Source organism: Gasterosteus aculeatus, chromosome 9 (genome assembly GCF_964276395.1).
Source record: "Gasterosteus aculeatus chromosome 9, fGasAcu3.hap1.1, whole genome shotgun sequence".
NCBI lineage: Eukaryota > Metazoa > Chordata > Actinopteri > Perciformes > Gasterosteidae > Gasterosteus > Gasterosteus aculeatus.
This window is the reverse complement of record NC_135696.1, coordinates 637,729-763,377: the sequence shown is the minus strand read 5'-3', so window position 1 is coordinate 763,377 and position 125,649 is coordinate 637,729. Positions and strand designations below refer to the sequence as shown.

The 125,649-nt window shown below is 49.4% G+C and overlaps 5 protein-coding genes across 31 annotated transcripts; 3 read left to right on the top strand and 2 right to left on the bottom strand.

Moving 5' to 3' along the window:
- The first annotated feature begins 5,580 nt into the window (after positions 1-5,580).
- Positions 5,581-7,292, top strand: exoc1l (exocyst complex component 1 like). The gene is made up of 3 exons (XM_040187750.2): positions 5,581-5,875; positions 6,063-6,241; positions 6,719-7,292. Exons 1-3 carry the CDS (start codon positions 5,755-5,757, stop codon positions 6,986-6,988), a joined length of 570 nt encoding a protein of 189 aa, XP_040043684.1. The 5' UTR covers positions 5,581-5,754; the 3' UTR covers positions 6,989-7,292.
- A 795-nt stretch (positions 7,293-8,087) lies between these two features.
- Positions 8,088-15,358, top strand: smc2 (structural maintenance of chromosomes 2). Its single transcript, XM_040186380.2, has 25 exons — positions 8,088-8,608; positions 8,805-8,954; positions 9,047-9,169; positions 9,247-9,285; positions 9,381-9,491; positions 9,609-9,653; positions 9,755-9,988; positions 10,186-10,335; positions 10,415-10,648; positions 10,806-10,965; positions 11,046-11,163; positions 11,304-11,442; positions 11,568-11,687; positions 11,779-11,983; positions 12,116-12,251; positions 12,471-12,595; positions 12,720-12,913; positions 12,994-13,137; positions 13,299-13,373; positions 13,759-13,878; positions 13,954-14,154; positions 14,231-14,347; positions 14,439-14,596; positions 14,681-14,828; positions 14,932-15,358. The coding sequence occupies exons 1-25, from the start codon at positions 8,441-8,443 to the stop codon at positions 15,115-15,117; spliced, it is 3,600 nt and encodes a 1,199-aa protein (XP_040042314.1). The 5' UTR covers positions 8,088-8,440; the 3' UTR covers positions 15,118-15,358.
- Positions 15,359-15,724: 366 nt separating this feature from the next.
- On the bottom strand, positions 15,725-30,658 carry ecpas (Ecm29 proteasome adaptor and scaffold). 2 transcript variants are annotated; one of them, XM_040186373.2, is made up of 49 exons: positions 30,437-30,658; positions 29,600-29,730; positions 29,255-29,371; positions 28,793-28,911; positions 28,469-28,618; positions 28,183-28,360; positions 27,778-27,917; positions 27,423-27,501; positions 27,207-27,326; positions 27,013-27,098; positions 26,842-26,917; positions 26,688-26,737; positions 26,534-26,600; positions 26,294-26,416; positions 24,640-24,743; positions 24,358-24,481; positions 24,193-24,273; positions 23,901-24,102; positions 23,590-23,681; positions 23,273-23,407; positions 22,979-23,150; positions 22,722-22,894; positions 22,501-22,602; positions 22,284-22,407; positions 21,738-21,883; positions 21,438-21,492; positions 21,208-21,322; positions 21,020-21,088; positions 20,823-20,940; positions 20,548-20,715; positions 20,377-20,456; positions 20,037-20,142; positions 19,833-19,880; positions 19,632-19,750; positions 19,405-19,555; positions 19,265-19,330; positions 19,085-19,174; positions 18,905-18,971; positions 18,726-18,817; positions 18,575-18,641; positions 18,274-18,471; positions 17,949-18,160; positions 17,835-17,878; positions 17,542-17,734; positions 17,315-17,465; positions 16,832-16,937; positions 16,655-16,743; positions 16,497-16,568; positions 15,725-16,285 (listed from the first exon to the last, which is right to left on the bottom strand). In XM_040186373.2, the coding sequence occupies exons 1-49, from the start codon at positions 30,456-30,458 to the stop codon at positions 16,146-16,148; spliced, it is 5,529 nt and encodes a 1,842-aa protein (XP_040042307.2). In that variant the 5' UTR covers positions 30,459-30,658; the 3' UTR covers positions 15,725-16,145. The 2 variants fall into 2 exon arrangements, with proteins under 2 accessions (XP_040042307.2, XP_040042308.2); XM_040186374.2 differs by lacking the exon at positions 30,437-30,658 and adding an exon at positions 30,185-30,270.
- Positions 30,659-31,173: 515 nt separating this feature from the next.
- Positions 31,174-53,570, top strand: LOC120825047 (lysine-specific demethylase 4C). Of its 12 annotated transcripts, none has more exons than XR_013450742.1 (22): positions 31,174-31,488; positions 33,288-33,454; positions 33,574-33,749; positions 34,569-34,683; positions 34,887-35,080; positions 37,744-37,793; positions 38,522-38,625; positions 38,821-38,958; positions 39,067-39,260; positions 39,504-39,736; positions 39,862-41,774; positions 41,866-41,977; positions 42,831-43,057; positions 43,843-44,065; positions 46,478-46,554; positions 46,781-46,836; positions 46,949-47,057; positions 50,219-50,508; positions 50,812-50,982; positions 51,620-51,739; positions 52,479-52,571; positions 52,673-53,570. XR_013450742.1 is itself a non-coding variant. In XM_078080634.1 (22 exons), the coding sequence occupies exons 2-22, from the start codon at positions 33,311-33,313 to the stop codon at positions 52,838-52,840; spliced, it is 4,785 nt and encodes a 1,594-aa protein (XP_077936760.1). In that variant the 5' UTR covers positions 31,174-31,488; positions 33,288-33,310; the 3' UTR covers positions 52,841-53,570. The 12 variants fall into 12 exon arrangements, 10 of the variants coding, with proteins under 10 accessions (XP_077936760.1, XP_077936757.1, XP_077936759.1 ...); XR_013450741.1 differs by having other exon boundaries at positions 50,314-50,508; positions 51,508-51,739; positions 52,673-53,074; XM_078080634.1 differs by having other exon boundaries at positions 39,862-41,765; positions 50,314-50,508; positions 50,815-50,982; positions 52,479-52,556.
- A 1,021-nt stretch (positions 53,571-54,591) lies between these two features.
- On the bottom strand, positions 54,592-101,824 carry ptprdb (protein tyrosine phosphatase receptor type Db). 15 transcript variants are annotated; one of them, XM_078080613.1, is made up of 40 exons: positions 101,687-101,824; positions 91,856-92,001; positions 90,382-90,523; positions 86,430-86,618; positions 85,360-85,368; positions 84,020-84,037; positions 82,390-82,500; positions 80,322-80,591; positions 79,713-79,822; positions 79,213-79,410; positions 78,931-79,056; positions 78,661-78,808; positions 78,434-78,579; positions 78,171-78,315; positions 77,200-77,502; positions 76,038-76,231; positions 75,322-75,348; positions 74,644-74,761; positions 73,830-74,417; positions 73,391-73,485; positions 73,005-73,261; positions 72,099-72,192; positions 71,464-71,688; positions 71,215-71,375; positions 70,157-70,168; positions 69,925-70,037; positions 69,781-69,822; positions 69,218-69,315; positions 67,683-67,806; positions 65,374-65,549; positions 64,738-64,761; positions 63,376-63,495; positions 62,990-63,144; positions 61,681-61,966; positions 60,064-60,242; positions 59,836-59,962; positions 58,936-59,061; positions 58,617-58,771; positions 57,718-57,853; positions 54,592-57,600 (listed from the first exon to the last, which is right to left on the bottom strand). In XM_078080613.1, the coding sequence occupies exons 1-40, from the start codon at positions 101,769-101,771 to the stop codon at positions 57,532-57,534; spliced, it is 5,847 nt and encodes a 1,948-aa protein (XP_077936739.1). In that variant the 5' UTR covers positions 101,772-101,824; the 3' UTR covers positions 54,592-57,531. The 15 variants fall into 15 exon arrangements, with proteins under 15 accessions (XP_077936739.1, XP_077936742.1, XP_077936744.1 ...); XM_078080616.1 differs by lacking the exon at positions 64,738-64,761; XM_078080618.1 differs by lacking the exon at positions 69,781-69,822.
- Between the last annotated feature and the right edge of the window lie 23,825 nt (positions 101,825-125,649).

Genomic DNA, 125,649 nt, shown 5'->3' with positions numbered 1-125,649 from the left:
GATTACACCAGTGTTAAGTAACACAACCCACAGTTCTTCTATACTTCTATATAAACATATACCCATATTAAAATCACTAGGATGAAAAAGATGCCAAAAGGTCACTACTAATACTGATTATTCTAAAATCCTGATTTTAAAACTAAAACCAAGACAATAGTTTAATTCTTGTTCAAAACAGGTTTAATTGACCTGCATATTGCCATGGGACAGTTCTGCTGATGACTTTGTGGCTGTGTCATCCTCCTAGTGCAGCACTTTAAATGCTATAAGCTCAAACAAACAAAAGCAAAAAGAGATAACTGTAGGTGTGTGTGTGTGTGTGTGTGTGTGTGTGTGTGTGTGTGTGTGTGTGTAAAATCCAGTTCTGCAGGTTTTTCTGCATTTTTTGTGCAATCTTAACAGTGTGAGAAGTGTTAGCCGTGGGGCTAATACTAAAGGCATGCAGTGTTGTCAGGAGTTTGGGTATTTAAAGGGGAAAGTGATGTCATACATCACATGATGAGGCACAGTTCTGAAGCTCAGGTGTGGCCCATAACATAACCCAACCCCCCTCTTGCCAATGTTTTCATACCTTTCTTCACCCCACTGTTAATCCCCGGAGAGGTGAAATTGTAATTACTCTCGGCAGTGGTGCAGTCTACGTTAGGGGAAGCGGCCCCGTGGGGCTTTATATAAACGGGACGCATTCATATGAAGCTTTTCTGGTCTTAGCAACCGCTCAAAGCGCTTCACAGCACAAGTCAGCATTCACACAGTCAGTCAGTCACTGACAGCAGCCCAGAATACAAGGTGCCACCGTGACACATCCACGCCCACACTCAGCACTTAGTTTCAAAATGTTAAAAAAATGCTTGTGGTCCAACTTAAAGACTTAATAAATGACATTGTTGCCATAAGGTTTCATGTTGTCGAGATGGCTTTACAATTAATCCTCATTTTAAGTTTTCTTTGCTTCTGATTGCTAAATTAACATGACTGTACTTGTTGATTCAACTTAGTATTTGAATAAACAGTGACTTTTTCTCTGCTGAGACAGAACCTTTTTTGTTCGTCTCAGTGTCAAAGTTGTTTGCAATCTGGATATTGTTTTATTGTAAAAACAAAAATAAATGAGCTAAGGAAATTAGGAAAACAATGTCAAGGGTTGTTGGAACCACTACTTTGGACATGTGAACTGAATGCGTGTTAATACGATTTACATACACCTCTTAATTTGCATTGCTAACATATTAATCAAATGGGTGTCAAACGTTGTATGATTTTGAATTTAGTGGCCTCCTCTGGCAGGAATGACCTGAATACCCCTCCGCCCGCTCCTCCCTTTCCAAGCAAGTGAAATTATAGTTTGCAAAGTTTTCATTACTGTAAAGAGTCAGCGAGGGTTACAATGAGAAAACACAGTTCAATATACTTTAGGTAATGAAAAAGCATGAGAAACAACGGGCTCGATGAGCAGAGGCTTCTCCCTGAAGGATTTATTTCAGCTTTTGGTTGAAGAGCGATAGGAGATGCAAATAACAGCCTGTTTTCCTGTGTGACGCATTTTGTGTCATGAGAAGCCGCTCGTAGAATTAGATAACCTGATCCTCTTTCAGTCATGGGCAAACTGCCCGCCCGTTCTTTAAACTGACATCCTGAGGCACGTCACCTTTTGTTGCACGTTTTGTTTGGCAATTCAATAAGAAAATAAGAAAAACACACAAATCTATTGTGTAGAAATAAAGGAACAACTTTATTTCGAATACTAATAATAATTAATGAATCATTTTCATTTTGCCCAAACCCGACAGGAGCCCTTGGATTTGTTTAGAGAGCATCTTCCACATATGAGCCCTTCTCAGGATGAATAAGCACATTGTACACCTGAATACAAAGCGCATGCACATTTTTGTGATTAAATACAAAAGATTTTGTACATATATGTACAAATAACACATAATCCACAGAAATACAGTACTTTCACCTCCCTCGTCTATTTCCTTCCTCTCTGTGACCTCAAACTGCCCCCTAGCTTTTCCTCTTTTCCTCAGTCATCCGTTTCAGCTTTGTGTTTTTCTCGGATTAGTTTGTATCTGCTTCTCAAGGACCCCCCAGCCTCCCTTCTCATTTACCCGTCTATTATTGTCTCACCGCTCGGCAGCGCTCCCTCTGTTATTCAATCCTTGTTTTAATCTCCACAACCGGATGGTTTTTCTTCCACCTTTCCCTTCGTTCCATTTGTTCACGCTTAGTCTTGCTCCTCTGCATCTTCTTCATTCACTTCATCTCATCCCTCCAGTTCGTCACGCGGATCTGCTCCTCATCCTCTGAGCTTCCTCCTGAATCCTAAACGCACCTCCTCCTGTTCCACTTTAATCACGGGCCCTCTCTTTTCAATCTCCTCCCACGGAGCCACAGGTATTCACACTCAAAAAATGATTCAAGCCCTTCTTAGATGTGACAAGTTTAAATGCTGTTTGCTTTATTTGAATATATCTTTTTAATATGTCTATTAAACGGTGATATAATCAATAGCAGCAACTTAAAATGGTTTAATAGTTTCACTTATGCGATTTATTTAGGTTAAAGCGTGTATGTGTCAACTCAAATAAATTAATTAATCAAGGATTAACCACACTTATCAAAGAGTCGATGGAAGTTCGTGTGACACACGTAGGATATTAGAAACAAATATACGACCCAGTTCATAAAATTAATAAAAATACATATAGTGTACACCAGAATACAGACATGATTCTGAAACTGTGTAATCAATAAGGAAATGACAATATTGTAAAACCACTGTGATTCTGCAACTGTAATAGAATAATAATAATGTACAGTTATGATTGTATTTGATGTAATGTGATCAACTGGAATGCATGCATGTAATACTTGCACAACCACTGATATTGACTAAGGATCATTCGAAATCCCGAGTTACATTGAACTCACCAGAAGACTCCCAGAGGTGTGGACACTGACTTTCACACCTTTAAGCATTGTTATAAATACCTGTAGGAACCATTGTTCTGGAGTTCACTGGTGGAGGAACAGACGGGCACTATGGGGGTCAAAGGACTGACCTGGGGCCTGTTGGCTGCTGAGACCAGCGGCTCCTCAGCTGAGATGTTCTTTTTACCGCAACGCCATCTCCTTTATTAAATACATTTGATTTGACCTTTTGATCAGCGATCTCACCAGCTGACCGGAGTTGTCAGCTGGAGGGAGCGGGAAGCCCGCGGAGACGCTGTCGCAACCCCTGCCAGGACCCCCCCCTCAAGGGCCGGATCCCAGACGGCCCTCAAATCACCACCGGGAGGGAGGGAACGACCGGGAGGGAGGGGGGACCGGAGGCATCAGAGTCATGAGTCTCGGGGCCGGGACTGGAGGGGTCGGGGCCGGTACTGTGCAAGTCGGGGCTGAGAGTCTCGGGCCGGTACTGGCTGAGTCGGGGTCGGGGCTGAGAGTCTCGGGGCCGGTACTGGCTGAGTCGGGGTCGGGGCTGAGAGTCTCGGGGCCGGTACTGGCTGAGTCGGGGTCGGGGCTGAGAGTCTCGGGGCCGGTACTGGCTGAGTCGGGGTCGGGGCTGAGAGTCTCGGGGCCGGTACTGGCGGGGTCGGAGCTGCGAGTCGGGGAACGGGAGATCACTGCGGCGGCCCAGCATTTATTTAGAAGAGAAAAAGATGACATGAGAATTTCTCCGCAGATATCTGTCTCTAACTATTGCTTGCAAGCAGGAGGTCAAACACACCATCTCAGCGTTGGTCTAATGGCGTCTCCGAGCAGTAAAAAGGCAGAGTTTTTAATATATTGCTAACACGTTACCTCGTCATTAACAATGGCTCACCGTTCACATCAGCAAGTTATGTGGCAGGTTGCAAAAAGGAGACACCTTAACGTTAGCTAACCTAAGCATTGCTAGCCGTGCACATGGGGACTGCCGGCTTTTCAAATTTGGTCAAAAATAACACTAAATAAGAAATAGCCTCAACAGAACAACTAGCTAAGATATGAAGACATTAATGCACATATAATTGTTTTACATTTAGACGGATGGCGTTGGATATCGGCTTAGCTTTTCCATGTGTGAACCAACGGTTATCTTCTTAATCTGGTTGTGACAGACGGCCTTTGGTTCTTGTCAGATACTCGATTGTCTCAGTTTATCGCATCTTGAATGGATCTAAAAAATGTTACGTTTCTGAAGTTCATGCAAATCCTACGTGACTGAATCACGTTCACATTGGAAACATGAATTAATATCGTTCGAAATACATGTTGCACTAAAGTAAATGTAACAACCAGCCATAGCTGTGTCTTTTGAGTCAAATAGCATTTTTTTGAGTCAATGTCAATGTCAATGCTTCTATACTTTCTTATGAACATAGATTTAGACACATTCAATATGTTTCCACTAACTACAGATGTAAAATCCCTGCAGCCCGTGTTCTCGTGCATTCCACCGTATGCATTACAAAAAGCCACTTCCTGAGTTTTCACCTGCATTATTGTATAATTACAGACCCATTCAATTGAAGTTTGAACTTTATGATGAGTAGGATAAAACCTCATGCGTTATTCACGAGATTCGACACTTGTATGTTTCCTTCCCACCCTCGATGCTTCCTGCCCCTCTGCTCATCTTTCCATCTCAGAGGCCAGAGAGCCTGTCAGGGGATCAACTGCAGAAACCATCTCCCACAATAACAACAACAGCCACCACGATGGAGCACTTAGTTCTCCGCCAAAAAACGTGACAAATCCAATGGAGCCACGCTCTCCCCTGCCAACAAATCTAATCACAGCTTGGTCCGGTTCACCCGGGGCACTTTGTCTGCTTTTATTCATGGGAAACTCTTCCCATGCTGTTTTGAAAGAGGAAAAAAGAAGTAAAAACATGTCCTGTTTCTCAGTACATCAGGCAAATGGTCTCGTGGAGCCATGCTCGCTAAATAAGTGTACATAGCATTCTTTATGCGCTTTGTGAAACCCTCCATTTAAGTGCTTAGCCCGGTTGTACCTGTGCTCATGAGATTGGATTACTACAGGGTAATGGAAACCATGCAGAGTGCTGTGGGACATCCTTTTCCCACACAACAACGTTTAATCACAGACAAACAGTGGGCACCCTGCCACACACACACACACACACACACACACACACACACACACACACACACACATCGACTGTCTGTGGGCGAGAGTGGAGACGCACAGACCAAGGAAATAAAAAGGTTGTTAGGAAACCACTTAAAAGCAGGGGCAGTCCTTCTGTGCTTCGCATGAGACGCACACTGAGGTAAAAACAAATATCCAGTGAAATCCATATTTGCAGGAAACCTGAGTCAACGTCGGGGGGGTCAGCGTTGTATAATGGATCTTAATTGAAGCAATAAAAGGGAACCATGATGAAGACATTGGCCTTTAATCACTCCCTTTCTGCTCAATCTCCTCCGAGGCAAGTTGGTACTAAAGGCAGTACTTTAATGAAAGATCAACATAGGTCATCAAAAGTTGACAGCCTCAGAGTGGAGTGCGTGTTTTGTGTGTGTGAGTTTCATACATACGATCACACACTCCTCCCCGCTCATCGCTGACAGCTTTCAGTTTTTGCGATTCATCTTCTCCTCTCCCTGGATTTCTTCATCCCTCATCGTTATTTCTTCGCCTGGCTTCTGTCTCAATTTTCTTTTCCTTTTTTTTCAGGAAGCCCCACACTCCCTCCCGTCCATCACCGGATCTCGATTCTTCTTCGTTCACTCTCCAGCGATGTCGTCTCTTCTGAAGGAGGAGATGCAGAGAGTTTTATTCCGACCCGAAAAACTGAGACTGGCGGAGTTTATTGAGATCGAGGAGCCGACGGACGGGAGACATTTTCTCTGCGTCTCAGGTAAGCAGCATTACACAGGCACTGAATATTACCTTGGTTGTGAGAGTCTCAAGAGAAATGTGGTGAATGTGTATTAAATGCTATGAGGCCTGGAAAAAGCTTGTACTTGTCCTGCAGATGAAAAGTCTGTTGTTGCATTGGGGCCTGTTTAGCGTCAAAAAGGTTTTTTTTTCCCTCTTTCATGGAGTTTCGAAAAACAAAGTGGTGCAGTTATGCATAGTGCGATGTCAGGCTTCTCAGCCGTCCCTCAAGCCTGGATCCAAGGAGTCCCACACCATGCGCTCCAGCATCCAGGAGTGCTACCGGAGGACGGAGGTGTGGCCCCTCCACGACCTGATTCTTGTTGACGGACGGGACCCTGATGTGGTAATTAGCATTGCAATAGCATTGCAGTATTACATTGCTTTCTTTAGAAAGGATTGGAACTTAAAATGTATGAATGTATGTTTTTCATAAATAATCAGTTATGAAATCTTTACAAGCTTTGATCATGTTATAATTTTAAATTCACACGTTGTGTTTTCAGTGATAAATCATACTGGGAGGGGACCGCAAGAAGAAACGTCTCTCTTTAGAATCCTATATTCAGCGGTAGAACCTGATCTGTCTCTCATCCGTAGCAGCAGTGTGGTGGACAAACATCATTTTTTAACCAGATTATTCCTTGTATATTCATGCTTTCATTTCCCAAAAGCCCCTCTGCCGCCATATATCCGGCATCACCTCCAAGGTTTAGTGTCAGACTTGAATCTATCTGAACCGAGTGACAATTGTGTTGTTTCCCGGAGCTCGAATCCACTGCGTCGGCTCTGATATCATGATTTTCATTGTTATTCTCCCCAGGATGACCCCTGTTTCCTGCTGCACTTTGACACGGTGCGCACGGTGACGGCCGTCAGCTGCTCGGCCAAATACACGTTCGTGCGCGCGCTCTTCGTCCTCAGCGAGCAGCACTGCCAGAGGTCACTGAACCTGCGGAACTTTGACTGGGCCTACATCAAGCCCACCTCCTTCTACTCCAACCGAGGAGACTGCGTGGTCCTCACACAGATCTGCTTCTACGCATTCAACCTGGTGTGTCTCTCCATGTGTCCCGTGCCCCTGGACGCGTAATGGAGCGACACCACGACCGCGTGTACGTGCGTATGTTAGTAAACTGCACAAGCTTTACAGTATAGAGCTGTGGATTGAATGTGAGCTCGTGGCTTATGCTAACTATAGTAAGGCTTATTCACCGTGACATGTCTTTTCCGCGTTAATTCTCTACTGAATGCGTCCAAGTCACAAGCAGCTTGGTATTTGTTCATTTTGTACATCTACTTTTGTGATGTTTTACTTACTCACTCTATTCCTCTCTGTGTGCTGCTGTGAACATGTGGACTTCAAATGGAGAACCAATAAAAACAAGCACACATTCCTTGCCTTTCTCTGCCTTTAGCATTGTTTCACCATTAATACTGTACATTTAGAAATGAACTTTGCACAATATTTGTCAGGATTTGGGCTGTTGGTTGGTAGCTCATGACAACAGCTTAGGCCTACAACTGAATTGACATTAAGAGGTAATTACTGATTTCAATATATGTTAGAATCGATATATTGATCAGCCCAAGTAGGCCACAAAATAATTATCCCACCAGATTTATTTTTATTTCTTGCTTTGTTGAGGAGGTTTTGAAACAGTACACATGTCTTTACCTCATTAAGTAGTAAAAACTCAAGTAATTACAAACCATGATGTAATGTCTTTTTAATTACCCGAGTATATTTATATAATGAGTATAACTTTTGAAACTTGTATTCCTCTATTTTTAAACTAACCCATAGCCTTATATTGATAACCTATGGGTTATTAATTATATTTTATTTCTCTTGCACTATGTTGTCTTGTTGTCTGCTGTCATGCTGTCACGCACCAACCGCCAAGTCAAATTCCATGAATGTCTGACATATTATGGCAATAAATGTTTCCTGATTCCTGATTCCAGAGCAAATTGATGTTGCACAGGTGAACGCTCGGTAATTAATGCGAGGGTTTTCTGTCTTAATAAGTACGGCTTCTCACTTGACGTTTAGATACGTTAGTTATAGCTAAATTACACCCACCGTCGGTGACATTAAGCGGTTTTTCTGAGACCGTTGCTCGTTCATGTTACGCGCGGGACGAGCTGTCTTCCACCTGCGGTTCAGCTTTCCACCTGCAGGGGGCCTCGTGACATTGCGACAGCCGACACGAAGTTAGTAGACTTAAAAAATGCCTGACGAAAATAAACATGCATAAATATATAACGGCGTCTTTTAAATATCACCTTTACATTTCGAGTCCATCGTATTATAAATATTGATACGTTGATTTAACGCGCGCACACATCGTGGTCATATTAGAGTTAGATTTATTCGCCCCGTTCCCGGCACAGAGGGGACCGACTACCGGTCCCCTGCCTGCCGCCAAAATTCAAGCTAGAGGATAGAAGAGACAGTTCTCCCTGTTGTCGGCTGTAAACACTGGGCGAAAACTTACTGCTACGACTTTTTCGTGCCTGCGGAGTCCGCGGAGAGGGAAACATGCACATCAAGTCTATTATCATTGAAGGATTCAAATCCTACGCACACAGGACGGAGATCAACGGCTTTGACCCGCTGTTCAACGCCATCACCGGACTGAACGGCAGCGGCAAGTCCAATATTTTGGACTCGATATGTTTCCTTTTGGGGATATCGAATCTGAGCCATGTAAGTGTGCTGTTGGCTGTACGGTCTTTGAGCTGCACGGCTTTAAATACACACGTTGTTGACCTTAAATTAATCACGCTGCACAGTTGTGATGTGAAATATTTCTGTCGTCTAACACCAAAACAGTCACCGAGCTAAGCTAACTGTTAGCTAGAAGCATCTTAACACTTTTTATTTTGTTAATTTCACCTGAAAGGTGCGAGCCTCCAACCTCCAGGACTTGGTGTACAAGAATGGACAGGGTGGCATCACCAAGGCCACCGTGTCCATTACCTTTGACAACTCCAACAAAAGCCAGAGTCCTCTGGGTTTTGAAACCCACGACGAGATCACCGTCACCAGACAGGTCGGCCAACAAATAACGGTGGATCAACATCTCTGCTTTGGTGTTCAAAAGGTCACAGTGTGCGATGCTGAGCTTGTATAACTTTGTCTCAGGTGGTGATCGGCGGCAGGAACAAGTACCTCATCAATGGAGTGAATGCAAACAACACCAGGGTGCAGGACTTGTTCTGCTCTGTTGGCCTCAACGTCAACAACCCACATTTTCTCATCATGCAGGTGAGCCTTGTTTCTGCAGCACTGTGTTTGTATCCCTCTACAGCGTTTGACATCATGTGATCTTTCTGATATTTTAGGGGAGGATCACTAAGGTTTTAAACATGAAGCCACCAGAGGTAACGCATACACACGCTGTCCCCCATCACCACTATTTCATACAGTCTTCCTGCCCGTTTTTCACTTCCTCCAATGAACACCTCTTTTCGTCCAGATCCTTGCCATGATCGAGGAGGCAGCGGGAACCAGGATGTACGAGTGTAAAAAGATTACCGCTCAGAAAACCATTGAGAAGAAGGAGGCCAAGCTGAAGGAGATTCAGACAGTGAGTCCGGCATCCCAACTCGTTTTGATTCATTTATCTCGCTTCATTCTCTGGTGAGCCGCTGCCACAAATACAACTGCAACTAATGCTGAGATCGTTCTCTCTGTTTACGTCAAGATTTTGGATGAGGAAATCACTCCAACCATGAATAAACTCCAAGAGGTAGGTTCAATGCAAAGACCAAACTAGAATGAGAGAGTGTCTTGTGAACACATCATGTCTTTTTGAAGTATTTCTTTTTCTAAACCGCACTCCCTCTGCAGGAACGATCCTCATACTTGGAGTACCAGAAGCTGATGCGCGAGATCCAGCACCTTTCCCGGCTGTACGTGGCCTGGCTGTTTGTGTGCGCGGAGGAAACCAAACTGAAGTCGGCGGATAACCTGAAGGTGATGCAGGACAACATCACCAAGATGCAAGCGAGCATGGCCGAGAACGAGAGCAAAGTCCAGCAGCTGTCGGCCCAGATTCAAGAGCTGCAGAAGAAAAAAGAACAGGTACCATTGAATACTTTGTTCTCTTCTTGCAAATTTGTTTGGTAATTTGAATTTTCTCCCCGGGATGACTGTGATTTTGGAGCAAGGCGTCCAAAAATGAGCCTTCGTTAATCTGTAATGATCAGTATGTTTTAAAATTAAAACAAGGATCTTGAGCTGAGTAATGCTTTGACTTTTTTGTCGTCTCCTCTGTATAGGAGGTGAACGGTGTATTAAAGTCCCTGGAGGAGACGCTAGCTGACGTGCAACGCGTCGACGCCAAAGCGCAGAGTGCGTTTGACCTGAAAAAACAGAACGTCAAAGATGAAACCAAGAAGAGGAACGCGCTCGTGAAGACCATGGAGGAGGTGAGTGAACAATTCATTTAGCTAAAACGGGCTTTTAGGACTTACAAAACTTCAACGGTTGCTTTCCTTTCATCCTCAGGACAAGAAAATGCTCGTGGTAAAAGAAAAGGAGGTGTCCAAGTTGGCGGAGCAGCTTCAGGCCCTACAGGCGGAGGGGCAGGAGGACAGCGCGGCGCTGGACGCAGCGGAGCAGCATTTCCGGGCGGTGTCTGCTGGCCTCTCCACCAACGAGGACGGAGAGGAGGCCACGCTGGCCGGGCAGATGATGACCTGCAAGAACGACATGAGCAAGGCGGACACCGAGGCCAAGCAGGTGATGGAAGCACTTGATCGTGTCCGAGCTCGCAGCACAAACCTTTGTGCTCGAAAGCGCTGAACACGCCACACGAACGCAGGCCGGCTGTTTGCCGCCCGGAATCTCCTTCCTCCCGCCGCTTCAAAGCTTGTTCCTCCATCTTGTCCCCGTCCAGGCCCAGATGACCCTGAAGCATGCTGAGGCCGAGCTGAAGACCAAACAGGCCGAGGTGAAAAAGATGGACGGTGGCTACAAGAAAGACGAGGACAGCCTGCAGGCCGTCAGGAGCAGCAGGGAGAAATTGCAAGCGGAGCTCGCTAAACTCAACTACGAAGGTACTGCGTGAGAACAGACCAGTTTGGCCTGCGGGACGCACAGTTTGTATAAACACACCAGGTTGGCTTGTGCGTTTCAGACGGGAAGGAGGAGACTCTGCTGGAGAGAAGAAGGCAGCTGTCCAGAGAGGCCGCTCAGCTCAAGGAGACCTACGAGCGGCTTGTGTCTCGCTTCCCCAACTTGCGCTTCGACTACAAGTATGGATCGTCTGAGCGAATGAGCTCAATCTAGATCTTCTGTTAGTCCTCCGGCTCATAACGTGACCAAAGTCGGCCTGAGCTTTGCACACCTGATTTGCAGCATAGTGTTTAATCTTCTTCTTTTGCCATCTCAAAAGGGACCCGGAGCGCGGATGGGACCGGAGCAAAGTGAAGGGGCTGCTCGCTAACCTGATCACCGTCCGCGACGTCTCTTACGCCACCGGCCTGGAGGTGGTTGCGGGGGGTCGCCTCTATAACATCGTAGTTGACACAGAGGTAGGCGTGTCAGTGGACCACTTGCAGTCATATGATGAACGTTTGGTCATTCCATTCACGTACCAGTGGGAGAGGGCAACCGGGGTCGACCATGTCATTTGTTACTCTTTTCTTCTCTCCACCAGGTGACCGGTAAGAAACTGCTGGAGAAGGGAGAGCTGCAGCGGAGGTACACCATCATTCCCCTGAACAAGATCTCTGCCAAGACCCTCAACGACCGAGTGGTCAACGCCGCCAAGAGCCTGGTGGGACATCTAAACGCAGACCCCCCCCCTCCCCACCCCGTTTAGAAAGGTCGTGACTCGTCTCCGCCTGTCCCCCTTTGGTTTCCGGCAGGTGGGAGAGAACAACGTCCACGCAGCGCTGTCCCTGGTGGGCTACGAAGCCGACCTGCGTAAGGCCATGGAGTACGTGTTCGGCTCCACGCTGGTGTGCGACACCCTGGACAACGCCAAGAGGGTGGCTTTCGACAAGCAGGTGATGACCAAGACCGTCACTCTCGGAGGGGACGTCTTCGACCCACAGGGGACTCTGAGCGGAGGTGAGAGCGAGGCTTTGAAAAACGCTTCCACTGTTCCACTGAAATGTTTAGTCGCTGCTTAGAGCGCCGTTGGTATTTTGCTTCTGCGCATCGCTGTAATACGACACCTTTCATTCCCTTCTTCTCGTCCAGGCGCTCGCTCCCAGTCGGCATCCGTCCTGTCCAGCCTACAGGAATTAAAGGAGGTTCGTGACAGCTTGAATGAAAAAGAGAACCAGCTTCGGGAAACTGAAGGACAACTGGTCAGCCTTAAGGGAACCGCGGAGAAGTACGCAGACACAAACACACAAATGACTGACACTGACATGAAATGATTAACGATCGATTTGTATCATTTTGTCCCGTTTTGAGCTCATTTATTACCAATTTCCCCTTTTTACATAGTTTGTCCACAAGTTTTTCCCAAATGTAGAATCTTTGAATTCTTTAAAACATTTTTTTTTACTTGCAAATCTTCTTCTTCATTCCCCACACTTCCTCCCCCCAGGTACCGTCAGCTGAAGCAGCAGTACGAGCTGAAGGTAGAGGAGGAACAGATTCTGCAGACCAAGCTGCAGCAGAGCTCCTTCCACCAGCAGCAGGAGGAGCTGGAGAGGCTGCGCAAGGCCATCGGTCAGAATGCTGCACAGACACCAAAATACAAGCAGGCAACCTTGACATACCGTACACACATGGACCCCATACGTTTTATTCTCCGGGGCTAACCCAACTGCTGGCGCTGTGCTTGCTGAACCAGACGAGAGCAAGGAGACTCTGCGCGTCACCAAGGAGGTGCAGAAACGGGCGGAGGAAAAGTACAAGGTGCTGGAGAACAAGATGAAGAACGCCGAGGCGGAGAGGGAGAAGGAGCTGAAAGCCGCCCAGCAGAAGCTCAACGCGGCCAAGGCCAAAGCCGACGCCTTCACCAAGAAGCTGAAGCAGAAGCAGCAGGTGGGCACAGTCTCTCCGTGGGGGGGGGGGCCTCCGGTGCGCTGATCACACGTGTCTTACCGCGCTGCTCGTGCGTGCAGGAGTCCGACGCCGTGGCCCTGGAGCTGGAGGAGCTGCGGAGGGAGCAGACTGGCTACGAGCAGCAGATCCAGGCTGTGGATGAAGCCATGGGAGCCATCAAGGAGCAGATCGACAGCATGGCCTGCACCGTATCCCAGAACAAGGTATTTAGGGGTGTGTGTGTGTGTGTGTGTGTGTGTGTGTGTGTGTGTGTGTGTGTGTGTGTGTGTGTGTGTGTGTGTGTGTGTGTGTGTGTGTGTGTGTGTGTGTGTGTGTGTGTGTGTGTGTGTGTGTGTGTGTGTCCTCATTCTTTTTCGCGGTGCAGGAAGCAGTGCTCAAAGCCCAGGAGGAGCTGGCCAAACAGAAGGAAGTGATCATGGCTCAGGACAAAGAGCTCAAGGTGATTGCAATTATTTCCTTTATGATTAAATAAGTAGGTTAAGTTTGCTAGTCCACGGAGGCCATCCTTACCGTAAGAACTGCATCATAGGAGCAACCGATGATTCCAGGTAGCATGAACACGCAGGAAGGCCAGTGTTTGGTTTGTCCATTGCAGGCTGTAAGAAACATGGTGGTCCGATCATAAGATAACGTGATGGTTCTTGGTTTCATGTCTATTACGTTGCATTTCTGCTAATATAATATCCTAAAATGCTCCATACTGCTCCTTTTTAATGCGGCTAATTTAGGAGCTTATAGTCACTCTAGTACTCTAGTAATATAGCTTGGAATTCTATATGTAACCTGTTTTGATTATTATTTTTCCATCAAATGGAATGTTCCAGTGTAAGAGCACAGAGGCCAATAAAATAAGGGAGCAGAACAACGAGGTCCAGCTGAAGATCAAGGAGCTGGAACACAACATTAGCAAACACCGCAAAGACAGCCAGGAAGCCGCTGACAAGGTACGCACACATTAGTATACCGTTGTTATACTATGAAGGTACAACAGAACTCTCATCATGACGTCCGTCCTCCAGGTGTCTCGGATGCTGGAGGAGCACGACTGGATCCAGTCGGAGCGGCAGTTCTTTGGCCAGCCCAACACCTCGTACGACTTTAAGACGAACAACCCCCGCGAGGCTGGTCAGCGGCTGAAGAAGCTGGAGGAGACCACGGCCAAGCTGGAGAGGAACGTCAACAAGAGGGCCATGAACATGCTGAACGATGCCGAGGAGAGGGTGAGGACAGCGCTGTCGCAGGAGGAAAAGGAAATTTGAATGACGACGTTTATCGCAACCATCTTTCCTCGTGCAGTACAACGACCTGATGAAAAAGAAGAGGATCGTGGAGAATGACAAAGCCAAGATCCTGAAGACCATCGAGGAGCTGGACGAGAAGAAGAACGAGGCTCTCAACGTGGCGTGGCAGAAGGTCCGCCCTCTTCCGGCACACCGGTCCTTCCATCTGTCACTTTGACGGATTTGGACCAGACGCTAAATTCCTTTTCCTTCTCCCTTTGCAGGTTAACAAGGACTTTGGCTCCATTTTCTCCTCTCTGCTGCCAGGGGCCACTGCTAAGCTGGCGCCGGCCGGCGGAGTTCTCTTGGAAGGTCTCGAGTTCAAGGTGGCCCTGGGCGACACCTGGAAGGAGAACCTCACCGAGCTCAGCGGAGGGCAAAGGTCAGCGAACAGCTTCGGTGGTTTGTTCTTAGCAGCGCGTGTGGGGTCGGGCCTCCTTCATCCAGCGTTCCTCTGTGCGTTCAGGTCCCTGGTGGCCTTGTCCCTCATCCTGGCCATGCTGCTGTTCAAACCGGCGCCCATCTACATCTTGGACGAGGTGGACGCCGCCCTGGACCTCTCGCACACGCAGAACATCGGACAGATGCTGCGCGGCCATTTCAGACACTCCCAGGTACGCGCAGGTTCCCCCAATGAGGCTCATCCTCATTCTCTGAACCGGGTGCACTCGACTCACCCTTTTTTTCCCCCCCTCCCCTGAATTGTCTCTTCCCCAGTTTGTGGTGGTGTCCCTGAAGGACGGCATGTTCGCCAACGCCAACGTCCTGTTCAAGACCAAGTTCGTGGAAGGCATGTCCACAGTGTCGCGGACGGCGCTCAGCCAGAGCGACAGCAACCTTTCCCAGAAAAGCCGGGACAAAGCTCGCCTGAAGGACAAGAGGGTCAAACAGCTGATCAGCTGATCGACGAGTCAGACGGCCATCTTTCTAAATACGCGCCGGTAGTGTCTCCTTAGAAACCATAGCAACAATCGCTCACGTGAACATGTCCTGTGTGTGCTTTCCTAAAGGATTCTGTGTGTATTTTAAACGTCTGTACTGTCGGTTATTCTGTCTCCTTTCATGCGCTTCTGCCACACATCACTTTTTTATAGTCCGCTAACGTATCCATGTATTTTACTAAATAAAGCAGGTTGAAATATAAGGTGTTTTTTTTTCCATTGTTTAACAATGAGGTGGTCAGACAATTCATCTTATTCACGTTACAAAAATCCTGATCCCACTTGTCTAACTCGCTATTAGGTTGAATCAAGAGTAGTTATGTACATTTCATTAACAAGTGAGAACCAATTACTGTCAAGATGATTCAATTTACCGATCCTGTTCACATCTCAAGACCCAGTTGATATCAGATGCCATTCAACGTACCACTTTTATTAAATTGAAAGACTTGCTGTCATCCACGTCAGTTTGTACCTTCAATGTATGAGCATCATTCCAAATAACTTGTCGCTTCCATTTTAAGCCGTTAGAGCAAAATTATGTATTTGGACAAAAAGAAAGCCACATGTCAAAATTGTCACTGAAGTTTTATTTCATTAGGGACAAATTCAAACAACTATATCATCACAACATTTTATTCTTAAGCCCGTATCAAATTGGCTGCAGTGTTGCTCATTCTCCATTGGTTAAGGACGTACCTCCTGCCTGAGCAGAGGTACAAGCTGCTATCGCTGTGATACTTATGAGTAGGCTAACCTACGACAGTAGCAAAAGTGCCCAGCTCAGGACCCTGGAAATACAGTGTCTGCAAACCCACCGGTTTCTATTGCATGTTTTTACCACTAAATGTGTCAGCTTGAATGGAGCAACTCCCAGCTAATATGGAAAAGTAACGCAAGGACTTGAATATCTATTTAAGAGGATTTCTGCACCAACAACACCAGAAAGAAGAGAGTGAGTGAGTGAGTGTGTGTGTGTGTGTGTTGCGGTCAGGGTTGGCTCTGGATGTGTCTGCGCAGCTCCTGGGCCTTGTCCCTCAGGTCAGGCCTGCTGTCGGCCTGCAGCGTTGACAGCGAGCGCTGCAGCTGCTCCCGACTCTTCACGGACACACAGTCCCACTTCTCACTCTCTGTGGACAAACACAGAACCATGTACACAATGATTTATATGAGAAACTCACACGTGAGGAATCAGATTGTAGAACGAGACTAATGAATAATATAGTCCAAAAGAAACAAACATTGATTCTTAAAACAATCGGTGGCTCGATTTCAAATGGGAAGAAGTAAAAGAAGAAGACAAATGGTTTTATTGAGGGAAAGAAAGTTCCGTCTTCTCACCCCCGGTTCTCTTCACGATCATATCCACAACCGACAAGGCCTCCGTCCTCACAGAGGAGTAGCTTTTGTTTTCTGGGTGGAGGGAACAACACAAAGACGGTGAGGACAGTCGTACTATACTGGAGACGCAGTCCACGGCGACGCGGCGAGGCCCTGACCTAGAGGGTGCGTGAGGGCGCCGCAGGTCTCCGCGAGGATCGGAGACAACGCGTCCAAGTCCCCGCCGCCCTTCTCCAGCAGCAACAACCTGCAGAGACAAAAACACCACAAGCTCCTCGGTCAGAAGGGATTTACCGCGAGCGCGGCGTGATCCGTCGGTTGGGATCGGCCCTCACCCCTTGAAGTACGCCTTCATGGACTGGAGGACCGCGAGCTGGACTCTCCAGGTGCTCAGCTTGAGTTTCTCACACATGAGACTGCACACGGCCACCTGGAAACGAGCTACAGAGGGACACTCGGGTCAGAACGCCGCGTGACCTTTGAAGCACGCTCACTGGTCTGCAGTTAGTAGATTGGCTACTTCACTTGATCTCAGTTCTATTTAGCAACCGAGAAAAAAATAATAATATCTTGAGTTTAAGGCGCACAGCAGGTAGTAAAAGTGGAATAAAATAGACGTGGGGGGACACCTGATCTGTGTGAAGACAAACATGTTTTATTATCCCTCTATTAGCTCAGGACAAGTGGAGCACCGTCACCGGGGTCAAGGTACAAAAGACACAGGGGTGGTCCAACGTGAGGGACCTCACTGGGCTCCATGCTCAAAAAGTGGAGTAAATAAAAGCAATTTGCAGAATATCGTGGCGTCGGTCACTCACCCTGAGTCTGAGGGTTTCTGGGCCAAGCCTTCCCCAGAGTCTCAAAGGCACAGAGCAGGGTCTCCGTCTGCAGCTCCTTCTCCTTCACGTCTTTATCGTCGTCCTCGTCCTCCCGCAACCTCTTCGACACGCCGCCGCTCTCGGGGCAGTTCTGTAGGGTGATCGTAAGGGACGTTTCAACAAGAGGGGAAAGAAGAAAGTGGTGGGATGGCAGAAGTGATGCGAACCTTCTTGATCAGGGGGAAAAGGATGTCGGCCATGTCGCTGAAGCGGTCCTCCTGGCTGCTGTGGAGGACGTCTCCGGCGCAGCGTAGGGCGGCCATCTTGTACACCAGACTCTCCTTGCGGCATTCCTTCAACACCAGTTCCAGCACCTCTGAGATGGTGGGCTGGCCGGCGCACGGCTTCTTCAGCTCGTTGCTGAACGCCACAGAAATCATGGAAGCAATTATGTGTACATAACAAATAAGAGATTGTTTGTCCGTCAGATAAAACTGGGGGGGAAAGTATGTTGTCTTACCTGCATTTGGAGACTACTGATCCAATGGCTTTCAATAGCTCCTCCTAAACATACAAAAATATATGAGACACAAAAGCAAGACGAGAGCAAAAAGGAGATTGTTGTTGCCGTTACCTTGCCGGCCCACGTGCGTCCAGACAGCCCCTGCATTAAAGCCGTTAGCACCATCCCGAGGTGCGGCGCCACCAGCGAACCCGTCTGTTCTTTGGCAACGGTCGCCATGGCAGCTGCACCCTGAGCCTTCATCTTCCAGGACTGAGACTGCAGAGCCTTCTGGGTGATGACGATGAGCTCCGTCATGTAGAGTCGGATACCTCCAAAGCTCCCTAGAGTCCAAGAACCGTTCAGAGGGAGAAAGCTTAGCAACACGGTTATTCCACAACCCTCCATCAGAGCAGTTGGCTATTTAGATCAATTAAGTACAGGACTGGTTTCTCACCCGGGACGTTGTCCTGCCACACCTCGGCCCACAGCGCCGCGTCGTGGCCCTCTCCCTTCTCCTCGTCGGGACCGGGCGCCTGATGCATCCCCAGGAAGGCCAGCGGCAGAGCGACCCCTGCGTTGCCCTTCAGCACATCGGGGCTGTAGTGGCTGATGGCGTGCACCGTCAACACGCATGACGACTTGTACACCAGTTCTGGGAGGGAGAAGAAGATGAGCCGGGTCCCAAAAGGTGCCGGTGAGTTTAATGCGCACAACCATTATATTGGGAGGGGAAGTGAAGGTGTCAAACATCTTACCTTCCTTCTCCAAGTACCAGCCGTTTAGCTTCAGCAGTAGCTTCTCTACGCTGCTGTCTTTGGCGGTCTGAGGGGAGTAGACGGCGTGAGGAGGGGCACATCCCACTCAACACTGAGAACCACCAATGCTGTAATCAGAAGCGCTGCTTACCCTAACGAGGTGTCCCAAAGCGAAGGCAAAGGCCTTCTGCACCACGGAGCTTCGGTCATGGATGCCGTTCAGCAGGGCGCTCATCAGCTTACCTGGAAACACAGAAAGTCGCCACCATTGAGGTCCCTCACGCCAACTCTTAAAAGCACACAGTCCAGGGAGGGATGGGCTTCTCTTACCCGAGTACGGGGTGAGGTCCTGGGGGCACTGCACCGTGAGTGAGACGATAACACTGGCACAGCCTCCCTGTGCAGGAAACGGAGAGCGAGCATAAAAAGGGGGACGCCGGTTTCTGTGCACACGTACGCGAGACAAAGTTGCCAAGAATCCGAGGCAGAGGTGTACGTATGTGTGTCTACCTTGGTGCCCAGGCCCACGCCGCTCTTGAGCAGCTCACAGAGCCTGGGGACGAGCTCCCCCAGCACGGAAACATCCAGGTGCTGCAGACACTGAGCAGAGGAACACACACGACGGACGCTCACTCAACAGCTCGGTTTTTGTCATGTTTTTCCAATGAATCCTGGCGTTCGCTTTCCTACCATGTTCACGGTCTCCATCATCGGAGAGGACTTAGCGGCACTCAGCCTGGCGGCGTCCATGGCACTCTAGAGAAGCACAAAGAACATGATTAAATAAGAAAAAGACTTTGGGGGAAGTCGTGGAAGGCGCCTGCGCTCACCTTTTCCTGCTCTGTGGCTCTGAGGCTGAGGTAGTTGAGGACCTGAGGCTCCAGGGTGCTAAGGGCCTCCAGCAGGGCCGGGATCAGCCGGGAGGCGTGAGGCTTCAGTCTGGCGCCCGCCGTCTTACTGACCTTCACCAGGGTCTGGATACTGATAGGGGGGATTTGAAGGATTCGTGCTTATGTGGCGACAGAAACCAGGAAAGATGCAAACTGCTCGACGTTACCTGAGCGCGCGGACCTCCGACACGTTGCTAACGATGCCTTTTTCCAGCAGGGTGGGCAGCAGCACCGCCACCGTCCTCTGGGCTGCAGAGCCCGTGGACTCGCACATGCGAGTGCACACCTGGAGCAAGACGAGAGGGTCGCACGTCAACGCGCGCGCGCGGTAACATCGCATAGAAAAGTATCGTGAGTAACTATTTGACCTTGCTGAGCGTCTTCAGCGTGAGGTCCGCTGCTTTCCTCACAGACTCCTGAAATGCACGGAGAGAGATGAGTACACAGCGTCACGCTTCCTGCAGTTATTCTGCTGTGCGTGCGTGACGTCCGCCTCTGCGTGGCGACCGCATACGAGTCATCACAGCGCGGTGTCCATCCAGTGAACGGAAGCCACGTGGAGCGGCGCTCACCTTGATGTCGTCGAGGACTCTGAACAGCGTCTCCCACATTTCGGCCAAGTGGTCGACGAGGTCGTCGGCTTGGCGGCCGCGGATCAGGTCGTTCAGGGCGAGGCAGCTGGAAGGAAAATGGATGTTTTTTCCTGGCGTTTACGTTAAAGGTGAAGGCTTCTTTACCTCAGCACCAAAAAATCTAAAACAAATTAAATATATAATATAATATATAAGCATGAACACGGAGCATACAGGCAAACAGCAGTAACCGTTTTATCCAAATACATGAAAAAGAAATATGAAAGTAGAAAAGCAGACATTAAGTCTTACTTTGGAGTTTAGTGTGTAGTTCCCCTACCTGGACTCACGGACTCTCCAGGTGTTACTGGTCAAGTTGGAAATGACATCCTGTAGGATCTCCTTCAGATATTTATCCACCTGAAACACAGCAAACCAACGCGCTCACGTCACCTCAGGACGGCAGTCCGTCACGTCCATTTCTATGCGTGAAGGCGCTGTAAGCTCCTACCAGGGTCTTGTCAGTGACCAAGGCGTCCCAGATGCTGGTCATGGCCTGACGGATGCCCAGGTTGGGGTCAAACTGGTAGCGGTACAGGCGGGGCACAATCTGGGGCAGGAACGGGGCCAGCTGCTCCCCGGCCTTGGATGCGATCATGTTGAACCCGAAAGCCGCTCCCTGAGAGGAGGAGGAGGAGGAGGAGGAGAGGTCAGACGACCCTTGGGTTAGTTCCGAGAAAGGAGCCACAGAAAAAAAAAGCAGCCGATGGTGCGTGAGCGGCGTACCTTGCGGGAGTTCCACATGGCGTGGTGGTTGGCCAGGTTCATGAACTTGTAGACCAGGTCCGGTTGGTTAAGGTCGCTGGCGAGCGAGCAGAGCTCCTTGTAGGTGGTCAGGCCGTGACTGCGGGGGGGAGAGGGGGAGTCAATGTTTGGCACCGCAGAAAGTCCAAAAACTCCCACAGCGGGGACATCCGACTCACCCGTCAGGGGTTTTCCCCAGACCTTCTCCCTGGAACACCTCGGTATCCTCTGACACTGCGTGCTTCACCCTGCTTGCAAAGATGAATGACCATTAAACAACGTCCACACAATGCCCCCGCCCCCCGCAGAGAGGGGGCTACAGCCTTCTGTTGTTTCACTCCGTCCTCAAACCCCCCCCCCCACTCGCCTTTTGCCCGTCATGAGGGTTTCCACCAGGGTGGACACCAGCTCCTGCTGGTCAGCCTCTCCTCCCATCTCGTACACAAGGCCCAGGCCTTTGGAAGCCACGTCCTGACTCAGCTCTACGTGAAAGATGGAGAAAGGTGGGCCAACGGTTCGTTTGGTCACGTCCTATCGCATCCTAAAAGCAGCATCTGGTGTTGAGCAACAACGGACGGATCAAATGTCTCCTCTTACCATCAGGGTCCGACAGAACAGAGATGAACGCCACCTGAATCTCCTTCAAATGGGACTGTGAAAGAAAAAAGGCTAAATGTTTGTGATCATTGAGAAATACAGATACAACCTCGTCTTCAAGAAAAGCACTCAATGATAAAGATGATATTTTGCCAATTAAAAACACTGGAAAGTAGGGTTTATTACGGTTAGAATTATTACAGACTTCACTGCGAGTGGCTCAATGCGTGGGTTTTCCTTCTCCCTGAACAGGACCCCGTTTCTCCCCCCCTGAAGCCCCCTGTTGGGGAAAACACCCACCGTGATTTCCTTGTGTTGGCTGAGCTTCTTGACCAGAGAAAGCAGCCACACGCAGGCCGCCTGTCGGACGTGGGGGTTCTGGCTGGGAATGTACCTGCTCAGGATGGACTTGAGGACCCAAGGGACCACATCGTTTTTTTTCACATCTAACGGGGGGAGAGAGAGAGAGAGAGGAAATGTTTCGGGGGTAAATGATTGCTCAGGTAAATCTAATGTGTGACATATCTGATTAGTAACACTGGAGAACTGCTGGACAGAAAACATCAAATCTGTGCAAACATAGCTTGAGAAATGACCGAATTGCTTTGAATTGAAAGTACTTTTTTTTCTTACATAGCCCATCACCACTCATCTGGCTCTGGGGCTTCAACAATGTACCGAGCAGACGACACTCAGTGGACCGCTTTGGGTAATAAAGAATCCATTTCCAGCCCCCAATCATTAACGGTTGAAAAAATTGGACGAAACCACGAGAAGAGCGACAGAGGTGTCCTACTGGTGGGACGATGCGTGCTATAGGGAGTGAAGTTCAGCTAGAGTGCTTACTTTGTGGGGGGCTGTACTGGTCCTCAGTGCAGGTCCACGGGTCTCGGGCCGCTCCGGAGCTGGTGCCTATCGCGACACTGGTGATGGCCTCCCCGACTGTGAACTGCAGCTCCACCTGCTTGGCCTTAACAAATAAAATAAAAAAAGCAATCCTTCCACTTATGAGCGTCTGCCGGGACTCAACGGTTTGATCAGTCAGTTGGGGGATCTCTCATACCTCCACGGAGTCCATGAGGCCCTGCAGCAGCTTCTTCTGGTGAGGGAAGTCTCCATCTCCCACCGGGAGGTAACCCAACGTCTGGATGGAGCGCTCCTTCATCTGGACGGACGAGACAAACGTCACAAATCTCTCGGCTTAAGATCTGCTGCGTCATTTACATACACGCATGTGCACACAACAAGACAGCGTCCACTTCCTGTTGCGTAGTCCGCGGTTACCTTCGTGCTCTCCTTGCCGGAGGGGATGCGAGCCAGCAGGTTGTCCGTGGCCGACAGTTTGGTGAAGCCTGGTCCGTCGTCGGGGATCAGCAGGGGGCCGTTACGGCCAACTTCCCCCAGAGCTGTACACGCTGCGACCGCCAGCAGCGCACTGCTGCTGTCCAGGAAGGAACCTGCATGGGGGGCCGGAGGTCGCGTCAGTAAGTTAAAGCCGTCTAACCGCAGAAACTTGTTATGTAAAAGGAAAAACGGCATACCAATTGACTTGGTGGCCATGGCAACAAGTTCGTCATCTTCTTGGGAGGTGACGCTCATTTGCGGTCCGATGCTGTGCTCGGAGTCCCCGAGGGCGGCAGCTTTTTTCTTGCTCATGTACCGTCCCACCATGTAGCCGAGAGCCAATAGGGCACCGTGCTGAGTCTCAGGACTCTGTGGATCAATGAAACAAATGAACATTATATGCAGGTTAAAACCAGATGCAGCTTTTCCTTTATTTTATTTTTGTTTTAATTTTATTTTCAAGTGCTCCGAGGAGACGAAAGTGTGCGTACGTGATTGTCCTTGGTGATTTTGAGCAGATTGTGCACGGCCGCCTGCAGCTCGTTGCCGGTCATGGAGGAGACGACCACGGCATACAACTGGGCTGCCAGCTCCCTCATGTCCTCCTTATTAGTGTTCATCAGACTCTGGAGAGGGAACATCTGTCAGCAGAGCTCAAGTGGAGACTCAGGAGTTATGCATCACAGGACAGCCAGGTGGAGAGTGGCTTTTTAATGGCGCCAATATATGTGTCACTAATGAATCGTGGTAAATCCCAACGCAGACTGGCCCGCACCCTAAAGCACACGTACACCCACAGAAAACTCACTTTGATCCAGTCAATTTTATCAACGAATCTGGGAGCCAGTAACTCTGGGCAGACAGACACCGCCTCCAGTAGGCAGTACATAACTGGGATTCCTGTGGAGATCAATAAGGACACGTGCAATAAATAACAGGGTTTCCAAACAAAACCTTCATGACAATTCCTAAAAATATATAGAAGATAACATGACTTATGAAAGGTTAAATAAACAAAAGCAAACTCTGTACCACTGCATTGATGTCTCATTAATATAAACCACTGGTAATATCTTAAATGTTCTATGAAGCTCATAGTATCAACGGCACACGACTCACCCCCGACAGCAGACAGCAGCTGCTGCAGCAGATCCATGTAGACGTGGACGGGATTCGGCTCGGAACCCTTGGACTCGAAGGTCAGCAGCGTGCGGACGTAGAGCCCGATGGCCGGCGCGTCGTCCTGCATGTCTGCCAGGCGTGCCGACATGGGCGTGACGCCGGCGCTGTGGGCCAAGCACATCCTCAGGTACAGCACGATCTGGGAAGACGGGGAACAGTTAGGGCTCTGCAGAAAATGAAAAAAGAAGTAGAAGCAAACTCATCCAATGTCACGGCAAGTAATATTTACCTCCCCAAATGCAGATGGGTTGAAAGGAATAGTAAAGGTTCCAGAAGTGTACTTAGCTGGAGTCTTGATCCTTTGAGCCGCCTGATTAAAAAAAAAAAGTAATCATTTTTATTCCTGGCTAAGAATGTGTGTCCTGGATGTTTGTGTTGAAGCGCAGAGCCGCACCTTCTCCTGCACAAAGGCCACCATGTCAGGGAAGGAGGGCATCGGCTTTGGTCCCTCCTTCTCAGAGTTCTTGCTTGGAAAAACTCTCAGAACCTTCCGGGCCTCAGCGGACACCTCCTCCCTCCTGAGAAGCACACAAAGTAACAATTAACACCCTCACGTTCCCACTAACCCTCCTCCATCTTACTCGTACATAACAAGCACCCACTCAGCACCCCCGGCAGGTTTGCGTTTCAATTCATTTGCCGTTGGGCAGAAGCCGTCCTGTGTTTGGGGACTTACGGGTCTCCAGCAGCCAGCAGCAGCAGGTATCTCGATGGCACGTGATTCGCAGCAAACACGGTGCTGGCGAATTTCAAGGCCACCTGTCGGACCTGCACCTCCGGCTGCCACAGAAACATGAATTCACAAATTACTCAACATTAGTCTTCTTTAATAACTGAAAATATTGTGTTTAGCCGTGCAGACCAAGGTTATTATCGTTAACGAAAACTAACTGAAAAAGGAAAACGTTGTTTATTTTATTATTTCGTTAACTGAAATAAAAATAAAAACGAGCCTTTATAAAAAAACGAAACTCAAAAACTAACTCAAACGGTATTGTGTCTTTACAGAACTAACTAAATTAAAATAGAATTATAGAGAAAATGTCTTTAGTTTTCGTCTTTGTCAATGCTGTAGAGCAGCGGTTCCCAAACTCAAGAAGGCCGCGGCCCAATTTGAAATCTGAAAATCTTTCGCGGCCCACCCAAACCTTTAATCACAACTCTGATCAAAACATAATGATTAAATGACCTTAAGAATTTAACCAAAATCAAACATCTGCGAGCAAAAGTCCGTATTTGCTCGCTTGCGAAACGTGAACTTCGCTGCTCGCGAGGAGAATCTCTGCTCGCGCTGGAAGGAGTTTTCTACGCGCTCGCTGTGGTTCTTTCTGACAGTGAGGTGGAGACAGTGCTTTCAGGGTCCGATCGATGCCGCGAGGTGCGTCCTCTCCCGCCGCTCAACGGATTAACCAATGGATCCATATATAAGGCTCCGGATTATAAAAGGCACTGTCGTTTTTTGAGGAAATTCAAGCCTCGCCCCGTTTGTTGAACAACGACAGGCGGACAAGAGCAGCCGTTTTCGAGCGAGAGCCTTATTGTTTTATTAATCTGTCTGTTTAAATTGTTTGTGCTTCATCAACTAACGTTTCACATAACTAATGTGCCGCATCATGAACATTTTTATATTAATTTCAAACTTTTAAAAATAAAAAAAAACGTATTATTAAACTATTTATTGTCAATGACCTCTCGCGGCCCACACTTTGGGAATCGCTGCTCTACAGCTTTTATTGGGTTTTAGATTTTTTTTTTTTTCAGATTGAGCTCTCTGAGACTCCCGGCTCCCAAGCAATGTCCTGTGTGGCTCATTAATGGGTGTAGTACATGCTGTTCACTTGTGTCTTTAGTCTATTGGCTGTTGCGTCTTGTGTAGATACATATTTGTACGAATATCTACATTTTATGTTCGGTTGTTGATATTGTTGTGTCCAGTGGAATTTTTCTGGTTAATGACACAAACACATGACCGACACATGTTCCATAGTTGTCATTTGTGGATGGCTGTTCATCTGTCCTAAATACATTTTTTTAAATGGTATGTTGTGTTGAGTTTGTATTACTTATTATAGCTTGTATCTACAATTAATTTTGAGCATTTTGTTTTGCAAGCAAAAAATGAAGCTTCCCTGACTGCGCCCCCCCCGGTCTGTTACATTCTGCGGTAAAGACTAAAACTAATACTGAAACTAATAAAAAAACTAAACTAAACTAAACTAGCACTAACTAATTAAAACTAAACTGAAATTGAAAACAAAAAGTCAAAACTAAATAAAAAAAAAAAAACTATTGAAAAATTCAAACCTATAATAACCTTGGTGCAGACTCACCTTTGTTATATATGCAGCCACCAGGGCCTCCATCAGGTTGAGCAGCGCCCCCTGCAGGTTGGCATAAGCTCCAACCATCATAGACAAAGCTTCCTGAATGGCAAGGCGGACGTCAGACTCCTCCTAAAGAAGACAGATATTTTGGAATCAGACACCCTCTCGGTATCTTCTTAAAATGGAGGCTGGAAAAAAAAGTTAACTATATTTTACTGTCAAATATTTCAGAGATCTTCCACTTACTTTGCACATGGACTCAAAAAACTGCTGCACGAGGGCAATATCCTTAGTGAACAGCTGCGGCATGCGGCTAGAGGAGAGGATATGACATATTGAATAGGTTTCAATACTAAAAACAATGTTTAAAAGGGACAAAAATGTAGTTATTTTATTTTACCTCGACAGCTTCCCAACAGCAGAGTAGGCAACACATAGTAATTTAGGATCCTGCAAGAACAAACGTTTAGTAGGTATACATATACACATATATATTTATTAAATGAATTGGTAAACAGACAGGGCAGTAGAAACGTGCGTTGTCACAGTTTTACCTCCTTGTATTCGTTGATGAGCTTGGTTAGACCATTCAGCAGCATAAGTCCCAACGGTTTATTAGTGTCAGGACATCTGAAAAACATCAGCATTATTTTTCAAATGCAGGGAACATTGGGTGTTAAAATATATGAAACATGGATGAATCTAGAAAAAAAACTACACTTTACATCATGCAGATGTGATGGACAAACTGCAAGGTGAGGGACAGAAGTTTGTTGTTGGTGTTTGCTCCGAACAAACCATCGTACACAACCTACAGAGGGAGAAAGAGGAGAGGAATGACACCAGCAACTTGACAAACGGACTTGGCCCAAAGAGAGTGAGAATACACGAACGCAGCGTAAAGAAGCAGATGGCCTACCTGGATGTTAGCAGGGAAACACTCTGCAGCTAAGCGGGAGCGCAGGAGATGAGGCAGGATCTTCAGCTTGACTCTCGTGCTCACAGGCTCGTGTTTCAGCTCTTGCTTCACGTTGCCGCCCTGGTGCACATACAGAAAGAATTGTATGAAATGATTCAGATTTAACTAGATTAAAACCGCACTCAAGTTAAATCATTCACCTTCAAGTTTACAAACCTTTGATTTAAGAGGAACGTCCCCCAGGTACACCTTGTACATCTTGTTGATGATGAGAGGATTGTTCCAATCGATGATGCTGGAAGATAATTGAAAGACGCAACCAACATTGAGAATAAAGGTTTCTACTTTCAGCATTTCTTTCATAAGGCTTTAGATACCAACCTGTCAATCTCTTAAACGTGCTGTGAACATTTTGATGTTGTCAAATAATCAATCAATGGTTTTTTATCTTTTGAATTTGACAAGAAGTATACGGATTCATTTGATATCTCATTGCACCGCTCCCTAAATTAAAAGTAAGATTACTGAGTGATGACTTGCTAAACCAGAGGATTCAAGCTCCTTTACCAACCTCTGTTTGCTCTTCAGCTCCAGATCGGCCGCCGTGGCCACACCGTGTCGGGTGTCGCTCGATGCCACCACCAGGTGCACCACCGTCTCCACCTCCGGGATTTGCTTCGCCTCCATGAACTTTACAATGCCCAGTTTACACTGTTGAAACCAAACACAGGATGAGGGAATTAGAATTGTTATACAGGCCTCAAAATACAGGGGCTCCGGCATAAAAAGGTTTAGAATGTCTATTATCCAATAGTTCTGAGCTGTTTTTAGAAACCAAGTTAAATGTTAGGCATCTCCTTTTGAGTTGGAGGCTCCAAGATTCCGGATAGATTTTATCTTTGTCACAGAAACGTATTACCTGCCACGAAAAAAAAAAACTATAGCCACTACTCGTCCTCCAGCCGGGTGACCGTACCTGCTCTAACTGCTCAGCGCTCCACTGCGCCTCTCCGATCACCCTCTTGGCAGCGTAGACACTCATCCCTGGGGGGGGCTGGGGGAGGCCCTGGCCACCGGCGGCCACCGTCCCATCTGAATGACTTCCCTGGGCGGAGGAGGGAGCCGGGCGAGTCGGGGATTCATTCAGCACAAAGCTAGAGGAGGCAGAGGGGCAACAGGTCAACGCTCGTGTTCACTTCGACTAGGACCCCTCCCTCTACAGATGGACATGTTTTTACCCAGAGCACAAGGCGTGAACTCACCCGTAAGGCATCAGCAGAACATCCAACATGAACTCCAGCAGCAGGTGCACAGTCTTTGGCCTCTCGGATAAGTTAAATGGAGACGTGAGCTTGGAGTTGTCTGCAGGATACTTCATATGGTAAAGAGTGGGAATCAGCAGGTGCATCAGGCTGAGAGGAGAAAGTGAGGTCAAAAGATATCCGTAATAAATGTTATTCATGTGTGAATCGAGATAAAACTTGAGTGGATCTAAAAAAAACAAATGCTTGCTTTAACACAGGTATGTGATAAAAGTGAATATACTTGTGCATCCCTACGCGGTGTGAGAGCATGTGACCTCTCACCTGTCCTGTTGGGGCTGTGGCTTGCCCTCCATGGCCGTGAGAAGGGTGGGGGCCAGCTCGCACTGTTTTCCCACCTCCAGACGAGGGTAGCCCATTTTGATGTAGATGATGGTGAAATTCTACAGGTTGCATGGATTAAACAATCACCAGTCGGGTTTAAAACCACACATCACTACTTAGACACAATGCAAATCCAATTGGTTTCCGATCCATTGTTAAATATTAAGACATAGGGGGAAAAAAAATCCAGATCAGAGGAAACTTAATTTAGCATTTGTTAAAACTGTGTGTGAAAACCCAGACTTGCAGATACGTTATTTGTTACTATAACTAGTCATCAGTCAACTTACACATAACCAAATCCACTTGCAACTGCTTTTTTGCACTACGACATCAATCGAAAATACACATACCTACACAATTTGAAAAAGCCCAACTCTGTACGTTAAAACTTCTTCTCACCGTCACAAAGGAGGCAGCTGCGGGATCCTGGTACTGTACGAGCAGGGTTTCTACTGGCAGCTGAATCTTCGGTCTGCTTTTTATCCGCTTGTTCAGGTGGACCAACAACTCCATCACCTAGCAGAGAACCAAAAGCATATTCGCTTGTCTGATCAAAACCTCACTGGCAAAATGGAAGGATCAAAAGGTCATTACAAGCATGTTTGCAAACAATGGATGGATGACATCCATGGATGGATGTTTAATAGCTTTGACTTAAGTTTGGGTGGTGAGAAAAGACAGTATCTGGGGTGTAGCTTGAGTCGAATACTCTGTAGGCACAGATATGAACGACACCCTGCTTACTTTCTTCCGCACGCCCTCCTGGACGCTGGAGAGTTTGAGGAGCACAGGAGGAAGGAACTTGGAGATGATGTCCTGCAGCTGCTCATCGGTCTCTGCATGGCCCAACCGAAGGAACACACGCTCCAGCTGATCTGTCAAACCACACGAACCACAAATGAACACACGGAACACCCTGATCACCGGCTGCGTCTCATTTCCTCGCCAGTATTCGTCATCAATTTAACGTGCGACCCGTTGACCAATTTGACAGCAATTTCCGATTCAAATATGAAAGTGGAACTCACTGGGGGGTCTATGGAAACACGTTAAAGCTTGTAAATGTGACAATAAAAAACACGGGAGTTAAAAACCGGTCATGCCAGCTGAGGAGTAGCTCAACCATCACACAGAGCTTCTCCCTATTAGCATGCTGCTAGCTACGTTAACTGACACACCATCAACGCATTTCATATCATTTTTGACGCCATTCGACTGTCGCCTCACAATCACTGACAACCTTCGCATTTAGCGCCACCCGCTCAAAAGGTTCACGCTGTGAAACTACCACTTCAAAGTTCGCTTAACGAAGACTTATTAATAGCATACGTGATGGTTTAGTTTTGACCATGACTGGGCAAACGGCCTCCAGACGTTAGCATTCCAGCTAGCGGTGTAGCGGAGTAGCTAGCTGCCGTCCCTGCACCAGTTGTAAAATAATATAAGCGTTATTCTTACTGGGGGGAAAAAACACCGCAACCGTTAGAACAAAGGAGGACTTTTAATTTATTTGATTTTTGGCATCCGCGGATACGGCATTTTAACAGATAGTAATCACCAATACCGCAGAAAGAAACTTACTGAGTTCATCCTGGGCAGCCATGTTTGCAGACTGACGTCAGCGCCCCCCACAGTTCGCAGGGCGTTACTGCGCCCAGCAGCGCCACTCCTTTATCGCTCGCTGTTAACTTTGATGTGCACACAAAGCAGTGCCACTTTACACATGTTTACAAGCGCTGTACTGTACGTCCTTGACAATACTACACCATGCTCCACATCGATGTTACGTCACAGCGCACTATGGTGCCGTTTTATATCGCTTTCTGGCACAGCTAATAAACGCACAGAACAACGAGATGTGACTTAGCTACTTGAATTGTTAAAGCCATTTCCCAATAGGTCAAACACACCTGGGCGTCTTTGTGGTGATCTTTATTTACAACTTTAGTTCATCTGTTAAAAAAATAACTGCGAGCCGGGGCAAGCCTTTACATAAACAAGTATTCTAAATCATTGCAGTAACAAAATCATAATCCTAGTCCTACAATTGGGCAAATTGGAAATAAAGCTAAGAAGACTAGTATATAACATTTTTATTAGTACTAGTAGTAGTATCTTATTAATGAACTAATTAGTTGGCAGACAATGTGCCATATAACAATTGGTACGACACAGTACCATGGTGGTAACATTTAAGCAAAATCAAATAATATGCTGTATATACACATGTTTATATCTTATCATTAATCAATTACTTCAGAAACATAGCACACAACTTATAAAAGCGCCAAAGAAAACCCCTAAAACATCTGAGGTGCAGATTAAAACAGACTGAAGCAGGAGGCGCAGGTGCACTTTCCACGGGCATTGGCCGCGTCCCAGTTCCTGCGCTCGCCTCCTCTGCTGACGCTCAGCTCGCGCAGCGGGGGGACGTGTGCACACGACGCGCTGCCGTCCAACGCGTTCGTGCTGATCCGCACGCAAACGCAGGCGAGCTGTCGTGCGGGCGGTGTGGAACGCGCCCTCTCTTCGCTGGAAGCAGCAGCAGCAGCTAGAGTTGCTGTCATGTGAACCAGCTGGACGAACAAGGAAGGCGATAAATAACAAACACAACTCCGTCTTTTTGGATCGAGGTAAAATACTCTATGCGTTGTGGAGACGACACGTGATATGCCGGCGTAGGATGCGGCTTGGTGGCTATTTTTGAGGCCGTTGGCGAGAAAGCGAGATTTTAATCCGTGGCTACTGTGCAGAATTAGCCAAGCTATCGCCAGCTAGCCGCTAGCCTCAACCAACTAACGTTGAACAAGTTGGCACGCGCTCGTGCCAACGGGAATATCGCACCGTGTGCCCGATGTGCTTCTGTCTGCTGCTAAGCACGTATGATCTCGACAAATGATGCATACACGATATAAATATAAGACGTATTCGTGTGTAGCACAGATACAGACACCGCACGGGCCTCTCTGCAGCCGCCTGGCAGGGGCATTTAAACGCCATCCACTGGAGCGTTTAAGAAGTTAGCTAGCTACGTTAGCTTAAGAACTAGCTGTGTTTCCCTTCTACAACTATTAAGTCACTATTCCAGGGGGCTTTCGGGTCAGGTTCTTGGAATTAATGATCAAATCCAAGTGAAACGGAACCCAGTGAACCTAACTGTGCCAACTAAATATAAATAAGCGAAGAAGCTTGGCTGGTTGTTTGCATCATAACAAAACGGAGGCTAGTTAGCTGAGCTCTGTAGACAACAAAGCTCCATGCAGCATTTACGGCTCTGCTCAGATTCACTCGTCTCGTTTTAAAAGGTTTTGTTGTCTTCATACATTAACGGGCTGAATCACCAGATTAAGGATACCCCTTGGTCTGTAGTTATTTGTGTACTATTTAAACAAAGACTTAACAAATAGTGGCTAAACATTGTTACGCTGGCCGATTTGTCTAAAACTTGCGATAGTCTGTTACATAACCGGGTCGCACGCCGTTATAATGTCGCTTTGCAGAGAAGCAGCGATATGAAGATGTTTGTAAAATCCCTGATAGCGTCACTCGGGACATCGCGGTCCTTTGTCTGAACGCATAGTGAAGTTGCGGGTGGATGGGACACAATCTGAAAAGGGCTGTTGGCATCAGGAAGGATCAAAGGACCAAATCGACATTTATTGAATCTCTACCTCCACCTAGTGGTCAGATCTCCGCCATTACACCAACCTGCTGCCTGCCGGCCCAGTTACACGCCTGCAAATTACATCTAGGGCTGCACATTTTGTAACCGTATATTTGATAAGCTATTTGACATGGGAACTTTAAACAACGACAATTTCTTCTGAAGGAATTTTATTACTGGTTTGAAATTGTGATAATATGATTCAACGCATCAATTCATACGCAACTGTAGCAAGTGCCAATAAGTAAAGTGTGCAGAACTAATGTTTTCAACCAGCTCGCTTCTTGTCTTACACTATATATGGAAAAAATGCACCCAACAAACTAAATTAAAAAATGGATGAAATGGTAACCCCCAAAACCTGTTGGCTGATAATATGAAGACATTATAAATACATTAACAATTTACAGAATCAAATAATTGTTTCAGATATATCACTATCTGGATTATTAAAGTAATTATGTCTATATTCTGAATAGACTATATTGTACTTAAGAATATATATTTAGCAGATTCTGTAGTTTGCCCATTCTGCTGACTTGACCCTGGCACCTCGTTCAGGCTAGAAGATTCACCCCACATAGCTGACAAAGTCAATACCTCTAACCTTAAGGAATATCTATCTGCATTACTATTTAAAAGCCGATAATAGAAAATATACTGATGTTGGAGCATATTTTACTTGATGTGATCTGGACCTCGAGTCTGAAATAGATAGTTTGATTGATGTGTGTGCACGTGTGATGGATTTTTCTTCTTTTTTCCCAGGTTATATCTGGTGAGGGAGCAGGATGGCGGGGGCAGAGGTTTACACCCCTGCGAACCCCACCTGCAAGATTATGACCTTCAGGCCCACCATGGAGGAATTCAAGGACTTCAACCAGTACCTGGTCTACATGGAGTCTCAGGGTGCACACCGCGCAGGCCTGGCTAAGGTAATTCTTAATTGTAGTTGCGGTTAGAACACAGTGGGTCAACTACTGCTGATTCCAAATGTAATGCTGATCAGAGGAATCTTAATTGTACCGAGTGACCTCTTGTTTTTGCCCCTCAGGTGATTCCTCCTAAAGGCTGGAAGCCCCGGCGTACCTACGACGACATAGACGATCTAATGATTGATGCTCCCATCCAGCAGATGATGGCTGGCCAATCAGGGCTCTTCACACAGTACAACATCCAGAAGAAGCCGCTCAGCGTGCAGGAGTTCAGGCGATTAGCCAACAGTGACATGTGAGTATTGTGACCGTTCACACAGAGTTTACATCCTGGTGCTGCTGGAGGTGACTGGCGCATGGAGTAGAGGTCCCATGCCCAAGTGTCCCTGAGCAAGACGTCTAACCCCTAATTGCTCCCTGGGCAAAAATATAAAAAGCCACGGGTTAAAAATGCAAAGTATGTCGCTTTGGATAAAAGCGACAGCTACTTTACCTGTAATGTAATGAGTAAGAATATAACCGGTTTCTCTTTGTACGCAGGACATGCAACTGGTGTATTACCAAAAGGATACATATATTATTTTAGAAGGTCACTTGGCAAACTGGCTGATAGTGAGATACTTATTACCAACAGTATCAATGTTGATATACACTCTCAAAACAAAAACAAAAAAGCCTTGTTTGCTAACCTTACATATTTAAAATGATAAATTATAGAAAAACTATGAAATGGCAAAAGTAACTTAAAAGTACTTGTGAATCAATGAGTAAATTTGCAGAGCAGTTTTCTTTACTTGCTTTTCACTGGAGTTGTGTGAAACATTATTTTAAAGGGCAGGAGGGTGAATGTTGTGCTCATATGTATTATGAGGTAATCATCAATGCAACATCACATGGAACTACATTAATATTATAAACGCAGATGCTAATCATAAGTACGATCAGGACTACTGAAATGCTTGCTGCAGATGTCCTGACAGTAAACACTGCTTTACGTAAAACGTCCTGTTTTAATTCTGTTGTCTCAGCCAGGACTCCGAGAGGTTCTGAATCTCAGCGGGAATCTTCCCACTAAAGTAAAGACAAAGTAAACACATTTTTCTGTCCTCCACAGGTACTGCACACCTCGCTACCTGAATTATGAAGACCTCGAGAGAAAATATTGGAAGAACCTCACTTTTGTATCGCCTATATATGGTGCTGATGTCAGTGGCAGCCTCTACGACGAGGTAGACGAGTCCTCTGTCTGTTTCCCCACGTGTGTGTTCATTTCTGTCCCCACTTACTCAATCTCAATGTTCAGAGTGTCTCATTTGAGATGCTCACCGCTTTGGTTGTCTGGACAGCCGTCCAACCGGCAGGACGCGGAGTTCAATTATTGATGGGATTGTCGACCGGAGTGCAAATCCTGACGGTTGATTCTAATCTGTAGGACGTGGAGGAGTGGAACATTGGCCACCTGAACTCCATCTTGGATGTCATTGAGGAGGACTGTGGCGTGTCCATCCAGGGGGTTAACACCCCGTATCTGTACTTTGGCATGTGGAAGACCACCTTCTCCTGGCACACGGAGGATATGGACCTGTACAGCATCAACTACCTGCACTTTGGAGAGCCCAAGTCCTGGTTAGTGTGGCACGGGGGGGGCGAATGCATAGAGAAGCAACGATTGTGCAACATGATGTAATGTAACTTTATTACTTTCTAAGCCAGCGTTACTTTTACAAAGTGCTTTACGATAAAAAAAGAACCGAACACATTTATAACACCTGAGTGAAATTAACACAAAGCCAAAAAACCACTAGAATGTCATTAAAACGTGTAGAAAGAAATCACAATAACTGCAGAGGCTGCATCCTCTTTATGTGGGAATCTCGACCTCACAATGCAACAACAAACAACGCGTTCACGGCTCTGAGGGTGTGGGGAGGGACAACGGGCCACGTGGGGTCTGACGGACAGCTTCTCAGGACCTGCTACGTAATCGATCATCGTTCACTGCACTTATTGCTCCTTTGCATCCCCTGTGAACGAAATGTTTTAACCTGACTAACCTTTTTCAAGTTTCGTCTCATGGTATTTTCGTGGCTGGTGCATATTTACATAAAACCGTCACATTGAAGCTGTCACACCAATGTTAAGCAAATGGTTAAGTCCGAGTGTAGTATGTAGTTTCATATCCTAGTCATCACAACTCGCATCAAAATGTGCGACACGGCTGCAAAATCCATCACTCTCCATTCAGATGTGTTTCAGTGGATTGAAACGGTGAATTACAAAGGTTGTCACAGCCGTCATTTTATCAAGCCGACCATCCTGTTGTTCCCTTTCTGCTTGTTTGCACACAGATGAGGTGGTTACCTGCAGTAAGTGAATGTACTTTAGGGAGTCCAAATACCAGCGAGAATAGAAGAGGTACAACATAAGCGGCAGTAGGGAGAAAGGGAGGCTGTGTGTGTTTTGTTATTCTCCACGGGCGTGAGCATATGGGCTGATTTCCTGGAAGCTATCATTCCTGTCTGCTCTGGAGGAAGACAAGATTTAATATCCTAAGCAGTCGCCCACATGCTATGCGTTGTTTCTGTTCATTTACCTCCGACACGCTGATTAGCTCTGTAAACTAAGAGGAAGTGGCGTCTTCTCCACGGTCCCACACTCGCCGTCTCTGCATGTCACCTGCATGCAAATAACAACTTGATGCCACACAGGTGACCATGTGATTGAGCGAGGCAGCGGCTTGATGCTGCCTCGTAGTTCAGGAACGTAATAACTGTGGGGAATCTTTCCAACACCTCGTTGAAAGTATACCACGTAGAATTAAGCAGCCATCAGACGATGGTACGCTGTGGTTATGAAGGGATGGACGCGGTCACCGACAACACGCTGCAGCACTGAAACCCAAAGTGTGGCAAGAAACCCCCCCCCCCTCCCCCCACACTATTACACCACCACCAGCGTGAGCGGTTGATACAAAGCAGGATGGATCCATGCTTTCATTGTTGTCTACGCCACGTTCCGACCATCTGATGGAGACTCGTCAGACCCCTTCTTCTATTCTGTTGTCCTCTTTTGGGCTCTGTGAATTGTAGTCTCAGTTTCCTGTTCTCGGCTGACAGAGTGGTGCTGCAGTGCATCTTTGTCAGGGTTCCAGCTACCACGCCAGTCACTAAATTCCCCGTTCTGACTCTCTGTTTGAACTTAAGCACGTGATCCTGATCACTTCTAAATGCATTGAGTTGTGTCCATGTGATTGGCTGAGCATGTTAATGAGCGATTGAACAGGTTTACTGAGTGTAAATGTACTGCACAGTTGTAATTGCGAGGGTTTGCATTTATCATGTAGAATGGGAGCTTTGCTTTAGTTACCTTCAAGTGACTGAAGAGATGAAGAATGCAGGTAGATGAAAAATGGAGTTTGCTTTTTATTTCATGTCTGCTCCGCTTTCTCTCTCTCTCACTCGCCCTGGAGGGAGTTCTGCTTATTAGAGCAGTGAGTCCCGCAACCCCACAGGGATCAGTGTCACAGCCAGACAGTGACACACACACCTGCATACCTTTATCATCCAGCGCATGCACACACTCTTTCATCCTGCTGCTATTTTGACATCTCGTCCCTGGGGGGGGGGGGTGGCTTAAAGATGCACCTCTCTCACCTCCACTCAATCCCCGACCCCTCTTGTATTCTGCATGTCATCTCCACCTGAGGATGCCTCTCCCGCTCATCCTGTCTGTCACTGCGCTTTTAAGCTGACGGGTGATACGATGATGGAAAGAAAAGCCACAGACCCGTCGTCGGGTGCTGGTAGTCAAACAGAATCAAACCTTTGGCGGAATTCTGTCAGCCTCCCCGGGTTTCTCTCCCGGGAACTTTGGGAACAGTTTTCTACTAGAACAGCGTCTGCAGAGTGGTGCGAGAAAATGCAGGATAAGGATGAAATGCAACTCTTACCCCGTGTCAGAGGGGGAACGAGGCTTTTAAAAAACAGTATTGAAGAAACGAAAGAGCGGGTAGTTAGACTTCTAAATGTTTAAGAATACACTTCGATCTACTTCAATATACATGACCCTTTGATCCACCAATCGAGGATGCACTGCTGGAAAGGCTCCACGGCCTCCTTTACAGATGTTCATTTATCCGCCACTTGATGGCAGTCTTGAAACTGCAGCGGCTCCTCTCGACACGTTGGCGTTGGAGTGTCCGTGGGTGCCGCGGTGTGTTTGTCACGCCGCCACTACGATGCGTGGTAGACAGAAATAATTCAGTCTGCTCCACATCCCGTCTCCTACAGGTACGCCATCCCCCCCGAGCACGGGAAGAGACTGGAGCGCCTGGCCACCGGTAAAAGCGTCATTTGTATTCTCTTTGTGTGAATGGAGACGCAAGAGGTGATTAAATAATGTATACAGAAGCAGGTGTGCATTAAACAACAGAGCCCAGCACATAAATTAAACTTTGCAGTGAGGGGGGAAAGTTACAGCAGAGATGCTGAATGTTAATGAGCTCCAACTGCAAACATGCACCAAAAAAAGTGCTGCGAGTAGAGATGTAAATTGATGTATTAACGAGCCACTTTAGTAAAATCCACATTGTAAAGTATGAGGAGGCTAAATGCACTCTGACATCGTTGTTGAAATGGAAAATGAGGCTATTGGGTGTGAGATTGCGATGCCGATTACTTCGGTAACCGTAGTAGTAAATCATCTGCAACCAAGCCTGGATAAAACCGATAGTTGACGCTTCATTGTTTCAGTCATTTATTGGGTCATTCCATTTCGGTTGTCTTGTCAGACGCAACAAGCAATTTGATATTGATTTAGTGGTAACTTTTGATTGATATTGTCATATTCCTGGTGATTTAATAATCAAATTTGTTGATTTACTTTATAGTAAATGTTCTGTTATTATACAGAACTTAAACTATACTTCTGGTAAAACAAGACCGAACTGCAGGCCGTAAGGTCAAAAGTGTTCTAGGCTGAACATTCAGCTTTAACGTGGCTTTTTTAGTCTGCCTTTTCATTCATGCATTTTCTTTTCCTCTTTCTGTTCATGTGCACATCTTTCAGGTTTCTTTCCTAACAGCTTCAAGGGCTGTGAGGCTTTTCTTCGTCACAAGATGACTCTAATCTCCCCGTCCATACTTAAGAAGTACGGCATTCCCTTTGATAAGGTAGGCTCACAGCTCCTTCGTTCCTCTTTGGGCCCTGTTATTTAACACATCTTCTTCCTAGTAAAATGAGCAGGGTTTGTATCCACTGAAACCTGCAATGGTTTATTTATTCTCTTATGTGAACATTTCTGTCCTTTTTATACTTTCTCAAAAAGCAACATTCAACATTTCTCCCTTATCGTCACTTTATGCCAGATTACTCAAGAACCTGGAGAGTTCATGATCACCTTCCCTTACGGGTACCACGCCGGCTTCAATCATGGCTTCAACTGTGCAGAGTCCACCAACTTTGCCACGGTGCGCTGGATCGACTACGGCAAAGTAGCCACACAGGTAGCACGCAGCTCACCACTGCAGCAAAGAAGTGTTAAAGTCACTGGAAGAACAATGTTATAGAAATGAGCCACGCTAGACAGTCTGCCCTCCTGCTCCCTTCTCTAGTGCACGTGTAGCAAGGACATGGTGAAGATCTCCATGGAACCCTTCGTGAAGCGCTTTCATCCTGACCGCTACGCTAACTGGATGGCGGGCAAAGACTTGGCCCCGCCCGACCACATACTCGCCACTCCCAGCACAACGCCGGAGCTGCAGAGCTGGTTGCAGAGTCGGCGCAAAACCAAACCTGCCAACAAAAGGTACGCCGTCTTCCGTTCCCTCAGACGTGCCGTGAAGGAGAAGTCTGCTGCAGCCAATGGTGCTGCCGGGGTTCGTAGTGATGAAATAATGTAACTGTCACACACTCAATGCCGTTAATGTTTGGGACAGCCGTCAAAGCAAAATGCCGTTGTCTTATAAGTCCCAACATGTATTTGCTTTCATTTACTTCTTAATTTGCGTTAATTCGTTTTATCCTCCAACCCCTGTGATCTCTCTCTCAGCTGCACACACTCTCGAATGCGCTCCAAACGCCTCAGAACCAGCGCGCAGCCCATCGGCCTGGATGGCAGCTCGGGTTTGACCGGCACCAAGAGGAAAGCCCTCAGCGGTCCGGCCGGGCCCAAGGTGCGAAGGACTGTGGCGGGGACAAGCTGCAGGGAAGAGGAGGAGAAAGAGAAGAAAAGGGAAGCGCAGTCCAAGCACACCCCGAATCACTCATCGGCTCACCTCTCTGGTAAGAGACGGTAGTCGGCGCTCGTGTGGGATTGACACAGCTGGTCTGCATGCCTGTTTTCCTTTTCTCCTTGTTGGATATGTCTCCTTGCTTACTTGGTGAATCCATCCTGTTATCTCTGGCAGGTCCTTGCAGACAGATGTGTGTGGTCAAGGTAAATCGCGTAGAGAGTAATAGTTTGGGACTTTTGAATACGGAGCCGTCCCATGACTCCCGCTGCCTCTCCGGTGCCTCCCCTGCTTCAGCACTGACAAAGGACCTAAAGGCGGAGACGGGCGCACGCGACGACCCTCTACGCCGCTCAGGGTCAGGGGTCGCGACTCCTGAAGGTCTCGCACGGACGCAGCCGAAAAATAACGAGCCCCGGTGCTGCTCTCCTGAACGGCGAGGCCTCTGCACCTCTCAGGACTGCTCCGCCGGGGTCTCTCCCCCGGAGGCCGGCACACTGCGCTCATCGTCCCACACAACGGGCTCCTCCGCCGCGGCAGGTTGGGTGAGCTCGCGTCCCGCCGACCTCCGAGCTCCGCCATCTAGCTCCCCGCGTGGAGCAGAGGCTTCAAGCCGGACGCCAAACACCGACTGCAGCACAAAGACTGGCGCTGAGAGCGACGCTAACGGCAGTGCTAAGGCACAGACCACAGACCCAGTCGGGCACACGCTACACATAAATCCACACCGCGCTACAGAAGCATCCGTGGAGGGCGGTAGTTACACGGCATGTGGCTCCCTCTCCCCTTCGGGGCACGGTCGCAGTTTGGAGAAAACCGAGGAGAACCTCCCCCCCCCTCTGCTACAAAGGAATGCAGTGGATATGCCCCGACTCACTCTGGAACCGGCAGATAAGGTCGGCATCTCCCCGTTGCCCCCCGTGCTGATCCAGGAGATGCCGTCGCTCACCCCGGCCGACGACGCGCTCCCCGCCGCCCCGAAGCCGCGCCCGCGTGGCCACCAGGTGGCGCCGGTGCTTCAGCGGGAAACATCGGCCAGCTGTCCCTCCTCACGCCGAGCGGAGCGGCAGGAGGAAGCCGGCTCCGTGATGTCAAACCAACCTCTGACCGCAGGGCACGCCGGCCGGCGTCGTTTAGGTTCCCCACATGACTCCGATGGGGCGGCAGTGTCGGGTTCAGAAGGGAAAACGGCCCATTCAACCGCCAACGCGCCGCACAAAACGCCCTCTGGCGGAATCCGTGAGCCAGCATTTGCTGCAGAAAAGGGCCGTCCAAAGCTGGGAAATGTGGACGAGGCTTCGTCCCGCCGGCCCGCTGCATCCGGTCTGAGCAGCTGTGGCTTCCTTTTAAATGGCCCCTCAAGCAATAACGCCGCCGCCTCCTCCTCCTCCTCCTCTCCATTATGCACTCAGAGTGACGGTCACCTGGCATCACGACACCACGCCGCCTACTCCCCTTTGCATTGTACTTCGGAGAACCCGTACACGGAGCCCAAACCCTTCTCCAGCAGCATCTGGAAGAACTTCAATTCCCAGGGTCCCGCAGTGCTCATCCAGAGTCTGCACCCGGAGCTCCCCTCTGGCTTCAGCCACGACCCCTTGCCTTACACCATGTGGACCGAACCGCGGTGCAAGGAGGTCACGGACCTGGAGGACGCCGAGCACGCCTTCTGCCAGTCGGGGAGCCGGGAAGACGGAGGCGTGGCTCTCACCTGGGCCCAGCTCGAGCCCACCTCGCTGGTTTCAGTCGGTGCCGTCGAGCCCCCGGGGCTTTGTGGGGATTTTGACCTCCACAGAGGGGAAGCGGAGGGGTCCGAGGCCCTTTCCCTGTGCAGGGAGCTCGGCGCGCAAAGGGAGGCGGAGCAGAGCCGGCACTCGGGATCTGCCGTTTCGCCCCTCGGGACGGGAAGGAGACAACGGGACGGTGTGTCTGATATGGAAGAAGGGGGGTCTGACGTGGACGAGGCGGAGCATCGAGGTGGGGTCGAGGGAGAGAGCAGTAGTGACTCCTCCAACAACGAGGAGGAGGAAAACGACACGAGCAACTGCGAGTGCGAAGAATCGGGCCTGGAACCTGGGGAGGTTTGTGCCGTGAGTGCTCTTTATTACACACATTCTTTTTCATACAACTACAGATTAGTTTCAATTCTTAATGCTTTTTAATTGCGCCTGTTCACGCCAGTACGCTGCGCTGTCAGTGAAGAGGACGACTAAGAGCCGGCGCCACCCACTCAGGAAGCCCACCGCGAGGGCCGTGCCCACTGCCGTCAAGCAGCAGGCTGCCAGTGACGACGGTGGGAACTCACTCACCCACACACAGTTCACTGAGAGCTACTGCTAAAAGCAGAAAACCCCCAGTCACTCACACAGGGGCGCGTGCACGCGCAGGAGAGCCGTGCTCGCGTTGGCGCTGCACGGGCGGATGGCACCGGGCCAAGAGAGCGCGATCATGTGACTTCGGCTGGTCGCGTTGCAGTGAACCACAATGCAGAGGCCAAACCCGATTGTACTTTATATACACACACTGCTCTGTTGAGAAGTAGTGGCTAGTGAGACAATGGGCCGCCCCCCCACAGTCCCCTCTAAATGATTGTTCTGACGTCAAACCAAACCAAACTAACTCTCAGGCCCACCACAGTGAAATGCCCCTGTGCTGCTGCTTGTTTTCCTGGTCCTCACATGGTGGGAGGCAGGGCCCTCAATTAACAACTGCTAATGCACACACACACACACACACACACACCATGGTATTCATCATCTGCATGGCTGTGAAAACAGATGAATAATTCAGCAGCCATTTTATTTGTTTATCCCGGAGAAATTACCGCGGCTGTGAGAAGCCGATTTTATGATGATGAGAGCTCTTAATCATTTTAGTTATTTTGTTCTCAGCACACAGGCTTCACTTCTTTGCGACGGTGTTTCAGGTCACTGGGGGGAAGTTGTCACCACTGTTGAGGGATTAGATCAAAACCTGGCAGCAAGTCTGTTAATGATGCAGATTTCCGTAGTGAGTCCGAACTGGCTTAAAGAACAAACTACCAGACCAGGAGTGGCTCTGTATGGGCCGAATCATCAGCTAGGGCGTAGTGGGGAAAACCGTTGAATAGATTAGTGGTTGTAAGGCTTTGTTGTGTCTCCACTTAGAGCCCCCTGACGCAAGCCTGGAAGAGGACGACGAGGAGGAGGAGGGGGACGACGACGAGGACGAGGAGGGAGAGGAGGGGGAGGAAATGGAGGCGTGGGCGAAACCCCTCATCTACCTGTGGCAGAACAGGAAGAGCTGCTTCACGGCGGAGAGGGAGTTCAATGCCTATGCAGCCACCATGCGGCCGCACTGTGCCGTGTGCACACTGTTCAGCCCTTATGAGCAGGTAGAGCAGAGGCCTCGCTGGATGCTTGTCTCATGTGTTGAGCCCCACAGAGGGTCAAAACTCAAACCAGCTAAAATGCTGGTGAGGTGGGCAGGTTTCAGTTTTACCTGCGCTGATCAGTGACTAGAACAGTTTTAATCAGAATTTTCCTCTCGTAGAAAATGGCAGAAGTAGAAATATTTTTTGACACAATTATGTTTAAGGACTTTTTCACATGAAGTTCTGATTAAAGCTGTTACTGTAACACCGTTTCATCAGCTGAGTGAATAGTGTCACAACTGGAAAGAAATCACATGTCACAGAGGGATCCAATAGATCTCTGACATCAGTCAACTCCTATGATGATGCAACAAGTTTATACCTGCAAGTGAATCAAACACGCTCTTGTAATGTCACGTTAGAGGTGATATTGTCTTTGCCAATGGACCTTTTATTTTATAGCCGGTTTGAGGTGTGTGTGTGTGTGTGTGACACTGATAGTTGTGAAAGCGTTGTCTCGAAAAGAGCCGTTTAATTAGTTTGCCAGTGTCTGCGCAAATAACTTAATGACGGCTAAATGATTACCACTAATTCTAGAAGTGAAATGAATTCATTGGAAGCCCTCTGGGGATGACAGTCACGTGGCTTTCTTGCAGCATATCATTGTTTTAATACAAAAAGCAGCTCCTGTAAATCCCCCCGGGCTGAAAATCCATCCAGAATGACTTTAATTATGAAGATACTTTTCCACCTTAGTTAAGGAGGTTCTGAAGAACGTATTTGTTAAAATTGAGTTGTTTATTCAGGCAGAAGACGGCGCAGCTACCGTAGCGAAGGGCTCCTCCTCTCCGTCGGAGGGCCCCGCGCGGCCCTGCAGAGGTCTGAGGCGGACTCGCCCTCTGGTCCCCGAGATCTGCTTCTCTTTCCGGGAGCAGAACTTTCCCCCAACTCCCACCAACCCGCTGCTGCAGGAAGACGGCACCTCCCCTCTGCTCTACTGCCAGGGCTGTTGCCTGCAAGTCCATGCAAGTACGTATGCACGACGGCGTGTGTGTGTGTGTGTGTGTGTGTGTGTGTGCGTGTGTGTGTGGATACTGCTGCTTGTGGTGTAGTTTTACCTTCTAGCTCACCAAGCCACATTGTTTGTTTCTAGATGTGGTGTTTTGTCATGTCGTTGTAAGAGGGTCAGTGGGTTTAAGCCCTGGCTCTGTCTCAATGTTCCACCCCCTCTCCTCCCTCCGTGTGCCCCCCCCCGCTGTGCGGTTTGGAGTATTTTGTTTCCCTCGTCGGCCAAATGTCGGCGAATCCTCTGTCTTCACCACACATACTTCCTGTGCAAAATCCCCGAGCCAGAAGACCACGCATACTCACACACACACGGACTCAATGAGGGAATAGAACTGGAACCTCTGTCGCACTGGACACGTTATCTCAATCCCCCATACACACAATTTAAGAACCGTAGGTCTCGTTCCAAATCCTTCAATGTTTTTACCAATATCTTAAGCGCTCAGCTGGTCTTCCACAGCCAGACGTACACACACATATCACACGCTGTCCAAATCCACAGCTTTACTAGTGTTGTTGTAGGTGTGTGTGGCCGGGTGCATGTGTGTGTATATGTAGACTGAGTGGGGGGGTGCGAGTCATTTGACACTGATGGAAAAGCCACACGTTTGGTTTAGAGCAGCGATTCCCAAAGTGTGGGCGAAGGTACTGCAGGTGGGCCGCGAGAGGTCATTTACAATAAATAAAGTTTTTTATATTAAATTAATATAAAATGTATTTATGATGCGACACATTAGTTATGTGAAACATTAGTTGATGAAGCACAAACAATTTAAACGGACAGATTAATAAAACAATAAGGCTCTCGCTGGAAACGGCTGCTCTTGTCCGCCTGTCGTTGTTCAACAAACGCGGCGCCCTCTTGTGGTATTAAAGTCAATATACCGCGTTTTCCGCACTCCAAGGCGCACTTAAAAGGCTTTAATTTCCTCAAAAAACGACTGTCTTATAATCCGGAGCGCCTTATATACACATGGATCAATTGGTTAATCGGTTGATCCATACTGGTTGTTCACTCTGCCAAACACGCCAAAGCTCGTCTACGACGGCGAGATGCTGAGATACGGAGCTGCTTTCAGGGCGCGTCGGAGAAATAAAGCTGTCGTTCTCGCCGAGCACTTCATGAGATTAAAGAGCGAGAGACGGCGCCCTTTTCTCTACAGCAGCTGAACCATCTTAACGGGGAAATAAGTTATTCTAAAAGGAGCCGAAGATTAAAGGCGCGGATGGCGAGGGGGGCGGCGGGAGCGGACGCACCTCGCGGCATCGATCGGACCCTGAAAGCACCGTCTCCCCCTCACTGTCAGAAAGAACCACAGCGAGCGCGTAGAAAACTCCTTCCAGCGCGAGCAGAGATTCTCCTCGCGAGCAACGAAGCTCACGTTTCAAGCGAGCAAATACCTCGCGAGACGGACTTTTGCTCGCGGATGTTTGAGTTTGATCAAAACATAATGATTAAATGACCGTAAGAATTTAACCAGAGTTGTGATTAAAGGTTTGGGTGGGCCGCCAAAGATTTTCAGATTTCAAAGTGGGCCGCGGCGTTTTTGAGTTTGGGAACCGCTGGTTTAGAGAATCTACAATAAGTACAAGTTGATGTTGCTTTCCTTCCCTCCTGCACTGTTATTTGAACTCGGGAACGGAAATATAGGTGAGCTTGGATTTGATGTTTGGTGATGGATAGTTCGGGGAAAGAATGAAGAACACAGACTTTTAAGTGTTTCTTGCATATAAAAATTCCAAGCAGCTAAAATCTGGAAGACTGAATTTTAACCAGCTGTCAGCTTTGAAAAGAGACTCATTTGTCTTACTTTTAGATTCCCAAATGTCTTTCTGCCGGGAGCCACCGGCATTCATCTTTCCATCGAACCCGTCTGCCGTTCCGCGGGACCAAGGACACCCAACTAAACTCAGCAAAACAACAATATTTACTCAAAGCGGCTGAATTTCATGCTTCATGTTTTGCGGCGTCTGTCAGCCGTGTCATCCGGGTTGCTTCCTTCCCGGCCCCCCGGCCCCCCCAGCAGGTCTGGCTGTCTGCAAAGGGCTCTTTTGATGCGCAGATGGACAAACACAAAACATGCATTTAGAAACAAAGGCTCTGCATTTGTTTCTCTGCCACGACCGCTCCCCTTCACGGACTTATGACCCGGCTCTCCGTCTGAACCTGGTCAGCCACACGGACAGAAGCCTGCGTGCAACCAGGCGGACGTCCGTGGAAACGGCGTTCTGGTGTGTTCGGCGTTCGGCTGCTTTCTGTGAATGGCGGCTTGGAAAGAGGCCACCGGGTTAGAGTGAAGCGGTTCAGCAGCATCTGAGTGGGTGTGATATTTAATATTATTTCCCCCCCTCATCTACCACTTCCTCCTCTAGGTTGCTACGGTGTTGCTGCGGCCGATCTCAGCGAGCAGTGGTCGTGCGACCGCTGTGCGGAAGGAAGCTTTACGGCAGTAAGTCCTTGTGTGACGTCTTTCACCCGCAGACTTGTTTTATCATCATTATCACGTATAATGACGAGCGCATTACACAGAGCAACATTTACAAATAAAACCACTCTGCAGATTTCCAACGAATTTAATTGGACCACACGAGGCAGTTTGTAATGGTATTGGTGCGGAGGAGAAAAAGATCTTTCTCTCATACTTGCTTTTTTTTTTTTTTAAATGATTTCTTTAGGAATGCTGTCTGTGTAACCTCAGAGGTGGAGCTCTGAAGAAAACCCAAAGCGACAAGTGAGACCGGGTTTTGTTCTGATTAGCTCTGGATACTCGTCTGTGAGCTCAGGCGGAGGAATCGTCTTAATCATCAAACTGTGTGTGTGTGTGTGTGTGTGTGTGTGTACAGATGGGCCCACGTCATGTGTGCCGTAGCACTGCCAGAGGCACGGTTCAGCAACGAAGCCAAGAGGAGTCCCATCGACACCAGTGGGATCCCCATGCAGCGGTATAAACTGGTGAGGACACACACACTCTCTCTGATGCTGCACTGGAATTCCCCTGGTCCTTGAGGACTGGCTCAGTCTAATTAATGAAGTGTTCCCAGTTCTAATTAACAATGTGAGACGAACATCAAACCTAGATAATTAACCGTGTGTGTGTGACATGTTGCCTCTGTACTCGGCTCTCTGCTGCAGGCGCCGTGTTCGCTCAGCAGAAAGAAAAATGGACGCACGGCGATTCTCACTTCTGTCACTTTTCCAGCAGAAACTTAACTGATTGGATTAAAAGCACAATTTGCGTTATTAACGGACTAGTTTCCAAAGCTAGAAATGGAAGAAGATGATTTCCAAAGACAACCGTAGTGGTTTCATACTCGTGGTATTCTAAAGAACCAAATATTAGGTCAATGTCTTCATCTTTCAACAGTATTGATTGAGCGGTCGGCCTCCTCTTAATTACTAATTGTTTTAGTCGGCTACTTTAATCTTCGGCAATGTGTCGACATGCTTTTTCCTCATGCGGAGTGAACGTTTCCAATAAACCGAACACGTCTCTGGTTAACACGAGATGCAAAGTGAGTCTGTTGAACCTTTTCACTGATGGAAGGCGAGTGGATCTTCCTGTGTGAACTCCACCAAGTTACGTTCAGCCGTGTCCACCATAACAGAACTAACAGTTGCAGGGACACTACGGCCCTAAATGGGGCCCTGACTTTATGGACACGGGGACGTTAGCCACCGCACGCGGCGTTTACTGAGCTCACAGCACATTGAAGTTAATGACAACACGGCCCACAAAGTGTCAGTATTTATATCCAGATGCCAAAAAGCACGGGACATTCCCCCGATGATGGTTGCATCTTTCAGATCTCGTTATGATCTGGTTTGTTTTACTTCATGGAAACGGTGCTTTCCTTCTTTAGCTGTTGGAAGCTGTTCATTCGGTCGCAGTGCCGCTCGCAGCGGGCGACGCTGAAGACTCTTTTGATGAATAAGTGTACGCCGCTTCTTCCCTTTTGGAACCTGCATCTGATCGGACCACATCAAGTTTTTCTCACACTTTGTGATGACGCACAATGTTTGCACTAATTAAAATGCTGACAGCAGCGCTTTCTGAGAGGATGCTGATGCTGAAACAGATGGCCCCTCTTTGAAATTACCTTTTTGAATTATTAAGAAACAGTTTTAACCATCATGTTAAAACGTTCGGTACAATACACACGTGTTGAGATTATTGCTGTGATGCCTTTTCTCTCCTGTGCGATGCATCATGTGTAGGTTGGCTCCGTGCGCCACGTGCTTGCATCGGACCCGTTGCCCCTGCAGCAGCAGCCCAATGCATTTATAATTTACTATCACGCGCTCACACATGCATTATTTACTGTGGGAATGTTCTTCACGCATGGCTCAACACAGGCGCCCAAATACACCCCAGAGAAGACACAGGCATGGGGAGAAGTAGGTTAGACTCTGACGTTCCCACAAACTCCCTCACACCGAAACGTCAAGCCGCGTGCAGCACTTTTAAATGACCCGTTTTCACACGAATACATTTTTCCACCAATAGAGGGACTTCTTTACAAACACACAGGTCCCTCTGCCTACACAAGGGGTCTCGCACGGCGTTCAGAATCTCGATAGGTGGAGGAGACGGTGCAGCACACTGCTCTCATGATGATGGAGGAGGAATGGGAAAAGGGCTTTAAATCTAAGATCTTCTCAAAGGCGATCCTCAGCTGACTCCTGCATTCGATGAGGCAGCCGCGCTGCACAGGTCAGCTGGATTAATGTCGCCCAGGTCAACTCATTAGATCAGCTAATGGTTTTTCAAAGAAATGAACAAAGAAAGTTGTTCCTTCTCACCGATCTGGTGCTGTGCTGTTTGTCCTCGCACAGTTGAGCCCACTTTACCTCTTTATAGGCATATAATCCGTATTTATGGATTCACAGGAATCCGATTAATGAATAAATGACCCCTTTCAAAGCGATGTGAATATCGCACAGGAAGACTGGGCAGAGAAGCGGAAAAAGAGAGCGCGCAGATGGATGTTTTATTAGGAGAGTGGAGGAAATGGAGTGAGACGGGAGGGATGCGAGAAGGGTGAGCAAGGAACGGAGGGAGAAAAGGGTTATAATGGGAGTATGCCGTCATTCTTTCCCTTTAGCGGGAGAGCAGAGGGGTTTTTGGAGGGGGAGGGGGGGGGTGCCACAGAAAATGAACTTGAAGGGCCGTTTGGTGCACAACACCAAAAGAATGCGGGTTTGTTTGTGCGTGCGTGGATGCACGGCATGTCTGCTGCGCCCGCTGTTGTGCAGCTAACAGACCTCATGTGGGGTGGAGGGGGGGTTCCACAGCATAGGCTCTGCCGCACTGCTTTCTCTTGTGGAAACCTGATGATGTCATCGTCACATGGTCTATTTGGGGCCTTGCTTGAATTGTCGCGGTCGCATGTTTCTGTTCATTTTGTTGTCATCAATGGTTTGTTTACACCACCGTATCCATAACGACGCTTCGAGGGGGCCTCACTAATGCGCTCATCATTTGGGGCCTGTAATGGTTTTAAATGTTACGTTCACGGGCCAATTGGAGGCCTTTTGTCTTTACTGCTTCTTAAACCTGTATTCAACGTCAAGTGGAAATACAGACTTTAAGGCCACACGTAAGAAGGATGGGCAGGTTTTCATCACTGCAAACAGCCTCAATGGTTGATGTAGCTCGTGAGAGGAAAGAGGGGATGGAAGGAGAAGATGCGACAGAAGGAGGCGCTCACTTTCAGCTGGGTTTTATTAAATTAAATTCTACTGTTCTGTATGTATGAACTACAACGCAATTAACTTTTTAATGTATGTATTACATTAAAACAACATTTAAATGTATGTATTTTATTTTAGGTGAGCAATGTGCCTTACACATAATGACCCCGTCTCTTCCCCAAGTGAGGCGCGCAGCTTGTTAATCAATCTACGGATTGATTAACAAATCCTGTGAAAGAGCCTGAAAACAGTAATTTACCAATTTCTGTTAACTAGAGACCAGTCGTTCCTTGATGAACTGTTTTCCCTTTTAATCTTAGTGACCTTCACTCTGTTGCACGCTGTGTTCGCTTTGTTCGTACCCGCCCTGAATATGGAAAATATTTACCAGAGAATTATTTTTGAATTTCTTATATTCACAGCTGGAATCTGTCTACAAAAGGAGATTCTTTGAGGAGGCCATGTGTGACCTGTGTGTGGCCCCGTGCTGACTGTCTGCTCTGCTCTGTGTTCACAGAAGTGCATCTATTGTGGTGCGCGCGGCTCGGGGAAGCGGCGGCCCGGCGCTTGTGTCCAGTGCTCATGTGGCCGGTGTCCCACCTCCTTTCACGTGACCTGTGCCCATGCTGCCGGCGTGATCATGGAGCCGGATGATTGGCCGTATGTGGTGTCAATCACCTGCCATAGACATCAATCACGGAGCTCGGCGGCTGTAAGTTTTAGGGCGTTTGTTTCCTCCAGCTGCCATGAGACCGGGTGGTGCTCCGCTAGAAAGGAAACGGGTTTTCTCTTTTCAGATCAAGCTTCACTTGTCATTTTAAGAAAAAGGGATTACTAGAGATAATTGGTTGTATTTCATAGACCCCAGATGACTGGTGACTCCCCCGCGGTGTAGTAGAGGTGCTAATGGTGGTCACATATTTCCAAAAAAATAAATGCACGTGGAGTGAAAGGTGATTGAGTGCAGGGACGTGAACATGCACATTGACTAATTGCTGCTCTCCGTCTCCACCAGAAGCAGCGCGCGTGCCAAGCGCCGGTCTCACTGGGCCAGACGGTAATCTGCAAGCACAAGAACCTGCGCTACTACAGCTCAAAGGTCACCCAGGTGACCTCCCAGACCTTCTACGAGGTCATGTTCGATGACGGCTCCTTCTCCAACGATACCTACCCTGAGGATATAGTGGTGAGGATGTGTTTCAATTCGAGGTCGGATATTACGACCCGTCTCCGTCCTTCTGGTCTAGAGGGATTATTGGTTCTCCGGCGGTCATCGCATGAGGGATTACCTCTAAATGTGCTTCACAGTCCAACCAACTAGACTCATTTTCAATTGTTTTCTCACTAAACTCTGAATAGGATATGAAACGTAACGGGATTGAGCTGAAATGCATTGATTTGTTTGAGTCGCTATGGGAGCGGGCCGGTCCCTCGTGGTGAGCTCAGCACTGATGAGAATAGCCGTGGCACACGTATGTGTCCATGTGTCAGTGAGGGCATTAACTGATCAGGTCTGTGAATTGCTCCTCTTTAATTCACAATTGAAAAGCATTCTTTAAATCTGGAGTCCATTTGGGACCATGTTGTAGATGCAAATTTTGAATTCTTCTAACCAGAGACAATGTTGCTGCATTTAAGAAATACTGCAAAGCTCTTTTCATGGCGAGTCCTAGCAGGCTGAACCCTGTGTGACTGTTACGTGTCGCAGCAGGTCCTGAAAAAGGCCATTAATCGATGTTCTCCATGAACCAACCGAACGGACAACACGCACACACAACGCGCACGCTGCGATCAGACCAACCGGCCTCCTCTTGTGTCTTTAGAGCAGAGACTGCATGGACTTGGGGCCTCCAGAAGTGGGGGAAGCTGTTCAGGTGAAGTGGCCCGACGGGCTGTTCTACGGGGCCAAATACCTGGGATCCAACGTATCGCACATGTATCAGGTACATGCCAACGCGCTGACTGCACGCCAGGGACACGCACACATGTATTCTTTTGCAGGTGTAATCACTTTTTGGGGTGGATGTTGAATAATAATAATAATCCCCGTCGGGGGGTCAAAGCGAGACGTCAGTGAGCTCGCGGCAGCATCAGCGCTCTCGTGACTCCTCTGGCGTAGGCAAAGGGGGGGATGTGGGGGAGAGATGGGAGGATGAAGGGCGAGGGGGAGGGCTGTTCACGTGGAGAAGAGGAGGATGAGAAGGAGGTGACAATCTGCATTATTCAAACTAAATGAAATATTCACCAAGCCAAGTCCTGCGGCTTCCACTTAAAGCTTTATTCAGTCGAGCTGCGCGTCGTTATTAGTGATGCACAAATGCATCTGTGACGCAGACCGCCGGCCTGAGGAGGGTCAGAACTTTCCATTGTGAAGGTGTGTGCAGATGGGAAATACTTTGAGGCTTCATTTCTTCAGCAGAAAACATTTGTTTAATCCGTCAACGCTGATCGTGTTTCATTTAGATCTGTTTTCTTTGTAATTTATGATGAATCAACAAATCCGGAAGATCTTGGTTTCTTGCCTCTTTTTAGGAGCTTATTTACAAATATAATATATATATATATATATAATATATACACAATTTAGTTAGAAAAGCATCTAATTTAGTACCATAAGTGCCTTTTCTATTTATTTTTTTCATAAATGAACTGTTTAAATAAGAGCTGTTGATGTCTTCTCAGGTGGAGTTTGAGGACGGGTCTCAGGTTCTGGCAAAAAGAGAAGACGTCTACACTGTAGAGGAAGACCTGCCTAAAAAGGTGAAACGTAGACTTGTAAGTATTAAACTTACAGGGCCACACGGAAACCATACGTTTCTCTTTCCCTCCCGTGTTCCTGTTTACTCATTTTCTCTTCCTCGTGGCTCATTTTTCAGTCCAGCGCCTCAAGCATGCGTTTCCAGGACGCCTTCTTCACCACGCAGGGCGAGAGGAAGCGGCAGAGAACCCCTAATTCCCGCTTCCAGAAGGACTACGTGGCCCTGCCGGGCCTCCGCGGGGCGGCCAAGAGCTCGTGGGAGCAGCGCGGCCACAAGGGGAATTGAAGTCTGGGCGAAGCAGTGGATGTGTGCGTCTGCGTGCGTGTTGTCCGATCCCCACGTGGCTGCTGGTGGAATGGGGCGAGTGGGGTCTGAGGGATGACGTCATGGGTACGTCATACAGCGATTGTGATTGGCCGGCGAGGAGAGCGTCGCCTCGTGCCGTCACATCAGGGAAAATAAACGCAACCTTTTCTTTTTTTTTTTAAACGACAAACTTTTTTTCTTTGTACATGAAAATATTCAAAGGGGAGATTTTTCTAAATGGCTCGCCCACGGTAGCTTTTTTTTGGGGGGGGGCTGTGCTATTTTCAGAACTGAGTTAGAATGTTTATGCACTTTGCTTTAGTCTGTTCCCCTCCTGTCTTACTGTTCATCACCGCATGTTCCACATTATGTCCTGACTGCTCCTGCTGGAGTCCAATGACACTACGATGGCTTCCTCGCTTCCTTCACCCACATGGACGAAATGTAGTAATTATGTAACTTGTTATTGAAAAAATTAATTTTTGCTGAGTTTAAGAGAAACCAAATATCAATCATGTCAATCCCCTCCTAAGGTGAAAGATTCAGGCAGGAAGCCACAACTTTGTGTTGGACTCGTGAAATGCTACTGTCGTTCCAATGAATGAAACATTGTCGAAATTATTTAAAATTTGTATTTATTTTTGGCTTGCCATAGTTAAACTATTGCTAACTGCTGTAATGAAAACAATAAAAGTGTTTTTTTTCATGACGTTTTGGCCTTCCTTTCAACTGCTAGTCTGTAGATGATGATGATGCAGCTCTAGTCTAATAAATAATTATATATAAATCTCTTTCGCTTTGTCTAAGGAGCAGAGGAAAGGTAGGAGGTTAATTGTCTGCGGCACAAGTTGTGTTTGATCTCCTTGGAGCGGAGTTAAGTTATAAAAATAATAGCCCAAGCTTTGAACATTTCACAAAACCTGGAAAGACGGTGGGACAACCTACCAAGAGACGGCCGTCCAGCCGGACGAGAACATGAATCCGCAGAAACCGAGAGGCCTGCGGGACCTGCAAAGAGAGCTGAGGGGGGGAATCCGTACACAGGACAACGATCAGCCGTGGACTCCACTAATGTGGCCTTTGTGGAAGAAAGGCCAGAAGAAAGCTGCTGTTGGAAGCTAAGAAATCCCATTTGGATTTGCCAAAAGCCACGTGGGACCCACATCAGCATGAGATAGGTGCTCCTCTCCGATGGGGCCTCAATACAAAACGTTGTGTGGAGGAAACCCGGCACATGGTGGGGGCATCCAGCTGTGCAGATGCTTCTCTTCAGCAGCTACAGGAAACTAGTCAGAATTGAGGAAAAGAAGGATGCAGCTAAATAAAGGGCCTGGACCCTGGGAAAAAATATGATGCAGTCTGCTTTTCTTAAGTGGCCCGAACCTCAATCTGATTCTATAGGAAAATAGAATCAGATTGTTCACCGACGGCCTGCATCCAATGTGACGAGCTTCAGCTAGGCGGTTCTACCAAGTATTGACTCACGTCGCAATAAATGACGTTTTGCACCTTGAAAGTACTTGAATGCACGTTGTGTTGATCAAATGGGGAAATGTCTATTTCTATGTAACCGCACAAAATAGGGAAAGCGGTATTAATCCCAGGGGAACGAATACTTGTGCGAGACACTACAAGCTGCTGTTTATCAAAATAATGTTAATAGTTGCATAAAAATTTCAATTATTTTCATATCTTTCGCTTGGTCTAAGTATTATACAAAACGACAGAAGTATTTCACTTGAGTTTATTTGTAACAAATGAAACTTGTGTCGACAGAGAACAGAAATCCATACAGACCTGTTTTTTCGGTTTTCACACGCTCCAGGAACCAATGTAGGAAAATAAAAAGCACTTGTTGACCCAGAGCAGAAAACAAACCCCAAAATAAAGTTTACATTTACAGACCAATTAAAGGTAATCGATCCAAGTAACACCATATTTTAATTATTATACAATTTATAAACTCGTTTTATCCATCTACATTATACATTAGGGGGTAAAATAGAACACTTTCTTTGTGAAACTTCTTTGTGGTACAACAAATCCACAAAGTGACGTATTGCACATACTGCTGTGCCATAAACTGTGATTTCAGGTGCATCGTTTTATTATATCACTCTGATTCCTATTCACTCTTTACCTTAATTATCTATGCATTGATTTATTTATGCATTTCAATTACTCTCTGTGTTTTGTGTTATTTACATATGAACAACCATGTGAGCATTACAGGGTCCACTTTGACTGAGTTCAAGTAAAACTCCTTTGTGAGGGGAGGGGCTATCGCAGATAATAGGATACTAGTATTAGTGCATAGTACAAAGAGAGAAAGTGCAAGTCTTCCCGTAACAGGTGCGACCAAAGGGGCATCTCAAAAGTGGTACCATGCATACAAAAAACGACAACAGGGTTACTGTAAGATGGTGGGAATCCGTCAGCGACCCCGTACGCGGTGAAGCGCCAACAGAGATACAAAAAGAAAAGAAGAGATGGTTTCTGTGTAGTTGGAGACGTAGCACCGGAACTTCTCTCAGCCTTTGTTGTTAGAAAGGAAACGAAATGGTGGGACTGTTGACGTGAGAATGAGGAACACGGAGGAGCAGCGTGACTTCAGGAGGAGGCCTCGGGTATCTGTGCGTTTTCATATTCAGCTTTTCCCCAAACGGACAAAAGATCTTCCTCATTTCTACACGGCCGAGTAAGTCGCTGCGGCGTCAAAGTGGCCAGAACGTGACGGCGGGCCAACCGAGGCCCGGGTGAAATACATAAAGCCTGTGCACACGTCCCGGGAACGGAGAGGAAGCTGTCGACATACAAAATGATCAGACCATCCCGCTTATGATCAGGTTCCAAACGAGTTCCGTGTCTGATGTCACGACTGTTTGATTAAAAGTGACGTGACCGCGTTGCTGCTGGGAAAGTGATGAGTCCAACTGTGCAACTTCCACACAAAGATTCACAGCCACGACGCACAAGATACCTAAACGTACTGTAACATAACGAAATCATATGCACATCCGTTCCGTTCAAAAGCACACACACGGAAAATACACAAAAGAACCCTTTAAAGTAACGTTATCAAAATAGGCGTGTAATATAAGGCACTAGAAATCTAAAATCAAAATACTTATTAGATGCTGTTTGAAGTATGAGTTTGATCATCCCTTGGTAGCCATGACACACAGAAGTATGACATCCTCTACTGGAGTGGTGACACGAGAAGAGGTCAGAGGTCGTCCCTCTGTTTGGACACGAGACTCGTTTTGTAACATCTTTGCGTCACATCTTCGTGTCTGGAAAAAGACGCGTCGTCGATATCGTCGTCTTCGTAATGACGTAAAACTGCAGTTAGTGACAACACACAAAAATATATATCACACATCTACTTATTGCACACTGAATCAGACCGAGAGAGAAGTCACAGGTGAGAACGCCGATGCCGCCCCAACACCATCGCCCCCCTGCCCCCCCCCCCCCCCACGCGACGCTCATTGGAGGCATAAATAGACGTACTTTGCTCTCTGTGCTTCCGTCCGGCCTTCGGCTCGACCGGCACACAGACGCACTCGGCGAGGAGCGCGTGTGTGTGCGTGTGTGCGTGTGCGTGTGCGTGTGTGTGTGTGTGTGCGTGTGCGTGTGGCTTAGAGGATACGGGAGTGACACTCAACGGTGGCGTTTATAGAACTGTGAACATTTTCCACACTAGTTTGATATTACACTTTAAAACCGTTTCACCTTTTTTTCTGCTTTTAACGCTACAGCTCATCGTGTTACACAGACGGGTAAAAAACACAACTTTGTGTTGTCAGTGGCGACGGAGTCGAGAATCTGTTAAAACAAAAAAAACAGGACATGCCATAAAGAATTGCCAGTTTGAAACAAAACAACAACAACATAGTCACATATCTATATTTATCTCTCTAGAAAACTAAATGAATGTTTTACTCTGTGGTTACGCATGTAAAACCCCTGTCAGGCTTCCCTTATCTTAGAACATGAAGCATAAGGTTGAACCGGTGGTTTTTATTACTGTATGGTAGAAATAGCTTGTTTCTCGTTCCCTAAACAAGTGGAAACAGAACACAGCTGGGTGTCTTCTCCTGGGATGTATATCCTCGGTCTTCTGAATGCTGTGTGCTCGGTGGGCTCAGCCTCCCGTTGGCCCTTCTCTGGTGCTCAAAAGTCCTTCAGTCCACGAGATGGAAACGAAGGCTCCTCCTGTTCTCAACATAGACAAATCTAAGTTTCTCGTGACGGCTAAATATCGCAGCCGGGTCCTGTGTCCATGTTGGTGATGCTACACTGGCGGTGGACGAGGTGAGACAGTTCCACACCCAAACAAAAGCACTGAAACCAATAACAAAAGCAAAGGAAAAGAAAAGCAAGATTTGATCAAGTATTCTGATTGGAACAGTGGTTGAAGTTGCTTCTTCAGACTGACCAACGGGTGAGTTTGGGCTGAGGGTGAGAGGAAACACCCTGGTCAAGCAGGTTGCTATGGCTCAGTTAGAGGTGCTGTTTCTGAGCCGGCGGGTCCCCTTCACTCTGCATTCGGTCGCAAACAAATCTTCACAAGACACATTGCAGCCTAGTGCCTTGTTTTAGGCCGCTCGTGACCTAAGAAAAGTGCACTAGGTGGGATGTGGCATGAGAGAGGCGGCCAGTCGGGTTTATGTTGCATAGTGATCGAAGCTTCCCAGGTACTCCAGACTGGCCCGGTAGCAGAACTGGTACTGGTCCTGGGGGGAGGCAGACGGATGTCAAGTCAGGGAGAGAAAGAGAGTGATGAAGACGAGTGTTGAGGGGGAGGACGGCAGCGAGGGAGTTGAGAGGATGACAGCGGGGGGGGGGCTTACCTCTGTCTGAACCGTGGCGGGTCTCTGGGTGCGCAGCATCTTGACGGTCTGGAAGATGTCCACCACTCCCTCGTACCGCATCCTCTCCAGAACGATGCTGAGGGTGATGAACACGCCGGTCCTGCCTACTCCAGCACTGTGGGCGGAGAGACGGAAACACAGTATAATAATACTGTCGTAGTGTAGTGAGTCATGAAAAGTATTTCATTTATGGAGCCAAATCCAAAAGTTTTGTTCATTTGAAAAACAAATGTGTTTTTGTTGTTGAACATTGAAAAATGCAACATGTATTCAAAATAAAAATAAGTGGACAAAAAATATTTTCAGGATGAATATAGTTTTGACTCTGTCACTCATGATGACTCGCCCCTCCCAGTTGATGCCCCGCCCCCTTTGCCACATCAGGGTCATAAGTCTGAATGTTAAAAAAAAGATCAGAACGCGAAAAAAAAATTTGGAAGTGAAAATAGTTTTGAATGTGAAAATATAAGATTTGAATCTGAAAATATATATATATATAAGTGAAGATTGGAAAAAAAATGTTTTATTCAAAAAAAACATTGAGCTGAGTCAAAACTATTTTCATCCCCAAAATATTTCTCATCCACTTATTTTTATTTTGAATACATTGTTGTATTTTGTAATATTCAACAACAAAACTTTCAGCTTCTTTCAGGTTGTTTTTCAAATGAACAAAACCTTTGACCTGGATTTGGCTCCATACTCATTCAAATGTAAAACAACTGTATAGTACAGTAAATGGATAGCTGGAAGTACAGGTTCAGGCCTTCTTCTTCCAAGCTTTTTGGAGATCGAATGTAGTGAAGAATAAAGCACCCCCCCCCCACGTGCTTATTGCCCAGCAGGCATGAAGTAGGACCTGCTGGTGGAGGTCTTACCTGCAGTGCACGGTGATTGGCCCGTCCTGGCCAAACTGCTCCTTAGTTTTGTGCACCTGGCCAATGAAATCGATGAATCCCTCCCCTGACTTTGGCACTCCTTGCTCCGGCCAATCGGTGAACTGGAACTGACGAACTGTCCTTGATTGGCCGTCCTGGAAGATACAAATTTACCATCAAAGGATGAACGATAAGGCAGGAGAGTAGTGCTCACACACACACACACACACACACACACACACACACACACACACACACACACACACACACACACACACACACACACACACACACACACACACACACACAGGCGACTCACCCTGGCGTCGGTGACTTTGAACTCTCTCAGGATGTACTGGGGCATGTTGTACTCCGCCATGGGATCCACCACAAAGTACTGGTACCTGGCGGAGCGCTCTGCGGGCCAGTACTGGTGGCACTTCTCCTGCGGGAGGGGAGCACAGAGGCGTCTGGTCACAGCTTTGTGTGCGTCCATGACAACGTGTCGGCTGGTCAGCTCTGCCCACCACTTACAGATTAACAACACATATTTAGTAAAGAAGTAAAGACCTGAGAAACTATGATAAACATTGGTGTCTTAAATGATGAAAATGAATTTTGTCAGTTTTATAAATTGTTGTGAAAGAAATCAGCTTTTTACCGTCTCAAAAACAGGAAAAACAAGCGAGTTCTTTGGAAACAAAAAGGACCAAACGCACTTTTTAAATCATTACATGGAGAAAGATGAAAATACAGGTCAGATATGTTTCACCTGTACATAACAGCTGGACCTCTTCACTGCAAAGACATCGTCTCCTACCTAAGCTAAACATGGGCAAGCACACGCTTTAAACTGTGACGATCAACGTGCTGGGCCTCCACATCAGGCCTGAGAGCATTTTCTGGTTTCTCTGTCGTGAAAATACCATCAGCATTATTCATTTGAAGATTGTCTCTTGCCAAATGAGAGAGGATATTCATGAGATGTTTCTCACATCATTATGTCCCTGTGTCACTATCACTGTGCTGCTTGCATTTTAAACGCATCACATACTGTTCTTGATAGTATAAGTATGTATTAAATATGCATTTCTTTGGTGCAGAAGGACATTATTCATCACAGTTCTCAGTAAACAGGAAACGGGAGAATGGCTAAAAAAGAGCTGCATTCTTTCAGCGTGAAAAAGTTAAATTATGAGGTACAATTGACTGTCCGTACCCGTCCCATCTCTCTCAGTTTGGTCAGCATGACCACGATGGTGGAGTTGTGTTCCCACAGCATCCTCCAGTAGTCCTCAGTGGTCTCAGCCAGCGGGCCTTGGGTTGCTATGTAGGCCTTCTGCTGCCTGCGAACACAAACAGCAGCGTTAGCCTAAAATAACAACTCAACCTGAATAAATACCAACGAGGCAACTGGGCAAACAAACGAGCAGCCATGTGATCTGACCTGTATCCATCGATGAAGCTGGCATTGATGTAGTCCGACCCCTCCACCCCTCTGATTGGCTGCAGGCTGACTCGCGTGGTCTCGTACGGCATGATGTTCACCAGCCGGTTCTTAAACTTGTTGCACGGCAGGTTGGCACTCACAAAGCGAGATGTGTGGGCCTTGGCACTGGCCAGACGCTGGAGCGGAAAGCAAGTCAATATCTTACAGCGTTACACTGACTGGCATTAAAGATGCGTGAATTCATCTATTAAATCATTTTATTGGTGTCAAAAACTTGGCCGGTCCCACACGAGACTCTTAAAGATCCGTGGATAGGATTCAAACACAACGACATCAAAGGAAGGATGAGGGGAGTGATGAACAAGGGGGATTGGATGAAAAAGGACAAACACAGGGACCTCATTCAGATGTATTTAGCGCAAACCTTCCCCAGACAACAAGAAGACTAAATCCGTCTGACTCAGCAGGCCGGAGGGTATTTAGCCAGACAGACAGAGGGACAATATCGGGGAAAGAGGGCAGCGGGGGGGAATATTCTAAAAGGAACGAGAGGAGAGAGAAGAAAAGAGTCGTGGAGGGTTACAGGGGGGGCAGAAAACCACAAGGGCCCCACAAGAGCCCCACAAGAGCCCCACAAGGGCCCCACAAGGGCCCCACAAGGGCCCCACAAGGGCCCGACGCACATGTGTGAACCGCAGAGGATCCTTCACCGGCAACGGGAGAATGAGAAAGAGCCTCATACGCACACACCGCACCCTCCCTCCGACCCCCGACCCAGAGACCAGAGACAGAAGAACAGAGAGCGGGCCGGGGGACGGGGACCGCAGACGGGGACAATGGGGACGGTGAGCGCTGTGGGAGCAGCAGCAGACCGCGCTGCCGGGTCATCTCTGCTCGCCGGGCCGAGGTGTCCGGTGCCAACGACAGCAGCTCAGCATGTGAGTCGGACTTTGCCTCATCGATGAGGTGTGGAAGACACGAAACGTTCCGTCCCGTTATTTTAACCATCTGTTGAGCTTGGATGGAATCCTGCGCTGCTGGCAGCCTCTTTAGACTCTCACAGTAAACTCTCTCTGCCTCTGTGCGAGGAAACAGAAACATCGTGTCCTAATGGAGTGTTGGGTTACCCAAAGCTGCCAGGACAGCTGCGTTCATGTCTCCTCCCACAGACCGGCCTCTGCGTTCCTCCGTGGGAAATTCCATCCCGTCGGTGCTTTTGTTGACGAGGGGCGGAAAGCGCAGCGTCTGTCACCGCAGAGTGTTTGAGTGAGACGGGACGGGGGGGACGGGGGGGGGGGACACCTCTGGCACGTACGTCCCGCCGCGAGGTCGAGCAGACGGGTTCAAGGGCCCCTCGTTTCATCGGCAATCGGAGCGACGCGCTGTGGTGGGATGTAACCGACGAGTGTACGCGAACCCGTCACCCTGCAGCGTGAGCTTCTAAACGGGCCACACCGCATCCCAAAAGCAGCAGCTGGCCCAAGCTGAAGGTTTCATGGGAACGAACCACCCAGATATAACGTCTTCTGTTCAGATTGCCTCAATCATCGAGGACCATCTAAATATTGTTGCTGTCGGTTCTGTGAGCCACAATAAACGGAATAAGTTCCTCACCTTGAACTCCACCTCCATGCCGGTGACGTTCTCGCCCGGTTCCATCTGCGTCAGCCTCTGGATGTAGGAGTACAGGTTCCTGGCGGGGACCTCGGTGTTGCCGCAGGTCACGGCCTCCAGCAGCGCGTCGTGGATGAAGATGTACTGGTCCTCCGTCTGGACCATGTAGTTCCTCTGGGAGCGCATCAGCGTGACGTGGCCGTACACGTCCAGGGTCTTCTCCTGCTTGATCCGCTCCGCCATGGCGTCGATCACGATGAAGCAGCCGGTGCGACCGACTCCGGCGCTGAGCCGAAGAACCAGGCGGCGGGGGGGGGGGGAAAGGAGCAGATGGGGATGCGGTAAGACATGCGTACCCTCCGGGGTACGAACTGTGGGGCAAACGGTTTTGCAGCGACTTTTGCAGCCGGCCGGCGACATTTCCAACAATGGACTTTAGAATTGACATCAGCGATGAGTCAGCGTCGCCGTCTGACTGGCGTTAAGAAGATATCCGCTCGCATCGACATGCAATCCTGAAATATAATACATTTAGCTGCCCACCCAAACTGGTACCGACGCGGTGAAACAGCCTGACCAGGCAAGTCAACATAAACGCTTTATGCTGTTCAGTGTCGGTGAGGTGCACACACACATGCAGAGGTTGCTGCACAGGTGAAATGAGACGGGTCGTGTGATACGGAGGCTGCTTAATACGGTAAAGCACATTATGATGGAGTCTTGCCGGGATAATTAAATTTGACTGATAATCCTGTTAGATGCTCCATCTGAATGCTACGGAAGATTAGGGAGAGCTCCTCTCCTGCCAACCTCCCCCCTCCCTCCCCCTCCGCGTCCTTGTCTCCCAGCCGCTTCATCTTCTCCCAAAGTATCCCTGCACCACTCTCACGCCAGCCCTACCACTTTTTCATGCATTAGTCCTTTTTTTTTCCCTTTCTAAATTCCATTTTCCCGTCACCTTCTCTTTTCTTTAATTCATCATTTCCATTCGCCGCGTCCTCAATTCGACCTCATCTTCGCCGTCGTTCCGCTCGCATGTCACCTCCTCTGACACCCGGCCCCTCGCTAACTCTGGCTCTCCATCATTCCTCAATCCCCTTTTCTTCGCTTTCTTGCTCTGCCGACCCTCCATCTTGTCTTCCTTCACTCCCCGACAGCAGCTTCCCTCCAGCTCTGGAGCTCCAACGACAAACCTCCGGAATCTTCCCTCAACCTCCACGCAGAGCAGCGCGCTTCAGTTCCAACTAGTGGACCAGCGAGGACGGACCCAAATCAGGATGCAAGCACTCACACACACACACACACAGACCTGCAATGGACGACCATGGGACCGGCATCTGGGGGGTTGCAGGCCTTGACCCTGCGTAGGAAGGCCAGGAAGGGCGTGGGGTGTTCTGGGACTCCGTGGTCCGGCCAGGCGGTGAACTGGAAGTGACGCACCTCGCGCTTCTCATTGGAGCCGCTCTGGAAGATAAAGCACGTGTTGCTTCTTACTTAGAAACGTCCCTTTTTAAGGCTGGAAGCCAACGGATCTACATTAGTTAATATATTACTGAACCCAGTGACCCATTGAACTACATATGTTGTTTTCCCTTCGTGTTGGGTCACAACTACAAGCAACTGCATGTACAGAATATTTCAACAGATGAATGCACACGCGGCCTCATCACAGCCCACCGAACCCCGGCGTGTTACCTTGTAAAGGGCGAAGGTCCTGACGGAGTAGGTGGCCAGCTCCACCGTGTCCAGCAGAGTGACCTGGATCAGGCCGTAGGTCTCTGTGCCGCGGGTCGGCCAGTACTGATCGCACTTCACCTACGTGGGGGGGAAGCTGGTAAGGACGCGCAGCAGTTTGCATAATGTCTGTATGCATTTTCTTTTTGTGAAAGAAGAGACAGAAAGAGCAGACTTTGGGAGGGGAACGTTACTGCAAATTAGTAAGAGAGTTTGCGCAAAATTCTGACAGTAATGTTGGGAAAAAATGTGCATATATAGCGACTACCCGGTGTGTAAAAGTGGCTTTAGTGAGTGCGTGGGGTTAGGCGTGACAGACAGACAGACAGACAGAGAGAGCTTTCAATACTAGAAAACCTGTGTGGCATGAACAGGTTGGTGGCCGTCACGCAGATCCGTCTACTCAAAGTGCACCGCTTCCCTTCACATGTGTGAGGTCGCACATCGCCCTACAGTACAACCTCACAAATCCCTAAAAAACGACACCCTGCACAAACCAAATCGCCCCCCCGAATAAAGCGGCCATATATGTAGTTTCTCCAGGTCAGCCTCAGAGAGCGGGGAGGGTAACACAGGGGGGGAACGGGCCGGGTGTGCTTGGCAGAATCAGGCCGGAGCAGACGCTGCGTGCTGATCCCTCCACTCGTCACATCAAAGACAGCAGGGAGCTCGCTCTGCATTCCGCTGCTCCTGCCTGGGGCATTACGCCTTCTGGCCCAGGACAATCAGGCTGTAATCACAGCTTTCCAACCGTTGTTTTCCCACCAGACCTTGAGACGCAGCGGGGACAGGAGCGGCTGTCCACGGGGGGGCGAGACTAAGGCTTGCAGCGTGAAGGCCACCTGACGTACTGGGTACCAGCCTGAGTGGAGCTAGAAGACGCAGACGGACCATCTGGGATCATGCGTGTCGTTAATGCGTAAACACGTGACGTTGAGAGGTGCTGACTGAGATTAAATCATCTCCTCCAACAAGCAGACATGGAGCCAGTGGGCTGATAATTAACCGCTGTCCTCGCTGTGATCACTTATTGAATTCACATCGCGCTCAGTCACAAACAGTAACAGCCTGACGTTTGTAACCCGTCCTCAGGCAATGTGCACTGTGTCTGACCTGCGGGGGACACAATGAAACTACGAGGGCCCTGAGATGAGTCAATGCACCCGGTTGGAAGCACAGATAAAGAGGTGGTGGGGAGAGGTGGAGAGGTGGAGGGGGGGCAGCAGAAAAGGGCACTGGATGGAGGAAGAAGGTAAGGAGAGAACCATGTGAGGTGAGGTTGCATTTTAAGGGATTAGCAAAGGAAGGAAAGAGAGGTCTTGCCTTAGAGAAGAAATAAGAGGGCATCTGAGGGTCAAACAGACACAACGGAGACGGTTGGAAAAAGTCGGAAAAGCAAACAGTTTTAACACAGGACACAGGTTAGTAGGAGGGAAGCAGATGGAAGGAAAGGATCATTTTCTGAACACGGCCGTGGACATAATTGCTGACGACACCTCCAGCATTTCTAGTTATTGCTTTATTCTAACATGACATTCTCATTACATTGCATTCATACTGAAATGATTTTCTAATTCACTGCCTCCCCCCTATTCAGCTGTACTTGTAGCCCCCCCTGGAACTGCCCCCATCCTGCTGTTTATCCCCTTGAGCTGATTAACTGCATGGCGCCTTTCGCTGTGCTCTCTTAACTTCTCACTCTGGGCTTCGCCGCCTTAATGACGTTGCTCGTCTTCTCATTCAGTCCTCTGATCTGTTCTCGCGATGAGGCGCCCCGGTGCTTCGTTATGCCGCCTGCTGCCTCGCCCACGCCTCAAGGAAACTGGGGCCAAACAGATAAGGCTCTGCCTCCCTTGCAGCATAAAGATATTGTCTGCTGGATGCAACGGTTGCAGTTTCCCCTTGGCCTCCCTGAGGGCGCCGGTGTTGTGTTGGCGCCGCCCCAGCGTACTTTCTTACCCGGGACTTCTCTTCTAGCTTGGTCATCATGATGATGTTGGCCGTGTGCTGCTCCCACACCATCCTCCAGAACTCGCCGAAGGTCTCGGGGAGGGGTCCCTGAGTGGCGATGTAGGCGTTCTGCCGGCGGTAGCCGTCGATGTAGTTGGAGTTGATGTAGTCACTGCCTGGGACACCTGCGCCATGAGGTGAAGGGAATGTGACGTCACTCGCTTGGTAAACACATTCTGTCCTTTGCGGATCAACCTGATTGTTGTTCGGATTCACGGTGAAATAATCTATATGGATTAATCAAAGTCTGCAGCTGTGAAAGCAGGTTGGCGCTGCAGTAATAAAGGGGGCGGGGGGTTCATCTGGGGTCATGGCGGGGGGATTAACGGTTGCACCGGGCCAAGCGTCCTTTGGTGTTGGATTGTTCAGCCGTCTTGTTTTATAATACGTGCTGAGACGATCACGGGCCTAATCTGAGAATACTGGATGTGTCGCTTTGAATGGCAACGCGGCTGCAGGGCCCCTCTGTGTCACACTCAGCTGACACCGCTCGTCCTGGAGGGGATTGTGTGTGTGTGTGTGTGTGTGTGTGTGTGAGTGTTTGCGACGCGAGAGACCATCTGTGTGTATTTGATTTAGGATCAGTCCTGCTCATCTGGGGCCTAATACCATAATCCCCAAAATCACTGAGTCACAGCTCAAACATCCACACTCGCACAAACACACACAAATCAAAAACACCACAGTACACACAGACGCAGACGCGGGCGCGTGCGTTCAGCCTTGACCCGAATCCGCCAAAGTGCCACAAAAAACGTTTGAGGAGATGGAAGTCGATGACAGAAGAAGCCCTGACAGGAAGAAACTCCTGCAGATGATTCTCTTCCCGACGCCATTTCATGTGAGCGCAATCCTCCAAGCCGCCGCCGCCGCCATGTGCACTTACGCACACACACAGGAGCGCGGGGGGGTTTGAGCACAGACGGTAAGAAGAGCTTTGAACACATGTTCATCAACTCCGGTCTTTAACAGACAGACGGGCTACGTGCTCTGATGTGCTGCAACTTTATTTGCGAGGGACTACAGCGCTGTGCAGATACGACGCACACAGACACACACAGACGCACACAGACGCACACAGTCGCGCTGGCACAGAGTGTGTGTTCATGCAGCACGGGGAGCAGAAGTGCATATCTGCGCTTATGCACATCCTGGGCATGTGTTTTAAACGTGTAGTAGAAACGGTGTGTGTGTGTGTGTGTGTGTGTGTGTGTGTGTGTGTGTGTGTGTGTGTGTGTGTGTGTTAGCTGTAAGCTGAAAGGGAGACAGACAGCCAGGCCTCCGGGTGGAAGGGCTGCTCACACATGCTCTGCCCAGATAAGGCTCATCTGTTCGGGCTCGGCCTCCCACTGCCTCCCTCTCTGCCAGTTTCTCTGCCTCAGGTCTTTCCCAGCTGAGGTGGGCGCCGAGAACGCGGCCGAGACCATTTTATTTTTCTAATTTTAGTTTTAAGAGGAGCAAATACAGTAGAATGAGCACACAGTGGAACTATATGAATAAATACGCTGTACAGTGAATACCTCACATGACGTGTACGGCAGCTCTGAGACGTGTACTTTAATACTTGACTTACAGTGGCTGCAAAATTCCAATATTAAAGTAACCAACAGTATCAACGGAATGTGCGTTTTCTGTTGTGTAGAGATGGAAACACTTTTTACTCGATGTGTCAGAATTGAGTCTCCGTCTGTAAAGAAGCGAACACTCAAGATGGAAAGTATAAAAGTAAGTAACATGAAATCCCCCTAATTTAAATCAGTATCTCCTAAAATTATTGGAAAATAAAAGCCCTCTTCACAAAGTTAAATGATTCAATTTGGTATTAGACAATTTACTCACAAAATGTTTAACCTCTAACAGCTTGGGATTCTTCTCCATTAATTTCCATTGATCACGTTCGAGCAGAACTACTGTTAAGGTGAACAGCTTAACAAATAAATTTAAAAAAAGTTCCCAGCACTTGCAGGACGCAGGACGTCACACTGACCACGATCTCAGACTTTTACGCCTCACACAAGTTTCTTTTCACAACTTACAGCTGCAGAAATGTTGACGTCACGCACCAAATAGAGGTGAAATGCCCCCCCGCCCCCCCCCCCATCAGCCTAACATTTACTCTGTAACCAAGACACAAACCACACACGGCCCTTAAGAGAACAAAATGCTGTCACTTCCTCAGAATGTCTCACTGCTCGAGTTGGTCCCCACTAGGGTAGAAGTAGAAGTTCTCACACACACACCGCGGCAGCGTGTCTCACCCTCAATGCTGGAGAGAATCACCCTGGAGTGATCGTAGGCGATGACGTTGGCGTAGCGGTTCTTTGGTTTGTTGACCTCCAGGTTGGAGTTCTCCCATGTGAACTGCTGCCCGGGGTCGAGGGACTGCAAGGTGCAAGAGACAAGGTCAAAGAAGGGAAGATAAAATACCAACATCTCTTTTCAACTCGCATATAATGGATCGAATTATTCAACAACGCGCTGTACAGTTTTCCTCAGACATTGGCCTCAAAATGCAGAAAATGGCTTTAGAAAAGCCCCAAACTGCCCAGTTGTGTGAACTTGAGCTGTTGCCCACTGTGACTGAAGCAAAACCACAGCATTACAAACAGAGGACAAATTGAGAATTAACAGCGTTATTGAACCTGGACAGTAATGTCTGAAACTACAGCGCTTCAGACTTTCCGCTTTCGACGCAATCGAAACAAAACAAAATGCCGCCAACGAGCAGAGACGGAGGATAAAAGCAGCATGAATCCCTCTGGTTGTGTTGGACCAACACACTAAGTTCCTGCGGGGTAATGACAGGGAGAGCATCGGCGTTGAGGCAGACGTGAGGTCATCACGGGGCTGTCAGTGGAGGGGGACGGCGAGCGGCGAGCGGCGAGCCACAGCAATTCAGCAATTGTGAATATTTTACGGCACATAATTATGGTGCAGCCGGGGAGGAAAAAGGGGGCCGCAGCGCTGCTGGATTGAGTTCGTCCCTGCATGTGTGTGTGTGTGTGTGTGTGTGTGTGCGCCGCCCGACGCCATGTGTGTCTGATTATTACGCCGCAATCGCCCCCCCCGTCCCCCCTGCATCCATCTCTCGCGCTCCCTTTGCCGTTAAGGGTCTCGGCCCCGAACAAAGCCCACAGTCGTGCAGAGAGGACGGGGGGTTCAGCAGAGAGCTGACACCACAATCACACACAGCCCCCCCCCCCGGGTAGCGTGCTCTTGTCTCCCTCCACACGCCGCTGTCCGTCACACGCGAGTCTCGTTCTGGCCAATTAGAGCTTCACGTCTGCCACGTGTTTCCTTCGTTAGGAGGCTCTCTGTGGATCTCGTTGATAAGTTTTATTCAGCGACACAGCGCAGCACACTGAGTTCAGGCGCCAAGTACAAGGCCTTTTATTTTGACTGTGCTGCGAGTTAAAGGAAACTAATCAGAAACTCTTTTTCCTTCTTAAGAGGGCACTCGCTTCCTGTATCTCTCTCTCCGACGCCGACTCTTTATTTCCATCCTTCTCGCTACGCCAGCGAGTAGAAAATGTAAAATGAAATATGGGGCTGGATAACCATCTGGCTGTAAGCAAACTCTCTTTGAGCTCCCCCCTTTGTATTTGTAGAGATGAAGACAAGTCAGCAGAGAGAGAGTGTCGCTCTATGATGAATAATATCAAAATGCCACTCGGGGGACTGCGGGACGAGCTGAGCCGAAAAACAAGACGAGTCGACCGTGAATCTGCGTCAGAAACCAGAGGAGTTTGCCCGAGTGTGAAGCCTTCCAGGAGAAGACAAGCAGCACGCCTACCTCGTACTCTTGGGAGAACTTGAGGTTGTCGTTGGCCTTGAGGCGCTCGGAGTGATCCGCCAGCTCGGAGATGGGGACGGGCGGGTGACTCGCCATGCCTGCCGAGCACACCAGGGAAAGAGAAGCCATTTGGGAACATTTACAACGTTACTTGGATGTTTTTGGGGGGGGGGACATGTTAAGAGTGAGGATTCCCAGAGTGCTTTAGTGCGCCGTCCGCAGTCGACGCAGGAAGCAAATGGGTGGTTTTATTGGTTAAGCGACCATGTTCTCTCTTGGCAGACAGAGAGAACAACGCGCATGCTCTGAAAGTTACTGCGGCGCAGGAACACGTCCGCGCCGACACGGGAAAAAGACCATGACCCAGGCGGTTACAAATTCTGCTTTTTATGATTTTTGGATTAAGAAGCGTTCCGGTGGCGTCTGGGTGAAATGTTGTCAGTCCAAGCAGCTTCGTCCTAGACGGGATGGGAGGTTAGTTAGCGATGAAATGGGATAGAAAAGAAGGACACGCGGTGGGAACAGAGCGGAGAAGCTACATGTTCCCACTGAGGGCGACTAACTTGACAAGCGGCGGTAGCCGCGGTACACGGACACGCGGTAGGCTGAGAAGGGGAAAACAACACCGCCGTTAATCCAGCAAACACAAGACTTTAAGAGAAAACACACGTGGAGCGACGCCCCGCGCTCGCGTGTTGGGGTCGAACCTGGAGTCTGGAAGTTGATGCGGCGGAGCTCCACGGGATCAGTGGGGTGGTGGGACGACATGGCCTTGCTGCAGGGGAAACTGCCCTTCCTGCCCTCGGCCTCCGCCCGTTTCCTGGAGTCACATCAACACATCAACGTGAATCCTGACTCGACTGAGATGTGCTATAATAATCTTTACTGGCTTTTCAAGAGAAACGTGCAGGACGGAGGAAACGGGCGGCGTTTGATTACCTGTCAGGTTTGCTGGATCCAGAATGGAGAGGACAGCAGGACAAAAGGACAGACGAGGAGGAATTACATTAGTGTCCAGTCGGAAGAAAACAAGATACACCAGCGAGTAAAGCAGAGTTTCTATCTCTCTTATTGAAACGAGTCACAATGTCAGACGATAACAGCACCTCCTATTCAACGAGTTACACAGTGACTGTAAAGCTAACTGATGAGCATTTCGTCTCTGCGTCCACACACACTGGAAAGGCTGTGGGTCAACAACTGTGTGTTTTTACCATTGAGGTTAATAATTCTGCAAAACGCCGCATTGGTCGCAGTCATTTATTGCATTTGCATTCGTGCTTTAACAAAGCTCGAGCCAGCAGAAGGGATCATTATCGTGAATCATGCTAATGAGCGATCATCTTATCTTCCGCTCTCCGTTACGCCGGCCCGGCTCCCCGGATAGACATTTTTACAACCAGAATACAGAAGACACACAAAGCCTGAGTACCAAACACACACATATTGAGAAGTTAATTGTGTAGCAGCAATAAATACACCTTGATGTTTGTCCAGAATATAGTATTGATTACGGAGCCGCATGATGAACCGTCAATGACACATTGATTTGATTCAGTGTGAATGACACTTTAAATACAACCAGAATCCAATTAAAAGAAATAATCTCAATAAGGAGACTGGTGAAAGTAAATCATGTGTTCCTTCAGCACCAAAGTCATCCAGCACGCAGGGACACGTGAGACGCAAACAGGAACTGATCCTGCACACAGGCTGATAACTGACTGAAACATTAGACTTCCTGTTTGCGTGTTGCACAGCAGTCTGGGACGCTGTTTTTCTTCTGACTGCTTTGTCAAAGGCAGTGTGAGAACTGCTGCTTGTGATTCAGGACTACTGAATACGTTTAAGGCCCCAAGAACAAGCAAAACTGCAAATGAGAATCTTTTAATCCCATGAAAGTATCCGCGGTTGATTGTAATTATTTTTCTCTTTTTGATTTCCTCGCTCCGTCTCTCATTATCACTCCTTATTAAACCATCTCTTCCTCTCCCCACCTCTTGAACAGCAGAATGGCGATGACGATGCAGACGATGAAGATGACAGCCAGCACGGGCCCCACCACCCACAGGAGGCCCTCCTCCTCGTCCACGATGGGCTGAGGGTCCACGCCCGATGAGGTCACGGGATCAGAATAAGGGCTGGTGGCGTACATGGTCTGCGGCGAGAGAAACACACCCCTAAGAACTGCGTTTCACACTGAACGGCGCCTGAGGGAGCGACCTGTGTGCGCTGGTTCTGCTCACGTTCTCGGAGAGGTCCAACAGCGCCAGCACAAAGAAAACATACTCCTGCCCGTTCTGCAGCGGACGGTTGCGGAAGTCGCCGTGGTTGCGCCCGTCGCCCAGGGTGAACTCCAGGGGGAGGGTCTTGAAGTGAGCGCTGACGTAGGCCCTGGGATCTGATTGGCCGGCCTGCCTGCGGCTGCGCAGCGCGCGGCTGACGCCGGTCCTGTTCATCTCTTTCAGGAGCTAGAGAGGCAGAAAAGAGCCTCATCGGGACGGAACGATGGGAGCCGCACGGCGCTTCATCGACTCAATCGCTGCCACATTTATCCACGGAGACGAGAGGGCGCCGTGAAAGCTCCATCTGGCTCACGCCGGTGAGCTTTCTCAGCAGTGTAATGAGGCGGCGAGGAAAAAACGACGGGAAGTGGAATTGGACGGGACGCGCTAAGCGAAGGCATTGTTTGGCTTGAACAGGCTCGTCTACCTTTTGCATAATGAGACACAAATCGTGTGACACCGGACGCTTTTTCTCTTTTGTGCGACTTGCAATGAAATCGAAATTGTTCCTCAAGGGGCCATTTCGAGTTTGGAATTAATTTAACAACAATCTGAAAATGGCTTATTAAGGAGTTGCGATAAATAAAATGCCTCACCTCCTCCAGGTTCATCTGGTCAGGCTCCTCCCAGGGGTTGAGGAACTTCCCTCCTCTCTGCTTCTTCAGCGGCAGCACCACCACGTAGTAACCCCTGCAGCACAGAAAGAAGCTCTCCGTCTCTGCAGGAACACCAGCGCGCTGACGTCCCGGCTCGTTTAGCTCCCTTTACCCTGCATCCGTCCTTTTTATTCATTTCATTTTGGTTTAATAAAAATCTTGTGTATTTTTTTTGCTCTTCTATTTATCTGAACTCACATCTACTCGCTGGCTGTGAGGGTCTCATCGTCTAACTCTCAGTGGACGAATGTCTCCTTAAATGGAAAACTCTTTGAAGCTACTGAAAGAAAGAGTCTCGCGCCATTAATACGGCGCTATGCGGCGGCCGTGTCACCGCACGCGTAACCCAAACAGCGCGCCTGTTTTTGGAACAGAGCGCTCCGAGACAAAAACAATAACACCACGAGGAATTCTGTCAGAGACAGTCAGAACCCGCCATCAGACCGGAAAGTCTAGAATCAGGCAGGAGAGACGTCCGCTGACCGATGGGAAAGTCTCACAAAGCTTCCACGCGAAACATCTCGTCCTGTTTGGGATTGGTTGAGCGCGGCGAGCGGCAGCGCTCTCAGGCAGAGGGCCACTTCTCACTTTGTTTACTTATGAAAAAGGCAGATGAGCAGCTCGTGATTCATTTGGCTTATTACGAGACCGGCCTCGCTGCCAAACTCCAGAGAAATCCCTCCCCAAGGAGCAGTGACTGAGAGGCAGCAGCTGAAGGAGGAGAAATCGGGAGCACAATCCGCACGGGTTGCTGTCAAAGAGACGAAGGCTCGCCCTCCCCCCTTCCCTCCCCCCTTCCCTCCCCTTCCCTCCCCCTCCCTCCCCCTTCGCTCGCATCGTCACTACCTGACTTTGGCCGCGGTCTGCACGGTGGGCAGCTGCACCGTCACCATGCCGTCCGCGTTGGTCTTGCCCACCACCGTGGGCTTGGTCTTCAGGATGTCCGGAGCGGTGGTGGCGGTGACGCGGTGCTGCAGGCCCCCGGCGCTGTTGGCCCGGTTGGTGAGCAGAAAGGAGTAGAGCGTGTCCGGCTCCAAGCCGGCGATCAGCTTCTGGGTCTGCTTCCCGTCCACCTCCACGGACTGGCCCTTCCCATAGAGGATCTGGACGGGGGACGGGACGGGCATATGGCGAGGAGTCAGACACGCAACGCAGCCCGTGTCGAATGCTCTCACATAGTTGCTGATGTTACAGATGCAGGTGTTATGTTTAAATGTAATGACTGTACTCACAGTGAAGGGCTGGGTCGGGTTCTTGTCTCGTATCTCCCAGGAGAGCAGGACCGAGTTCTTCATGGACGCTTTTACTCTGAAGTTGGTGGCGAAAACTACAAAGGGACAAAAAAGAAGGCAGATGACGACGGTTCCTGTGGTGTTTAGTCTCTACTGAACCCAAGGTGATGTCCTACCTGTGTGTCCCTCTACCGCCTCACGCTAACTACCCGCGCCGACCAACACTCATCACCCGAGACGCTTACCTTGCTTTGGGAAAAGGACCTTCTAAGACTACAGTGACAAGACAACGAACAAGGACACTGAGTATGTCGTCACCAGGCGTGTGTGTGTGTGTGTGTGTGTGTGTGCGTGTGGAAGAGGGGCGTGTGTGTGCAGCGGGGAAGCGCCCGCCGCCTCCCGACGGACGAAGGCGGCTGGTTGGAAAAGTGAAGCCTACCTTGGTCCAGCCGCCGCGTCCTAAACTGGACGGCGGGGCCGAGCGGCCCGGCGCCGACAGCGGTGGACGCGCGCAACCTGACTTCGTACACGGTGTCGGCACTCAGGCCCTCCAACAGAACCGCCGCCCCCGGCGCGGCCACCTCCGCCTCCGAGGCGTTTCCCCTGCTGTTCACGTCCTTGTACAGAACCGAGTACTTGCGGATCTTTCCGTTTTGCTCGAGCAGCGGGACGGATTTCCACGCCAGCCGGAGGGAGTCGGCGGACGCCTCCTCCAGGACGACGTTTTCCGGGTAGCCGCTGGGGGCGTCCTCCGGAGTGGTCAGCTCCCCGAGGGCCTCCTCGCCGTAGCCCATTTTGTTCCGGGAGGAGAGGCGGAACACGTACTTGGCGCCCTTGTGGATGTCCTGGGCCGTGTAGCGGCTCTCCTTGGTGGGGAACTCCACCACGGTGAAGGGGAGGACGTCGAGGCGGCCGAAGGTCAGGCGGTACCCGAGGAGCGGCGTGGGCGGGTTGGGCTGCGGGTGCCACTGAAGCAGAGCCGTCCCCGAGTCGGTGGCGCTCACACTCAGCCTGGGCTTCTCGGGCACTACGAAGCGAGAAGCGATGAGAAGATCATCAGGGAATAATTGCAAAGCGCATTATTTCTCACTCACGAGCAAAACCGCAAAATATGATTAACGCGGCTTCTTTTTGGGCACATCAAGGTGTGACAGAGTGGGACAGGAAGCAATTTAACGGCCTCTAATGATCATTAGCGGCGCTTTGGGCTCAGAGATCATTACTACGTGTGCGTGTTCGCGGGACACACTTACGCGGCAGGGCGCTGCACACGGTAACAGGTTTGCTGCGCGCGCCGTCGCCCTTGGCGGTGTAAGCCCCCACCGACACGGAGTAGGCAGTGTCCGCCCTCAGGTCTCCCAGAACCACCTCCTGCAGGAAGACGGAAAGCACTGTCAGCACCACAGCGGCGCCGCCCCCCCGGACACGGAGCAACGGTTTAACGGGTGCTGCTGGGCTTAAAGGAGATGCACTTCTGTGCCTGTGCAGGACGGACATTCCACCGTTTCTATGTCAGCGAAGTCTTTCTCCATAATAAATCGTCTCAACGAAGCACACGACAAATACATCAAATCATCCCAACAGATTTGAGGATGTGGTTCACTAGCAACACAAAATGTCCTTTAACCACGCAGACACTCGCAGCTCATTTCGATCGGTCTCCATCTAAACACCAAATACAATTCTTTCTTCATCTTCTTGGCCAGCGGAAAGCATAAATGATGGTATTTTGGCAATATCTGCGAGTGACTCACATCATCAGTTACCCATTTTCTTTTTCACGGATGTTTATTTAAGAATTCTGGAGACAATACAACGTGCAGAACAGAAAAACTATTTACGCCCTCATTCATGTCATAGGACACGTTAAAACTACAATCTCATCACTGTGACTCATAGTTCTCACTATTAAACAACACGGGTTTACTCACATATTCAGTTGAGTCACCATGTTCCCTCTGAGAAGCAGCATCGAGAAAAGAGGAAAAGAAAAGCAATCTGTAATGTTTGGTGTGCAAGCGGAAAAACGCAGCATCTTTTACTGGCAGCAGTAGCTTGAAACTATCAGCAGTAATTAGCAGTTAGTTTGATTTCGGTCCATTATTTATCCCGGACTGAGATCCAATAATGCCGAAAATGAAAATAATGAAATGCACTTTGATTTTCTTTCTGCTCGTCAATAATTAGAGGAGAAATTAGACGGCTTGATCCAACAAACAGGATCGAACATGTATAATAGTGAGCTTTAGACCCCCCCCACCCTCCCCCGCTGTCTCATCTAAATGTAGAAGGCAAATAAGCAGATATGAGGCAATCTTAAGGAAGGTTTGTGCTCAATGCTTCAACACATTTGGCCCCATTTCTCTGATTATCGTATGTTGGACGTTTATGTGGAAGCTGCGACAGATTCCTTCATTGTGACTGAAAAAAAGGATTCATCTTCTCGAGTTACACCTCGATGGCAACATTCTGGCTTCCTCATCATCGATCTATATCAAGGTGTCGAGGGAGCTCTTTATTTATTCATGGCTTTAATGACACTATTACCATAACACGTCCGATTGCGAAATTGCAATAAATATTAATGTAAAATAGAAATATGTAAATTGTCACGAAATAGTTGCTGCAGAGTGCCTGTTGGTTCTACCTGAGCGTCCTCCATGAGGATGTCCTTGATGAGCGGCTGACCCTGAGGTTCTCCGTAGTGCGTCCTCACATAGTGGACTTGGTAGCCTCGAACGTGGCCGTGCTGCCGTTCGGGAGCTGGTGCTCGCCATTTCACCCTAACGGCCGAGGCGTTCACAGTCTCCGCCTCCACCCCTCGCGGAGGACCGCTTGGAACTAAATGTGCATTTTGGGATACAGGTCAAGGGTCACAGAGGATGGGCACTCAAACCTCTAAAGGCCCTCACTTTTTCTGTTCAAAAATATACAGGATTCATGGGCAGATACAAAAGAAAAAACACCCAAAAGCTGAAAAATACAACCCTCCAAAAAGTGTGAAAGTGCTCTGATGTCTGGGGAAAAAAGTCAAAATACTAAAAGAAAATGAGTGCTTGAGGAAAAACATGGAGGAAAAAAGCAGTGGAGGATAAGAAGCAAATGTAGAGGAAGATAAGAATGGCAGATAGAAAAGGACTTGTTGCCCTGGGCAGATAAACAGTGGCAGGCAGTCAAAGAGAAAATGCTGTTATCAAGAAAAAACGCTTCGCTGCCAAGAACTACACTTGTCTCTATAATGTAATGTCTCTACAACTAGAAAAAAGAGGACGTTGAGAGTATCAAATGCATCGTATTACAAACAGTGAGAGGCATTGATAGAAGGAGCTGGAAGGGCATGTGAGAGAAGCCATGGCGTGGAAGGGCCAAGGTGCAGCCGGAGCCAAAGGGATTGGTTCTGGTATCGTTAGTGGAGACAAAAAGGGGAAAATCCCAAGGAGGCCTGATCCCAAAAAACAGGGAGTTTCGTCAGAAAGGGGAAAAATGCGGAAAAACGACGCCGGTAGGAAAGAAAGAGGGGGATGGAAGTCACAAGAGGGTTGCTGTTGGTGCGGGAGAAGCAGGGAAGGTGTCCGGATGCTGCAGGTTTCCGGCGGTGAAGAAGGAATTCAGGAGAGGCTTTGAGAAACACGACGCTCGCACTGGTTCCTAAACGCATCCTCCATTGGACCGAGCCGTGGACGGAAGCCGCTGTTAGTTTTGGGTGCACTGAGCTCATTAGTGAGGTGAGCCGTGGTTAGAGAGGCGGACCGGGAGGTGGGGGTGAGGGCGGGGCGGGTGGGGTTGGAGGGTGTTGCTTGGGAACGTACCATCTTCCTCCGTGCGGATGAGCAGCTGTAAACTCTCCGGCCCGTCCCCGGCTTCCGTCTGCGCCCGTACCGTCACGCCGTACTCGGTCCACTTCTCCAGGCCCTCCAGGAGGAACGGAGAACTCTCCGGAGGAATCCCCTCCACGCTTTTAGACACCCGGCCGCCCTCGGTCGTGGAGTACTGGATGGAGTATCCGGAGATGACGCCGTTTTGAAACTCCACAGGGGGCGGAGCCCAACTTACCAGGATGCTGGTAGAGCTGGGGCTGGCGCATGTGATGTCCTGCGGCGGCGCCGACGGAACTGACCGGCCAGCAGAGGAGGGTAGTGTGTGTGTGTCGTTTGGGTGTGGGAGGTGGTAATCAGTGGGTGGAGCGGTGAGGAGGTGAAGGAACGGTGGGATGACATTGAGCGGACGAACGACAGAGAACAAAAAAGACAAAGAAACATAAAATGAAAACAAAACACTGAGAACGGAGAGCGAACAAAATGACCCGGCGGCTAGAGAGCGGGACGACGGAGCGATGGAAACGGGTGGATGATTTCAAAAGAAGAGACAAGAGCTGCAACACACAAACATACCTGCCCACAGCTGCTCACAGCCCACCCAAGCCTGTGTGATCCTTGTGGTAGTGCCCCTCTATCTAGCGCCTCCGGCTGCTTACCTTTGTCTTCACTGATTCTCTCACACACCAAACAGAGCGTCGCCACGTTACAGACAACTAACTAGCAACTTCTGGGAATGATTTCATTGGTATTTGTGTCGAACATCAAGCCTGAGGTGCTGTTAGTTGTGGCAATGCGAAGTACTTATAGAGAACCGTTTGTAACATACAAATCTACGACGGGGGGATCCAGACATTCGCGGTTCTCTTATTGAGTCTCATTTTTGCATCGACAAAATTGAAACCACTCTGTCTCTGACACACACACACACACGCACTCGCCGCAGTATTCGTCGTGGGACCTACGCGTCTGCGGCGTGTCGATGAACACCTCGTTGGTGTACGCCCCGATGCCGTGCTTGCTCCGGGCGGCCAGCTGGAAGGTGTAGCTGGAGAAAGGCTTCAGGTTCTTCAGCAGGTGGAAGGTGGAGGGCTCAAAGCTCACTTTCTTCTGAAAGCACACGGAGAGGAACCCGAGAACAGCGGACGACGTGAGCATAGAACAAGAACAGAGGGAGCTTTTAGTAGTACGGACAGTTCGATACAGTCCTCCTGTCCTTTTGCTTTACCTCCTCCGTGTCGTCAGCTCGGCGGTAGACCAGCTCGTAGCCCGTGATCAGGTTGTCGGGGCCGCCCTGGGGCGGCGCGACCCACGACAACAGGATACTGGTCTCGGACTTGGCCTCGCCCTTAAATTCTGAAGGTTGGGATGGAACTACAGAATTGGGCCAAAAGCAGGATGAGTAAAGCCATGTTCAGATCCCTTCTTGTATTCTTTATCTACGCCCCGGCTCACCTCCGGTCTTGGCTATGATCTGCAGGTCCTGAGACAGCGGCCCGTCTCCCATGGAGGTGAAGGCCAGCACTCTGATGTAGTATGTCTTGTTGGGAGTCAACCCCTGGATAGTGATGAAGTGGGCGCTGCGCACCATCTGCTTCTCCCACTGCGCACACACACAGACACACAGACACACACAGACACACACACACACACACACACACAGCCGGTGCGTGAGTGCAAGCGAAGCCACAGACTGACTCTGTGTTTCTTAACGAACGGACGCACCTGGTTGACTGGCAGCGAGTTGTCCGAGGTGTAGTAGACCCTGTAGCCCACCACCTGCCCGTTGGGTTCCTCGGGCTCGTCCCAGTGGATGATTGCCGTGGTCGTGCTCAGCATGCGACCTCTGACCTGCAGGGGGGCGAAAACAAGAGCAACTTGAGCAGAGCGGCTCAAATGCAGCGCAGAGACGTAAAGGCCACTTTATTATGCATCACACACACAAAGTATCCGATGTCCAAAAAAAGCCTTTACGGGATTTTCGTCTTGTCCCAACCGAAGACGTACCTGCCGGGGAGGCGAGGAGGGGGCCTGCTCAGCTGTGCGGGCCTCCACCACCTCGCTGGAGGGGCCCTGGCCAATTGTGTTGACGGCCGCCACCCGAAAGTCGTAGTGGGAGTACGGGCTGAGGCCGCCCACGCTGTAGCGCGTGGTGGCGATGCCATCGATCTCCTTGTAGGGGTCCTCGGACCCTCTTGCACGGTGCTGGAGGAGGCGAGAGAGGACTTATTTAATAATACACACGTTTAACAAAAATGATGAGGTAGTTTCAGTCTGGTTACATATGAATTGCCTCTCATGCTGGTGAAGGAGGTGTTCAGTGATCTTTCATTGCTAACATTTCTATTTCAGAACTCCTCGGGGACAGAGAACACACCTGATTTCATTTGAGCTATTTGGTGACTTTATTACTATAATTTTACGTTCACATAAGATTGCAGCTTGCAGCTTTAGGCGTCTTAACTTGTGCCTCCCTAAGAGCCTCTGTGCACAGCACTGTTACCCACCTGAATGATGTAATAGGAGACCGGCTCAGGGTTGCCCGAGTCCCAGGTGAGTGTGATGCTCGTCGCAGTTCTCTCCGTCACCTCGGGGTTACCAGGGGCCTTTGGCAGGGCTGAGGGACGGAGACACAGGGACACTTTACAAAACGACCCCCCTGGGGTGAAGAAATCATCTGACCGACTTCCCCCAAACGAGAAAATCTACTTTTACGCCACGAGACTGTCTCAAATACGACAAATCACACACTGAACAACATCCAACTGGAATTGGATCAGAATTGGACTAAATAAATAGTCAGTTCGACTCATTGCTAATCCAAATGACACCCTGTGTATATTGGAATATATTATATTGGTATTTTCCCAACGTGAAATTGTAATTCAGCTCGTCGCTCCTCTTTGGATTCTAGATTCAGAAATCATTGTTGATGTTTAGAAAAGAATCTGTGACACCACCTTGTTACGTATTCATACCAACGTCTCATTGAAATGTTGTCCTTGGCGTTTCGTTTTGTTGTTTTTAAAAGGACAAGCCCTCGGCGAGGTCCGAGCAGCCCTTCCTGTGCTGCTCTCGCTGCCTCCTGTCCTCCGCCCATAAGCTGCACCACCCACCTTTCACGATGATCTGCGCCACCGCCTCGATCACGCCGAGCGTCGACATGGCGACGCACGTGTAATTGTTGGACTGGCGCACGTCGGTCAGCTCCAGGACGTTGCGGCCGATGGGCATGTCGTCCTCGGGCGTCAGGTCCTCCGCCCCCAGCATCCACTTCACGTAGGGCATCGGGGAGCCCACGGCGACGCAGGTGATGTTGACGTTCCCCCCCGGCATGATCTCGCTGTCGGCTGGGGGGATGGAGAAGCGCGGGGGGACGCGGCGGACTGGACCGGGCGGGAAGAGCGGAAGGGGGGCGGTTAGAAATCCGCTACTGAGCTGCTGAGCTGCAGAACAACGACGATGTATTTGTTTCCGTGTGCTCTGAAGATGAAGATTCACGGCATTAAACAACAACTGCAAAGCAGTGAGACGATGTGGAACGTCACCGTCAGGCCGCACGTGGCATCAGAATATTTTATTCATTAGGTGTGCTCTATTAAATATTTCATCAACTGAGACACGGAAGATACTCACATGAACACAACGCACTGCAAACACACATGCACTCACGGGGGAACCAGAGGAACACAAACCACACACACGGACACACACGGAGGCTTAATGGACGACAGGGGGGAGAGACTCAAAGAGAGCAGCACACTCGTTACTGTACCAACCTTCTCGCAGCTCTGCAGAGGGGAGGAGGAGGAGGAGGAGGGGGAGGGGGGGAGGAGGGGGAGAAAAAGGGAGACAGAAATATGAGGAGCGCAAAGAGAGAAAACACAGCACAGACGGCCTTTTGCTGTCTCCGCCTGTCAAACACTCACTGAGCAGCGCTGCAGGATTCAGCGAGCGCCGGTGTGTGTCTGTCTGTGTGTGTGTCGGTGTGTGTGTGTGTCTGTCTGTCTGTGTGTGTCTATGTGTGTGTGTGTGTGTCTGTGTGTGTGTCGGTGTGTCTGTCTGTGTGTGTGTCTGTCTGTGTGTGTGTCGGTGTGTGTGTCTGTCTGTGTGTGTGTCGGTGTGTGTGTGTGTCTGTCTGTCTGTGTGTGTCTATGTGTGTGTGTGTGTGTGTCTGTGTGTGTGTCGGTGTGTCTGTCTGTGTGTGTGTCTGTCTGTGTGTGTGTCTGTGTGTGTGTCGGTGTGTGTGTCTGTCTGTGTGTGTGTCGGTGTGTGTGTGTGTCTGTCTGTCTGTGTGTGTCTATGTGTGTGTGTGTGTGTCTGTGTGTGTGTCGGTGTGTCTGTCTGTGTGTGTGTCTGTCTGTGTGTGTGTCGGTGTGTCTGTCTGTGTGTGTGTCTGTCTGTGTGTGTGTCTGTCTGTGTGTGTGTCTGTCTGTGTGTGTGTCTATGTGTGTGTGTCTGTGTGTGTGTGTGTTGCTGTCTGTGTGTGTGTCTGTCTGTGTGTGTGTCTATGTGTGTGTGTCTGTCTGTGTGTGTGTGTGTCTGTCTGTGTGTGTGTGCTCGTGTGCGTATGTGTGCATGTGTGTGTGTGTGTGTGCATGTGTGTGTGTGTGCGTATGTGTGTGTGTGTGTCTGTCTGTGTGTGTGCTCGTGTGCGTATGTGTGCGCGCGTGTGTGTTTGTGTGTGTGCATGTGTGTGTGTGTGCGCGTATGTGTGCGCGTGTGCATGTGTGTGTGTGTGTGTGTGTGCGTATGTGTGTGTGTGTGCGTGTGCGTGTGTGTGCGTATGTGTGTGTGCGTATGTGTGTGTGCGTGTGCGTGTGCGTGTGCGTGTGCTGGGGAGACAGTGCCTGAGGAGGTAAGGTGTCATATTCATGTCAGATTGGGGGAGAAACGTGTCGTGGTTGTTTCTCCCCCGTCGGTCTAAAGGCTAAAGGAGGGAGAGCAGAGAGATTAACAGTGAAACATCGGGTGAAGCAGCTCTCGCTTTAAGAAACAATTGACCCGGTTTTACTGCTGTGCAGCTCTGAATTATAAAACACAAGTGGTTTAACGAACCCATGATGACATTACTGCAACTTACAGTTGTAAAAGATGATTTCAAGAGGAATCCTCTGCACGTCCTTAAATCAAAGCGCTCTAATGGGCTGACGGACCTTTGGTTTATTCATTATGATGTCTTACCTCTGACGTAGAGGTTGGCTGGGGTGGAGTAGCGTGTCCCATCGCTGTTGGTGGCCACACACTCATACTTCCCCTGGTCCGACTCCTCGCTCATCTCTATCTGCAGGGCACCTGGACGGATGGAGAGGAAGAGGAGGAGACAGAGAGAGACGCACAGAAGGATAGCCAGGAAGAAAAAGCAATTAGCACAGGGTGGAAGACGTGGGATAATTGGGTATAGTTCATAAATACACCGACATAGAGATGGTAAGAACTGCACACAGTGTCAATGAATCAGAGGAAGGTTTCTCAGCGAAAACAAGCTGAACAAAAGCGATAAAAAAAGAGGGAGACCAATAGTTCACCACTGTCAGCAAGAATCTGCCCAAAACAAGGGGTCAGCTTCCTGTTTTAAAGATGGTAAAGAAACAAAATGTAAAAGAAAAAAAGCAAATCAACCAAGCGGCCAAAACGTGAAGAGATCCAGTCACCAAAACGGTATTAAAAAAAAAAGAATCTTTGCTGAAAATGAAGATGCAGTTACATCAGGGAGTTAATAATGCTTCAGTTGTCAAGGTTATAAGGTGACAAAGGTATCGCCACGGCGACGTGATATCAACCCTTACGGATCCACCACTGGGATCAGGAGTGTGATGTCATTATAAAAACACACCCAGTAAGGAGGTACAGACATTAAACAGCCTCAAAAGAAGTCACAGATTAAAAAAAAAAAAAAAAAGGAACGACATACGGAAAGCCTTGGGGGGGGGGCGACGCTTTCTCCCTCCCTGAAAATAGAAAAACTGTCAAAAAAGTCAACCAGAGGGTCCTTGTAAAGATGGTGAGAAGAGGCAAAAAAGCGCCCAGTAAAAACTTTATCAAAAAAGTGGTTGTTTGGGGCTTTTTATCGGCAATGAGAGAGAAAAGAGAAAGTAATGGTTCAAAATCATGAAGATATGTGTGTGCAGCTGCACATCGGTGTGTTTACAGCGCGAGCACACTAATGTCTGCACGTGCGTCTGAGCCATCTGGGCTTTTCAGGTCGAGCGAATTAGCAGCTGGGAGGGAAAACAGAAGTGGGACGTTGGATCGGGCCGATGTGGACGAGGCCGGTTAAGCTCGTGTTATACGACCCTCCCAGCAAAAAGAAAGAAAGGAAGAAAAAGGAAAAATAAAAAGCATAAAGCCGCAGTGTGCTTTGCCACCTCAAACTAGGGGACCAGGGTATAATTCACTCTAAACAAGTCATGCTTTAGGCTGAGAACAACGCAGACGTGGAATAAAAAAAAGCGAGGTGATGTTAAACTGGATAAGAGAGACGACAACATGGCGAGAGAGGAAGCGATGGGGCCATGTGTGGCCGAGCGAGGCTCAGACGGACAAATGAACGGATGAGGAGAGGGTGACGGATGAGGAGAGGGGAGGTGATTAAAAGGTCATAGCATCATGAATTGCTTGCTCAGTTTCCAATTCCCCCCTTCTTGCACCTACTGCAGATCTGATCTGAAGCAGCTGGATGAGTATCGCCAATGGGGAAGTCTTTTGGACTAAACGTGTATTTTTTTCTCAGATCCGCGAGACAAGTAGGAAACCAGGGGGGTTGGAAAGGAATCAGCCCACTGTGTCATGTTGGTCCTCCCGGCAGTCTTACCTCGTATGGGCGTGCCACCTGAGTGGGCAATGAATGCACGAGATTAGAGAAGGAGAAGAAGAAGAAAGTGTTAGTACCAACGGGGCAGGAAGTGGGGGAGGGAGGGGGGGGGAGGGGGGGGAGGGGCTGGGATGGGGTGGTAACTCGGTAGAGGAGAAGAATCAAATTAGAGAGGAAGACTCCAAAATATAGATCCTCGAGAGCGAGTGAGAGGAGAGAGAGAGGGAGAGAGGGAGAGAGAGAGGCATAAAAGAGAGAGACAGGAAGTAGAAAGACGCAGTGACGGAGCTATAAGGAGATGGGTTATTGATTGGCTGTAGGGGGTCTCTGCACTAAGAGGTGGACTGGGACTCTAAGCGCACGTCACCTGGCGGAGACTTAACCTCACCAGCAGGTACCTGTGGAAATGTGCGGAACGTCCAAAAGGGAAAATGGGGGAGATTTATCGTTTCTTTACCGCCTTCCAGCTACCAAGCGAGTCTGACAGCGGGACAACGCAGCAACATGGCTTCATGTGCATACGTTTAGCTCGTGATGATTAGACACGGCAAACGCTCGGTCAACTCGTTGTACCGTATTCTCGCCTCTTTTGTTCTCCATAGAAAAAGACAAAGGCTCTGTCCACTTTATAAACACTAAAAGTCTCTCCAAGAGTCCCACACGCTCAGTTTACAACCGTAATAAAAAAATAGGCAAATTCTCCCATTTCAGAAGCCGAGTGATTCACATAACAGTGAAAGCTCACTGAAGGCGGGTTGGACCGCTTATTGTCTTATTGTAGTGACGGGTTCATCAAGTCATCAACGATGCACCTCTACACCGCGCGGCCTGATCGCTACCTCGGGGTTCTCTGGGGCCGAGAGCCTATTCACTGGTGACTGTGCAGCAGGGCCGGGGGGGAGGGGCGGGAGTAAGTGGGTGAGTGGGTGAAAGAGTGAGCGAGCGAGCGGGTGAGTGAGTGAGTGAGGGGGAGAATAGTCAAATCAGGTGAGTGTGAGGAGAGGGTTATTTGTATTTCTTTTGGTGGTGGAAACAGGTGAGGGTGAGACCAGCTACCTCTAAGGTGACAGAGACACCTGAGACTATATGACTATGTGTCTATGAATATATGAAATATGTTGACATATTTGTGTATTTTATTGAACCAAAATGAGTGTGTGTGTGAGCGTCTGTGCCTCGTTCTTTCTTTGCATGTGGCTGTTAGTAAGATGCATGCATGCATCTTACTAACAGCCCAACGTTGTAAAGGTGAGCAGCAGCAGGATCAGTAGCAGCAGTTAGTGAACAGTATACAGAAGAGTGGACAGTGAGGGTGTGGACCTCGGAACAGAAGCACTTACCAAAGGACTCTGTGGTTAAAAAGATACAAAGAGAAAAGAAACAGCATAGACATGGTATTACAATCAGGCCATTGGTTACACAGACGAGTTGACTCAGCAGAAACACCTTGAAAAAGCACTCAAACTCCCGAAAGGAGTCATGGATATGATCTAACTATCTAAACAGACCTTTGTGCTAACATACAGGTTGTATTTTACATTTAAAGCACTTAAAGTAAATATATTTTTGTGAAATAAAGGTAAAAACGGGAGTCTAAGCAGGGCGTTGAAGGTTGAGCCGTAGAACTAAAGTAAAGCAAATGGGACAGAAGCAAAGAGGTTGTTATCCATAAAGAAGCCAGAGTCGGGTATCCAATCACAGGAGGGGGGTTTGGGGCCCAGAGGTGGTCCCTGGAAGCAAGAGGTGGGATTTCACACACTACTGTGGCTATCGACAGGCTGATTGACAAATCATTTCCAGGTCGTTTGCCTTTGAATTTGACACATTTACACCAGTTCACTTCCTCGGGAATCATGGATGAGAGTCCGCGAGTCGGTTTCCCAATCACGCAGGACGCACTTCCCATGAAAGGAGGAACAGCAAAGGGTTATTGGTTCGTTTAGTCACAGCAGTGAGGCGTCCTGAGAGGACATTCCCTCGGTGCACGCCACCATCACCTGGGTTTCGCTTGTGATTTCCTTCACTCGAGGAAACCGGTGCCAATAGAAACTTGTTTTTCTTACAAATGTTTTTCAAAAACTTTGAATCGAGCCCCCTTTGGTGATGGCGATTTGCACGGGGAGACCTCGGAGAGTTTGCAGAGAAGCGGAGAAACGTTGGAAAAGTTCACCGTCGGAGGCTTTGAAGAGGTTTTTAGAGAGTTGGGAAGCACACACACAGTCAGGTCATAGCACAGCGGCACAGCACACGGCCAGAAACTGGGGCAAGAATAACACGCTTTGTGGGAACAGAAAATAAAAAAGGGGAATTAGATATTGAAACAGGGATAAAAAGCAGACTGGGAGGGAAAGAGAATCCCAAAGGTGGGAATAAAAGCCGGGGGTCGAGGGGGGATTGAAGTGTCGGTTACCTGAGCGGAGCTGCTTGATTCGTCCGTTGTTATTGGACGTGTTGACCGGCAGGAAGTCCTTGAACCAGGTAATTTCTGGGTCAGGGTTGCCGCTAGCAGCGCAGAGCATAGTGGCGGTCCGGGATCGCTCCACCACTTTCAGCTGGGGGCCCATGTCTATGGTGGGAAACCCCGGGGGCAGCTGGTCCTCTACGGGGAGACCGGCACCAGTCAAACAATTCAGCGCTCAATAATACATGTTTTCAGTGACAACTTTGCAGGAAATATTCTAAACATTTGTTAACTGGTTCTAGCTTTGCGTATCGAACAGAGAGGCATCGGTCTACTGAAGCAACAAAGTGAATAATGTCCCAAAATTCATTTGAATTCAAGCCGTGCGGATTGAGTCGGTTGAGTCCAGTGTGAAGAGGTTTTTAGTTTCCATTCCGTTTGGAGCCGTAATGGGTTTTTGGAATCGGCTTTGAGCCCGGAGGCCAGAACGCGGATACAACAGCCAGGTCAAATAGAATAAGCAACATTTCACTGCACCTGACAAAAAGCTTTAGGCGAACCCTCCTCCGAGAAGAATCAATTGAAAGTCAATCGCTCCGTTCCGCAGGGAGTCGGCTCAGAGCCACGCGTCTGATTGGGCGGCTCGGCCCCGGTGCACGCGTCCAACAGGTCAGTCTCATGACAACTCTGCATGCCAGCCCTTGTTCATAATGAAGTGGGTACAGACAGTCACAGCGGACGAGCTCGGCATCCCTGCGCGTGTCTGTATTTGAAGTAGAACGCAGTCTATTTTACCCAGAATCCACCGTAACCTCTTCCCTCATTTAATGGGAAACCCAAGCGCGGCACCTCACCAAAGAGACGCTAATTCCAGTACCGGCCCATCGAACCGCAGCCAACGGGCCGTGAGACTCGAGCCCTGCGTGTGGCCTTTTAACAGCTCTGCTTTCAATCAATCGCAACGGCCGACGAATGGAAACACGCTCATAATAAACCAGGAGGACGAGATCAGAGGGGATTTAGTGTGTGTGTGTGTGTTCTGTTCTCCATGAACGGGGAGAAAAGGGTGAAAAGCGCTAAAGAAAAAAGAGCGACGGGAAGGAAGAGAGGGAGAGCGCTGACAGAGAGGGGGGAGGAGAGAGAGCGCAGGGGGAGCCATCCCCATTCTCTCTGCTTTCATTATGCAAACTTCAAAGACAGATATAATGCATTCCGCTTCATCCACCTGGAGGGGGGGAGGGTGGGGGGGGGACGCGCTCAGACCCGAGACCCCGCTGCTCCCTTTGCCCCCCTGCAACCAGGAGCTCGTGCACCACCGACAAACTCCAGCGCGTCACAAATCTGGTTGGTTATTAAAGGCTGACAGAGTGTGAAATGGCGTTTGAGGAGCGATAGAATGAGCCGATACACACACACACACACACACACACACACACACACACACACACACACACACACACACACACACACACACACACACACCCCACACACACATAACCATCGTGACAGGTGTAAGTAACAGCAAAGTGTGTTAGCTGATTCAGTGTGTGCATGTGTGTGTGTGTGAGCTGCAGAAGAGATACGTGACCTTACACCCCCCCCCCCTCGTTGGGGGGGAATCCCACCGTTTCCCACACTACGGCGACAGGTCCAGATTATTTCACAGCTCATAGATGAAGCCCCAGCTTCGACCCCCTGCCCCCCCCCGACCCCCGACCCCACTTTCCCCCAACGATGGGAAACCGCGCGAACACCGTCCTCTTTACGCAGGACCCCAAAAACTGCATCGCTCACTGCGTTTGTCGAGCGTGGGAGAGCGCCGGTCAGGCCGGCCGTACACAGCGTGGGAACCACAGCGTGAGCCAGCTGCTGCCCGCGTGTAACATCTGCACCTGCAAGCCAACCTGTTTCTGTCATTCATGACACGGGGCTCAGGGGGGGGGGGACGACTGTGATGGATGCTGGGAAAGTAACACTCGCAGCTGTCCTACTGTGATGCGTAATTGTCACATTCTTGTGTCCCAGCCTGGTCTGGTTTGCGAGGCCACAGCTCGTTCTTGTTTCTGGGCGCCGTGGCTGCTGATGTCATCACTATTTAAACATTTCAAATGGCCGACTGGACAACGTGAAAGCGCCAGTGTTTGCTTTGTCCATCCATGTTTCTGTAATAACGTGGCAGCCGACCAGCGGCGAATGAAGATGTATAATCGACAACACAACGCGTCTGGTCTTCAAATGATGAAATGCTGATTTACATCATATCCCATATCTGCCAATACGTCCCCCTAAACGCTGCACGCTATCCCTTAAGCAATGGAAGTAAGTAAGAACATTTTGCACTGACGCACAAACTCACATTAACCACTTTGACCAGAGCATGAATAATAGAGCGTGGGACTGTACACGGGACCAGCAGCAGTAATTGCTCTCGGGTTCATTATTATTTCAGCCCTTGTCAATCACGCCCGTTTACTGGAAGGCAAGATTTCAATTAGCCGGCTTCTAATCCTCAGTAATTAAGCCTGCTGACCTTAAGACCGGATCCCTCCCGTCTGACAGGCAGTCCCTGGAGCCGTGTCTTCTCAGAGCCGGGGAGACGGGGGGACGCGACTGACTGACAAGACTCCCTGTGTGTGTGTGGGCGTGCCTTCCACCTGACATTTGGACTGACAGCATATCAGGGGCTATTAGGGGCTCCCAGGTGGCCTCTCAGTCGTCCCCGGCACAATGACTCCTCAGAGGAGTACAAACCACTACATAAAGACTGCTTGTCTCACATGCAGGACACTATGTCTGCACGTTTCTGCCTTGCTGATAAAGACAGAGATCAGACGCGAGCGGATGGTTCTTTCTAGGGAGGCAGGGAGGGAAAATATAAAAATTCAAAAAGGCATGCGCACGTGCGCACACGAGCACAAAGACAACCGTGTGAGACAGGAAAAGTTCTGGATGGATGGAGCGGAACGGCCCAGAAGATGCAAAGAGTGGTCTGCTGTGAATAATTTAGAGGCCGCTGTGTAGTGGACCTGAGACACCGAGAGGAGGGGAACAAAGTGTAGAAAGACAGAAAAACACGAGACGGACGAGACAGAGGACTGTGTTATTACTCCTCCGAGAGAAGAACAAGACAGAGCCAGAGACGCGAGAACAAGAGGCCGCGCGTCCTTCCCCCACGAGCGCGTTCCGTAGCGGCAGGCGATGTGATTATCTACACTTGAGCGGCCTCACTCGCCGAGACACTCTTGAGCTGCAAAACTACCGGTACATAATGTTCCCCTAATGGACTCCACTAACACTAACGTCGCCATCAGCCTTAATGGACCAACGGAAAGCGCATCTACCGCAGTGCATCCCAGCAAACACCCAACCAGCCTCTGCTGCAGGACCGGCGGCTCAGGTCGGGCTAAACATCACACAGACGTTCTACAGCCCGTGTTCTGTGCCGATACTCGTGGTTCTTGCATTGATTCAGCTGCATGTTACTATGGATGCATTTGGCTCCAGATCTCGTCTCATCGTTTGTTTTTTGGATTTTGTGCATGTTTGGATCCTTAATGGTATATAAAAACAAAGCCACACCTGCTTCACCAAAGTTTTGCCAAACGTCCGCGTGGAGGACAGCAGGGACACGGCGAGTTGGAAGCTAAGCTAACCCAAGCTAGTAGCTAGGCCCAGCGTCGGAGACACACCAGGGCAAAGGCAAAAATTGCCCCTAATAAATATAATTTTGCCCTTGATATCACGAGGAGAGGGTTCAAAAATGTCCTTTAACAACAATTACAGCTCAGTTAACTTGTGAAAAACATGGTGGCCTTTATGACCCCGTCCAGTGGCCATAGAATGTTTTTGATTCTCGCCTTGACCCAAGTTGCGTGTGTGATGGGGCCATGATGATGTAGGACGTTCAGGTATTATGATTAGCACATGTTCTTAGTGTCAGGAAAAAAGGCAGCACACTGACCCCGTAGCACACTGAGCCGGGTGGAGGCAGTGAGCTCTCCTGCAGAGTTGGAGGCGTGACATTCGTAAATGGCCTCGTCCCTGGGGGTCCTCAGCGGCTGGATCCTCAGGACCGAGCCGGACCCGTCGTCAAACTCTATGACCTGTTGTGTAGGAGAGAGACGTTGAAGTGGCTGTCAATCAATCAAATATACCACTAGTGGCTGCACACCACATCAACATTGTTTGCAGCTCAATGAAAGACAGTTTTCCCAGACGTTTTATTTACAAGGGTGAGCTGAAGGGACAAAACCAGGGAGGCGTGAGAGCACTAAATCAGGTTTGATCCAAAGCCACAAATCACATGTGGACCTACAGTGTCGGGTCCATCGCTGCACATTCAAATAGATTCCAACTGGCAGCAGAAAGTCCACTGATGATTAAACTAACTTTTGACAGAGTAACGAATTGAAATGGGATGATTGAAGATGAAATGGTCCTTTATTGCCCGTTTTTTGACATCTAGGATGTGTAAGAAGGGAGAGGTTTGGATCGTCCAGCAGTAACTGCTCTTGCATAAGTTGTATCAAGCTTATCAAGATGTCATGCATGTACGACATCTGGATTTGAAATTCTGATAAGGTTTCCACTGAATAAAATCCAATAAAAAGAAATCCCCCCACAACTCTCGAATGACACGTCAGAAAAGAATAAATATAAGTCTGAGCTTATATAGGGTGGATTAAAAATAAAATATCTCCCCGAGTGATTTAATCACAAAGAGGAACGAGCCAAGATGAACTCAAACCTCGGAGGAAAATAGACTTATTAAAGTGGAAAAGCACTGTGTGAAAGTGGGGGGGCTGGTTCAACAGCTCCATCTCAGAGGGACTCGTGAGGTGGTGAAATAAATCGAAGGTTACTGCCTTGGGGAAACTAATAAGGCTGATCATATGAGCATCTGAGGCCCGGGGCATCATCTGACACGGAGACGTAGAGCAGATGCTGTTTCCCACAGCTGTAAAACCTTTGCAGTACAAATGAAGAGAAGCAGGTAAACGGTTTAGCTTTGACCTCACTGAAAACGCATCATTGACTTGCATTAACTGCAATAAACACAGTGGCAACAATACACCGTTTTCAGAGCGATAGTCGTCAGAGGAAAAGCAAACGTGTAACTACAAATATAAATGCTGGCTCTGTTCCCTTTCAGCAGGCTACGATAAGCTAACTGGCTCCACCTTCATCTGCTGATCTCCTCCACTTTCAACAAGAAAACTGATCAGGGCAGTTTCTTAATCGTTTCATATTATAGTCACTATTCCACAAACCAACCGGTCCGCTGTGAGAAAAAGTGACGCCGCCGACAGCAGTTGTTTGGCCTTTTGCGAACACAGTCTTGGCTCTGCTGTCCAATGCTGAGCCACTTTGCTGTGAGAAGAAGTGTGCACAGATCATACAGAGGTCACACAGTTACCAGCGTCTCAGGGCCGTACCTCAAATCTCTGGTTGCTGACTTTTTTGCCCTTCTTGTTCCAGACGATCTTGGGCTGTGGGTCCCCCGTGGCCTGGCACACAAAGGACGCCACTCCCCCCTGGACTCCTGTCTGGTCTTCGGGGGTTCGTGTAAACCTGGGGGGTGCTGTGTGGGAACACATGGGTGAAAAGTCAAGCGAAGCTCCATATGACAACCAATCCGTTCCAAACCAACACGCGCCGACTCCATGGACCACGTGTCACGTGTCATGTGTGTTCATCAACCAAAGGCAGCACGCGGATGCCGTTATCGGTGAGTCAGAGCGGAGACAGTGTGAGCGTCTATCAGCGCACGCCAGTGGCTTTGTGCATCCTTCTCTCTCAGTACACGCGTGTGCACGTTCCACCATGTTCTCCTCACTGTCCATGTACCGCCAAAGGAGCTTAATATTTCTGTGCCATAAAGGATTTATGAAGACTTACTCCTGACATGACCACTAAAGCCCCTCATTCCGGGGACGCCAACAATATCATAACCGCCGCCTCCCGCTGGATTGTGACATCACGACATCAAAAAGATTCGGCACGTCAGTCACGGCACCTCACCAGCCGCCCTAATGGCATTCCAGCCAAACCAGAAAATCCCTACTTTAGGGCTTACCGCCAAACGGCCTGACAAAGGGAGAGAAATTGCTTTTTGCTGTTTTAAAAGGGGGGAGGAGGAGAGGCAGAAAAAAATACTAAGCTTTTCAGAGGAGGAGAGAAAGCAAAATGATGCAGGAAGAGCAGAGGAGAGCTGGGGGAGAAGAGCGAGGGAGATAAAAGGAAACGAGAGAGAGAGACACACAGACGGAGAGGGGAGAGAGATGGAGAGGGGGGAGAGAGAGATGGAGAGGGGAGAGAGATGGAGAGGGGGGAGAGAGAGATGGAGAGGGGAGAGAGAGATGGAGAGGGGAGAGAGAGAGATGGAGAGGGGGGAGAGATGGAGAGGGGAGAGAGATGGAGAGGGGAGAGAGATGGAGAGGGGAGAGAGATGGAGAAGGGAGGAGGGGAGAGAGAGAGATGGAGAGGGGAGAGAGAGAGATGGAGAGGGGAGAGAGATGGAGAGGGGAGAGAGATGGAGAGGGGGGAGAGATGGAGAGGGGGGAGAGATGGAGAGGGGAGAGAGATGGAGAGGGGGGAGAGATGGAGAGGGGGGAGAGATGGAGAGGGGGGAGAGATGGAGGGGCTCTCCTCTGCTCTTCCTGCATCATTTTGTTTTCTCTCCACCTCTGACCGACACACACTTCCTCCGACTGTGTGTCGGTCGGAGTGTGTGTGCGTGTGCGTGTGCATCTCCATGTTTGTGGTCTCTTCCCAGACGAGTCAGCTGATACTTATGGAGACGCCTTGATGACCTTTGACATGAATGTGAAGTGAATGTCTCCAACACAAGCAGCTGTTTAGTCATTTTAGGGAATTTGACAAATTGCCTCATTTACCCCCCCCCCCCCCCCCAAACATCGATCAATCTATCGGATCGGTAGAATGTCCTGACGTGATCTGTGCCTGTGGCCATTGGAGAGAGAGAGAGAGAGAGAGAGACTATCAGAATGAGAAGGGGGAGAGTCTCTCTCTTAATCCTCTGCTAATCTCTGCCTCACAAACAAATGAAAAGTCTAAAGCCAGAGTCATCATAAGAGACACGGAAGACTTTTCAATTGCTTTTTTTATCTCCCCCCCTTCTTTTCATCTCTATAACCAGATTCCTCTCTTTATGCATCTCTCATTAAATTGTCTTACGTTCCTTCGTTCTCATATTTCCCCCTTTATCTTTCTACCAGCGACTTAATTATTTGCCACTGAATCACCCCCCCATCACCCCCCCATCACCCCCCCTCCACTCTCCTCCACAGCTGCTCCCCTTCCTCCCGCTTTCATCCTCCTCCTTGTTATCCTTTCTGCATCTCCTCCCTCCATCTCTGGGGTGTTACATAAGTCTCGCTGTCACATTGACTGACTTAATGGGCGGGGGGGGGGGGGGGGGGGTGTAGGTGCGCAACTCTCTCCTCCACACTTCTCCCCAATTCCTCACCCCCCCCACCCTTCTAGTTGTTTCCTCCTTGCCTCTCTTTACGGGCCGCGGTTCCATCCTCCCCCCCTGCCGCCTCCCCCTTTCCATCCCGCGCCGCTCCCCTGCTCTCTATTTACGCTCCTGTCCGTCTTCTGTCCGGATAATCGGGGGTCTCTTGGTGGGATTGATCGTTGACATTTGGCCCCGCAGCTCAAAGGGGGCCGCAGGACGCCGGCGGCTTTATTACTATTTGAAGGATTGAAGAGCAGAATGAAGGAATGAGATGAACTGGGAACACGAGGGGCACTTTGAAGCAGTCACATGCTCGTAGGTGCAATTCTCTCTGGAAGTGATAGAAGTGTGTGTGCCATACAGTGGGATTCGACATACACAACAGATGGCAGGGTTTACCCCCCCCCCCTCCAACCACCCCACGGACCACCTTCGAGTCGAATCGGAGTAAAAGAAGCAAAATCAAAAGGACTTAAGGAGGCTAATGACACTTTGTGGGAAGCTAAACGAGACACGAGCTGTAGCTGACAGATGCTGCCGTAACCTGGAGGGACACCGCGAGAGGGATGGAGCTCGTAAGAACAGATGCTGCCACAAACCTTCAGGGAGTCTGATTTACTAACATACAGTATTAAGATCGGGAGATTGTGTGAATTCAAGAAGGGGAAGTAAATGTTTTGGAGGTTTAACAGATGGAGCTCAGCTGAAGAGTCGCCGCTTGCAAGAGTAGCCTATAGATTTAATGGTTCCCATATGGGGTTTCTTTACTTTCTGATGAGGCAAAGAGATGGGTGGATGGTTATTGGGATATAGACAACGTTGTTGCTGTACTGTGCTTACGTCATTTGATTGGAAATAGACTGTAAATGTCCACTAAGTGAAATAATGACCAAACTGCGATGCACTAAGTGATCCAAACTCACACACATCTTCTCCAAACTTTCCACTCTCCAAAACATTAAAAGTCAGCAAATGAATTGATCCGACACAAAAAAGCACAGAGCAGACAAAGCCAACGCAACTCGGCAGCACACAACGGACCAACACTGACTAACTGCCAGAAAACTGACAAAGTAAAGAAGAATATAAAATGGGTAATTATCAAATCTTTGGACCCCCCCTCTTTTGGAGAAAAGGGATAAATACCTTTAGACTCATGGGTGTTTGTGAGTCTGCGTGGGCATGAAGGGCTTTCGTGAGAACTCGTGTCGTCGTTGAGTGGGTTCTGATCACATGTTGGTACAACTCGCCAAGCATCTGCGTCTGCGGATCCCTTCCTCCTAAGCAGGTGCTCATGTCGATGGTTATGCACGTAATGAGCAATGCGCGGCCCTTGCCAGGAGCACATCCAGCTGCACGGGGGTGGGCGTTTGGCTGATCACTCCACAAATGAGATCTGAGTCACGCCTGTCAGTCAAGTTGAGGAACGAGGCCAATAGCGAGGCCTTAGCAGCAGTCGGCAGAGTGGGTGGGCAGTTGGCCAGGACCATAACTTGAGCCGCTAACATCAAAATCGACACAAAAGGAGCAAATGATCAGCCTCTCACATTGGTCCTGGGAATGAAAGTGCCCGGGTCGATGAACATGGAAGGACAGCTATCGTCCCTCTGCGGGACACTTTCATTGGTAAGCATTTCGTTCCCAATGAGTCCTTTCAACGTAGAAAATTGAATCAACTTTTGATCAAACTTCCCATTAAAGTTGAGAAGTTATTAAAGCTTAAGAGTCCGTCTGTGTCTCAACCAAGTAAAATTGCGCGCTTATGAGTTCTCTGTCACTTATCTGTATGCAAGTCTTCCGTAGTCACTTTCACCGCGACGCAATAGAGAAACAATAGAATGTCCTTTTACTGCCGATCGGAATGCACGTCCAATTAGGATGCCACTTCCCCACCATGGCTGCCCCGGGCTCTGGCTAGTGCACAGTTAATCAGGGTTAATTGCTTAGAAACACAAGGGGAGGAATTAATCAAATGGGGTCTTCTATTATACACACATCATTAGAAACACACGGGCTACCCACTGGGTACACAGCGTTACTGGGTCAGGGCCGGCGTCCCATGACGACCAACAGAGGGGTTCCTCAGCGCCGGTCACAGCGCACCGCTAAGTCAGAGCTAGGCCAAGGCTACCGAGGCCTCTTCACAGACGGGTGCACCTGCTAAGCTAACGCTTGGTCGGGTCTTGTTAGCCACGCATGGGTGCGCAGCTATGCACCAACCCCCCCCATCACCACCCACACTGCTGGGGAAGGCGACGCTCCGCGCTGAGGAGCTTGGACGCCTCTTTCTGGTCTCCAATCCGGCTCACTCCCAGATGGACCGTCATGGACACTAGTGGAGAACCTGTTGGGGGGTCCAAAGGGTCACTGTGCTCAAACTTAGTAGGAGATTGATTTGAAGGTATAGATTATTTTTGTGTAGCCAGAACATCAACAGCAGGCCTCTCTGCCTCTCCGTCAGAGGCAATAAACACCAGTACTGTGATCCGCCTTTTAATGTGACTTGTGATGTGACCTCTTTCTGTCACCTTCTATCGAGAAATATTTGCACTTCAGACGACGGAACAGCATCATCAAGCATTTCAATTTGCCTTTTTCATTTTTAAGGTTTATCGTCACATTCCAAATGAGCGGGCACATCAACGCAAGAGCTGAATCTGCGGAATCTATTTCTCATTTGTGGTAAAAATATCACTGTTGACTTTCCTCAGTGTCAGAGACAATTTCTTAATAAACAACTGTCAAACCGCGTTAACCCTCCCCCTGTCTTAAGGGGAAGAGGTGACCAGTTTACTAGAAAACTTCCTGAATTCATCATCATCATCTATCATCTATTCGGCACGAACATTCATGACATTTTCCGGCCTGACCCGATTATTTGGGAGCTTACAAATCAAATCCGTCCATCACATAGAAGCCCGGCACCATCACGGTGAAGATATTGTCTTTGGGTGTCGTCGTGCATCTCTAGGGCCTCAACGTTGTCTCATTGGTTTCAAACCCAAAAGCCATTTTTGACACAGTTTGAAGAAAACATACGTGTGTTATTTGTCTTCCAGTCTTTATGCTAAGCTAGGCTAACCTGATGCTTTTCTCAAGCTTTATATTGAATGGGCAGATCATTTAATGGTACCAACCGGCAATTCTCGGCATTAGAGAGCATATGTGGCAATAAATGTCTTCTGATTAATGTCTTTCCCAAAATGTTAAAGCAGTCCTTGAGAGATCTCTGAATGACCTTGCTCTGCACATTTCAAGGTATCTGTGTCCATGAAGACACCTGCAACAATGACAAATGAAATGGTAGAATAGAAAGGATCTCCACCTCGCTGTCCACAGGAGAAATCACCCCGAGCCGCCTTCACTCTTCTTCTCATCTGCTGAGAGCAGATGTTGGCGGTTTGCAATAATGTCAACCGTCTTATTTGTATTTATTTTAACGTTCAGTGGGACAGACAATCAATCACAAAGGAGAAGCATGATCCACTGGGGAAAATAACTTGGATTATGTTTCGCCATCTCTACTCATCTCTACCTTTTGTGACCTTGCATTTTCATCTCACGCCTTATCCGTCAACTCCGAAACTAAATACTTATCACAATCTAATCTCTCGTCTAATCCAAAGCACTACACATGCTTGCACACATATACATAGAAAACAGACAAGTACAAGCATAATCACAGGGGACGTACACATGCATGTGGCACCAAACACAAATCCTCATCGGCCTCATAAATCATGCAGATGCAATTTCTGCCTTCTTATGTTGTGTCCCCACCACAGAGGGAGGGATTGCAGTCGTAAGGGGACTTATTTATACATCCAGAATCACTATCTGTACAGCATATTACACCAGGTACTGTATCCTGTATGGCAGTACAGCGTGTAATGAGTAGGGAGATCTTTTAAAGTATGTCAAATGAATTAAATAAAAAATGTGAAGGGCTTGTTGCAGAGTGCGTTTCATTTCCACTGGAGCTTAAGAAGTGGAATTAAAACAAGTGACTGGTCTAAACTAAAGACCAAACTCATTGGAATTCCCAAAAAGCAAGGACAAGTCAACTACAATAGTGACCTTTGACCTTAGAACCCGGCGGATAGCTGCATCTAGCACCGCTAACTGGGGCTCCCGCGGTAGGCCTAAGCAGCGGCGGCGTCCCCGTGGGGGGTTGACAAACCTTTTACATCGTTGACAGGTCAATCAGCCAACGCGGCCTCCTATAGTTCTATGGGAATGCATAACCCTCAACGGAGGGGAAATCCAGCCAATGACCAGGTTTGTAACCCGTGACACGTAGCGATACCATGCTGAATGCGTCTAGCAGAGAACAGCGAATCAGCTGGTCCCTCCCCCCCCACAGCGAGCTTTACAGTTGTTGTTCTCAAAGCGCACCAGTTTGTTGTATTCATCTAATCATGTTTTATCAAAAAAATCAAGATTTAGCCCCCAATTGCTTTCTTTAGTTTTTTCCCGTGGATTTCAAGCTATTACAAATCAAATGCCTATTAATAGTTAGTAATTAATAGTTAGTATTGCATCAACAGTCATTTTGTTTGCTAGTCGATGAATACATCATAATAATAACTGGTTATGAACGTCAAGTGGAGTCTTGAGATTTGAGACTTTTGCAGAAGATGACTTGGATGATCCGTGCTCACAAGGAATGAGGAACCGTGACCTCACGCCTGTCGCTCTCTCCTAAGTATACCGGCTCAGAAAGGTCATCGTGATGGATGAGAGGATGACGGCGTGACATTTTGGACAGACGTGGATGTCACATCGAGCATGACCTACTACTACAAGGCAGTAATTGTAGCTAAACACACACTCACACACAAACGCGAGGAGTTGTACGTCAGCTGGTATTTTCACTATGACTTCTGAGCGGCGGGGGGGAGGGTGGCAGCTCGTTGGCGTTGGGGCAAACGAGGGTCAGAGGAGAGAACCCCGTTGTTTCATCGCTTCCCGCCGCCCGGATTCACACAGTGTGAGATGCAGCTTCTGATGCAGCGCATCTCACTGCACACATGGAGCGGTGGCCCAGTTTAGCGACGGGATCAGGACATTGCTCTTAATCCAGCAGATAGATGTCATGTGCACGCACGCGCACACAAACACACCGACAAGCATAAAGGGTGGGCGAGAGAGAGAGAGAGAGAGACATGCATATGCTTGATGCACTGCTGATATTGTTACACCAGCGCGCGTGTGCAGGAATGCACATAGGTTGCAGTGCCATGCAAGGTTTCATGTGGTTTTATCTTGGGTAGGGGACACAAGATGTCCAAAGCTTAATAAAAAAAAACCTGTGTGCAGGCGCGGAGGAGGAAACCAAAAATGTGCTGTCTATTGTGCTTAAAATGTGCTATTTATTTGGAAAGATTCTTCTCGGACTGCGTTTAACATTCCCAAACATGGAGAGACGGCGAGGGTCGCTGATGCCGACCGGCCCAGTGGCCTCGGTTTGAATACCCAACAGTCAAATCTCCCAGGTCCCCACTGTTGATATGAAAAGAGGCACTGTGCGCCACGCGCAATGAGATGAGAAGAAGAGAAAAGAACAGTCCTTTTTCTACCCTTCGCCCCCCCATCTCCCCCCCAATCTCCCCCCGCCCCCTCCAGCCTTCTGTCCCGCCTTTCTCCCCAAATTACATGGACGTGCGGAGAAGAGGCGAGCGATGCGAGCGAGGGAAAAGAGCAACGGGGAAAGTCACAGCAAATGAGACGAGAAACAAAATGCGAACCCCCCCCCCCCCTCTCTCTCAGTGTGTGTGTGTGTGTGTGTGTGTGTGTGTGTGTGTGTGTGTGTGTGTGTGTGCGTCGGCGTTGACCTAGCAGGCCGTGGAGGAAGTCCCGGAGCATCACCGTTTTGATGGATGAGTGGGTCTTTACTGGCCGACCCTGGAACTTACGCAGGGGACAAGAGGGCATGAGGCCGAAAGGAAAACACGAGCGGCTTGTGGACGTGTGTGTGCTTGCGGGGCCGAGAGTGTGTGTGTACGCACATGTGTGTCTGCGTGTGTAAAGGGCGACCACGATACACACGCCTCTTCTTCTTCTTCTTTTGGACTGCAGACATGCTGCGTGTTTGATCTGATTCCCTCTGACCGCGTGTACGGACACATTCACACTTCTCAGACCAGCGTCTGCGTTTCGATGGCATCGCGCTGCATCGCTGTCTGACGGATGACTCCCAGATGTTTTAACAGTCTGCATGCTGAGCTTGAACGACCCCCCCCCCCTTTCTCTTCCATTATTCTCTTTCAGTCCATCCCCTCTTCGTCCTCCCACGCTGCCCTTCTGTGCTCGTATCCTTTATCCTTAGTCTCAACCCGAAATCCACCCCTTTCATCACAGCTGCTGCGAGATTCAAAGACGCATTTGTCAACCTGACAAATTGGCAGAGAAGTCATGCCAAGCAAAGACTTTCTCCCGCACAGGTAGGCAGCCATACTGAGCGCACACACACACACACACACACACACACACACACAGATCTCTTTCCTGCTTCCTCTATAGTTGTGTCCTCAACATGACCCATCATTTCCATGATGAACAATGTGGTGTCTTGTGAGTGAGTGTGAGTGTGCGTCTCTGCGTCTGTCCTGGTCGGTTCCCGTGTTCATTTTGGGTTCCTACTAATGGCTGCGTGTTAAATGGCCCGTGATGGATGTGGTGACTCAAAGTTCTTCCAAACGCCATTTGTCCCCTGCTTTAAGCGGACGTGGACTCTTTGCGCACTACTCTTGGCTAACCGCTAGCCGCTAACAACTGTGCGATCTCGGTGGGTGTAGATTTAGACGGTGGTTGGTTTAACTGAACATGTTTACTGAAGACTGCAAGAATACATCATCCTGCACACACGCCTCTGACTAACTAATGTTAACTAGCTTCCTCTTTACACTCTAGAACAGTGATAACGCAACATGAGAAACCCAGTAAACATTCATTATGTTTCATTTTGGTTTTAAGTGCATTATACAGCGATTGCCTTGTTTTCTGTTTGTTTCCTTCCTTACTGTAGGTTTGATTTATTATACCGAACACCAGAGCAGTGGTTGTCGAAGACACACTTTCAAGCTGATATAATCCTATGTCTAAATGACATACGTTCATTAATAATACCTTCATTTTGGCATTCAGGTTCCATTCTTCACAGTTTCTCAAACTGAACATCTGTGGGTCGTGGACCGTTTCGCAGTACAAAACAAGCAATCTGAGGACATCAACGTGTAGGCTCTTAGAATACATTTAGAAAACTGTCAGCAGGTTAATTAATAATAGAGATAATCAGTAGCTACAGCCTCAATTAAACCAGCATACGGGTCAAAACCACCATCCTAATGTGCATAGGACCAGCCATAATCAGGGATCACACACCTACACACACACACATGGTTTTCAACACAATCGTACCAACAGTGGAAAATGATCTGATTCGCCATATGTGGTCTGTTGGTCCGTGCCGAGTAATACTGGACAAAAACAGCTGGCCACGTATCAAACATGCTACCCAACACGCACGCACGCACACACACGCACACGCACACACACACACACACACACACACACACACACACACACACACACACGCACACGCGTTATCAGGAGTGGAGCTGTTTGTGGGAGAAAATCAGGTCATTCCAGCCGCCGCGTGTGCTCGTGCATGCGTGCTTTTATAAGACACGCACTGCTTTTATAAACACAACCGTTGCTCCCCATGCGTGTGTTCATCTGTGGGCAGCTGTATGTGAGAACCCTGTGAGGGGGGAGGGGCACTCACAGTCGGCATCGGCGAGGAAGAGGAAGCTGAGGAGGAGCAGGCCTGGACTGGCAGAGTGCATCATGGGATACGTCGACACATGCATGCTGTATCCACCGTGAGCTCACTGCCTCGCTGCTAGAAACAGGTCCTCACAACCTGCACGGAGAGAGAGAGAGAGAGAGAGAGAGAGGGGGAGGGTTAAAGAAATGCAGTCATTAGACTCTCCATATTAAGAGGGTTTGGGTTATTAAATCCCTGTATGTGCACACACCCAAACGCTGTGTTAAAGTGTGCGAGTTCCCTCCAGGCCTTTACACTCCGGTTATGCAGCTGCCTCTCTCTCCTCGCTTCATTAGGACCACACACTCAGTGCCGGGGGTTTGTTTTGGTGTGTGCGTGCCTGTCTCTGCGAGTGTGTGTGAGTTCACAAATGAATCTTAACTCACGACAAACACTTAAAACATCAGTCTTACGTTTTCTTACCGGCCTGATTTATTTGTGGTTTTCCTGCTTTTAGTTTTCGCCCGTTGCACAAAGTACAAAGCCGACTCCAACAGCAGATTGCTTTGATTTCATATTGATGAACAGAAACGAATGGAGGGGCGGAGGGACGCATTGATGGCCGATGGGGGGATTAAAGTGGGAGGAGACTGATCCGCTGGCTAAGCTGCACGCGGCATCGAGTCAACATGCGGCTCAATGTCTCTATCCTTTCATACTTACCTTGCCTCCTTTCCTTAGGGTCACTGTTCCTTCCCTCCTTTAATCTGAGTGTCCCCTCTCCTTGATTCCCCGTCTGCTTCCAGTTCATTCATTCTGTCACGTATTACTCTGCTTTCACCCCGAGCATCTTTCCATCAGTAAGACCCCCCCCCACTCTCTGCCATCTGCAGTGCCTCGGTGCGAGTGTCTGGCGCTGAGAGAGCGAGTCTGTGTCAGAAATCTCACGGCTCAAATCACACGGCAACGACGAGACGTGGCAGATCGCCGCCGCCGCCGTCCAGAGACAAACGCCACCGTCCACAGAGAGACGCCGAGAGCGAGCGAGCGAGAGAGAAACAGATTTACCCCCACAGTCATCAGCAGTGGCAGCAGCAGCAGTCTTAATCCCCCCCCCCCCCCCCCCCCACTCCTGAACAAGCTATCTGATTAAAAGCAGACGGGGGGGGGGTAGAAGGGCTCTTAGCATCGCTGCAGCCGAGGCAGCACACAACTAAAACCCACACAGGATTTTCCACTTGGTTTGGTCTGAAACAATTGCTTTGGGATAACCTCGATCCCCCGCCTGCACAAATTAAGCCCTCCGCTCCGTGACGTCCGCTGCTCGAGCAGATACGGGGGTCCACCGGCGCCGCGTCATCAGGCCGCTGCATTCAAGCACTTTGTGGTACTGCATTCACACTGTTGCCCTAACCTCGATGCGAACGCCGCGTGGAATGCGCCGGCCTCCACCCAGTGTGTGTTTGTCTAATCGAGCCCCGTCTCTGTGCAGGTCCTCGCAACGGAAAGGGCATCGCAGGCGTCGTGTGTGGCCGCTAATCACTACGGCTGATTCGATGTCACTGGGAAGGCCTGCATTATTTAGCGTCTCACTTCACAGCATGTCACCCTAATTAAAGAGCCGAGATAACGGCGGGGAGGGAGGAAGACGCAGGACCAACAGACTACACTGGTAAGCTGAGAAGGAGAAGACGCCGGGATGGAAAGAAGACGAAAAGAGCGATAACCTGAGACACACACGCACGCACGCAGCCAGCCAGCCAGCGGATGGTAATCTTGGTGGCTGTTGTTGCTGGTATTACCGGGCGCCTCTGCTGTGGATCACATCAGCCGCTCGCTTACGTTTAGTCCCTATCACTCAATTATACGCCGTGTGTCTGTCCGGGCCTGCAGACATCAGTCACACTTATCGCTGCGATCGCTTCTGACGGAACAAAGAGCGGCTTGTGTTTTTCACACAGGACAGAGAGGAGGACACGTGGGGGGATTTGATGAAATGATTACACATGCACTGAAAAACTGCGGGTACCAAGTTGTCCGACATGAAATATGACGCACCTCTAAACGGGTCGGGAACATGAACAACACGGCACACTTCAAACCCCCGTTTACATCATCAGCATCAAGTCATATTCATCTTAGGGTGATTCAGTATTAACTGGCTGCTTATTGGATTAAACGCTGCTCAACGGAGGGTTATTTTATTGTTGTATAGTTTGTCTGCTGGTTCTTGCGTCGTATATTGCAACAGAACTCAAGAGTGGAAGCCAAAGAGGGTAAAGAATAAATAAAAGAGGGAATAATAAAGAAAGCAGGGTGGAAGATGAGCGCGGCTGAAGAGAGGCGACTACAAAGCCAAGGCGTAGTACAGCTGGAAGGGACGTCGAGGCCGAGAGAGACAAAAGACAAAAGACAGATCCTAAAAAGCATACAGCTGCAGGCGAACCGAGTGCCGGGAGAAAAAAAGAACACTGCGTCTCCTAATTTGATTCGATATTCCCAAAAGCCGGGCCACCAAACCGCAATTAGACGCAGTAATTAACTTATTCTATTCGCCCCGTTGAAACAGGGGGAGACGGATACAAATGTCAATAGAGACACGATTTGTGAGTGTTGCATCACAGGGCGGCACGGGGGAAAAGACAAGATGAGCGAGGGGTCCCGTGGACACACGTCCACACGTTCCTGGTGGAGGAAGTCGACGTGCAACGCGCCGGGGATCCAAACCGGATCCATCGAAGCGCGTCCGCTAATGGGGATTCAAGACGGGGGATGGAGCGGCCCCCGCCCCCCCTCCGCGGCACCGCCGTCCCGTGTCCGTCCAACCCTGTGACGTTTCACAACGCAACCAGATTGTCGGAGGGCACGCGGCTCTCCCTCTGACTCGAGTCATGTGAGCGACCACGGGAGTCTGAACCGAGGAATCCACGCGGGGGAGCGATGACGAGCCGACTGGAAATGAAAGACAAAAACAAAGCTGCCGACGACTTGAAGGGAGAGAGTTTGTTTGCCTGTGTGTATGCATCGTGTGTGTGTGTATGCATCGTGTGTGTGTGTATGCATCGTGTGTGTGTGTATGCATCGTGTGTGTGTGTATGCATCGTGTGTGTGTGTGTGTGTGTGCGTGTGTGTGTGTGTGTATGCATCGTGTGTGTGTGTGTGTGTGTGTGTGTGTGTGTGAAAGTGGGTCACTGTAGGTGGACATATGCATTTCTGTTCACATTCCCTTCAGCCGGTGTTTGTTTTCCCGCTGACCGTGCATGGCGAGCTACGCGCCATTAATGCCTCTGGAGGGACGAACACCTCCACCTGGGCAGAGATGGGTCTTATGTTACAGGAAGTATGTCACAGCGAATCGTTGCATGTTGCTCCTTTTAGCTTTACGTCTCCCTACATACCTTAAAAAAGTACTACCCCTGTTTGCTGTGGAGAGGCACCACTTCCTCCCTCCCTAAAACATAAATGTGAGGAAGAAGTTTATCTGAAAGGACATGGAAGGACAATGGGCTCCTCCATCATCTGCCGAAGGGCCCGTCGGTCCCTGAACTCCGCCTCCCTTCCTGTGAGAACAAACGGCCAGAGGGGACTTTTCCCTGCGAGACGGAGCCCCACAAACTGGGAGCAGTCATTTGAGTCGGGCTTTCAGGACACTGGCAGAAACAAGAAATCAATAAGACAAACTGAGAGCAGAGGAAGGGGGAAATGTGATTGATTGAGACGAGGATTCGGGCTGTCTGTCTGTACTCAACTCATCAGTTCCTCCCCTCCACCTTCCTTCAGCCTGCCTCGCTCTCTTCTTCCTCTCCCCACCAACAGATTCCTCTCACTCTCCCCCAGCAAACCATTTCCCCTCCTTATCTACACGCGAGGCCCAGCAGCGGGACAGAGGGGGACCCTCCGTGACCCCTCCGCTCTGAGCTTATGATAAAGAGGTGGTTTTACGTCATGTGACCCTCCCTTCATTCACTTCATGTTTGAATAAAACCATGAGACATCTATATCGTTTAGAACAAGAAGAGCCTGCCAGCAGCAGAGTGCGTTTATGTTGTTACTGTTGACGCCATGGACGAGGACAACCCGAAGACAACGCCTTTGTCCCGATTTATTTAAGCAACATTAAAAGTGATAAAAGCGCACAATCCCCCCTGTCGCTGTCTCATGCGTTCCTAACACCTGGAGCTGTCTCCGTCAGCGTTTCGCCAGTGGGGGGGCGGGGGGGGGGGTCCAGTTTTTCCATCAGGATGACAAAGTGTCTGAGATAATAGAGCTGAAGAAAGTGAAAACCGAGCACTCAGCCGAGTGCTGAACGCGGCCAATCGAAGGGTTAAGCCAGCTGTGACTAACAGACCCCCGCTGGGGGAGGAGGGGGGGGTAACGGACAAGAGCGAAGTTGGGTGGATTAGCAGGAAGCTGGGGGGGGGGGGGGGGGGGCAACATGTAATTACCTATTGACCCCGTCTTTAGTGGAAATGCTCATCGGAGGCTAATTGAGCGGCGCATTAGCAACATTAGAGGGTGGTACAGATAGCGGAGCAGGACTGGGGGAGGGGGGGACAGGGGGGGGGACAAGATATACGGCCAGCGGCTTAGAGGCGAGGGGAGGGATGGAGGAACGTGTCCTCTGATGTATCTTAAGTATCAGTCCACTTATGAGACAAAAGACAAACTGCTGCACCGTCGGATCAGACCAAGAAAAACCCCTCAAACATCTCACATCCTCTTCCTACCACCTGCACAACGACCAGAGGTTGACCAATGGGGGACATAATCGGCAGATGACTCGCTAATGTGGTGCATCGCTCCCAGTGCTCAGGTATTGATGCGTTTGTGTCTTGGGGGGGTCCAACGTCTGTGGCCATCCAGGCAGGACCCCCGTCCTCTCTGCAGGAACAATGCTTCATGAAGGGGGCAACATTTCAGCAAAAGACTCCTCCAGCGGCGTACAGTAGAGAGCCTCTAGTGCCCCGGGGGCAGGGGGGGGGGGCAGTCATCCCTGAAATGTGTTTTAGCACACGGCTGGATGAAGAGAAGGGATGATCTATGGACGAGCTCACATCTTGGTTGCGGCGCGGCTGCCGTGACGTGCTCCACCGCCGCCAAGGCTGGACGTGCATCGGGACAAACACACACACACACACACACACACACACACACACACACACACACACACACACACACACACACACACACACACACACACACACACACACACACACACACACACACACCCTATCTACTGATCACGCTGGTGACCTCCACTAGCAGCTGGAATGCAGCAGTAATAATTTACAGGCCTTGAGCGGCTTTCACGTGGAATAAAATATGGATTTGCTCCGGACCAGAAGCGGGCTGCATCTTTAATGACTTTACCGTGGTCCCGTTATAACCTGCATCCTCTGCTATTATATCGTATACCATCTAGAATATGTGTGTGTGTGTGGGGGGGGGGGGTTCTTCTGTGTGGAGTAGGCAGCGCAGCCCCTTCATCTTCCGCTCACTGCTCGGATCAAGAGTGCATTTACCTGATCTCTTAAGCAGGAAGCAAACACATATGCACATCCCACGCCCCGCGAGGAGGAGGAGGAGGAGGAGGAGGAACCACGCAGCAGATCGTGGAGCCGGCTGCATTCACTGAATTCCACAGTGCACCACAAGGCAAGAAACGGCCTTGCCACGAAAGAAAAGCACACTTTCCTCTCCAGCGAGCGGCAACGCAGCCGCTGACACGCGGCGGACAAAGAGAAACTCCGCGTGAAATCAAAGGAGCCCCCCCCACCCCCCCCTCCCTCCCCCCCAAGGTGACTTCATGTGGAGTGGACAAATTAAAGCGAAGGCCGTCGGCTCTCCTTTTTTCATCTATTCACGGCGCGAGCTGAGAGGAGAGAAAGACTGAACCCTCGGAGGATCAAATCAATTAGTCAGGGCAAAAGAAACCCGGAGTGAATGTGACGAGTCAACTAAAGCAGAAAGAATAAGGAGGACGGCCCTTGAAGGTCAAAGGGGAGGCGCTGAGACAATCCGCTCCTGAAATACATTTCTTGATCAATCTTCTCCGATGTCATGTTACAAACGGCTGAGGGAGAAGGATGGGGTTACGCGGCCGTTTCCCTTCCCATTGATTCTGGTCGGCGGGGGGGGGGGGCACATGAGAGCGACTCAAAATAACATGCAGGGAAATCGGACTTTTTGGAATGACTGCAACACCTCACGTCGCTTCCTCGCCGACACGACCCCGAACCCTAACTGACACTGAAACTACATCACACCCTGCATATGGTACAACTTATAGTGCAGGGGGGGGGGGGAGGAGGGGGGGGGGGGTGTTTGCCTCTATGCCTCTATAACTCTATGCTGCAGAACGATCGGGGAGACGCTTCGTATGTGTCGCCGGTTCCTCTGGTGACCAGTCGCTGGGTGACGAGAGCCAAGTTGAGTGGATTAGCAGGAAGCTGGGGGGGGGGCAACATGTAATTACCTATTTACCCTCGTCGGAGGCTAATTGAGCGGCGCGGAGCGGGACTGGAAGAAAGCTTTACTGTGGACGCACGGCGAGAGAGAAACGAGGTGGTCTCGTCCCTTCAAGTTTAAAAGAGGCACAGGGGAGAAAGAGAGAGCAAAACCAACATCCCCTCTGGCTCAGGAATTAAGACTGGGGACAATAAATATGTAATGGGGGCTTTTTCCTTCCTCCCCCTCCTCTCTTGGAGACCGCGGGGAGACGGCCCAGGAAGAAACAACTAAGTACACTGGCCATTAAAAATGGATGCGAGGGACGCCGGGCCTCCGCCGCCCGACCGCCTGGAAAAGTTATGATGGAAGTTGCCGTGGTTACCGGGCTCCCAAGTGCTCCCCGGTTGTCAGGGTGAATCAAATCGGACATCCGAGCAGCAGAGCCGGCGCGTCCGCCAATCGTGGGCCATTCTGCTGCTGCTGGGGGGGCAGCTCAGCCCAATGATGTCACCAAGGAGGGGAGCTGGTACCTGCAGTGTGTGTGTAAAGAAGGAGAGACGGACATGATCTCCCAAACAGCCCACTTAGAAAGCTCTGGTAGCGCCTGCCAGGGAGCTCCGTCTGGTCCCGGCGCGTTAGATAATAAGCGGGTTTGCCTTTCAGTTTCCGTGAGGGAAACTGCTTTAAACAGATCGGAATCTCGCTGCTTATTGGACAAAACCATGACCCGAGTCCTACGCGGATCCGTCAGCGTGTTTTGTACTAATCGTGCTGATAGAATAGAGAGATCAGAAGCCCGGTAGCCCCTTTTAACCAAAACAAGCCCGCCTGTACCGCCTCCTTAAAGCTCGCCATTTAAGACTGCATATAGTTTAGTGACAACTTCCCTGAGTTCCTGTTGAGCGCCTGGCAACTACTAAAAGTCCAAAAAGAATATGAAGCACAGCCTTGGGTAACACTTTTCTTCTCAGAGATTTAAATAGGAGTAGTAATGTCCTAAAAATAGAATATTTATAGCTAGCTTATAGCTAATCACCTCAAAGCTATGCTACATTGTGAGGTCACGGCTAGCAGGATCATAGTGATGCCGTCCAATCATTTATGGTTAGGATCCAAATAAACATTATTTACTCATAATGAAAGTTTTGTTATCAACAGATTTACTTTAAATATCAATATTTGATTTTTGGGGGGATTTTTACGATGTGAGAAGCATCCAACGGAAACTAAATTGCAGTATTTGCCTGCTGCAGCATCCCTACGGTGTCGCTTTTATTCTAAATGGGATTCTGCTGTATACGTTCTAATAGTATACAGAAATACTGAGGAGGAGACGGGGTACCACACGCACGCACACACACACACACACGCACACACACACACACACACACACTGTGACACCAACCCGGAGTATAGACTCATGTTCTTACACACCACTTCTGAGTTGATGGAGATTGATATAAATGTTGCATAGTTCCCTCATGTTTGATATATGGGCACACACTCACACACACACACACACACGCACACACACAGTGACAAGCACAGATACGCTGCAGAAGGATGCGGAGAGGCTGTCCGTCAAGGCGTTTCCGCGTGTCACCGCTCTGCTAACGGCGTCCTCCATCATGACGCAGGGTCATCGGAGTGGATCTAAGGGTCGTGGGTTCAGGGAGAAGCGCTGGTGACGCTCTCCGCTTTATAAACTAAGAGCACAATAGTGCTGCGCTCGCTGGACTGGGCGCCCGCATTGAAGGGACATCCAGTAATAAGCAGAAACTTTGAACCAGCTTTGGGGCACCGGCACCTTTCTTCTTATTGCTGTTGGTGTTTCCAGGTTTAGAGATGAGGGAGGACGGAACACACTGCAAGGTCACAGATTCAAAGCCTCTTACACACCATCATATCAAACCATTATATCAATGCAATCTATATCATGCACCAGATTATTGGAAATCTACAGCATGAGGGGACGATTTGTCCACCGGCACCACTCCACTGAGACCATCACATCGGGACTTCTATCGCCGGATTAGCAAAGCGTGCGACTTAGCGGCTGTTGGTCATACTAATATCACTCTGCTCTGCGTGCCATGGGCCAACACCAACACCAGCATGCTCTTTGCACGGTGCAACGTCATGGCAACGCCGGATGCCAGATTACAAGTCTGACATTTCAGTGTCAGTCGTTGACAATCAAACGGACGGAGCTTCACTTGCGCATCGGCAGACAAAATCTACATAGAAAGAGCCCCCGTTGGTAGAGAAAACCCCATTACTACCAACAGCTATCCTTTAAAAGAAAGTCCCTGCCTGTCCTCCGCCTCCGTCCCACCATCCAAGTATGCAACAAAGACAAATGCCTCGTGCATAAAACAACTCACCACGGATGAACACTAATATATATTTATATATATAAAAAACAAGACTCATGATCATAAAGGGACATAATGATCTAATCTGTCACTTCCTCAAAGTCTGATAGGCCAATACATCAGCACATGGGAAGTAATCCATCACGGGGCAGCGGCAGGTTATGGCGGAGTGCTGATGGATGGGAGCCGGGGAGGCAGAGAGAGGACAACTGATACGCCCTTGTCGGAGTTATGAAAAGGAGAGCGAGAGGTGTGTGTGTGGAGGGGGGGGGGGCATGTCTTCCATACAGACTCGTTTGTCACTCTTTGTCATCGAGGGAAGGCGCGTAAGCAGTGTGTGTGTGTGTGTGTGTGTGTGTGTGTACAGTAGGAGATCAGTGTGCTTTGCTTATATGCAGCATGTTAATTATTAGGCCTAGGAAATAAATAACACTTGAAAGGGTGCGCGCACGCTTTGTGTGTGTGTGCGTGTGCGTGTGTTGTGGAATTCAACGCATTTGACCCCAATATGGGCTTCTGCATTATTTATAGTCCGATGCCAGCTTCCCTTTTGTTTGTTTTTCCGGAGCTCGTCTGTGGTTTGGAAGTGTGGGAAAAAGCGGTGGGGGGAGTGCGAGGTGGGGTGGGGGGGGGGGGGGGGGGCAGATAACAGGAGGTGCACCCGGGAAACTCTCTCCATCTCTTTATGGGTGATCACAACAAATCCCATCAAAAAAGCATGAAGGCAAAGCGCCGTTTCCTCCACAGTAAACAGTCTGGAAGTGCACAGCTATTCTCTCTTTGTATTTGGACACACACACACACACACACACACACACACACACACACACACACACACACACACACACACACTTCCCAGGGCCGGCTGCCGGGGGCAACAGTGTGCATCCTCAGGGACCTGCTGGGCCAAATCAATGGCAGCCAGCCGCCGTCCACGATGAGCGCCACCCTTTCTTCTCTTGCTTTTCTCCAGCAAAGGGAGCGGCGTGCTGGTGTGAGAGGAGAGCCTGTGAGGGTTGGGCCAGAGGCACAGTGTGTGTCTGTGTGTGTGTGTGTGTGTACACGGCGGGCTACCAATTTGTTGTGGAGCTAAATGTACGCTGCTTGTGTGGTTGTGTGTACGCATGAGTTAGGCAGTCAGTTCAGGGTAAGCAATCTCATCACGGGCCGTCTTGCTTGTGTGTGTGTGTGTGTGTGTGTGTGTGTGTGTGTGTGTTTGTGTGTGAGTGTGTGTGTGTGTGTGTGTGTGTTTGTGTGTGCGATGCCAGCAGCGAGGTTTGCAGAGTTCCAATCAGAGCAATGTAGCTTAGCGATTCTCATTCGGATGATTGTTCCCTTTCATGCGGGGGGCATACGTTAAGCTCGCCCCCCCCCCACACACACACACACAAACAAATACACTGTTTGTGTGTCTCTGTGTGTGTGACTCACCCACAAACACTGCTGGCATGGCAGACTGGTTTTCTAATCGGTCAATCAGCATATCGGCCAAGAAATGTCAGATTACGTTCTAATCCCAGCGTTCTGGGGCCTTTAACTCGCACACGCGTTGTGTGCGTCGTGGTTTTGACACCGGCCTATTACGTCTGCGTGTGTGTGTGTGTGTGTGTGGAGGGGTAAACTCCTACGCACACATGAACAGTCATGCTCACGCGCGGGTTTAGGGTTGGGCGGGGGGGTCGGCTGAGGTGGAACTAGACCGTAAGTGTCGACGTGTCGCTCATGAAATAAGAAACACAAAACAACGGAGGGCCACATTTGTGTAACAGACTTGTTTGATGACCAGAAGCTGCTTAACTGTCTCCGTGTCTCCTGGACCATGAATTAAAACGGTTACAGAGTTTTGGGCAGGAGGGGGGGCACGAAGAGCCGGAGCGTCCTTTCTGTCTGCTGCCAGGAGGAAGAGGACAAGCAGCGTCCTCGGCGCCGAGCTGCACGCGCTCATAGAGACAAACCGGGCCCCATTGAAAGAAAAATACCCCACCGCTTATCGACGTTCCAACCGAGACAGCAGCCGAGTCCCGTCCGTAACCCGAGAAGACAACCTTGTTATTTTCAATAAACCTATTATAGAAGCTTCTTATGAAAGGCAGAGGGGGGGGATGGGGGGGGGGGGGGGGTTGGTTAGGGGCCTTTCAGCTTCGGCTCCGAGGACGTACGGTGGAAAGACGATGCCAATCTCCACACCGGGGGGATGTATTAAATGGCAGGTCTAATTTAATAGTGCAACATTGAGAGACCCGCTGAGGAACTTCCTGCGTCTAAAGGCCGTCCAGGAATGGACGGAATCGCAGAGTAAGGGGCTTTTGGGATACATTAAGAGCGTTGCAGGCGGTGGGGGCGGGGTCATGCATCCACTGTGTGAGGGTGCGTTTGCAGGCGGTGGGGGCGGGGTCATGCATCCACTGCGTGAGGGTGCGTTTGCAGGCGGTGGGGGCGGGGTCATGCATCCACTGCGTGAGGGTGCGTTTGCAGGCGGTGGGGGCGGGGTCATGCATCCACTGCGTGAGGGTGCGTTTGCAGGCGGTGGGGGCGGGGTCATGCATCCACTGCGTGAGGGTGCGTTTGCAGGCGGTGGGGGCGGGGTCATGCATCCACTGTGTGAGGGTGCATTTGCAGGCGGTGGGGGCGGGGTCATGCATCCACTGTGTGAGGGCGGGTTTGCGGGCGGTGGGGGCGGGGTCATGCATCCACTGTGTGAGGGCGGGTTTGCGGGCGGTGGGGGCGGGGTCATGCATCCACTGTGTGAGGGTGCATTTGCAGGCGGTGGGGGCGGGGTCATGCATCCACTGCGTGAGGGCGCGTTTGCAGGCGGTGGGGGCGGGGTCATGCATCCACTGTGTGAGGGCGGGTTTGCGGGCGGTGGGGGGCGCGCATGGCGTAAGAGGAGAGACGCTCGCCGAGCAGCTTCACGCCAGAATGAATGGTCCAATGATCCTCCGCCCCAAAGGCACGAGGGAACATCATTCGGGGGCTTTGGGGGCGTGCTTACCCTTTAACCACGTTCTAACCACAGATCTTATTTCAGACATCGGGAGAAAAAAACAAAACACATTGGCTTCGAGACAACGGAAGTCAAGCGCAGTTATGATTGTTTAACATTTCACCAGCCGCAGGTTTTGGCACCATTTCCCGCGTCCCTTCATCCGTGTGGTGGAGGGAGCGAAACCCGCTGAATCTTTTCGGGTCAGGTCACGCGCATTGAACCCTGTGGCCGCCTGCCTACTGAGGGCCGAGCACATGTAGTCATTTCAAATGTTTTGATGCTTGTAGGGAGATTACAGTGGCGTGCATGCCGGTGGCGCGCACCCAAACCAGCGGCCACCTCCCGTGAACCTTTAAACCTCCTCAGAGGTCGCCGCCGCGCACGGAGAGCCCTGGTGCAATCAAGACCAACCGTAACGACGCCGCGCAGTCTGAGGGGGTCTGAGGGGAACGCGAACAAGAAGAAGCGGGATTTGGATTTGGAAACCGAGTCCTCCCCCCTCCCCCCACCAGAGAGAAAGAATAACGAGCAGGAGAAGGGATGAAGGAAAGGGACAAGGGAGGAAGCTCTGCTCAGCAGCCTTCTCCCACCTGCACAGGCAGAGCAGACAATCAGAGACAAACAGCGTGCGGGTTAATCGCTGGGAGGCGGGAACACAAATTAGAATCGACTGATGGAAGTAATGATCGCCGGTAGCTGTTCTGAGGGGTCCAGGTTTTTGGTGGTGAGACAGAGGAGGCGGAGCTAAAACGCTCTCCACCGATACATAAATCCCTCGCTTTTAGTCGGTGAAACATTCCCATACGCCGGTGCTGACTGATACGACGCAGTGACTCATACTGGATTCACATGAAAACGGCTTTTCTTTATTGTTCTTAGCATCTGCTGGTCAGCAGCTTTGCAATGCACCTTTATCCTGAAGCAGCAAGGGGGGTTGAAAAAAAAGATGCAAATTAGATTAAAAAGATGCTGCTTTGCATATTTACACAAGTCAACATTGGATGAAGCCACGTTGAATTTAGTTGACATGTTAGAAGCAAAGGTTTTGAATATTTCTATATCTTGTTAAAAATCGGAACACACACTTATAAGATCCATTTAAGCTTAAGCTTTAAGTTTAGACGCATAAAGTTACACAAATCAAACTAGATTTTTTGAGAAGATCATAAAATATATCATAAATGATATGCAGTTGAAGACACTACAGGTGAAAAGGGTACATTAGCTAAATAAGTTGAAATGTAACGAAATTGTAACAAATAACAAAAATAGACAAAAGTATCGACCAAGTACCTAGATGTGTATTTTGGAGGTTTTCTTTCTGCGAGTCTTGAAAGAAGCAATGATATGTATAAAAACATTGCAAGTCTTAAAATGTGACCAGCGCGGAGAAAATATGTTTCCTCTTCCTGGTGTGTCGCCCCTCGAGAGAAAAGGCAAACAGCTGCCTGTGATGCATGACGGACGTGTAATCTCTGGGAAAATACCACAGCAGTGACCGCTTAGCGCCACAGATATTGCCAATAGCAACAACTAAAAAAGCGAAAAAAAGGGAGAAAATGGAAAAAGAGGATTTGCATGGCTGCCGATTTCAGTGGCTAAAGTTACATATTGTGTTGCTTCACAAAGGAATGGGAGCGCACGCAGCCTGCGAGGCCTCTCTGCAGCCGAGACGCCACCTCCACAGACGGCCGCTCCCAGCAGGCCATTAAAGGCGCCTGCGTGGTCCACGGGAGGAGGGATGAGAGGGCCGAAGCCAAACATGCCAGGAGATTAAAACGAGTAAAGCATCAAACAAATGAACCGGCGTAGAAGATGCAGGACGGAGAGAGGGACACCAGAGCAAATCCTCTGGCACGGGGAGAGGAACGACGTGGAAGTCCTGCAGCCGCTAAGCCCCCAGATTACACCGTGTGCTGCAACGAGGGACGGAGGGGGGGGGACACGTAGAAGGAGAGCCAGAGAGAGCAGGAGACGGGCTTTCTGTGGGGGGGGGGATAAGACTTTTAAATGAATACGGCTTTGTGGTTTTGTGGCTCCGCTTCTTTATCTTTTTCGCGCTGGCAAAGCGTCATGCGAGCCGGGGGAGAGATGTGGGAGACGGGAGAGACAGCGAGGGGACGTTAATTGAAGGAGGAGGACAAGCGAAAGGGAGGACGAGGACGTTAAGTGCAAGAGGGAAGAGGATGGGTGGGGCACACGGCGCAGGTGTGTGTGGAGGGTTGGTTTGGAAACGGACGGTGTTGTTGTTGTGCCCTCTGGTTGGGCAGGAGGGGGGGGGGGGGGCATTATGGGATCACCCCAAACACAAACCCTTTCTTTCTATTCATCTGTGGCTGGTTGAAGATCCTCCATTTTTCTCTGTCCTGCGTTTCACACGTACTCCATATCTACACACACACACACACACACACACACACACACACACACACACACACACACACACACACACACACACACAGGATGGAGATGGGGACCTGATGCCATGACAGATTTGAGAAAAAGAAAAATGAGAAAGAAAGACGGAGCAAAGCAGGAAGACGAGGGATAAAAGGGAGCGACGGGGGAGTGAAAAGGGAGTGTTGGGGGAGTCTGAAATCTAAATTTTTAATACCTGGCCATATGCGCCTCTCCACAGGTGAAGCCTTTTTTCATCTGGTTGCTGCTAATTACCGATTCGATACGGTGTTTATGGGCGAGAAAGGATTTGAAGCTGTCTGTATAATCACCCCCCCCCCCGTCTCCCCCCGTCTCCCCTTTCCAAAACACACAGAGCGACTAGGTGCTGGCTCGCCCTCCATCGGCCGAGCATCGCCCCCCCAGCAGCCCCCGAGGAGAGGCCTTGAGTCGCAGTGAAAAGGGAGAAAGGAAGAAGAACACGTAGGTGTGATTCCTTTTCAAGCTCCTCGGCGCACAGAAAGAAAAGAAGCTTCTTTCTGTGCGTGACGGGAAGAGTTGCCTTCGCTGCCCCCCCCCCGTACACCCCCTCCCCCCCACGCAGCACAACACATCCACCATCCACCGCGGCTCGTGAAGCGTAATCTCCACCAGAGGAGGAACAGCTGCATCGGCACGCATGTACTCACACACACGCGGCGTGAGAGCAGCTGAGGGTCAGAGCACTTGTTCGTCCACAGAGCAGCATGTGACCTCTGACCCCACAGCAGCAGGCTGCGCCGGTGAAACGCGGGTCGGGGGTCGGCTCGCGTTGACTACTTCGCATCACTTCGATCATAAAAAGGTCAATCAATAGTTTTGAATGTGAAAAAATCCTACAGATGATTCATGGGCCCTTTAGCAACGATATAACAAAGTATTATTATTATTTCATTGCACACAAATACATTTTATGAGCACAAAAGGGGACCAACGCCCGCTATGGGAGCGCGGTTCTGTTTGAGGTCAAACGTCCGGAGAGCGCCGATTAAGCAGTTTGTGGAAACAACGGCGGATCATCTGACACATTTTAGACAAGAACATTTCAACGCTTGCATTAATATGGATCAATAATTTGGCATTTAAAGTAGCGGCTAATGCCGATGTACCTGTAAGGCACTTAGCGGGGAAACACGAGGCCAACACATGTCCACTCACTTGATATGTACCTACATATATTACCCATAATTGCGTACTTAAGTACTTGCATGATTGATCCGTGAAGCCGGCGAGGTCTGTAATGCTGCTGGAGATGGCGAGCAAGACTGCTGACTTTACAGTCAGACACACGCGCACAAATTACAGCGATCGAGCTGCACAGCGGCGAGAAATATAACAGTGTCACAACCTGCCTCGGGTCTGCAGGGTCAGGTAAATCGATCATCCCCAACTGCAATGTCTACAGCGCGTCCAACCGGATTGGGTGCAGGCTGGCAGAGTTCAGAACCCCCCCTATAATCCACTGTGGGCCTATTGGCGTCTGAAGTGTTCACGCAGATTTGCATAAATTATCTCGCGAAAGAAAAAAATCAGGTTGAACCGACCGACGGACGTTAATGTTGATCCCGGGTTCCCCTCTCAGCATCCAGCATCCAGATGTGTGCCGCTTCTGTCTGACAAAATGCCTTCTGAATGGGGGGGGGGCACCAAGCCCCAGTGGAAAACCAAGCGGTTTACAGCCCCCTTAATCTCCCATCGGCATCAGAGCAGAGACTGATAACCATGTTTACTGGAGTCATCCAGCAGCGGGGCGCCGCGGGGAGCGGACACCGGGGCTGGGGGGCTGTTGTGTGGCGAGCTCAATACAAATCAGAACCGTGGCTCGTAGTAATAAACACCATTGATCGGGGCTGAATGGGGGGGGGGGGGGATCGATGTGAACTCACTGCAAGTCCTGAATATGACAAATGCAAAAGGAGAAAAACAACCGAAACAACAGTTCGTCCTGGGGAGGGAAGATAAGGCGCGTGTCAGCTCACAGTCGTTAGTGACACGCGCGCAACACACGCGCGCGCACATGAAGGCATGAGTGCCGATGCGCATAAGCGCTTCCATACGTGACAAGTTGTTCCGCGCACGTACACATCAACAGAAACAACTACACGGGGGAGGGGGGGGGGGGGGCACGGCGGCAGACGGCGCTCACCATATCCAGCATCCCGCCCGGCGCGTGCGTCCGTCCGTCGGGGGAGACGCGGAGGGGAAGTAAAGGAAGAAGCAGTTCTCCGTCCGTCGTACATCCAGCGGGGCTGCAGCCGATGTGCCCGATGCGCCGCGCGCGCTCTCTCTCCCCCCCTCTCGCTTTCTCTCCCTCTCTCTCCCCCTGTCGCTCTCTCCCCCTCTCTCCCTTTCTCTCTCGACGCAGACGCCGCGCGTAATGATCCCCGACTCCAACAAAGGGAGGGGCGGGTGGGGGCACGTTTTACAGGTGAACAAATGAACGTGAGGTGGTGTCAGTCAGTCTGTTGAAAGGCACAGACTCTCCCGTGAGAGAAACGTGGGAATGGACCTCCCCGTCACGCGTGTGATTCCCCACATGCCACGCGCTTGTGTCCGCAAGCACGTGAAGCCCTGACCAGCATCTTCGTACTGCAAAACTCCCACTTTTAGTTTTCTGTCTCATTAGTTGTTGAGCAGAAGGAGGAAACACCTGGATGACGGTGTAGTTCCAGGTGAGGACGACAGGGGGCGTCAATCAGGCCATGTCATCAAAGTGCTTCTGATGGACGCAAAGAGTCAGAAGCGGCTGCAAGCTGCCACAGAGGCAGCAAAGGAGAGAGGACGAGGCAATTCCATTCCACTGCGCGCACACACGCGCACACACGCACACACACACGCACACACACACTTATCTGGGTGTGCTGACCCAGAACACCGAACACAATCAAGCGGTGCGGCAGATTTCCCATCAGCGCGATGTGAATGAGAAACTCCTCAGCTCAGAGGGTCCAAGCAAAAGCACTCACGCACAGACACACTGACGGGGTGGGGGGAGGGGGGGAGGGGGGGCAGATGTGCGTGCCCGCTCGCACACACTCACCACGACCCACACGCACAGATACCAAAAGATAATGAGTCAGCACTAAGCGATAAGGGATTCTGCTTATCGAGTTTCACTAAAATGAAATCTGGGGGCCGTGTTTGATGAGCGTCATGACACAGCATGGACCAGCACACACACACACACTTATCCACTGACAAACACATATGAATATGTGGGTTCAATTTTCATGGTGTGCATATGCATGGATGCTCCCTGTATGTGCAGACAAGCGGCCACACACACACAGACACACACACACACACGGCCCTGCAGGCACAGTGCGCTGTGCTGTCAACCTACTCATTGATCAGTTTTCCATGTTGCTGTTGTTGTAAGTCATGCGTGAACTCTGCCTCGGCTCCCCTCTCTAACCAAGCGTTACACATCGTGCGCTCCAAACCTGCACAAAATGCCTCCACTTTATTCCACGCTATAGTGTGCAGCCTTTTCTTCCCCTCACACATCATGCCGTCAGGGATGGGTGGGCTTTGAACCTTTGTTTCTTAGCCTGGAGGATGGTGGAAACTGAGCGCCGGTGAACCGATGCCCCACGTATGTCCACATCGTCCCATAATTGTATGATTTTGGAGATTAGAAAATCTTGCCTCAGTTGCAGCAGAGAGGATCCCAAAGATGGTCTCTTATTGAAAATGATTAAAGGCTGGGTGACCTGTGACCCCGACTCGCAATGACGGCGCTGGAGGGGGAGTCGGTGCAATGAGGGAACATTGGGCCGATGGGACGCGCAGGAAAACAAGTATTTACCGTAAGCATTGGACCTCTCTCCTACCGCGGATATTATTCAACTAATAACAGAGAAACAGTGTATCCAGTTGCAGTAATGATGGCTCCATTCCATTTAGGTGAGCCAGTGGCTCGTGACAGCGGGTTCCGCTGGCTCGATGCCGGAGCCCCGGGGCCGGAAGAGCCTCCACTGCTGGAAATGAAAAACCACCACTGGTGATGTCAGAACCAACGTCCCTTCTTCACACAGCGGGGGGCAATTCATTGGATTGTCAGTGCAGATTTAAGCCGGTTGGTTTCTCTCTATAAAGTGGCCAAAAAGGGGAATTACGATGTATTGGTTCATCACACGTTGCTTTTTTATCCCGAGAACGTTTTCTCGTTGTAACGCTTTCCGATTCGTGCACCACTGAGCAACTCTCACATGAGGGAAGGAGGCCCCGCCCCCAGCGCTACGCCCGCCTCGCTTTTTACCTCCATGGCGTCAACGGGGACGCTTCAAATTCAGGGCCCCCGCCCCCCTTTCAATCAAAGGTTTTTGCGATGAATTGCTGTGACTTGTGGCATTTCTGCAATAAAATTAAAAAATGAATTCAAAAGTATCACACGCTTTAATTTCAAAACTAGTACGATATGAACCGAAGTGCAGGGGGAACACTCAGCTGCCCCCCCCCCCCGCCCCGTGGCCCTGGTTCGTCTGTATGCAGTCAGAGTCAGAACTTTCAAAATAGTCATTCAAAAAATGCACAATAACCTAATTGTTGGCGTTACTAATTAATGCGTTAATGTGATGATTAAGCCTGAATCTTAACCTTTCACAATAAATGTCCCGAGATCCATAACATTTGCAGTAGAGATCTTTATATTTCCTCTATAGCTGCGTTTGACCAGAGCAGACGAGTGACAAGCGGGTTCACTGAGGACCTGCGTCACAGACCAAGTGGACAAAAAAGAATTCAACATAAAAACACAGCGGCTTACGCAACACACTCTCAGAGGAGTTTCTTCATGTTGTAGCCCAGGCCGCCCCATGTGTAAAAGTGATTAGACGCTGAAAAAGAAATTCATCTAGATAATGAATTACATTTTCTTCCTGCTATAAAAGTGAATGAAGTGTTTTTCCGACATGCAACAGAGCCAACGTTAACCGGCAGCCTGAGTCAGTAATGACAGCACTCCCTACCTACACCCTTACATGACCCCCCACACACGCAGCATGAATGTCCGGCGAGCGGCCTAACGAGTGGAGGCCAATAGTCCGTCAAAGGGGCCCTTGTTTCATCACCGTGAAAGTTCAGCTGGTGACTTATGAGAGGCGGCGGCGAGCGGCGGCCCGCGAGAGCCGTGACATTTCGATAATTGCCTCTAATCTCGGCATCATAGAGAGACACGCACACACACACGCACGCACACACACACACCTGGATCTTTGATGCTCCACGAGTGACGCCCCCGCGCCTACACCTGACATTTGACCCCACCCCTCCACACATAGACCACATGTAGACATAAAGAAAAGCACTCCAACCCTCCAATGATGGAGACGCACACACACACACACACACACACACACACACACACACACACACACACACGCAGACAGAGACGCGGCCAGATGTATCACAAACACGTGCGGCCCACCACATCATTAGCTTCCCTTTAGGTTCTGTTATAAGAATACGAGAGTTCTGTCTTTAGTCAAACATCTGGATTACACAAGGACACACACACGCACAATTTTGCCCCACAGCTCACGTTCTCTCTGAGTTCTCTGCTCCTCGGCCGGCGGTTGAGTCTGTTTTCACTCACGTTGATTTATCCTGGACAATAGAGGTTCTCGTCGCCTAGCCGCAGGGCAAAATAAACCTCCTTCTGGATCGCAATAGAACCGTAAAAAACATTAATATTGTGTAAAAGGTTTTTTACTCTAGATATAACATTACGTAAAAGGAAAAAAGTCCAAAATTGCTCAAATTGATTTTTGCAAATACAAAAGAATGAGTTCAGCCGGGCCCAGAATGTAAAGCACTAAAAGCAGCATTACAAAGAAACGCTCGTGCTGCGATATGCACTGTAATCACACACTGGAGACACACACAGAGCAGGAGAAGAGTGTGTGTGTGTGCGTGTGCGTGTGCGTGTGTGTGTGTGGAGTCAGTAAAGGGTGAAAATGAGGGACAAAAATAATAAAGAGCACAAGAACAAACGGCCTAACAGCCCTGAAGAAGCTTTTATGGAACACTAAGAAGGGAATATAGAGCGATGAACACGGAGCTGCTCTTTTCACATCGAGGAAATTGCATTTGGGAATATTGAGCTGGCTGGTGTGATGAGGCACGCAACTCCGTCTCCACACATGCACGTCTCCGTTTTTATATGGCGGTGCTTATCAAGCAGGATCGTATTTACAGAGTCTCTGCAGCACGCACACACACACACACACACACACACACACACACGAGACAGGATCTCATTTGGTCTGCATGCACCGAGGCTGGATGAGCACTATTGAAAAAGCGGAAATGAGAATCCGTGCAAAGAGAGAAAGAAAGAAGAAAAAAGAAGAGCGAGAGACGAGGAAGCGGCGGAGAAAGAGAAAGAAGGAGTGTGGGAGCAAGGAATAAATTATCAAAGGAAAGGAATGAAAGGACAGGTGAGCAGGAGGAGACATCCTCCAATCGCACCCCGGCTGTTTACAGAATTATTCGCAAAAAGACACAATATATACATGTATTTTTAAATGAGAACACCCGGCAGTCAACAGGTTCTGCACAAATGGCAGGCAGACAGACCATTAACGGGGGCGTGGGGGGCTGTTGAGTGCTGACTCTGTCAAAATGAGTGACAAATGGCAAGCTAAGCAGGCGTCACATTAGCGGCGAGCAGCCGGGCTGCATTGTGGGAGTGCTGTGGACAACCGAGGAGCACTGAGTGGCCATTTGTCGTCACACTAAGGAGCTTCGACTTCATCCCACAGTGGGCATGATTATTAGAAGCACACAAACGTAATGATTCTGTAAAACACACACACACACACACACACATCCACGGTGCAGGCTGATTAATTATGTTTACATAGATTGCAGCAATGACAGGGATCTAAGCCACAAAGCGAGCTGTCAGTCACTTTCTCCGACTGCCAATTACCTCGCGGAGCGGCGAAAAAGGGAGACCGGCGACGGGATGAAACACAACCGACGTGTCACAGGCATTCGGGTCCTCGTGCTCGCGCACAAACACGCACACACAGACGCACACACGGGTCGCGGAGAAGTGGCTGTCGCTGTGATTGGTTCCTGCTGCCGAAGGGCAAAACCCGCAATAGCCAATTATCTGTCATTATACAGCACAGCAGCTCTTGCGGCCTGAATGCCTCCGCGTTTGTGTGTGTGTGTGTGTGTGTGTGTGCGTGTGTGTCACAGTGGGAGAGATTGCTGTTTATCCATTTCAGCATGCTGAATGAAAAGAGGAGAAACGCACAGGAGGCTGAGTGAGGAGGGCCCGGCAAACAAATAAATAAAAAAGGCAGAGTGCATTTGAAAGTAAAAGAGATGGATGATGTTTTTAGGCGTGTGTGGCGCTGACGGGCAGCGCGAGGAGCCACACACCTCCAGCGAGCTGTAGGGCCACATGTTGAGGCGCTCAGTTTTATCTCAGACGGACATTTCATCCAATAACAGAACGGCGGCCCGCTGTGCGTGCGTGGGTTCCTTCAGCGCTTTTACCACGCGGCTCACGCTCAGTTAGAAAGTATTTCGGCTGGTATGGCGAGCTAATCCGACCGCAGTGATGGCGGAGAGCTACGGTGTTTAACTGCAATCCACTCAAAGCCTTGGATGTAATTTGTTTTTGCCGAGCAGTTTGAAAAGTGAGCAGTGACGATGGAGAAAACATTCCATGTTAATACCATTTCGGTCTTTAGAGCAGGCAAGAGGCCGTCGGCCGACATATTCGCTTCTTTTCAAAGATTCAACAATTTTTATTGTCAATTACACACGCCGTGTGTATTGAAATTCTTGTGCTTGCCTTTTCTGGAAAGCCGACCAATTTTAAAATAAAAATAAAAATACAATATTTATATAAATGCTCATGAAATAAAAAAAAAAATAAGGCAGAAATGAGGTAAGGGGAAAAGTGCAAAACTGAGCAGGTTGTAAAAAAAACAAACCTAAATGAAATGAAATGTGTGCAATATAAATGAACAGTACAGTAACAGTAAGTGAAATCCTAACAAGCAGACCAGTTATAGAGGGTTATAGAGGGTTATAGAGTCTTCATGAATGTATTATTATTTTGTTGGTTGCAATGTCGAATTGTTTTGGTGAACCAGACGGATAAAGCTTGGTAAGTGACCTAAACCCGTATTAGCTTCATAGCCACCGTGCTAATGGCAGCTTCCGCAAACTCACTAGATAGAATTCTCGTGTGAAACTCAGTGTGTAATTTGCTTCACACTGCAATTATGTAACAAAGTCACGGGTCACGTTCAAAGTTAACTTTTGGTTTAAAGCCACTATAAAGGAACTGAGGACCGCTGAGGCCGGACGCTGCACCAGACTCCCTTTGGAAAACCTCCGATTTCAGTGACGCAATGTTTGACAGGCTGCCCCTCAGTCCTCCAGCAGCAAGGCTCCGGGTTAATTCCTACGGGTGCTGTAAGCGCTTTAGGCGGAGCAGGAGGCGCCGCTGGCGGGCGCGGAGCTCTCCTGCTCCCAACAGAGTCTGAGCTGAAGGAGTTTCTGGTAAACCGGCACCATTTGGTCTCATCAAAATACAAACCAGTGGCACCAATGAGAAGAAGTACAATTACGTACTAATGGAAGATTTTCTTCCTGATGGTGTGTTGTTTACTGATGCAGATGATACAGAGGCCTTAGTATCCAATTGAGAGTGTTTCATAACTACATGTTACATGTATGTGACCAATCAACATACAGCATTATTCCACCTCCGATCTGCCATCCCAGTTCGTTTTCTCCCAACAGTCCAGCCATGAGTCCCGGTCACCGAGTCGGTCTAACGTCGCCTCGAAACGCCGCTCGGTCATCTCGTTATTCAGCGCCGGTCACACACGCCCCAGCATGCATTTCAGTGGAGGGACAGTGACTTCCTCTTCCTTTGATACACCCCATCTATCTATGTTTCATGAAGTTTCTCTCACTAGACACTTTTTAGAACTCACGGATTGAAATAACAATGACGACAGTCTGAACCTGGTGGATCAACTTTGCGTTACGCTTCGATCACACTCTTATCATCCGCCCGATGCGTTGTCCTGTGCAGGCTGGTGTCGAAAGGGTCAATTCTCCCTGATGATTTATCACGCTTTTGAATTATCCAGTTTTCTGTCGCCACCATGATACAATGTAGACAAAGGGGGTGACATGTTTTACTCAAAGCATTCGGAAATTACATCAGGGAAATTCAAAAGCATCAATTATTGTAGAAACTGGCCCTTCAACTGAGGATAACCCACGGACCTCCTTGTGAATAGCTTCATTTAAACCACTTCCCACCATGGAAATAGACTGAATGAAAACGGTTGCAGTCTATTATCTGGAGTAGGCAGGATGCTAGAAGGACAAGTTGCTTTTAAATAGTTGACGTTAGAATCATTTTTTTTGTCAAAATCCACAGCATATTAACTGAAAAGAGTCGCTTCTATCCGCAAAAACAGACGGTGACGGCAGAATTCAGCCAAACTCAAGACTTCCAAACCAAAGTCGCTGAACTGAACGGTCACTACGTCCACTCCGTACACGGGAGTCTGAGTCATGGGAGTCCGTGCTTAACACCCTTTAAAGGCCCCCAGCTGTACTTCCTAATTAGCGCATTAGCATGTCGACACACTGAGTTGAGACAGAGAGCACGGTGTCCATTCTCCCTGCTCACGCAACAGAAAGAGCTCATGGAGGTCGTGTTAGCATGCAAACGTTAGCATTTAGCT

Bases quoted from the DNA above. Each gene is read 5' to 3' on its own strand.
- smc2 (XM_040186380.2), top strand. From the start codon at position 8,441: ATGCACATCAAGTCTATTATCATTGAAGGATTCAAATCCTACGCACAC. The intron at 10,649-10,805 runs GTGATGGAAGCA...GTCCCCGTCCAG, and splicing joins CGGACACCGAGGCCAAGCAG to GCCCAGATGACCCTGAAGCA. The intron at 10,966-11,045 runs GTACTGCGTGAG...TGTGCGTTTCAG, and splicing joins CGCTAAACTCAACTACGAAG to ACGGGAAGGAGGAGACTCTG.
- ecpas (XM_040186373.2), bottom strand. From the start codon at position 30,458: ATGGCTGCCCAGGATGAACTCA. The intron at 24,103-24,192 runs GTAAATATTACT...CCGTCTTCCCAG, and splicing joins ACCCATCTGCATTTGGGGAG to ATCGTGCTGTACCTGAGGAT. The intron at 18,972-19,084 runs GTAGACACACAT...TTTCCTGCACAG, and splicing joins GCGTGGGCCTGGGCACCAAG to GGAGGCTGTGCCAGTGTTAT.
- LOC120825047 (XM_040186375.2), top strand. From the start codon at position 33,311: ATGGCGGGGGCAGAGGTTTACACCCCTGCGAACCCCACCTGCAAGATT. The intron at 46,837-46,948 runs GTGAGACCGGGT...GTGTGTGTACAG, and splicing joins AAGAAAACCCAAAGCGACAA to ATGGGCCCACGTCATGTGTG. The intron at 50,983-51,619 runs GTGAGGATGTGT...TTGTGTCTTTAG, and splicing joins CCTACCCTGAGGATATAGTG to AGCAGAGACTGCATGGACTT.
- exoc1l (XM_040187750.2), top strand. From the start codon at position 5,755: ATGTCGTCTCTTCTGAAGGAGGAGATGCAGAGAGTTTTATTCCGACCC. The intron at 5,876-6,062 runs GTAAGCAGCATT...TCTTTCATGGAG, and splicing joins ACATTTTCTCTGCGTCTCAG to TTTCGAAAAACAAAGTGGTG. The intron at 6,242-6,718 runs GTAATTAGCATT...TATTCTCCCCAG, and splicing joins ACGGACGGGACCCTGATGTG to GATGACCCCTGTTTCCTGCT.
- ptprdb (XM_078080613.1), bottom strand. From the start codon at position 101,771: ATGCATGTGTCGACGTATCCCATGATGCACTCTGCCAGTCCAGGCCTG. The intron at 61,967-62,989 runs GTCTGTGTGTGT...TCTTCGGCTCAG, and splicing joins CCCATGGTCGTCCATTGCAG to CGCCGGAGTCGGTCGCACCG. The intron at 57,601-57,717 runs GTAAGCCCCCCC...GCCTCCCCCCAG, and splicing joins CCGCCACGGTTCAGACAGAG to GACCAGTACCAGTTCTGCTA.